This window comes from Callithrix jacchus, chromosome 9, assembly GCF_049354715.1.
Source record: "Callithrix jacchus isolate 240 chromosome 9, calJac240_pri, whole genome shotgun sequence".
In the NCBI taxonomy this organism is placed as follows: Eukaryota; Metazoa; Chordata; class Mammalia; order Primates; family Cebidae; genus Callithrix; species Callithrix jacchus.
The window spans coordinates 50374916-50482696 of record NC_133510.1 but is presented as its reverse complement, the minus strand read 5'-3'; the positions used below and the strand labels follow the sequence as shown (position 1 = coordinate 50482696).

The following is a 107781-nucleotide window of genomic DNA, read 5'->3' as shown; positions in this document are numbered from 1 at the left end:
TAGACTCTTAAGAACAGCTATAAATATTCAGTCATTGGACACATTTAAGTACTTAAGTGTCAAAAATTGTTCTAGGCCTAAGGATATAGCAGCAACCAAGAGCTGCTTGAAAAGTTTCTCAACCTCAGCACTATTGATGTTTTATGTTTGATAATGTATTCTGGGTGACTCTCTTGTGCATTATAGAATTTTAATATTTGCCCACTAGATGCCATTAACCCCACCCCAGTCTCCAAGCTGTGACAACCAAAAATGTTTCCAGCCATTGCCAGATGTCCTCCAGTTGGATTATTGGGGGATGAGAGGGGTGAACTTGGGGGGCAAAATCACCCCGGTTAAGAACTGCTCTGGTGGGAAACCATATTAGTTACAGATGAGTCTTAGGGTTAAAAGATGGATGGTTTACTATAGTGAATAAGAATATGAACTTTGGAGCCAGACTTCTAGGTTTCTAATCCCAGCTCTTCCACTTCCTACTGTGTGCCTTTGGTTGAGTGTCTTGGTTTCCTCATCTGTAAAATGAAAATGATAATACCTACTTCACAGGAGTTAGAGTGAAATGAATGCTAGTGCTATTCTCTAGGTCAAAATATATATACGTAATTTCTTCTTTTTTTAATGTGATAGGAATAAGGCTGTGGTTTGGCAAAAAGCACCATTTTCTCCTATACAAAATAGCAACTGCAGTTTAGGAACAGAACTCATGTAGATGGACTTTTCTGGTGCTTAATGGGAAAATACTAAAATAACTGAGTCAGAAAGGGCACAAGTTCCTTTTCATGTCCCCAGGGATACTTGGAGAAACTTGAGTTTTAGGAAAAAACCAGTGTTTTTCACTTACATTTTTCTAAAAAGTATAAAAGCCCTTTATTGACTTCCTTGTTGATTCAGTTGTTTTTCTTAAATGTAAATAGGTCATCTTTATGTGAGCATTATGAATATAAATTTTTAAAATTCCATTTATAAAATGAAGTTTTGCCTTTTTCAAAAAACATCGTCCCATCTTTAGTTGTGGGACAGCAAACATAGAACCAAAACTCATCACTACAACTTTTCTTTGAGGCAAACTCTTGAGCTGTGTTTTCATTGAATTTAATCCATCTGTTATTCTCTTTTTAAATCTTGGAAATGTAAAATGGAATAATCGTGTTTTACAATTAATACTCTTACTACTTTTACCTTAGAAACCTTAAAAGTGTTTGCAAGCTTGTCTCATAATCTGTCAGTGAGCCTTAATACTGTGATTTGTAAGACTCAAATTTTTTTTAAACAATTTTGACAGCCTGGGCAACATAGTGAGACCCCATCTCTTAAAAAAATTTTTTTTAATTAGCTGAGCATGGTGGTACAGGTCTGTACCCGTAGTCCCAGCTATTCAGGAGGATTGCTTGAGCCCAGGAGATTGAGGATAAAAAGTATTCTGTGTTACACATATTTTAAACTTGCTTCCTTAAAACATCTGTGTTGGTGGCCTGCAGGTTACTGACCTTAGGAATTATAGGCTTCATCCAAAATTATGGATACCAACCTGATTTTTGTATCTTAAGAATCAAAATCCTTTCAGTGTTGTCTACTGTGTTCCAGGTGCTGTTTACAATACCAGCAGGGATGTTCTGCCCACAAGGGGAAAACAGCAAATGAACAAAGCTCTACTGGTAACAGTCCATTTGAGAAAATTTTAATTATTTAAGAAAGGTGAGCTATCATTTTTCATACATGTAAATTTTTTTTCTTCATAGGTAATCAGTAATTTTTCTGATTTCCCCAAAAGGGTACAAAGACAATTTATACTATGTTGTTTTTAACACCATAGTAAAATTACAGGTTAAACCTGTAGTTTAACCTGATTTTCCTTACAGACCCACATAAATGAGATAATTATACAAATTCAGCATGTGGGTCAAAATGCAGGGTTTTGTCTGAAAAAAAAGCACATATAGATACTACAGGATTTTTATGTGAATAATACATTCACTTAAGTCAGAAGGTTTCAGTTTTTAAATAGGGAGAGATCAAAAGCCTTTAATGTTTTTGTCATCTGCTATTACCCACTCAAATTTCTATTTATAGTCTGGTAGTTATGTCCCTTGTGAGCACTAATTTCAGAACAGGAAACTCTTAGTGTCAAACTCTTCAATGTGCAGTGCACTAGGCCTGGGCCAGAGGGGAGTAGAACGGAGTAAATTCTATAACCAATCCAGTCTCTGTCCTGGCTTGGTGGCTCAGGCCTGCAATCCCAACACTTTGAGAGGCTGAGATGGGTGGATCACTGGAGGCCAGGAGTTTGAGACAAGCCTGGCCAACATGGTGAAACCCCGTCTCTATTAAAAATGGAAAAATTCTGTGGGTGTCGTGGTGTGTGCCTTTTAATCCCAGCTACTCAGGAGGCTGATGCAGGAGAATCACTTGAACCTGGGAGGCAGAGGTTGCAGTGATCTGAGATCACACCACGGCACTCCAGCCTGGGCAGCAGAGTAAGAAGACGCTTTGCAAAAACAACAACAACAACAAAAACATCCATTCTCTGCTGGCAAGGTGTTTAACAAAGTCAATGGTGGGGAAGACTAGTCAAATTATCAAATCTAGTAACTTGTCTAACCATACATAGGTGGCTCTTGTTCTATTATCCATACTAAAGCAAGTGACTGATTAATAGTAAAAACTGTATTTTGTAAAATATATGGACTGTTTGATTTATATTCCCAACTATTACATTTAGTTGACCATTAACAGGTCAATGTTAATTAGATTTCCAGGCAAATCAACCAATGATGAAAAACTATGTAGCTGGCAGAAAAAAAAATTAGTGGGTGTGGTGGTGCTTGCCTGTAATCGCAGCTACTTGGGAGGCTAAGGCAGGAGGAATTCTTGAGTCCCAGTGGTTTGAGGCTAGCATGGGCAACATAGAGAGACCTCGTCTCTTAAAAAAGAAAAAAGTATCTTTCCCTACTGGAAATGGAATAGAATCGGAGGGGTATGGTTCAGCAGGTGTTAAGGGGAGCCCTCTACTGTCCTAAATGAGACTTAATAGTAAATGTTAACTAAAGCAACAGATTTGCCAGCTGCGTGAAAGAACGCAGAGAAGGGTAATGGTAGAGCCAGAATTAAGCCAGCCAGCTTGTCAGCTACCTTTGAATATGTATTTTCTGTGCATAGTCAGATTTGAATGGTTGGACCTTGGAGTTATTGACATATTAGAGGTAACTGAAACCAGGCGTGTGAATGAAATTATTTCCATAAGAATTACATGGGGTTAAAAATAATAAAGGTCCAGGAGCAGTGGCTCACACCTGTAATCCCAGCACTTTGGGAGGCCAAGGCAAGCGGATCACAAGGTCAGGACATTGTGGCTAACATGGTGAAACCCCATCTCTACTAAAAATATAAAAAATTAGCCAGGTATGGTGGCAGACACCTATAGTCCCAGCTACTCAGGAGGCTGAGTCAGGAAAATCGCTTGAACCTAGGAGGCAGGAGTTGCAGTGAGCTGAGATCGCACCCCTGCACTCCAGCCTGGGTGACAGAACCAGACTCCGTCTCAGGAATAATAAAGGCTGGGTGTGGTGACTCACAAGTGTAATCCCACCACTTTAGAAGACCAAGGCAGGTGAATTACAAGGTCAGGAGTTTGAGACTAGCTTGCCCAATATGGCAAAACCCAGCTCTACTAAAAAAACAAATATTGGCTGGGCGTTGTGGCAGGCGCCTGTAGTCCCAGCTACTCGGAAGGCTGAGGTAGGAGACTCACTTGAACCCAGGAGGCAGAGGTTGCAGTGAGTCAACATCGCACCACTACACTCCAGCCTGGGCAACAGAGCAAGACCCTCTGTCTCCAAATAATAATAAGGAAACACTGGCCTAAACAGGATTGGGTTGGGGAGAAGGGTTGGAATACAGAAGATTGCTATTAAAAAGACACCGGCAGAGAACAACGCAAATAGCTGAGCAGCATTTGAGAATACAGCATGTTTTATGGCAAAGAGCAAAATACTACTGTTCCTCTTCTAGTATGCTATAGACAAGCAGTAATTTATATATATATATATTTTTTTTTTAATTGCATTTTAGGTTTTGGGATACATGTGAAGAACATGCAAGAGAGTTGCATAGGTACACACGTGGCAGTGTGATTTGCTGCCTTCCTCCCCTTCACCTATATCTGGCATTTCTCCCCATGCTATCTCTCCCCAACTCCCCAACCCCTGCTGTCCCTCCCCTATTCCCCCCAACAGACCCCAGTGTGTAGTGCTCCCCTTCCTGTGTCCAAGTGTTCTCATTGTTCAACACCCGCCTGTGAGTGAGAATATGTGGTATTTCATTTTCTGTTCTTGTGTCAGTTTGCTGAGAATGATGTTCTCCAGGTTCATCCATGTCCCTACAAAGGACACAAACTCATCATTTTTTATTGCTGCATAATATTCCATGGTGTATATGTGCCACATTGTCCCTGTCCAGTCTATCATCGATGGGCATTTGGGCTGATTCCAGGTCTTGGCTATTGTAAACAGTGCTGCAATGAACATTTGTGTGCATGTGTCCTTATAGTAGAACGATTTATAGTCCTTTGGATATATACCCAGTAATGGGATTGCTGGGTCAAATGGAATTTCTATTTCTAGGTCCTTGAGGAATCGCCACACTGTCTTCCACAATGGTTGAACTAATTTACAGACGAGCAGTAACTTTATTCTCTAAAATCATTCATCATTTTTCTATCTCTCTGTATATACTTGGTGGTGAATTCGCTACAAATATACGGAGATGCTAGGATAGTTTTTGGAAATACCATCCTCGTATTAGTACCAGGTCTATGTGTATCTGCAGCAACTAAAGTCGGTATCAGCAGTATTGGCAAACTTCTATTTAAATTCAGCTGTAGCAAGACAAGTCATCTTTCAAATATATGCGGTTGTAGTATTTCTCTACTTTCCCAGTAATATAAACTATTTTCTCTCAATTTTCATACGTAGTATTTTGGTGCTTTAACCAAAATATTAGGGAGAAAATTCTTATTTCTTTTTAATTGGATTCTCATATGTTGATCTATTTTTATTATTTTCTAAAAATATATTAGTGTCCTAGTTTAAAAGTATGTATTTGTTTCCTAGAGCTGCTGTAACAAATTAACACAAATTTGTGCTTTTTCACAGTTCTGAAGGTCAAAGTCCAAAATCAAAGTGTTGTTAGGGGTGTACTCCTAGAGCCTCTCAGAGAGAACCCGTTCCTTGGCATTATGCCACATCACTCATGGACCTCCATCTTCATATCTCCTCCTCTGTATCATCTTTCTCTTATAAGGACATTTGTTTTGACATTTAGGGCTCAGCCATAATACTTAAGGATGATCTCATCTAAAAACTCTTAATCACATCTGCAAAGACACTTTTTTCAAATAAAGTTAACAGACAGAAGTTTGGGGGTTGGGATGTGGACATAACTTTGGGAGCCATTAACAACCTACCAAAACATTTTAACAATTTTTCGGTACCAAAGACTAATATGAGTCTGCTCCAGCGTAACTCAAAACATTCTGAACTTAATAAGCAAACCCTCGGGTCTCCCTAGAGAGATTGTGAGGACCTAGGAAAGTCCCAGAATTAAGCTACTCTACAGAGATTCTGAGGGAAGTCTGGGAACAGGTGAGAATTTCATGAGTCAATCAGAGGTTTAGTATGGACTAGTTCTACAATTCCAGAAGGAACATAGTGGCCATAGAATACCGTTAACCATTGTCATCCCACAGAATTATCTTTTACTTGTGTCAGCATATATCCTGCCTACCTTACATATTTTACGTTTATCAGTTATGACAGAAACTTCCCCCCTTTTACTTAGATTTAGTAGTAATATAACAAACTTATTTTCTTTGCTTTCCATTTTCAGGCATATCCAGAGGGTTTTCTCTTCACCTCATTTCCCACCTTTAATCAGACATACATGATTCATATTGGAGAAAATGTTTCTGAGACCAAATGGTGGTGTTTGTAAGATTTTGCTTCTGCACTGAATTCAATGTTTTGTTTACTGCTTGGTTATTTTGTTTCTGTTTTTTGAGAGATGGGAGGAGTGTCATATCTAGATGCACATAAAAAAATTGGAGGAATGGACACAATCATAATTGATAAAAACTCATATTTTTTAGAGTAAAAAAGCAATAATACTTCCTGAAACACACCTTGGGCTCCTTGCAGAAGCTGAACTATCTGGTAATTACTATTTAGCAAACAGCTAACAGCTAGCTCTTAATTTTTCAGAAATAGGAGGACATCATTGGCCACTATCATACCACTAATTTTATTGCACCAATGCTTTCACAGAGGATGTCACCAAAGAAAGAAGTGGCATCCACTACTCCTCCCCCATCCTTCCACTCTGAACCAGTACAGGATATTCTCATGGTCAGGGCATTCTCTCCTCGGCAGGATGTAGCTAATGACATATGCAGAATTAATGACTTGGTTGCCCTAGGCCCCCTGCCAAGGCTTTTGTTCAAGGAAGGGTAAAGAGGACAGGTCTCAGGATATCATCCAAACAGGATGGATATAGAATGCCAACCAGGTTAGCCCTGGCAAGTTAAGACATTTTACAGTGCCACCACCTAACTCCATACTGTGTCAGAGGAGCCAGTTGCACAGTGTTGATTTCCCTAAGAGTATTATAATAAGGAAGGGCTGTTTTCTTAGCCCAGTTGCTACTGAAACTCACTCAGAGGAGCAAGTGGAATTTGTCACAATTGGATCAATTGTTTTATCTCACTCTTGGAAGAAGAAAAGTTAGAAATTCTAGAAAGCAAAAGATTTTTGTGACCAGGTCTCGCTGATCTGCACAAAATAAACTCTACATGAGTTAAACCAAAACGGATTTAGCGTCTAACCTTAACTCTATTTTGGCGTTAACTTCTTTTCCAAAGGGAAATCACCTTAACAATCTGAAATCATCCCTGCAAATACACTTTCTCAGCTTTTCTTTTCTGCCGTCCTATGAATCACAAATACAAGTTTAACACAGCTGTCATGTAGGTTCCCCAAATTCAATTAAAATGGAGAATGATGAAAGAATAAGAAAAACCAGCAAATGATAGCTTAATATTCAGTTATCCGGCTTGATACTGCTTGAAAGTGATTTCTAGATTAAAGAACTGATAAGCTCTCATAGTTGAGAAATAATATTAGTTATTTCTTGGACACCCTAAGATGTGCCACCTATTGCTCTTAAACACTTTATATGTATTATTTAACTCTCATAACAATGCTATGATATAGGGATTGAGTCTCTTAATAGAGCTAATGAATGCATTAAATCAAAAGAATGAAATGTTAAATATAAACACTGGAAAATAAAATTATTTTTGCTTGTATTATTTTTGCAAAATTATTTTTGCAAGTGAGCACCTTGAAAGCTCAAAAAATCTATTAGAAGTATTCAGGAACTTGGGGAAGTAACTGGATATAAGACAAGTATGCCAAAAATCAATAGCTTTTCTTTATAAATAATACCTAGAAGTTGATATGATGATAAATATGACAGACAAAAACTAACAGTGTTAAGATATAAGGCTAACAAGAGAGAACTATTATAAAATCTTATTGAAGGACTTAAGATCTGAACAAATGTATTGAATGGGAAGATAATATCATAAAAATATCAATTCCCCCAAATTAGCATGTTAATGTAATATGATTCCAATTTGAATATTTCAACTGAGTGAGAGGTGTTTTTTTTTTTTTTTTTTTTTTTTTTTTTTTGATAGCCTGGATGTTGGTCTCAAACCCCTGGGCTCAAGAAGCAGTCTTCCCACTTTGGCCTCCCAAAGTGCTGGGATTATAGGCATGAGTCGCCATGCCAGGCTTGGGTGAGGTTTTGAAATTGAAATTAAGCAAATGGGCCAGGAGCAGTGGCTCATACCTGTAATCCCAGCACTTTGGGAGACCGAAGCGGGCAGGATCACCTGAGGTCAGGAGTTTGAGACTAGCCTAGACAACATGGTGAAAACCTGTCTCTACTAAAAGTACAAGAATTAGCCGGGAATGGTGGTCACACTTGTAATCCCAGCTACTCAAGAGGTTGAGGCAGGAAAATTGCTTGAACCCTGGAGGCGGAGGTTGCAGTGAGCTGAGGTCACACCACTACATTCTAGCCTGGGCAATAAGAGTGAGACTCTGTCTCAAAAGAAATAATAATGTAAAACAATAGAAGTCTTAGAAAGAAATCTAAGAGATTAGAAATTTAGAGATAGGGTAGACCTTCTTAGCCAGTTTTTAAAACTCAAGCTATATTTAAAATTAAAATATATTTTTCAAGTAAATAAGTTAATAAGAGTCTGTGTGTATGCACACAGAAGCTTCTCAGCTTACAATGGGGTTATGTCCCAATAAGCCCATCATAAGTGAAAGATGTAAGTCAAAAATGCATTTAATACCCTGATAAATCTATCACAAAGTTGAAAAATTATAAGGAAAACCATAAGTCAGGGGCTGTCTGTGTATATAAATTTAAAATTTTCTTGGCAAAATATATTGTAGTCAAATTTGGGAAAGTATAACATAGATAAACTATTCAAAAGAAAAACGGATGAAAGATATAACTAGGCAGTTCAGAGAAGAACAAATCCAAATGGTCCATCAACATAAAAAGATGCTCAAACTGTAGCCAGAGAAGTACAAACCAAAGTACCAGTGAGCCCCACACATGAACGAAAACTGCAGAGAATACTACAATCCCAGAAGAGAGGTAAAGGGCAAGAAATGAATCATTTATTGCTGATGGAAATGTGCATTGTAGAGCTGATATCTATTCAAATTAAATATGCATATTTGACCTTAATTCTACTACTGATATTTACACCAAAGAAATAAAAGGATATATACACAAGATTATTTATTGCCACACTCTAGAAGAAAAAACAGAATGCATACCCATTGATAGAATAATTGAATAAATTATGATTCATGCATAATATAGAATATTATGCATTCATTTAAAAATGACTTTGATGGGCCAGGCGAGGTGGCTCACACCTGTAATTGCAGCACTTTGGGAGGCCAAGGCGGGCGGATCACGAGGTCAGGAGATCGAGACTATCTTGGCCAACATGGCGAAACCCCGTCTCTATTAAAGAATACAAAAATTAGCTGGGTGTGGTGCCACGGGCCTGTGGTCCCAGCTACTCAGGAGGCCGCGGCAGGAGAATCACTTGAACCTGGGAGGCGGAGGTTGCAGTGAGCCAAGATTGCGCCACTGCACTCCAGCCTGGTGCCTGTCAACACAGCAAGACTCTTGTCTCAAAAAAAAAAAAAATGAGTTTGGTGTTTAAAGGCTGACTTAGAGTGACCCATGCAAAGTGACTAAACAAAATACAGAGAAGGATGTATGTGTGGTATGTGTGTGGGCACCTGGGAAAGGAGCTGAAGGGTATTTACCAAGTTGTTAACATGCATTTCCTGACTTGGTGATATAGGAGTAGGGGTGAGGAAGTGAGAAAGTGAAGGATCTGAGCAGGTGGAAGAAGAAAAGCAAAAATATATCCCTTTCTATACAAAGGGGTATAGAAAAGTCATCATTGTCAGTATCATAGCAGTTTCTGGAATATATTTTAAAAGCTATATGAATGTCATCACATTATATGTAAAATATGAATATAAATACATGGGAAGATAATATGCATTAATAAAAATTATTGTGTTAGCAACAGTAACATAGATGACTGGATTATTATTTCCTTTTCCTTAACATTGTTATGCTATCTTTGAGTAAAATTAATTTTAGAAATTTAAAAATAATTGCCATTATACTTAAACTTTATATTTAAACAAGAAAATCATTCAAAAACCAAAGCAGTTTAACTTTCTTTCCTTACCTGAAATTTAGCCTTTTTACACAGCTAGAGAACTTCAGTTGATCTTGTGAAGGACAAAGAAGCAGAAGGACTTCCCGAGGATGTTGGGTTTCCTAAAAAGTAAACGCAATCATTTAAAATTACAAATAGTTCTTCCAAGGACATCGTCTGCAGGCACTCAAAATGGTCCAGCATTTGACATGCTGACGCAGGCTTTCCTATGGTACAGCCTCTAACAAAACTAGGGTATCTCGAACCCCTGGTAATAGAATTGTTTACCTTTATACCAAGAAGGTTGGGAAAGCACCAAAATCTGCATGTGGTATGTGCCCAGGCAGACTTTGAGGGGTTCATGCTGTAAGACCCAAAGTTCCTATGCAATTGCCCAAAACAAAGAAACACATCAGCAGGGCCTGTGGTGGTTCCATGTGTGCTAAATGTGTTCGTGACAGGATCAAGCATGCTTTCCTTATTGAGAAACAGAAAATCATTGTGAAAGTGTCGAAGGTACAAGCACAGAGTCAAAAAGCTAAATAAAAAATGAAACGTTTTGAGTAATAAAAACGAAAAACAAAATTGCAAATAGGTAGACAGGATGGATTCTGAAGCACAGTTTTCCCAAATGCCCTTTTTGCAGCAGATTCAACTTCCAAACAAATTTCAAGAGCAGTGTTCACGATAGACACAAATTTTCACTAGCATTATATTGCATTGCCAATACTGATTCCATTATTTTATGCTTTTCAATGCACTTCCATTTATAAAAGCTGCAGTTTGCTCTTATATGTCAATATGTTTGTAGCTCAAAATATGCTTGCAGTATTTTAAGTCAGTTCGTGCTCTTGATTTATGAACTAAATATACTACATTTTCAATTATTAAAATAAGAGCTTGGTTAGGTGTGGTGGCTCACACCTATAATCCCAGCACTTTGGGAGGCTGAGGCAAGATGATCACTTGAGCCCAGAAGTTCAAGACCAACCTGGGCAACATAGAGAGACTCTAGCTCAACAAAAAATTTAAAAATTAGCTGGATGTGGGGGCACATGCCTGTGGTTCTAGCCACCTGGGAGGCTGAGCCCAGGAGATCAAGGCTGCAGTGAGCCATGACTGTGCCACTGTACTCCAGCCTGGGCAACAGAGTAAGACCCCGTCTCAAAAAAAAAAAAAAATACACCTTGAATATTCTGTTGTTTTTAAGGAGTGAATTCATAGCATCATAGATGCATGACCCATCTTCTTAAAGATACATTATCATAGATCCTCTAGTTAGAAGATATTAGCTTACAGACAAAGATATCTATACATATGTGGTAACTGATTATCCATCCAAATTTTTAATTATTTGTTACACTGTTTTCAAAAAGTTATTTATTTAGATAATGATGTCTGTTTGTTTTCTCTGTATTTTCAAGCCAATTCCCCCTTAACATCACCCTTTTCTACTTCATTCAGGATGTGAACAGCACAAGCCTTCCATCTTCAGACAAACACTGAGACCTGGACAATGACCTGTATTAGGTAGACAGAATCTAATGAAGCTAAAAGCCTTTTCCTGTGTCTTAGCAGCACAGAAGCCACTCGTCCTTCCCCCAGTGTTTGTGCAAATCCCAGAGAAAAGGAGACAGCCCTTGTGATGTGTAAGGTTGAATTTCCTGCCTTCAAACTATCAAATCCGGCAGAATGAGGGCTCAGTCAGAACTACAACTCAAAAGAAAAAAAATTTTTGTGTGACTTTTCCTGCCTGCTCAAATTTTTGGGTTGAGGTTCATGCCAGCTACATTCTTTGCATAATAAAATATAAAAATAGTATAAATTGTTCTGTTTAGAGAAAACAGCAAAACAATGCTCTCCCCAGGGCCCTAATAAATCACTCTTCAGAAACGTGGATGTATGTTGGATTTACAGGATTTCTATGCCAAGCAGAGAAGTACATGAAAACAGGAAAGCAAAATGCATAAGTTGCAGTAATAGTTTTGTGGTTTAGCTGAATAATGTTCTATATGAACAGAGGATACTGATTTTAGTTACCCCAAGACCATTTCCATTACTGATGAGGCTTGAGATGTCTGTGAAGAAGAGTAATTGCAATTGATTTATTTGTCTGGCAAACTTTTTGTCAGCAAATTTACCACTACCTCAAAAATGTCAGTAGCTATTGTATGCTTAAGACATTAGAAGCATAAGCCACAGTGAAAACTTATATTGAATGAACTCTTACCATTAGAATTCTAAGAAGCAGTAATTTATGATTTTATGTTAAAAATCACCCAGATGTCAGCATTTAAATCACAATTCAGTAATATAAGTAATTTGAAATTAGAAAGTTTTATGCTTCACCATTCTATTTTCCTCTTCAAATTGAACATAGTTTGAAAGAATTAAGAAAAGAAGCTATAAAACACAAATTATTCAAGGATTCTTCCTGTTTTGTTTTTGTTTTTGTTTTGAGATGGAGTTTTGCTGTTGTTGTCCAGGCTGGAGTGCAATGGCACGATCTTGCCTCATCCTAACCTCTGCCTCCCAGATTCAAGTGATTCTCTTCCCTTAGCCTCCCAAGTAGCTGGGATTATAGGCATGTACCACCACACACGGCTAATTCTGTATTTTTAGTATAGACGGGGCTTCTCCATGTTGGTCAGGCTTGTCTGGAACTCTTGACCTCAGGTGATCTGCCTGCCTTGGACTATCAAAGTGCAAAGATTACAGATGTGGAGCCACCAGGCCCGGCCGATTCTTCCTATTTTTAAACACCACAAGATTAAGATGATAAAGACATCATTAGAAGTGGTAGAGAGTACTGTGAGATATCTATATGTGATATAATAAAAATGAAAAATTAATCTGATTTTATATATCTGTAGATACTCTTGCTAGAGTATTTTTTGAAGAATTGTATGCAATTTTGTATTGATTGAAAACGACCTCCTCATTCAAGAAAAATTTATTGAGCACTTACTAAGTGTCAATAGGTGAACGTGAATAAAATAGATACAGTCCCTGCCTTCTTGGAGTTAAATAAAATAGCAGATACTTAATTGAATATTTATTATATGTTATGCATTATAATATTAATCAATGTTTATTGAGTTATGATTGTATGCCAACACTGTCCTTAGCAATTTACTTATGTTAACTAATCCTCACAATGAATCTATGAGGTAGGTACTATTATTTGTCATAAAATTACAAAGCCATAGAAAAATAATTTGTCCAAGGTTCCATAGAGTAAGTAGGAGACCCAGAATTCAATCTAAGGAGTCTTTTTGTTCTGTACAACAGCTCAACTGCTACATAAACATTATTTAGTTTCCAGGACAAATTTTTCAGGATAATACTCTTATTTTCTCAATTTTACAGAAGAGAAAACTGAAGTGTAAAGAGGTGAGATAACTCACCAAAAGTTAACTGACAATGATCCTACCCACTACCTCACACTGCTTAACTGGGAAGACGCTCAATTTAACAAGTGCCAACCAGGCTCCACATTTAAACTCTGACCCCATCTGACCTTAAAGTAAAGCATTTTTCTTCAAAGCAGACACTTCCCCACCCCAAAAAAAGTCATATCTGAAAAGACATAATGTACTTAATCAATGGCTTCCTGCTATAATCACCACAACCACATCGTTTCCTAGAATCCTATCTGTCTCACTGAGCCCTTCCATTAGCTTTTCTCCTATACATGAAGTTCAAATAGCACACGGGAGTTTTTGAGGGCATACACAACTTACATTCCATGCTCAAGTATTTTTTTCCTCCCCTGACTCATTAACTTTTTGAAATTTAACAGATTTTGCTATATTTTGTGCTATCTAGTCTATCTGAACCAAATGTATATATATTTTGTAGTTTCCTCTTTAAATACATTCAAAGCACTGTTTTGCCTCACATCACCAATATTTAACTGCTTTCAATATCACTGCCACTTACATACAAAAAAAAATCCGATGTTTCTTAAGAGGAAGCCAAACTAAATAAATCATTTTAAAGATATATATATGGCTAGGTGTGGTAACTCACACCTGTAATCCCAACACTTTGGGAGGTCAAGGTGGGTGGATCACCTGAGGTCAAGAGTTCCAGACCAGCCTGACCAACATGGTGAAACCCGGTCTCTATTAAAAAAAATAAATAAATAAAGCCTGGGTGCAATGGCTCATGCCTGTAATCCCAGCACTTTGGGAGGCCGAGGTGGGCGGATCACAAGGTCAAGAGATCGAGACCATCCTGGCCAACATAGTGAAACCCTGTCTCTACTAAAATATAAAAATTAGCTGGGCGTGGTGGTATGCATCTGTAGTCTCAGTTACTCGGGAGGCTGAGGCAGGAGAATTGCTTGAACCCGGGAGGCGGAGGTTGCAGTGAGCCGAGATCAAGCCACTGCACTCCAGCCTGGTGCCTGGCGACAGAGAAAGACTCTGTCTAAAAAAAAAAAAAAAAAAAATTAGCTAGGTGCAGTGATGCATGCCTGTAATCCCAGCTACTCAGGAGGCTGAGGCAGGAGAATTGCTTGAACCTGGGAGGGAGAGGTTGCAGTGAGCCAAGATGGCATCACTGCACTCTAGCCTGGGCAACAAGAGCAAAACTCTGTCTCAAAAAAAAAAAAGAAAATATTGGCCTGGGCATGGTGGTTCATTCATGTCTGTAATCCCAGCACTAAGGGAGCCTGAGGCAGGTGGCTTGCTTTAGCTCAGGAATTTGAGACCAACTCAGGAGTTCAAGACCAGCCTGGGCAACATAGTGAAAACCAGTAACTACAAAAAAATACAAAACTTAGCTGGGCATAGTGGTGTGCATCTATAGTCCCAGCAACTTGGGAGGTTAAGGGTGGGAGGATCACTTGAGCTCAGGAGGAGTCAAGACTGCAGTGAGCCATGTTTGCAACATTGCACTCCAGCCTGAGCAACACAGGGAGATCCTGTGAAAGCCAAAAAAAAAAAGGAAGAAAGAAAAAGAGAAAGAAAGAGGGAGAGAAGGACAGAGGGAGGGATGGAGGGAGGGACTGTTCAGGTACACAGACTTCAAGTTTGTTTTTTCAAAAAAGAATAAAACATTGACCTGCACAACAATGTGAATGTATTTAATGTCAATGAATTACAAACTTATTGATGGTTAAAATGGTAAATTTTATGTACACATTATCACATTTTTTTTAAAGTAAATTAAAAGAGCTGGTTAATATCAAGGGAGGGAAAAAAAAAGACTAAAACATTGCCAACCACGCATTAACATCAATATGCAAGATGTAACAGTTTTACCTAATAATAGATTTTAAGTTAGAATATATATATATTCTGACTGGGCGAGGTGGCTCAGGCCTGTAATCCCAGCACTTTGGGAGGCTGAGGTGGGCGGATCACAAGGTCAGGAGATGGAGACCATCCTGGCCAACATGGTGAAACCCCATCTCTTCCAAAAATACAAAAATTAGCTGGGTGTGGTGGCACATGGCTGTAACCCCAGCTACTCAGGAGGCTGAACACATAGAGAGACTCCGCTTCTACAAAAACATAAATTTAAAAAATTAGCTAGGTGTGACAGCGCGTGTCTGTAGTCCCAGGTACCCAGGAGGCTGAGGTGGGAGGATTGCTTGAGTCCAGAAAATTGAGGCTATAGTGAGCCAAGATTGTGCCACTGAACTCCAGCCTGAGCAATCCAAATAGTCTGTTTAAAAAAAAAAAAAAAAAAACTGGGGTGGGGCAGGGCGGTGGGGGTGCAAATAATGATATTTGACACCCCAGCTGTTGGGAATAAGGGAATGAAGGATACTCCAGAGCAAACAGTTGGAATTTGAGTATCTTTGGGATAGATGCTTCCTGGTCTTCAGCTCCTGAAGAGCTGTGCTTTCCCAGACCTTTTCTCCAGTTTCTTAACAATTCCAAGAGCTCCTGATGTGTTTCCAGTAAATTCCTTTTTAAGTTAATCAGTCAATTTCTGTCACTGCAACCAAGAATACTAAATCCAAAGCTACCATGTATACAAATATATACCACATAAGAAATTTATTCCAAATCCTTTATGGTAATGAAATGAGTATGTTTTGAAATTTTGGTGGGGGCCATATGGTGTTCATCCCTAGTAATTAAATGTGTCAAAGAGAAACGCAGTGCACTTTCCAGAAAGTTTTCTGTCTTTGCATATGTACTGAACACAGGGCTAATTTTTTTTGCCCCAAACTGCTCTTCTTTCTTATTGTGTGCTTCATGGTCAACCACCTCAAGTACACTTCAGTTATATTACATGAATAAAACTCACTGGAATTCAATTGCTGAGGGACATGGAGCAAGAACCTGAACCACAGATAACACTTTGAATTAACTTGCCCCAGCACTGACAAAAATCATTAGCACCACATTTTGCTTTCTATAAGAACAAGCGTACTTTTTGTACAGGAAAATTAGGAGGTTGGGAGAATGAGACCACACCAGGGCATAATTCTTCAAAAAGGTTATTGAAGGAGTAAAGTAACATTTCGATGACCTGCTATGTACAGTGTATATTTGATGTCTCTCTCTCATGCCCACTCCCCTACTTTTTAAAAAATATTTGTGATGGTGCAGTGGTTCACGCCTGTAATTCCAGCACTTTGGGAGACCAAGGCAGGTGGATCACATGATGTCAGGAGTTTGAGACCAGCCTGATCCATATGGAGAAACCCCATCTCTACTAAAAATGCAAAAAATTAGCCCGGCATGGTGGTGCATTCCAGTAATCCCAGTTATTTAAGAAGCTGAAGCAGAATTGTTTAAACCTGGGAGGCAGAGGTTGCAGTGAGCCAATCTCATGTCACTGCACTCCATCCTGGGTGATAAAGCGAGACCCTGCCTCAAAAAAAAAAAAAAAAAATATATATATATATATATATATATATTGCAGAAACAGGGTCTCATGTTGTTGCCCAGGCTGGTCTCAAACTCTTGGGCCCAAGCCATCCCTCCCACCTGGACCTCCCAAAGTGCTGGGATTACAGGGGTAGCCACCGCACCCGACAGTGCTTAGCTTTTTCATAGATGTAGCTTTTTCCTTGCTTGCAGACTTCGCAGTGAGCCGAGATCACGCCACGGCCCTCCAGCCTGGACTAGAGCGAGACATAATCTCAAAAAGAAAAGAAAAAAAAGCTCAGCACTGTCACCAGGAATATATGGCAAGAAAAGCTGGCAATTTCTACATATCTGTGAAACCCAAAATGTCATTTGCAATAAGGATCAAATGTATCAATAGTGTAAGCCCAAAAGTCTGTGGCAACTTCTTCACTTTCCCCAGATTGTCAATGGCACCTTTGTTAAACTCAACAAGGTTTCGGTTAACAATGTTGAGGATTGCAGAACCACCTATTGCATGGGGCACCTGAACCTGAAATCAACAAATAAACTGATATACCTACTGGTTATAGTAAAACCAATAAACAAATTACCTTAACAGAGATAACTCTTTAATTGCTAGATCTCTTGATAAATATGGCATCATCTGACTGGAGAATCTGATTCGAGAGCTCTATGTTGTTGAAAAATTCTTCAAGTTCCCGTGATCCTTCAAATTATCTTCTCCACGAGGTAGAATGAAGGACTACCTATTTTGTATTAATGAAAGGTATAAATGCCAGCAACAGAAAAGACCATATCAACAGGCTTATTAAATGGATAAACTGAGGTGTCTAATATTATTTTTGTAATCTTATCAGTTAATAACCAGTCACTACTTTCAAATATGAAAAAAAACAAAAATGTGACTCCTTCAAGACCAAAATATAACCACTATTTGCCTACACGGCACTTTGAATAGAGGGCAATACCATCATATTTTACGCTTGCCTTTCTACTTTTTAATACGGGTGAACTTTTTTTCCTCCATAGCAAAAAATACCAAGTAAAGAACAAATAGCAGTTATGGAAAATACTTTCAAAAACTGTATGAAGCTACAGCACAAAGGACTGAGCGTAGGGAGAGAAACAGAAATTTCTCGAGGCAGAGCCCACATATCTGAATTCCAACAACAGGCGCTTTCTGAGAGAATACCAGGTAATGACTTCACATTTTTCCAGACTATCAACATAATTCGTTTTTCCCAGTAGGAGAACCCAACGCCTGTTCCACGCCCACAGACATCGGTCAGGCAAAGCGGCCGCAACGCTTCCGGGCTAAACGCGACTAGGTCCCGCCCCCGGTCCTGTCTGGTCCAGCCAGGCACAAGTTGGCAAACTTTGCGCCTGCGCCCACCGGGCTAGCTCATGTAGGCTCAAGTCGCGCATGCGCTAGGTGGGAACGTTGTTTCTTCTCCCCTGCGCTTTTTCTGTGGGGCTGTTTTAGGGAGAGTGCTTCCAGGTCGAAAGGCTTGCTTCCGGAGAGCGGGAAGGCTAAAACGCGGTAACTAAACTGGAGCCAACCTTGGTTCTGTATGGAAAAGGCTTTAGCCATGGACAGGTCAGTTCTGATCGTGGGAGCTGAGCCCGAAGTCTTGTCCCTCTCGCCTGCTGGCGAAACGAAATAGGTGAAACTAGACTCCCAGAAAAAGCCAAGGAGGAGGTCCCGGGTGCTTCCCCTAAGACTCCTTCCCCAGGCCAGGAAATTTGGCTACAAATGCGGAAAAGGTCGCTTGGCTTGCGTCGGGGTGGGATACGGATTATGATGGTTCCCTACATTCTCACTGTGTTCTGCGATCTATTCGGCGCTTTGGGGCAGCAACACTATTCTTTCCTGAGGTGGGCGGGGTAGGTAGCCCGGCGTTCTACATGCTGAGTGACCAGCCTGAGATCACAAAGCCAGTCAATGAAGATACTGGGATCTCAGCCCAGACTTTCTGATCACAAGTGCCAGCATCAAATACTGGGTTCCTTCTATAATCTGGGTATTATGCTAGCCGGCTGCAACAAAGATCAGTTATTCAAGATCCTTCACCTCGGGGAATTGGTTGTGTAGTGGAGACAACCAAGCATATAAAGTGATAAGTGTTTTGGAACGATTAAGTCTCCCTGTCACTATATAACTATCAGGAAGACCTCTCGAAGAAGGTAACTTTCTAGTTGGTGTTTGAGTAATAATAGTACATTATTGGTACTCCAAACCTTGAGTACTGCTATGTGACTGCATTGTTCCAAAGGATTTGAATATATATTATTAGCTTGTTTAATCTTCAGAACAAGAAAAATTCTATGAAAATATGTGCTGTTATCCTTTTTTCATAGATACCACTGAGACTAAAAGAGGTTAAGGAACTTGCTGAAAGTTAGAAGGCTAGTAGTAAATACAAGGACCAAATTCCCAACCTGCATCTGTGTGTCTCCAGGCTACCTGGGGCTCTTTGAGGAGTAAGTAGTTGTTGACCAGGTGCTCAAGGGAGCCACTGTAGGTCGTTTTAAAAGAAACTTATTCAAAGGTGTTAGGATATAGAAAAAAGTACGTGCTTTGTCGGCAGTCACATGCAGAATATGTTTAAAGCGATATTTGTGGCTGAATATAAGACTGAACCTCTAAACTGGGGTCACATTGTAAATAGCTTTTTAGGGAATTTGTACTTCTATAGACTAGAGAGAGATATCTGAAGTTTTTTTTGTTGTTGTTTTTTAATTAAACCTTTTAAATTTTGTTTTGGTTATTGTTTTCCATACTTTCTTGCTGAAGGAATATCTGAAGGTTTTAAGTGGAGGAAAAGCATATCAGATTCTTGCCTTAAACATAGGCCTTTTCATCCACACAATTTCGTTTCTAGACCTTTGAGTGAAAATGACAGGGAGTGATGTGATGGGACAGGAGACATCCTGGGTTGAAATAATTTGAAGGATCATTCTGCTCCATTTACCAGAATTCTTTTATTTACCCTCTTATCTCACAAGCTCTGTTTTGTGTTGTTGTTTGTTTTTCAGTGGTACCTGTGTTTTAAAGCATTTTGGAGACTGCAGAAAATCTTTTAAGAGAGAATTCCTGTAATTAGATAACTCCTCAATCCAACAAGGGAAATGAGATTGACTTTTATGAAGCAGTTATCTAAAACAGTGTTATAGATTCCAAGTGTTGAAATAATTCCTTAGGAGAAAATAACATAGTGAGTACTAGAAAGTCAGAGAAGTCTTTGTGCAGGTAAGATTTGAGTAAGGCTTTGAAGAATAAGCAGGATTTGGAGCCAGGAGTGCATTCTCAGCAAAAGATCTAAGACTTGGCTATTGGAATGACCTATACCACAACTTACTCAGAGCCCTTTACTCCAGCTGTGATGATAAAATTCTTTTACAAATACTACATTCTCATTTCACTTATGTAAGCTTGATTATACTACTTTAGGAGTGGCTTTGGAGATATATCATCCCCTGTTATCCGGGAGGCAGAGGTGACACGGACTGCACGGAAACAGAGTGCTCAAAAAAGAGTTTTAAGTATCCTTTGCGATTTAAGCATCATTATAAAAATTGTAACATGCTTGGAATCGGTGTTGTAGAATTTTCTTTTATGAGAGTATTAAATGTTAGCTGTAATAAAATCCTGTAGAAATTTTTTTTCACTCTGCGGAACTGTCATTTGGTAAATATAATGCTAAAATTTAATGAGATTATGTTTCCCTAAGAATAAAGATATTTCATTTTACTACTGACTATCATATTGTGGTTAGCTTCTGCTGAAATTAGATTTTTTTATTATTTGAAAACTGACTAAAAACATTTAGTTCAGTAGTTATCTAAGACTGACATCTGAGAATTTAAATGGCAGAAGGAATCATTTACCCTTTGCATAGAAAAATAGTAGCCATAAAATACCTTATTCTTGGTAAATGTATTCACATAATTTGTATAGTAAAAATATTGTTAGTTCTCACTTTAATGATCTCTTTTCTACGTGGAAAACTTTTCTTAACTCATTGTACAGTTCAGTCATCTCAAGATGAAAATTTTGGTAATACTACACCAAGAAACCAGGTTATTCCTCGAACTCCTAGCTCATTTCGACAGCCTTGTAAGACTTTTTTGCTTTTAAAGCACTTAATAATAATGATAATTATAATAGCAGCTAACATTTATTGTAGAACAATTAGTATTTGGTTACTATATCAATAATTAAGCACAAATAATAATGATTGCAGTTATTTGTTGAACTCTTGCCATGTACAAAGTACTGTATTTTACATAAACACACAGTAACTATGACATAGGTATTGTTAATTCTATTTTACCAAAACTGAAAGCAAGACTTAGAGAAGTTATAATATAGGCAATAAGTATGTAAATAAGCTGGATACAGTGGCTCACGCCTGTAATCTCAACACTTTGGGAGGCTGAGGTGGGCAGATCACTTGAGGCTAGGAGTTCGAGATCAGCTTGGCCAACATGGTGAAACTCCATCTCTACTAAGAATACAAAAATTAGCTGGCGTAGTGGGTCATGCTTGTAATCCCAGCTACTCAGGAGGCTGAGGCAGGAGAATTGCCTGAACCAAGGAGGTAGAGGTTGCAGTGAGCTGCGATTGTGCCACTGTACTCCAGCCAGGGCGAAAGAGTAAGACTCTGTAAAGTATGTAAATAATGGAATTGGGATTCAAACAATGATCTGTTTACTCCAAAGTTTATGCCCACTGCAATTCACTGCCTCGGTAAGCCTTATAAAATTAAAACATGAAGAGTCCATTGACTCATTAGTGTTTTTAACTGCTCAGTTATGCTATAATGAAAGCATCCATAATTGCAGTAAGATTTTTCCTGATAGGCTCAGTAGTACCTAGAACTCAAATTTAGAAAAATAACTTAAATCCTTGTATTGTGAAAATGTTAACATTTAAAGTATTTATCTGGTTAGAGTCTAAATGATGGAAAACGGAAAAATTTATTTTTCCTTGTTTGTTTGCTTACTTTGTTTTGATAATGAATGCTCATGCACCTTAAGTTTTTTTCTACCAACCTTTTGTTTGTAGTTACCCCAGCATACCGAAGCTTACTAAGACAGCCGGATATTTCCTGCATTCTTGGAACAGGAGGGAAGTCGCCTCGACTCACGCAATCTTCAGGGATCTTGGGAAATCTCTCCATGGTATGTAGAAAAATAGGGCTAAGAACTTCTCCTTTTGTGTCGAGTGTGGTGGCTCACACCTCTAATTTCAGCACTCTTTAAACTCCTGACCTGAAGTGATTCTCCTGCCTTGGCCTTCCAGAGGTCAGGAGTTTGAGACCAACCTGGCTAACATGATAAAACCCTGTCTCTACTAAAAATAAAACAATTACCTGGGACTCATGCCTGTAATCCCAGCTACTTGGGAGGCTGAGGTGTAAGAATTGCTTGAACCCAGGAGGCAAAGGTTGCAGTGAGCCATGATTGAAAAAAAACAGGGAGACAGAAGAAAGAACCTCTTCCTTTTAATAAAGGTATGTTATTTGATGTAAGTCTTTTAATGAATACTTAAAAGCCTTTTAATGAATATTGAGTCATAAATCATCATAAAAGTACAACTAGGTTATATGGATTGAAATAATTAATTAGACATTTAAAAAACTGAAAACCATGTGCATTTCATATCACCGATGGAAATGGTAATACCAGCAACCTTTAGATACAAACAAGATGTTTTAATCTGTCAGTTTGCTGACCAGAAGAAATACGTGCTGTGGTTGGTTACTGATGGCTATAAAATCTGATCCCTCTTTTGAAGCATACAAGAGGAGAAATCAGAGGGTAGTAGATTAAGTTTATCTTAAGGAAGAGATAAAATGTATCAAAGGGGATAAAAGAGAAAATTGGAAAAAAATAGATGAGATACACTTTAGGAATTGCTATGGAACAGTATTGAAAATAGCAAAAGAAATGTTATGTAAACTGTGATGAAGAATGACTTCACCTAAGTATTAAAAATACACTATAGCAGCTGGGTATGGTAGCTCCCATCTGTAATCCCAGCATTTTGGAAGGCTGAGGAGGGCAGATCACTTGAAGTCAGGAGTTTGAGATCAGCCTGGCCAACATAGTGAAACCCCATCTCTACTAAAAATACAAAAATTAGCCAGGCATGGTGGCACACGCTTGTAGTCCCAACTACTTGGGAGGGTGAAGTGGGAGGATGGCTTGAGCCTGGGAGGCAAAGGTTGCACTGAGCCATGATCATGCCACTGTACCCTAGCCTGGGCAACAGATCCAGACCTTGTCTCATGTAAAAAAAAAGAAATAAAGACACATACATATAATTTTTAGAAACCTTATTTATTTTTAAAGTATCCACTCAGTGACAATAACTCCATCACTTTTCTATATATATTTTTTGTTGTTGTTGTTGTTTTTAAGGTTACTAATCTGGATGACAGTAACTGGGCAGCTGCATTTTCATCACAGCGTTCCGGGGTCTTCACAAACACAGAGCCCCACGGTGTAACAGAAGATATAACTATCAGTGCTGTTATGTTACGTGAGGATGATCCTGGAGAAGCTGGTAAAATGGCATTGAGCTTCGTGACAAGTAGCTTTCCACTTTACTAATATCAAGGAAACTGTCTCCTCCTGTTTCTGAACGTCAATTATAATATGTTTTTCTCTTTCTTTTCTTTCTCTTTTTTTCTTGAGGGAGTGGCTTAAACAACAATTTTGTTCGTTTGTTTGTTTTTAGACAAGAATCTCACTGTCACCCAGGCTAAGTGCAGTGGTGCAATCATGGCTCACTGCATTCTCAAACTCCCAGGCTTAAGCAATTCTGCAGCCTCAGCCTCCTACAGTGATTGGGACTGCAGGCACATACCCACCATTCCTAGCTAATTTTTTTTGGCAGGGGCAGAGTCTTTCTCTGTTGTCCAGGCTGGAGTACAGTGATGGCAGTTTAAGTGATTCTCCTGCCTCAGTCTCCTGAGTAGCTGGGATTATAGGCAGTTTAAGTGATTCTCCTGCCTCAGTCTCCTGAGTAGCTGGGATTATAGGCACATGCTACCATGCCCAGCTAAGTTTTGTATTTTTAGTAAAGACGGGGTTTCACATGTTGGCCAGGCTGGTCTTGAACTCCTGACCACAGGTGATCCACCCGCCTCGGCCCCCCAAAGTACTGGGATTACAGGTGTAAGCCACTGCATCTGGCCACCAGCTAACTTTTTCTTTTCTTTTCTTTTCTTTTTTTTTTTTTTTAAAGACAGAGTCTCATTCTGTTGCCCGGGCTGGAGTGCAGTGGCACAATCTTGGCTCACTGCAACCTCCGCCTGCTGTGTTCAGGTGAATCTCCTGCCTCAGCCTCCCAAGTAGCTGAGATTCTAGGTACCTACCACAATGCCTGGCTAATTTTTGTATTTCTTGTAGAGGCAGGGTTTCACCATGTTGACCAGGCTGGTCTTAAAGTCCTGAGTTCAAGTGATCCACCTGCCTCAGCCTCCCAAAGTGCTGGGATTACAGGTGTAAGTCACTGTGCCCAACCTAATTTTTTATTTCTTTGTAGAGACAGGATCTCACTATGTTGCCCAGGCTGGTCTCAAACTCCTGTACACAAGTGATTCTACCACCACAGCCTCTCGAAGTGCTGGGATTACAGGCAACAACAGAAATTAATTTTCTCACAGTTCTGGAGGGTAGATGTCTTAGGTAAAGGTGTTTGCATGGTTGGTTTTCTCTGAGGTCTCTTCTCTTGGCTTACGTATGGCCACCTTCCTCCTGTGTCTTCATATGGCCTTCTGTCTATGATACATTTTTCATTAAGCTAATTAGTTATGGTTATGGCTATGGTATTTGATACAATATCACTAGAAGGTTGAAAACCTCACCTTAGTTCTCAGTCAGAGCAGCATCTTGCCATTTTATCTTTTAATGTAAAGAGCAACCCATTATATTATTAGACAAGTCTCATATTTTAATTTTTTTATTTGTTCTGTTGAAAGAGTATTTCTTTAGGTTTAGTTCTTAATCTAACATTGTTGATGTGTTTTGTTTTGTCCTGGACCCTGATACTGTTTTCTTTTTCAGAGAATGTTATGACCACTGTATAAGCAGTAACTCCTGTAATGCTTATCCTAGTCCATGAAATAGTTACAGTAATAATTCCCATTTTTGAGAAAAGAAAACTGCTGCTCAAAGTGATTAACTTACTTCAAATCACCTGGTTAGGAGGTGGTAGTACCAGAATGTGAAACTAAGAAGTTTAGCTCCAGAGCCCTGCTCTTAACATTTTGGTAACTACTTTCTTGTAGTATCTGTCAAAAACAGGTACTCTTTTTTTTTTTTTTTTTTTTTTTTTTGAGATGCAGTCTTGCTCTGTCACCCAGGCTGGAATGCTGTGGTGCTATCTCAGCTCACTGCAACCTCTGCCTCCCAGGTTCAAGTGATTCTCCTGCCTGAGCCTCCTGAGTAGCTAGGATTACAGGCGTGTGGCACCACGCCCAGCTAATTTTTTGTATTTTTATTAGAGACAGGGTTTCACCGTTTAGGCCAGGATGATCTTGATCTCCTGACTTAGTGATCCACCTGCCTCGGCCTCCCAAAGTGCTGGGATTACAGGCGTAAGCTACCGTGCCTGGCCAAATTGGTACTCATATTCAGTGACTTAAAATACTTCCTATTTAGGTGAAGTGCCTGTATTTTCCTAGAGTGGAACATGCCATTTAGTATGTATTGTAACTTTCTTCACTACTTTGTAATGGTGTGCTTAAAATATAATTCAGATACTTTTAAATCTCGCTCAATTTCTTAAGTAATTGTTCATAAAATAACTAGTACATCTTTGAGATCTTAAAAGACCTTTAGGTATCAAAAGAAAAAATAGATAAATTGGACTACATTAAAATTTTAAACTTTTGTGCATGAAAGGATACAATCAGCAAAGTGAAAACGCAACCCACAGAATGAGAGAAAATATTTGCAGATCATATATCTGATTAGAGGTTAATATCCAAACTATATAAAAACTCCTACAACTCAACAACAAAAAAATCAACCCAATTTAAAAGTGAGCAAAGAAATAGAATACTTTTCTAAAAAAGATACACAAATGACCAATAACCACATGAAAAGCTACTCAACATTACTAATCATTAGGAAAATCCAAATCAGAACTATAGTGAGATACTAGATACTGCCTTACACCCATTAGGATGGCTACTAAAAAACAATCAATAACAACAACAAAAAAAACCAGAACAATAACAAGTATTGACAACAATGGGGAGAAATTCAAATCCTTGGCACTATTGGTGGGAATGTAAAATGATACAGCTGCTGTGGAAAACAGTATGGCAGTTCCTCAAAAAAATGAAAAATAGAATTACCATATGATCCAGCAAATCTGCCTCTGGGTATATCTCCAAAAGAATGGAAAGCAGTCTCAAAGGGATGTTTGTATATACATGTTCATAACATAATTCATAGTAGGCAAAAGGGGGAAGCAAGCCAAGTGCCTGTTGATAGATGAATGGGGGAAACAAAATGTGATCTATGCATGGAGTGGAATATTATTCAGCCAAAAAGGAAGGACATTCTGACACATGCTACAACATGGATGAACCTTGAGAATATTATGCTAAGTGAAATAAGCCAGTCCCAAAAGGGCAAATACCATATGGTTCCACTTACATGAGATACTTAGAATAGTCAAAACGTGTAGAGACAGAAAGTAGACTGATGGTTGTCAGGGGCTGGGGTGAGTAGGGAGATAATGTTTGTTAAGTACAGAGTTTCAGTTTCACAAGATGAAAAGAGTTCTATGGATAGCACAACAGTGTGAATGTTCTTACTGACACTGATCTATACACTTAGAAGTGATTAAGCCAGGCATGGTGGCTCATACCTTTAATCCTACTACTTTGGGAGGCTGAGGCAGGAGGTAGAAAGACCCTGTCTCTACAAACTAATAAAAAATTAGCTGAGCATAGCGGCTGGTATACACCTGTAGTCCCAGCTACTGGGGAGGCTGAGGTGGGAGTATTGCTTGAGCCTAGGAGTTTGAGGATATTGTGAGTCGTGATTGCACCACTGTACTCCAGCCTAGGTGACAGAGCAAGACCCCCCCTCTTAAAAAAAAAAAAAGAAGAAAAATGATCAAGATAAATTTTATATTACATGTATTTTCCCAATTAAATTTTTTTAAATAGCAGTGACTTTATAAAAGACTTGTAGCTACTTAAATTTTCAAACAGTCTGGGTATGGTGGCTCATGCCTGTATTCCCAGCACTTAGGGAGGCTGAGGCATTTGAGACAAGCCTGGCCAATATGGTCAAACCTTGTCTCTACTAAAAATACAAAAATTAGCCGAGCATGGTGGCGCACGCCTGTAATCCCAGCTACTTGGGAGGCTGAGGCAGGAGGATCACTTGAACCTGGGAGGTGGAGGTTGCAGTGAACTGAGACCACACCATTGCAATCCACTATGAGCAATAAGAGCGAAACTCCCTTTCAAAAATAAATTTAAAAAATAATAAAAAATTTTCAAACAGAATTACTTAGAAGTATGTTACTTAACTTTTCTTCCTTTTATTTATTTATTTTATTTTTTTTTTTTTATGTGTTCTAGCATCCATGAGTATGTTTTCTGATTTCCTGCAGTCTTTTCTGAAGCATGCTTCGGGTACAGTTTTTGATCTTGTGGAAGAGTATGAAAATATCTGTGGTAGTCAGGTAAGCTAATTTCACTCCATTAATCAAACTTCAGCATTTTTAGTTTTTATAAACAGGATTAACCTCCTAATTTCCATAGCATTTAAGGGAGATGTCTTAGGGGAGCAGTGGCAGGAATGGAGGGAAAGTCAACTAGACTTTCTCTGCATTTTACATATTGAAGGTCCATACAAAATTTATTTGGGAGACAAAAGGATTCTGCTGCTTTGAAAAAGGAAAATCCGGCCAGATATGATGGCTCCCAATGCTTTGGGAGGCCAAAGCAGAAGGATCACTTGAGCCCAGGAGTTCAAGACCAGCCTGGGCAACATGGGAAGGTCTTATTCTCTACAAGAAATACATTTGCCAAGCATGGTGGTACACACCTGTGGTCCTAGCTACTTGGGAGGCTAAGGTGGGAAGATTGTATGAGTCCCAGAGTTTGAGGCTGCATGAGCCATGATCACACCACTGCACTCCAGCCAGGGTGACAAAGTAGACTCTGTCTCAAAAAAAGAAATGAAAATTTAAAATATATGAAGAAAAAAAAAGAATATATGAAGAATATTTACAGTTCAACAATAAGAAGTGGGGGTGGGGGACGGCGGGAGAGCATCAGGAACAATAGGTAATGCCTGCTGGGTTTAATACCTAGGTAATGGGTTGACAGGTGTAGCAAACAACCATGGCACATGTTTACCTATGTAACAAACCTGCATATCCTGCACATTTATCCTAGAACTTAAAATAACAAAACAAAACTCAACAATAAGAAAATAAACAATCGAGTTAAAAAATGAACAAAAGATGGAACAGGCACGTCACCAAAGAAGATATACAGATGGCAAATAAGCATATGAAGAAATGCTTTGGCCAGGCACGGTGACTCATGCCTGTAATCCTAGTACTTTGGGAGGCCAAGGCGGGCGAATCACCTGAGGTCAGGAGTTCGAGACCAACCAGGCCAACATGTTGAAACCCCATCTCTACTAAAAATACAAAGTTAGCCAGGTGTGATGGTGGTCACCTATAATCCCAGCTATTCAGGAGGCTGAGGCAGGAGAACCACTTGAACCTGGGAGGTGGAAGTTGCAGTGAACCAAATTAAGCCATCATACTCCAGCTCAGGTGACAGCACAAGACTCCGTCTCAAAAAAAAAAAAACCAGATAAGATGGTTCATATCAGTCATTAGAGAATTGCAAAGTAAAATAATGAGTTACTACAAACCTATTAGAATGGTGAAGATCTGGGCCAGTGCTGTGACTCCTGCCAGTAATCCCAACACTTTGGGAGGCTGAGGCGGGAGGAACACTTGAGGCCAGGAGTTCAAGATCAGGCTGGGAAGCATAGCAAAACCCCATCTTTGCAAAAACAAACAAAAAAGAAATAGAATGATGAGGATCCAAAACGTAAATGGTGGAGAGGATGTGGAGCAACAGGAGCTGTCATTCATTGCTGATGGAAATGCAAACAGCTATAGCTACTTAGGAAGACAGTTTGCAGTTTCTTAAAAACTAAACATGGCAGGGCGCGGTGGTTCACGCCTGTAATCCCAGCACTTTGGGAGGCTGAGGCGAGTGGATCACGAGGTCAAGAGACTGAGACCATCCTGGTCAACAAGGTGAAACACCATCTCTACTAAAAAAATACAAAAATTAGCTGGGCATGGTAGTCCCAGCGACTCTGGAGGCTGAGGCAGGAGAATTGCCCAAACCCAGGAGGCGGAGGTTGCGGTGAGCCGAGATCGTGCCATTGCACTCCAGCCTGGGTAACAAGAGTGAAACTCCATCTCAAAAAAAAAAAAACTAAACATACTCTTACCTTAAATGCATATTGCTAAGTGAAAGAAGACAATCTGAAAAGACTACATATTATATGATTACAATTATATGACATTCTGGAAAAGACAAAACTTGGAAACAGTGACAAGTTCATCAGTTGCCAGGAGTTGAAAGGGAGTGATGAATAGGTAGAGCACAGGATTTTTTGTTTTTAACAACTGGTAATCCAGTTTATTAAAATAGCTGACTTAAGCATCTGCAATAATGAATTCCACCTTAACTCCTGGCTCAATACTGATGGAAGTAATCTGTTTAACAATATCAGGAGGACTGTGCAAGTCAATGAGTCACTGTGGATTCTCATCTGGAAACGATCCCATGTCTTAGAACCTTCACCACAAGGAGTTTTTCTTGTAGTGATTCTCAAAGTCTTGGTAGGCATTCGAACTGGTCCGTTCACTTTGAGGTTCTTTTCCTTTGCTCTTCTGATCAAATCAGCACACACCTCCGGAGATTTTACCTTACGGCTTGTTAGAGTGATTCGAATCCGGTGAATTGCCACCTCTAGCTCCACAGGTGTTTTTCCAGTATCCTTAAAAGCCATGGCTGCTGTGCAGCTTCCTAACTGACTTGTTCCTCTGCGAGAGCGAACAACAGTGAGTCAGGAGCAGGAGCATGTGGATCCACGATCCGCAACAACTACGAGACCACGTCTTCCTCCAAGCACAGGATTTTGCTTTTTTGTTTTGTTTTTTGTGTTTTTTTGTTTTGTTTTTAACATGGGAACCAGAGCACAGGATTTTTAAGGAAGCGAAACTACTCTGTATGCTATACATGGGTGACACGTCAGTATACATTTGTCATAATCCATCCATAGGATGTACACCACCAAGAATGAATCTTAATATAAACTATGGACTTTGGAGGATAATGATGTGTCCATATAGATTCCTCATTTATAACAGATGTACCATTCTAGTGTGAGATATTGATGGTGAGGGAGGCTGTGATTTTGTGGAAGGAAGGGATATTTGGCTATTCTGCTTTCTGCCCCATTTTGCTGTGAAACTAAAACTACACTAGACCAGGTGCAGTGGTTCATGCCTGTAATCCCAGCACTTTGGGAAGCCGAGGCAAGCGGATTACCTGAGGTCAGGAGTTCGACACCAACCTGGCCAACATGGAGAAACCCCATCTCTACTAAAAATACAAAAAAATTAGTTGAGTGTGGTGGTGCGCACCTGTAATCCCAGCTACTCAGGAGGCTGAGGTGGGAGAATCGCTCGAACCTGGGAGGCAGAGGTTGCAGTGAGCTGAGATTGTGCAACTACACTCTAGCCTAGGTGACAGAGACTCCTCCATCTCAAAAAGAAAGTATGCTTAAAAAAAAAAAGTCTATTTTTAGAAGGGAAAAGGCTTCAAGAAAATATTGCATTCAATAATAATTGAAATAATAGTAATTGACAACTTTTTATCATTTAATGTTTTAATAATTGACGTCTGAATTGTTATAAATGCAGTAGCTTCATTAAATAACAAAAACAATAATAATCACTTAGTGAATCACTGGAGTTAGGATTCCAACTGAGAATGTAATAAATGAATGAATTACAGTTAACACTTTTATGAAGTACTAATTTTAAGACAGTACTAACATTACTTTGTAAATACTTATTAAGGGGTGGGAAAACCCATTGTGGTGTTCTGAATGAGAGCAGTCTTGTTCCTTAATTACTCTTGACAAGATAATGAGATACTGTTAATAACCTTTGAGAAAGGTTTTCCTTACCCTGGGTCATTAAACTTCCTAATAAACAATTGTGTGTGTGTTTCTAGGGGGACCATTCATGTTTTTTATTAGATTTTCACATGGGCCTCAGTCCTGAAAAAGTTCCCACCCCACAACCCAAGACAGAGTCTTGTTGCGTGGCCCAGGCTGGAGTGCAGTGGTACAGCCTCTGCTCACGGCAACCTTCCCCTCCCAGGTTCAAGAGATTCTCCTGCCTCAGTCTCCCAAGAAACTGAGATTACAGGCACGCTTCACCACCCCTGGCTAATTTTTGCATTTTTAGAAGAGACAGGGTTTCATCATGTTGGCTAGGCTGGTCTCGAACTCCTTACCTCAAGTAATTCACCCACCTCGGCCTCCCAAAGTGCTGGGATTACAGGCATGAGTCACTGCACCCAGCCTCTGAAAAAGTTTAAGACTACTATTTTGGAATGAGGAGAGACTTTGGTAAAGTTTTATTTAGAAATGATGATGTTTTGTTGCCAGTCTTAGGAAAATATCTTTCTTGATTAGTTACATGATACAGATTTTTCAAAGATAATGTAAAGATAACTTTAAAATTTTTAATTGTGAAAATGTTGGCTTATGTTATGATTTTTTCACCTATAGGTTTGATTTATCCTGTAGGTAGAAAAATATATACCCATTACTGCCAGTGTTGGATCTGAAATCAAGAGTATGTTAGACTTATATATATAATCAGATAAAACTGCCTTGTCCCAAATTAGGGCCATTTCTAGTGGGTATGTTATATTCAACTTAAAAAGACAGAGAAGACAATTTCATAATATATACTTATTAAATACAATTATTTTAGCATTCTGTTCAAATACAAACTTATCAGTGACTCAGAATTGTAGAAAATTAACTTTTTACGTCTTGTGTTTTTTATTCAGGTAAATATACTAAGTAAAATAGTGAGTCGAGCAACACCTGGACTTCAAAAATTTTCTAAAACAGCCAGTATGCTCTGGCTTCTTCAACAGGAGATGGTCACATGGAGACTGCTGGCTTCTTTGTATAGGTAATGGTGTCTAATTCATAACTGAAATAAACATAAGGTAATAAACAGGCAAATTAATTTAAAAGTCAGGGCATGCTTAGAAATAGGTTTTGCTATTTTTGATGCTTATCATTTCTAATACCTTAGTTGTCAGTGAGTTATGAGGGAAGAGAAGATATCAGATCATAAAGCTGGTAGTTACCAAAATTGGATATGTGTAAAGATTTAAGGAAGGTACTAAAAATAGTGCAGTACTTAGGCTAAATTAAGAAAAGATCTGAAAGGTAGGCTTCATGTAATTTGGGAGTTTGAAAGAAATTAACCCCAGAAGGCAAAGATTATACCATGTACACATCCTCGAATCTAGGAATTTTATGCCTAGAAATTTAACCTAAGGAAATAATCAGAAATCTATACATATGAACAAAACTTTTAAATCTCAGAAAATTGAAAACTACTACTAAGGAATTGGTTAAATGAATTATAGTACGACTATTACAACCAGAATAACTTAAACCATTTTAAATTACCATTTGTGGGCTGGGCACAGTGGCTCATGCCTATAATCCTAGCACTTTGGGAGGCCAAGGGAGGTGGATCACTTGAGGTCAGGAGTTCACAACCAGCCTGGCCAACATAGTGGAACCCTATCTCTACTAAAAATACAAAAATTAGCCAGGCGTGGTGGTGGGTACTACCACCTAGTTACTCTGGAGGCTGAGGCAGGGGAATTGCTTGAACCTGGGAGGTGGAGGTTGCAGTGAGCCAGATCGTACTACTGCACTCCAGCCTGGGTGACAGAGTGAGACTCCATCTCAAAAATAATGATGATAATAATAATAATAATGATAATTGCTGGGGGCAGTGGCTCACGCCTATAATATCAGCACTTTGGGAGGCCGAGGCGTGTAGATCAACTGAGGTCAGGAGTTCAAGACCAGCCTTACCAACATGGAGAAAACCTTGTCTCTACTAAAAAAAATACAAAATTAGCTGGGCATGGTGGCACATGCCTGTAATCCCAGCTAATAAGGAGGCTGAGGCAGAATTGCTTGAACCTGTGAGGCGGAGGTTACAGTAAACCAAGATCGTGTTGTTGCACTCCAGCCTGGGCAACAAGAGTAAAACTCCGTCTCAAAATAATAATAATAAATGAATGAATAAATTACCATTTGTATATATTCATTGCCATGGAAAGATATTCATGATATATTGTTATATGAAAAAATGGATTTCATATTACTATATAAATGATGTCACCCTCCTTTTTTTTTTTCTTTTTTTAAAAAGAGTCTCACTCTGTTGCTCAGATTGGAGTACAGTAGCACAATTTTGGCTCACTGCGACCTCTGCTCCAAGGTTCAAGCAATTCTCTTGCCTCAGCCTCCTGAGTAGCTAGGATTACAGGTGTGGGCCACTATGCCCAGCTAATTTTTTAATTTTTATTCTTGTATTTTTATTTTTGAGATGGAGTCTCACTCTTTTGCCCAGGCTGGAATGCAGTGGTATGATCTTGGCTCACTGCAACCTCATCTCCCAGGTTCAAGACATTCTCCTGCCTCAGCTTTCCGAGTATCTAGGATTACAGGTGTGTGCCACCACGCCTGGCTAATTTTTGTACTTTTAATAAAGACAGGGTTTTGCCATGTTGGCCAGGCTCGAATTCTGGTCCCGAATATCTGACCTGAGGCGATCCACCCACCTTGGCCTCCCAAAATGCTTGTATTACAGGCATGAATCACCATGCCTGGTCTAATTTTTGTATTTTTAGTAAATACTGAAAATACAAAAATTTTTAGACACTAAAAATACGGGGTTTCACAGTGTTGGGCAGGCTGGTCTTGAACTTCTGACCTCAGGTGATCCACCCACCTCAGCCTCCCAAAGTGCTGAGATTACAAGCATGAGCCACTGTGCTCGGCCTGATGTTTGTATTTTTAGTAGAGACGGGGTTTCACACTGTTGGCCATACTGGTCTCAAACTCCTGACCTCAAGTGATCTGCCTGCTTTGACCTCCCAAAGTGCTGGGATTACAGGCATGAGCCACTGTGCCCAGTCTGAGGTCCCACTTTTGTTTGCAAAAATACAGATATATATATTTGAAAAAATAAACAATAAAGATTTTTTTAAAAGAATTTAGCCAAATTTTCCTTCTCTCAATGCTCAGTGGTGAGTTCATATATTCATGTGAAATATAAGGCTTTTTTATTTTGTTTTTGTGTTATTTTTCCCCAGAGACAGAATACAGTCTGCATTAGAAGAGGAGAATGTATTTGCAGTTACTGTAAGTTTTATATTAATTTTTTCTTTATAAATACATAAAAGTTAAAATGTTACTTATTAGTGGGATTTTTTTTTTTTTTGGAGATGGAGTTTCATTCTTGTTGCCCAAGCTGGGAGTGCAGCAGTGTGATCTCAGCTTACTGCAACCTCCACCTTTGGGGCTCAAGAGATTCTCCTGCCTCAGCCTCCTCAGTAGCTGGGATTACAGGTGTGTGACACCACTCCCAGCTAATTTTTAGTAGAAATAGAGTTTGACCATGTTACCCAGGCTGGTCTCGAACTCCTGACCTCAGGTGATCTACCTTCCTCAGCCTCCCAAAGTGTTGGGATTATATAGGTGTGAGCCACCGCTCCCAACCAGGATTTTATTTTCAACCTTCCATCTTGAGTTTCTTTATTTTGAAAGTTTTACAAGTAAATAAAAGGTTCAATCTCATAAAATAATTAAATATTGATTTATATTGGAGAGTTAAAGGTAAAAGTTCCTTTTTATCCCACTGACTATTCAGTGTAACAGTTTTGGTATGTATCCTACCAGACATTTTTCTATGCATCTTTATAGATATGTACGTATACACAAACATACACACATGTATTTATATACACCTTGTTTTTTAACATATAATGTGATTTTATTTGTACATTATACTGAGAATTTTAAAATTCTTTTTTCAATTCATTTAGGTTCTACCTTTTTTTATAGTATGTCAGAGTATACATGTACTGTAATTTCTTGAGATATTCAACTGTACATATTAGGTTGTAACTAGTATTTTTGCTGTAGCCATTAATAATGCAATAAATAGTTTGGTGTAGAGGCACATGCCTGTGGTCCCAGGTACTTGTCAGTCTGAGGCTGGAGGATCACTTGAGCCTAGAAATTCAAGGCTACAGTGAGCTATCATCACACCACTGCACTCTAGCCTGGGCAACACAGTGAGATCCCGTCTCAAAAAAAAAAAAAAAACAGTGAATGTTTTTCTTCATGCATATGTATGTGTGTGAGAGAAAGTGTAGACAAATGAACATCATTCTTTTGCCCTTAGGATTCAGTGCTCTCTCCTACAACCTCCAGGCCTGGGATCTGAAAGGACCTTGGGTGGTAAAACTGGACTTGGCTGGACGGAGGGTTTGGGAAAGAACCATACAAAGAGCCTCAGATGTTTTTAAATGCAGCAAATAATGTTTCTGGATGAGATTTGTTTCCAGAATAAACCAGCTATATTTGTTTCCAGAAAATATATACACATATATGCCTGTGAAACTACCAAGACCAGATGCCTTTTTGGGGTTTAACTACTTTATATTTTCTGTTTTCAAAAGTAATGCTTTTTTTTTTTCCTTAGAGGCAGGGTCTTGCTCTGTTGCCCAGGCTGGAGTATAGTAGCTCAATCTTGGCTCACTCCAACCTCCAGCTCCTGGGTTCAAGAGGTTCGTGTGCCTTAGCCTCCCTAGTAGCTGTCATTACAGGCTTGCACCACCACACCTGGCTAATTTTTGTACTTTTAGTAGAAACAGGGTTTGACCATGTTGTCCAGCCTGGTCTTGAACTCCTGGCGTCAAGAAATCCACCCGCCTTGGCCTCCCAAAGTTCTGGGATTACAGGCGTGAGCCACCATGTCCAGCCTAAAAGTAATTCATATTTGAAGCAAGTATATATAATTTAAAAGGGAGATAATATATATTTGTAATAAATTTATGTGTATCTGTTAGACTGCTTTTTTTTCTTTTCTTTCTTTTTCTTTTTCTTTTTGGACAGGGGGCCAGGGTGGTAGGACATGGTCTCACTTTGTCTTCCAGACGGGAGTGCAATGGCATGATCATAGTTCACTGTAGCCTCAAACTCTTGGGCTCAAATGAGCCTCCTGCCTTAGCCTCCCAAGTAGCTAGGACTACAGGTGGGCATCACCATGCCTGACTAATTTTTTTTTTATATTTTATGGAGATGGGGGTCTTACTATGTTGCCCAGGATGGTCTAAACTCCAAGGCTACTTTTTCACTTAAAATATTTTTTAATATCCTTCCAGTCTTTTAATTTGTTTATTTTATAAATACTTCATTCCAACAAAGAAACATGAACATTTAGGAAGACTATCATATTTGGCTATTGATTGAGCTCGCATAGTAGTTTTAATGGCTTTCCTCTGCTGGGCGTGGTAGCTCACACCTGTAATCCCTACACTTTGAGAGGCCGAGAAGGGTAGATGACTTGAGGTCTGGAGTTCGAGACCAGCCTGGCCAATATGATGAAACCCCATCTCTACTAAAAATACAAAAAATTAGCTGGGCATGGTGGTGTGCCCCAGCTACTCAGGAGGCTGAGGCAGGAGAATCGCTTGAATCCGGGAGATGGAGGTTGCAGAGAGCCAAGATCATGCCACTGCACTCCAACCTGGGCAACAAGAGCAAAACTTTGTCTCAAAAAAAAAAACAGCGTTTTTTCACTAGTTTTCTGCACAATTCTGTTATCTACAAATAGTGATGACTTTGACTATTTTTCCATACTTAATTTTCCTGGTTTTATTATGTTAGCTAGAATTTCCAAAGTAAAGTTGAATAATAATGAACTCTTACTCTACATCTTCTGGATTTTAAAGGGAGTATTTCACTTTATAGTTAAGTATAGTCAGGCCTCCTCATATGTGGGTTCCACATCCATGAATTTAACCAACCGCAGATCAAAAATATTCTTTTTAAATAAGAGGCTAGGCACAGTGGCTCACACCTGCAATTCCAGCACTTTGGGAGGCTGAGGCAGGTGGATCACGAGGTCAGGAGTTTGATACTAGCCTGACCAGCATGGTAAAACCCCGTCTTTACTTAAAAAAACACAAAAAAAATTAGCCAGGCATGGTGGTGCACACCTGGAATCCCAGCTACTCGGGAGGCTGAGGCAGGAGAATCGCTTGAACCCAGGAGGTGGAGGTTGCAGTGAGCCGAGATCGCGCCATTGCACTCCAGCCTGGGCAACAGAGCAAGACTCTGTCTCAAAAAAAAAAAAAAAAAAAAAAATGACCGAGAAGCTGCTTCTCTGCTCCTCGAATCTCCATCTGGTTCAGCCCGCCTGCCTTCACTCCTGCCTCAACCATGTCCATCAGGGTGACCCAGAAGTCCTTCAAGCTGTCCACCTCTAGCTCCCAGGCTTTCAGCAGCCACTCCTACACGAGTGGACCTGGTGCCCACATCAGCTCCTTGAGCTTCTCCCGAGTGGACAGCAGCAGCTTCTGGAGTGGCCTGGGCAGAGGCTATGGTGGGGCCAGTGGTGTGGGAGGCATCACCACTGTCACAGTCAACCAGAGCCTGCTGAGCCCCTTAACCTGGAGGTGGACCTCAACATCCAGGCTGTGTGCACCCAGGAGAAGGAGCAGATCAAGACCCTCAATAAGAAGTTTGCCTCCTTCATCGACAAGGTAGAATTCCTGGAGCAGCTGAACAAGATCCTGGAGACCAAGTGGAGGATCCTGCAGCAGCAGAAGTTGGCTCAGAGAAACATGGACAACGTGTTCAAGAGCTACATCACCAACCTTAGGCAGCAACTGGAGACACTGGGCCAGGAGAAGCTGAAGCTGGAGGCAGAGCATGCTAACATGCAAGGGCTGGAGGAGAACTTCAAGACAAAATATGAGGATAAGATCAATAAGTGTACAGAAATGGTGAATGTTGGCTGGTCGCGGTGGCTCACGCCTATAATCCCAGCACTTTGGGAGGCCAGGGTGGGTGGATCATGAGGTCAATAGATCAAGACCATCCTGGCCAACATGGTGAAACCCCATCTCTACTAAAAAAAAAAGTCCTCATCAGAGTTTACATGAACAAAGTAGAGCTGGAGTCTCTCCTGGAAGGGCTGACTGACGAGATCAACTTCATCAGGCAGCTGTATGAAAAGGAGATCTTGGAGCTGCATTCCCAGATCTTGGACACATCTGTGGTGCTGTCCATGGACAACAATCACTCCCTAAACATGGACAGCATCATCGCCAAGGTCGAGGCGCAGTCTGAGATTGCCAACAGCAGCTGGGCTGAGGCTGAGAATATCATGTACCAGATAAGTATGAGGAGCTGCAGACGCTGGCTGGGAAGCACGGGGATGACCTTCAGCACACAAAGACTAAGATCATTGAGATCTCCGAGATGAACGGGAACATCAGCTGGCTCCAGGCTGAGACTGAAGGCCTCAAAGGCCAGAGGGCTTTCCTGAAGGCTGCCATCACAGATGCCGAGCACCACAGGGAACCGGCTGTTAAGGATGCCAACACCAAGCTGTCCAAGCTGGAGGCCGCCCTGCAACAGGCCAAGCAGGACATGGCCCGGCAGCTACATGAGTACCAGGAGCTGATGAATGTCAAACTGGTCCTGGATATCTCAGTCACCATTTATAGGAAGCTGCTGGAGGACAAGGAGAGCCGGCTGGAGTCTGGGTGCAGAACATGAGTATCCATACGAAGACCACCAGTGGCTATGCAGGTAGACTGAGCTTGGCCTTTGGGGACCTCACAAGCCCTGGCCTCAGCTATGGCTTGGGCTCCAGCTTTGGCTCTGGCATGGGCTCCAGCTCCTTCAGCAAGGATTGTAGTTATGAAAATCAAGAACTTCGATGGGAAGCTGGTGTCTGAGTCCTCTGACATCCTGCACAAGTCAACAGCCATGGTAGTCCCTCCTAGCCTACCTCTCTGGCTGCCCAAGAGAGACCGCTGTGCAGAGGAGCACAGGGAACAGGAGACCCACCTGAGGCTCAGCCCTAACCCTTGGCCCATCCGTTGGGGAAGTTTACTACTGCCTGGTGTACCCACCTTGCCTGTGCCTCCATCTATAAAACAATTCAATTGTTTTGTTCTTGTTTTCAAAATAAAACCTCAGTTAGCTCTGCCAACTGTCAAAAAAAAAAAGAATGGTCCAGGTGTGAGGCTCATGCTTGTAATCCCAGCAGTTTGGGAGGCCAAGGCAGAAGCTTCAGTTTAGCCCAGAGTTCAAGACCGACCTGGGCAAGATAGCAAGACTCTGCGCAAAGTGACAAACTTAGCCTGGTCTGGTGGTGCATGCCTATAGTCCTAGCTACATGGAAGGCTGAGGTGGGAGGATTGCTTGTGCCCAGGAGGTCAAGAATGCGGTAAGCTGTAATTGTGCCACTGTACTCCAGCCTAGGTGACAGAGTGAGATCCTGTCTCAAAAAAAGGATCATTGGGTTTATACTGAACATGTACAGATGCTTTTAAATCTTTATTCCCTGAGTGATACAATATAAAAACTATTTACATATGTGGCATTTTCATTGCATTAGATACTATGCATAATCTAGAGATGATTTCGTTGTTCATTATTTATCACAGTCAGGTCCAATAGAGATGATTTAAAATATACTACAGAATTTTGGCTGGATGAGGTGGCTCATGCCTGCAATCCCACCACTTTGAGAGGCTAAGGCAAGCGGATTACTTGATGCCAGAGTTTGAGATCAGCCTGGCCAACATGGTGAAACCTCATCTCTACTAAAAATACAAAAATTACCCAGGTGTGGCGGCAGGCACCTGTAATCTCAGCTTCTTGGGAGGCTAGGCTGAGGCATGAGAATCACTTGAGCCCAGGAGGCAGAGGTTGCAATGAACTGAGATCAGGCCCACTGCACTCCAGCCTGGGTGACAGAGTAAGACTCTATCTCAAAAAATAAATGAATTTAATAAAATACACTACAACATTTTATATAAGGGAATTGAACATCCACAGATTTGGTATCCATGAGAAGTCCTGGAACAAATCCCCCATGAATACCAAGGGAAGACTACATGTTTGCTAGAGGTTTCAGTTAGTCTACTTCTAATTTATGAAGATTATACTTTTTTCTACATCAAAATGACAAGGTAAAATTTACGAAGATATTTTTATGAAATATTTTGGCACCTGTCAAGAAGTCCATGTAGCTTTTCTCCTTTTAACCATGGATAAAATGGATTAATTGATTGATTTGACCAGTTCTTGAACTGGTCACAATATATTATTCTTTTAATATACTGCTTAGTATTAGTTGCTAATATTTATGTTAAACTGTCTTTAAAAGTCAGCCTTAAAAACCTTGGATTGCTGTTAGCTTTTATTGCTTATCAACTTCTGCTATGTAGAATATAAAGGATTTTAAAGTTTTTAAATGTTTAGTTTCTAACATGTAACATAGCTGCATTCAGCTTTTTTTTTTTTTTTTTTTGGGGGGATGGAGTCTCGCTGTGTTGCTCAGGCTGGAGTGCAGTGGCGTGATCTCAGCTCACTGCAACCTCTGCCTCCTGGGTTCAAGTGATTCACGAACCTCAGCCTCCCGAGTGCCTGGTATTACAGGTGCACACCACCCAACTAATTTTAATATTTTTAGTAGAGATAGGGATTCACCATTTTGGCCAGGCTGGTCTTGAACACCTGACCTCAAGTGATCTGCCCACCTCGGCCTCTCAAAGTGCTGGGATTACAGGCATGAGTGACCACGCCTAGCCCATTAAAGTTTTTTGTTTGTTTTGTTTTATGTTTATTTTTCTCTAAAACATCATCTCTGGGAAAATGGAATTTTAAAATTCCAAGTGTAAAGAATCAAAATATTAGGTAAGGGCCGGGCACAGTGGCTCACACCTGTAATCCCAGCACTTTGGGAGGTTAAGGTGGGTGGATCACGAGGTCAGGAGTTCAAGACCAGACTGGCCAACATGGTGAAATCCCATCTCTACTAAAAAATACAAAAATTAGCTGGTCATGGTGGCTCGTGCCTGTAATCCCAGCTACTTGGGAGGCTGAGGTAGGAGAATTGCTTGAACCGGGACCTGGGAGGTGGAGGTTGCAGTAAGCTGAGCTCGCACCACTGTACTCTAGCCTGGGCTACAGAGGCTCCATCTCCAAAAAAAAAGAAAAAAATAGGTAAGAGCAGCTGCAAATGGATGTAGCCGTTTGGAATTTATACAATGTATACTTTTCAATGATGATATACAGATTTATTATGTGGTAAAATGTTTGTTTATAGGTGATTAACTGTACTTGTTTCTTACTGGTTTTTATCTTTCTGTTGAAATAATATTTCTTACAACATCTTATTTCTTTTTATTCTTTCAATATTTGTTGTAATAGACTCTTAATGCCAGTGAAAAAACAGTTGTGGAAGCATTATTTCAGAGAGATTCACTTGTTCGACAAAGTCAGGTATGACTAGAATTTTAAAATTTTTTTTATGAAATATGGAGACAAAGTTAATGACATCAAAGTACTGAAGTTTTTTTTAACTTAAAACTTTTTTCTGAATTTTTTTGTACTTGATCTTTTTATTTGTAATTGAAAGGAATTAGAAACCTTATTCTTATTCTTTGATTTTTAAGTAATAGCCCTAGTATTTTCAGGACTAGCTTGTTAAAAACTATTCTTTCTATAGAAAATTTTATTCTTTTGCTATAATATTTATCTTAAAAAAAGTAAAAATAATGTTTGGAAAAATTGTTACTTGATATTTTTGAAATCAGAAACTATTTGAATTAAGGGTAGTAGTGCCACTACAAATAAAACACGGATAGATTTTGTAGTTAACACTAATCTGTTTCTTCCGTTCTTTCTTAGCTGGTGGTAGATTGGTTAGAGAGTATTGCCAAAGATGAAATTGGAGAATTTTCTGATAATATTGAGTTTTATGCAAAATCAGTGTATTGGTAAGTTACCGAGCTTTTATTCTTGAGGTCACTTAATGTTGATATTGTTCATTCATCTTTCATTATTCAGTTTTTACTTTGTTCAGTGTGTGAGCAAAACAAAAGCCTCTCCTTTATGGAATTTCTCATTGTTTAAGAGAGTTAGATAGCTAATTTGCAAATATACAGTTGGCCCTCTGTATTTGTTGGTTTCACATCCATGGATTGAAATCAGAAAGCTCTCCTAAGTTAAAGGAACGTTTTCTTTCAAGACTTGCAAAAGATTTTTAGAAGGTCAGATTGTGGCCGGGTGCAGTGTCTCACACCTGTAATCCCAGCACTTTGGGAAGCGGAGATGGGTGGATCACCTGAGGTCAGGAGTTCAAGACCAGTCTGGTCAACATGGTGAAACCCTGTCTCTACTAAAAATACAAAAATTAGCCAGGCGTGGTGGCACGTGCCTATAATCCCAGCTATTTGGGAGGCTGAGACAGGAGAATTGCTTGAACCCAGTGGTTGGAGGTTGCAGTGAGCCAAGGTGACACCATTACACTCCAGCCCGGGCAAAAAGAGCAAAACTCCATCTCACAAAAAAAAAAAAAGGTCTGATTGTCTTTGAATTCAGTAACGTGTTAAAAAGTCTGTAAGTTAATTATATATTTTCTCTGCTTAGCTAGGAAATCACTGCTATTCAGCATTTTAAAAAAATTAAATCTTTTAAGATTATGATTTTTTTTTCTGAAAGGACGTTTTCTTTTCAGGAAATAAGTTTTTTTTGCTTTGTTTTGTTTTAATTAAAATGCCTGGTTAGGTTTTTACAGTTTTTAATAAGTTAATCTTTTTTTGCTGATTAGTAGAACAGAACAGAGAACCCCAAAATAGATTCACACTGATAGGGTCATTTGATTTTCAACAAAGACATCAAAGCAATCCCGCAGGGAATGGAATGCCTTTTTTACAAACTGTAGAAAAATGATATCTGTGAGAAAAAAGATTAACCTTGACAGCTCCCTCACTCCACACCCAACAATTAATTCAAGATGTGTCATAGTCCTAAATGTAGAAGCTAAAAACCATAAAGCTTTTCAAGGAAAACATAGGAAGATATCCTAGTAACGTGAGAATAGATAGATGTTTCTTAGCTCACAGAAAGCAACAGGAAAAAAAATTGTTTTGACTTTATCAAAATTAAAGATGTATCATTAAAAAAAAATACCATTGGCCAGGTGTGGTGGTTCACACCCATAATCCCAGCACTCTGGGAGGCTGAGGCTGGAGGCTTGCTTGAGGCCAGGAGTTTGAGACCATCCAGGGAAATATAGTGGGAACCCATCTCTACAAAAAATTAAAATGTTAGCTGGGCATAGTGGTGTGTGTCTGTAGTCCCAGCTACTCAGGGGGCTGAAGTGGGAGGATCGCTTGAGCCTGGGAGATCGAGGCTGCAGTGAACCGTGATTGTACCACTGCACTCCAGCCTTGGGCAACAGAGCAAGACCCTGTCTCTGAAAATGAATGACGGCAATGCACAGACTGGGATGTGTAGTTCATAAAGAACTATAACTCAATAGTTAAAAAGATAATCCTAGTAAAAAGAGCAAAAATTTGAACTGATACCTCACAAAAGCAGATAGATAAATGGCCATGAAAAAGCCCTCAACATCATTAGTCATCTGAGCTAAAACGAACTTCTGTATTAAGGATTTTTGCATGTTCTCTCTGAGTTTGTAGTCTCTCTTTCTTCCTTTGACTTGATTTTATTTTTTAAAAAATAGACCTATTACCCTTTTTAAAAAAGTAGGTACTTTTTTTTTTTTTCAGGGAGAATACTCTGCATACCTTAAAACAACGGCAGCTGGCTTCTTACGTTGGAAGTGTTCGTCCGCTTGTCACTGAATTGGTAAAATTCTTTGAAATGAAAGTTGCCTTCAAAATTAACTGACTTTTTCTTTCAGACTGAGAATTTTTTCTCTTAGATCTTTGTTTTGCTCTCCTGAAGGTTTGCACTCACTAACATTTTACTCTAAAACAACTAAGTTGCATTGGAATCTGATGGAATATGTTGAAACATATTCATGTCCTTTGAATTGTAAATACTAAGGTGTGCAAAGTGTACCTAACTTGCCAGCATTAAAAAGAAATTAATTTTGGTCTTATCCTAAGATTTGACTCTGCCTATATAAGATAGTGACTTACGAAAGTTCTTTTACGCTGAAAGCAAGTGAAAAACAACTAAAGTCTTGTGAATTAGTTTGAGGTTAGAACGGTTATTCTAGGATATGAGTAGTAGGAATAATAGTGGATTTGAAAAGAACTGAAGCTTAATTATTCTAGAAACAAAGGAATGAAGATTTATGACAGGTAGGGCTTGTGAAAGGTTTATAGTGAAAAGTGAGAGAAATAAGTAACAATCGAAAAAACTTCTAGAAGTATGTTTGGAAACAGTGTTTTTGGTGAAAATTGAGAAAAAGAAAATTGTTTGATTGTTTGGAAACTACTCAAACAGCTTAAAACTGATTGTGGCTAAATTACATTGTAGCAGGCAACAGCCGAAAATCATTTACTCTTACCAGCTGGAAAGTGGTGATTTCCTTTTGCTAGAAAGAGACAGTGTTCCAAAAATTGAATGATATGTCTGCAAAATATTTATGAAAATAGCCAATTGATCTGTTATATATTTCCTGAATTAACATTCATATTACCACACACTAAGTAACATGTAGAGTAAGAATTACTTCCTTTCTGAGTCACATTAAAATTGTTTACCATTTGAAATCCATCATGTAGATCATGTGTGCTATTTGCTGGTAAAGTGAGAACAATATATTATCCTAAATGCTTAGAAGCACATGAAAAGGTAGGTAGAAATAACTGTTTTGGGGGATTTGTACTTACTTATTAGAACTCTGTTTATAATGTTTTTATTAGGCATTGGTGTGTTTTACGTGGTATTAATCCCAAAATAGGTCTTAATAGGCTCTCTTCCCATATGTTTTCAAAAAGTACCAGCTAAACACTTTGTAGCCACAGAGCAGCTTTCTTGGGTTTTTGCTTCATGTTTATCTTCCATCTGGGTCTGATTCTGTTTAGACTTGACCATGTAGCTGCTATGACAGAGTGAAACTCAAGTCATCTTCTAGTGTTACCTAGGCTGGGGTAGGCTAGTAGTATTTCTGCCTTACCTGACCAAGGCATGCCCAGGACCAAGTATGTTTTAAGTGGGGAAGCAGACAACTGTGTGGCTATTTGGAACACTTGTAATCTTCTGACAATTTTATTCCCTTTGTTACTTAAGTAAATTGAAACTGAATTTATTTCAACCAGGCACAGTGGCTCATGCCTGTAATCTCAGCACTTTGGGTGGCCAAGGCAGGTGGATCATGAGGCCAGGAGTTCGAGACCAACCTGGCCAACATGGTGAAACCCTGTCTCTACTAAAAATATAAAAATTAGCCAGGTATGGTGGTATGTGACTGTAATCCCAGCTACTCGGAAGGCTGAGGCAGGACGATTGCTTGAATCCAGGAGGTGAAGGTTGCAGTGTGCTGAGATGGCACCACTGCACTCCAGCCTGGGCAACAGAGCAAGACTCCATCTTGAAAAAAAAAAGAAAAAGGAAAATTAATTGATTTGTATATAAACTCAGGATAGGTTTATCATTTCTTGATGGTATGTAAGTAGAAAAAATTTATGCTTGATGATGACTTTTTTTTCCTTCTTACAGGACCCTGATGCTCCCATAAGACAGAAAATGCCACTTGATGATTTGGATAGAGAAGATGAAGTCAGATTACTCAAATATCTCTTCACTCTAATCCGTGCTGGAATGACAGAAGAGGTTAGTCACGTATATCCTTCTTGTCTAATTTCAAAAAGTCATAGACTCTGAGCTGGAAGAGATTTTTGTGGCTGCCTAGTGTGCTTTCTTAATGCAGCAATTCCATTCATGGTATTTCTAGATCTAACTTCCTGTTTGAACATTTCCAGTGATAAGGCACATGTAACTTGAGAAAACAATGTAATCTTGTTTGTACAACTCTAATTAATAGAAAATTATTTATAATAAGTCACACTTTTCTCCCCCATATTGCACTGCATATTCTAGGTATATCCCCATTATTTTTTGTTGTTGTTGTTCCATTTGGGTTTTGGTTTTTGTTTTTGAAACGGGGTCTTGCCATGTTGCCCAGCCTCAACTCTTAATTTCTGGCCTTAAATGATCCTCCCGCCTCACCCTCATAAAATGCTGGGATTACAGGCGTGAGACACTGCGCCTGGCCCAATCCCCATTAATTTTTTTTCTTTTTCTTTTTTTTTTTGAGATGGAATCTCACTGTTGCCAGTGTTCTCCTCATGAACACCTGGGCTCAAGTGATCCTCCTGTGTTGGCCTCCCAAAGTGCTGGGACTGCAGGCATGAGCCACTGTACCTGACCCAATCTTTATTATTTCTAATTCTGATTTTTTCCAAGTTTTGAATAAACCTAACCCTAATTCTAGGTAATACTATTTAGGCACTTGAAGGCTACAATAGCACTCAAACTTCTTCCTTTTAACCTTACCTTTTAAAAATGTGTGTGATAGTTAAGATCTTATACGTAGAATGATAAGTGTCTAATTGGACAGTTTACCAGATGGCTCTTTAGGTGAGATAGTGTGATGTGTAGGAGTTTCGGACTTCAGTATTATATTGTATCTGGTTTACAGTATATTTTGCAATTGTCTTCAGATAGATCCTATGTTAGTTCAAAGTGTTGTTTGTTCTCTCCTATGTTATCAACCATCAGCATATATTAAGTAATTGCTTACAGTAATGTCTTGGTTTATTAAGCATCATTCTCATTCTTATTTTTTTATTAAGAAAAGAAGTTGGCCAGGCACAGTGACTCATGCCTATAATCTCAGTATTTTGGGAGGCCAAGGCAGGAGGATCACTTGATGCCAGGAGTTTGAGACCAGCCTGGGCATCATAGTAAGACTCTGTCTCTATTATTGAAAAATTAAAAAAAAAAAAGTAGTTGATACTATTTATTTGTTTATTCAGAAAATATTTAAGTCCCAGCCACTCTGCCAGGTAATGTGCAAGATACTAGAAATTGTCATGGTAATGAGGGATTTATTTACTTATTTAATTTTTTGTTGTAGAGACGGAGTCTTGCTCTGTTGCCCAGGCTGGAGTACAGTGGTGTGATCTTGGCTCACTGCAACCTCTACCTTCTGGGTTCAAGCAATTCTCCTGCCTCAGCCTCCCAAGTAGCTTAGAGTACAGGTGCATACTGCTGTGCCTGGCTAATTTTTTGTATTTTAGTAAAGATGGGGTCTCACCATGTTGTCCAGGCTGGTTCTTGAGCTCAGGCAATCTGCCTGCCTCAGCCTCCCAAAGTGCTAGGATTACAGGCATGAGCCACTGTGCCTGGCTGTGGGATTTATTTTAAAAAACAAAAATACAGGCCGGGCGTGGTGGCTCAAGCCTGTAATCCCAGCACTTTGGGAGGCCAAGGCGGGTGGATCACAAGATCAAGAGATCGAGACCATCCTGGTCAACATGGTGAAACCCCGTCTCTACTAAAAATACAAAAAATTAGCTGGGCATGGTGGCGCGTGCCTGTAATCCCAGCTACTCAGGAGGCTGAGGCAGGAGAATTGCTTGAAGCCAGGAGGCGGAGGTTGCGGTGAGCCGAGATCGCACCATTGCACTCCAGCCTGGGTAACAAGAGCGAAACTCCACCTCAAAAAAAAAAAAAAAAAAAAATACAATTATACTATTGAAGGGTCAAAAAATAGAAATTTTCAAGGTCTCACTAGCTTTATATAACCACAGATAGTGAGCTTTTTGTATTTACTTATAGTTCTTTTTCTTTTTTAAGATAGTTGCAGTCATAGTGTACATTCAAGTTTTTTCCCTCTTTAATAGTAATTTGAGATAAAATTTACATACCATATAATTCACCCATTTTAAGTGACACCATTCAGTGGTTTTGGTATATTACATTATTCATTTTGTGAATTGTATAATATATTTTGAATCAAATAACAAAATTTGCCATTGTAATCATTTAAGTGTATAATTATATAATGAATTGTATAATAAAATTTGCCATTGTAATCATTTAAGTGTACAGTTCAGTGGCCTTAATTACATTAACAGTATTGGGAAACCATCACCACTGTTTCTAAAACTTTTTCATCAACCCAAATATAAACTGTAACCCAAATATAAAATGCATAGGTGGAATCATAAAATGGGCTTTTGTGTCTATCTTATTTCACTTAGCATAATGTTTTCAAGATTCTATATTGAGTTTTTATCCTGCCTTTTTAAGATACCATATCAAAACATTTTTCCATGTTAATTCTTACATAGCACTCATAGTTTTTAAAGGTTGTAAGTTTAGAACAATGTTAGGGGTATGATATTCTTTAACTAGTTGTATTAATCAGGATTTCTCTGTTCAAGTGACAGAAACCCAACCTAAGTTACTTTATGCTTACAAGAGAATTGTTTGGCTCATGGAAGTGGGAAGTATAGAAGGTATATCTAGCTTTCAGCAGGATCCAGGGACTCCAGAGATGCCCCAGGATGCTGTCTGTTTCCAAGACCCATAGCTCTACCTGCCCCTCTGTGCTTTCATTCCTAGAAAGCTACTCCCTTTGTCATATTAGAGATGAATACGAGAAGGTCCAAGCTTACATCCTCCTGCCAACTAACAATCTCAGCAAAAGGAGTATATTTTCTTTACCAGTTTCTCCAGCAAGAGTCCTGTAGTGAATCTTGTTAACTCACATGCCTAACCTTAGAATTCTGGAATGGGATCAGGCCTATCCAAAACACAGGCGCTAAGAATGGGGAAATGGTGATTCCCTAAAGGGATGATGGAACAACAAGCATGTATTTACCTTACTGGTATATAAGCACATTGACTTACTGGTCAAGTTGAACATGCAATATCATCAGTGGACTCAATGAGCCTGGTCGTCACAGAGACTGTTTTTGTAATAGTTTTTCATAAATCAGGGGTCATCAACCTCTTTAACCCCATTTGTTTCCAGCAGGATTAAATGCCAGTGGGTGCCGTGGAACCTATTGTTAAGCCTAAAGTCAAACAGAAAGGGGATTTTTTAGAAAGAAAAACAGGGCCAGGTATGGTTGCTCACACCTGTAATCCCAATACTTTGGAAGGCTGAGGCAGGAGGATCCCTTCAGTCCAGAAGTTCAACACTGGCTAACATGATGAGACTCTGTCTCTACAAAAAATTTTTAAAATAATTAAAGAGAGAAAAATAAAGGTAGAGACCACAGAAAGACATGCATATGTTTTAAAATAGAATGCTATTATTATTATTATTTGAGGCAGGGTTTCACTCTGTCACCCAGGCTGAAATGCAGTGGCCTGATCTCATGGCTTACTGCAAGCTCCACCTCCAGGGTTCAAGCAGTGCTCCTGCCTCAGCCTCCCAAGTAGCTGGGATTATACGTGTCTGCCACTGCACCTGGCTAATTTTTGTATTTTTAGTAGAGACAGGGTTTCACCATGTTGGCCAAGCAGGTATTGAACTCCTGACCTCAGGTGATATGCCCACCTTGGCCTCCCAAAGTACTGGGATTACAGGCATGAGTCACCACACCCGGTCAGAATGCCATTATTAACTGCCTACATCCATCTCTTGTAACATTTGTTCTATAAGTTATCTAAGCTTGTCATATATTGGTTATACTTTACTATAAAGCACAAGTACATTTTCACTGCCACCCTGGTTATTGGACTGACTGCTCTTTCTTGTTTCCTAAGGCACAACGACTCTGTAAACGCTGTGGTCAAGCATGGAGAGCTGCAACACTTGAAGGCTGGAAACTGTATCATGACCCTAATGTTAATGGAGGTATTTTAGTAGATTTTATTCTGACAGTGGGGACAAAGGCATTTTGCTCTAAATGCCAATCTTTATGAACTATAGCTTCTCATTTTAGAAAGGATTGTAATGAGGTCTCATTTTAAACTATATTTTCTTTCTTTTACTGTTTTATAGGAGCAGAATTAGAACCTGTTGAAGGGAATCCATATAGACGCATTTGGAAAATAAGTTGTTGGAGAATGGCAGAAGATGTAAGATAAATAAAATATTCAGTGATACTGCTTTCAACTCCAGGTTAATTAATTGAAAGCGTATTCAGGAACTGCAAAACATTGAGTAGTGTAAAACTGGTTTTCAAAAACTTCCAGTGAAATTGAAGAATAGGCTTAACACTTAATTTTTAGTACTTAGTGTTTTATCAGAATTATTAAAACACTAAGTACTAAAAATTAAACACTGATATAAGGCAGAAATGTAAAGGAGGTACCAAATGAGTTTAGAGAAAAAGTACTGGGCTAAAGCTTAAAGATCGCTTCTCTGCCGAAAGAATTGAATTGAACTTTTAAAACTTACTAGGATTTGGGTTGTTGGGAATGAAAACAAGAGGAAGGAATTCTAGGTAGGATGTATAGATTGGGAAATTCAAAGTGAGGTAGATCTGCCAGCTTGTCGAAGAACACTCATAAAGGAAATACAGTCAGTTCTGTTGTAACATGACATAGGTATTCCTAAAAGTTGCCACAATGTGCTACATTGTGCAGAAACCCCACAGGGCTTATAGGAAAATGGAGTTAAGAGAAAAATACTCAAAAACTTCATTAGGGTTATGTAAAACAATAAAAAGTTAATAAAAATGGTAGCACGGTTTTACATCTGTCAAATAGTTTAAAATATATATATACTGATAAACAGTTTAAAAAATAACATAAATACACCAGGTGCGGTGGCTCATGCCTGTAATCCCAGCACTTTGGGAGTCCGAGGCAGGCAGATCACAAGGTCAAGAGTTCGAAACCATCCTGGCCAACATGGTGAAACCCCATCTCTTCTAAAAAATACAAAAAATTAGCTGGGTGTGGTGGCACATGCCTGTAGTCCCGGCTACTTGGGAGGCTGAGGCAGGAGAATTGCTTGAACCTGGAAGGGGGAGGTTGCAGTGAGCCGAGATCACACCACTGCACTCCAGCCGGGTGCCTGATGACAGAGCAAGACTGTCAAAAAAAAAAAAAAAAAAGCCATAAATACTACAATAAACATGGCACTTTACTGTTGGGAAACACTGCAGAGGAGAAAGGACTTACAGATGTGCCTACATAAATTGGTTATGAGTAACATATAAACAAGGAACAACAAACTGCAGAAGGCTGCAGGAGGCCTCTGAGGAGGAAGGCCTCTTCATGCCTCATGTTCTGGTGCAGGGTGACCTGGGCTCTGTTACCATAATCATTGTGCTCAAGGATGTAAAACCCCTTCGTAGCACTATGACATAGCCAGACTTGTAGACTCCTTGTAAGGAATTCTCTTAGCTGTACATAGATAATCAGCTAAAGATAACCACATGTTCTTGTTTTGTGAAACTCCCAAACCGCAACTGTTATCAGTCCTTAGGATGATACACCAGTTCTGGCTCACTAATTCACTTCCAGCTCACTGATTCATCCCACCATCACTCCACCCCTACTCTATAAATCAAAGTCATTGTAATCAATAAATAGTGTGGATGATCAGAGCTCGGGACCTTCACTGTCACCTCCAGAGTAATGAAGTGATGGCCCCCTGGTCCCACTTTTTCTCTTAATCTCTCTTTTTCTCATTTTTTTTTGGTCATCATCGAACTCAGGGTACCCACAAGTGATGTAGGGCTGGCTCCCTACAGTCTGGTTCCCAATGTGGGGTTCATGGATCCCAGCATTCTGGCACCAAAGTGTGGGGCTCGTGGATTCCCTACACTTTACCTTGAAAAAGACCTAAAGCATCTTGTAGAATTGGATGTTAAAGTGGCAGAAGCTTTAGGGTACCTGACAGAAGTGTTTTAAGAAGATCAGCATGCAGTGGAAAAAAAGACTTAAAATTAGTTAGACAAAAGTCTAAGAAAGTAATTAGGAGCCTGTCAGAGTTATTTGGACACTAAGTCATAAGGGTCTGTCATAGGACAGTATTGTTGGGAATGGAAAGGAAGGGAGAGACGTTAGTCAGGAGCAGTGACTAGAAACAAGGCAGAGGTGGGCTCAGTTATGCAATAAGAGTCTCTGAAGTTTCTTGTTTGGATGGCAAGAAAACTGGAAATACCATTAATAGAATCCCAAAAGTAAAATGGGGGGAATTAGTTAGCTCTACATAGGAATTAGATGCAAACAGATGCATGCATTGTTTTGATGTTATACATAGGTCAGTATCGGAGAGTATCAGGTATTTTAAAATATTCCAGGAGAAAAGACCTATGTAGGTTCTATACGGAATAAAATTTGATTAAAATATTCAAAGCATCCATTAGAGTTGGATCTGCTTTCACCCAATATTTGACATTTAACTGTTTTACTTTTTTCTCTAGATTTCAGCATTGATTATTTCATCAAACTGGAGTTCATCCTTCTTATTAACCCACTAGATCTTTCACTAAAGTTTAAAAACTATCAAGTAAATAGGTTCAGTCTAGAAGAGATTACGTAACTCCAGATTATGAGGAAAATTGACATACTAAGAAAAACAGTATTTCAATTGTTTATATTCATTGTGTTTTAGGAACTTTTTAATAGATACGAGAGAGCAATTTATGCAGCCTTAAGTGGGAATCTTAAGCAGGTATGCAATCTGTTTTACTGTTTAAATTTTTTCTGTGGAGTAAAATTAAATACATAAAATACTATAACAGTTGTATATAACAAATATAAACTTAAGTGTATATACTTAAGTATGTACATACATATGTGTAGCAATGATAGATAATCATGAATGAGATAGTGACTTTTTCTGCTTAATTTGATGTATTCCTGAACATGCATGGTGTGTTAATGAATGAAATCAGATTTCAGTTTTTAACTAAGAATTGTAAATTTAACTGCAACACAGTTATTGATGACTTATAATACTCATAGCTGTTTGCAGACACGTGCCACAAAGGCACAGTGAGTCCTTGGGTTGTCTTACATATCCATGTTTTTCTCACAACGCACTACTCTCTACATATTATAGCTATCTTGAGGGATACTATGATAATCAGTTGAAATGTCATATCAGCATGGAAAACTGATGTTCTAAACTCAGTATGAAAAAATCTTAACAGTTTAAACATCTTAGAAGATGTAGTTGGGGAGGGAAAGGTTATTTGGCGCAAGTTTTTTTAAATCTACCATGTTTTATATCATTATCAAGTGATATTATAGTCTGTGTCATTGGATGTACGCTTTTCCTTTCTTTTCTGTTGAATATGTCTATTATATATTTCTGTTTTGTAATGGGGAAAAAAGCTGCTTCCTGTCTGTGACACCTGGGAAGATACAGTGTGGGCCTACTTCCGGGTGATGGTGGACAGTCTGGTAGAACAGGAAATCCAGACATCAGTAGCAACTCTGGATGAAACTGAAGAACTCCCTAGAGAATATCTGGAAGTAAAGTGAGTTTGTTGGATTGTTTTGAGTCATGGTGATTTGTAGCATGCTCTTTAATGTTTGATTTTACAGCCCTTTTTCATATTATTAATGTTATTCTGTTCTTTTCTCGTTTCTTTTGAAGTTGGACCTTAGAAAAGGTTTTTGAGGAACTTCAAGCTACTGATAAAAAGGTAAATGTTAATAGGAACGTGTTACATACCTGGATTAGGAAACAATGTCATTCTATTGTGCACTGTAGCTGAAAGGAAAAAAATAGGTGGAACTTTCTCCTTTCTTTTTCTCACTTACTAAAAATAAAAATCATTCTTTGAAAGGAAGAAAATTACATAACTGATATATCATTTTTAGTTTTTTTGTGTAGGATTACTTTCATCTAAGTATATGCACGTAAGCTGTATTTATTCCTTTCTTTTTGAAAATTCAAAATACATTATGGAAAATTAATAAGACTTTATTTTCCTGGATCTTAAAATGTAATATTTTCTAAAAATGCCTAAACAACCATAGTAATATTGTATGCACTTGTACAGTAAAATAATTTAAGGATGTTTACAATAAAATAATATAAGGATGTATAAATAAAACCTTTGTAGTAATTTTCCATATTTTTATGGTTATTCCCTTGAGATGATAAAACATACTGATATGTATTCTTCTGTATTTCTTTTCATGATCTTACGAATATGTGTAAATAATGTAGATATTCCAAGAATTTTGATTTTGTGTTTTTCACATTGTACTACATGTTACTCTACAGCTTGATTTTTTTTTTTCATTTAATGATAATCTCCAATTTCGTTGATTCATTTTCACTTAACCTTAGTCCTTTTAATAAATACATAATTTTGTTTTGTTTTGTTTTTTGAGATGGAGTTTCACTCTTGTGGCCCAGGCTGGAGTGCAATAGCGTGATCTTGGCTCACCTCAACCTCCACCTCCTGGGTTCTAGCAGTTCTCCTGCCTCAGCTTCCCGAGTAGCTGGGATTACAGGCATGCACTTCCATGCCCGGCTAATTTTTTGTATTTTTAGTAGAGATGGGGTTTTTCCATGTTGGTCAGACTGGTCTCGAACTCCTGACCTCAGATGATCTGCCCACCTCGGCCTCCCAAAGTGCTGGGATTACAGGCATGAACGACCACATCCAGCCCAAATACATGATATTCTGTAGAATAATGCATAATTTATTATAATCATTCCACTTTGGGTAATATTTAGGTTATTTCTAGTGCTATAATGAACTTATATATTTGTGTATACTTAGCTACTAGTCCTTCTGTTTCTTTAGGCTAAGTTTCCTGAAAGCAGGGTTACTGGGTTAAGGAGTAAAAGTATATGCTTTATACATTGTATATACATATATACAATGTTTCTGAATGAATTCTCTGAAGACATCATGTTGTATACATTAAAAATATATACAATAAAAATAAATAAGAAGACCAGGCATGGTGGCTCATGCCTGTAATCCAAGCACTTGGGAGGCAAAGGTGGGAGGATCACTTGAGGCCAGGAGTTTGAGACCAGCCTGTGCATCATAGCAAAACCTCATCCCTAAAAAAAAGTTAGCTGGGTGTGGTGGTATACCCACTTGCAGTCCCAGCTACTCCAGAGGCTGAAGTGGGAGGACCACTTGAGCCCAGGAGGTCATGGCTTCAGTGAGCTTTGGTTGCACTACTGCCCTCCAGCATGGGCAACAGAGCAAGGCCCTGTCTCAAAGAAAAAAGAAAAATTAGATAGGTAGGTAGGTAAAAAAACATTTTGAAATGGATGGCACATCTCTGTAATCCCAACTACTTTGGAGGCTGAGGCAGGAGAATTGCTTGAACGCAGGAGACAGAGGTTGCAGTAAGCCAAGATCACAACATTGCACTCTAGGCTGGGCAATAAGAGCAAAACTCTGTCTCAAAAAAAAACAAAATTTTTTTTGAAATGGAAAAAGTTAATTTATTACCTGGTTGTGGCAGTTAAATTCATACTTCCACAAATAATTTATTGAATTATACATTCTCACCAGTCTCAAATGTCACACTTTTTATGTTTTGCCAATGCGTCAGAGTAGGTAGGAAATAAGAACTTGCTCTTCTACTCACATTTTCTTGTCTGTTCATAAGGCTGAGCATTCCCTTATGTTTATTGACCATTTGTGAATTTTTTCTTCATATCTCTTAGCTATTTTTCTGTGGGGTTTTATATTTTTCTCATATAGGAGCACTTGGTTTAGCAAGGAAATTAATGCTTTGTCTGTCAAGTGTTTATTACCAGTCTGTTATTTTGAAGATTCTAGCTAATGAAATAAAACAAAAAAATTAAGGAACAGATAGAAATACTAGAAAGGGAAGAACATTTACATATGACAAAAATATTAGTCTAGAAACTTAAAGCTCAGTAAGTTACTAGAATTAACGAGAATTTGTTAAAGTAGCTAGATACAAACGTTTTTTTAAAGTCAGCCTTTTGTACTTGTTATAACTATTTAGAAAAGGATTTAGCACTCCCTCCCCAAAAGTTCCATTTAAACGAATGATCAAAACTAAAGAGATCTAGAAATAAAAACGTAATCAAGGATGACAAGTCCTTCATTTAAAAACTATAGACTCTTACTGAAGGCATAAAATAAGAAATAAATAGATATATTATGTTCCTGGATGAGGGCATTTAATATAAATATCACTCATTCCAAAATTAGCATAGAAACCTAATGCTTTGAGGTATTACTTCTGGGCAGAGATTGTCAAGTAAAAGAATAATCGAGAATGGCAAGGACATTTTGAAAAAGAACAATAGGCTGGACTTGGTGGTTCACACCTCTAATCCCAGCACTTTTGGAGGCTAAGTCAGGAGGATCACTTGAGCTCAGGAGTGAGAGCAGCCTGAACAACATGGCAAAACCCCATCTCTACAAAAAAATTTTAAAATTAGCCAGATGTGGTGGCATATACCTGTAGTCCCAGCTTCTCAGGAGGCTGAGGTGGGAGGATCACCTGAGCCTGGTGAGGTAGAGGCTGTAGTGAGCCGTGATTGCATCACTGCATTCCAGCTTGGACAACAGAATGAGACTCTGTCTCAAAAACAAACAAACGAAAAAACACACTCAAAAAGAAAGGGGAAAAAATAGTTATGGGGTACTTGCCTTAATAATAGAACTTAATATGAAGATACAACAAAACTGTAGAACTGACATGAAAATAAACAGATGAGTGGAACACACAGTCCAAACAAGATCCAAGTATATATGAGAATTTAATAGTCCAAACTAGATCCAAGTGTGTATGAGAACTTAACAGATGTCAGAGGTGACCTTTCATTTCAGAGGGAAAGGGATGGTTTATTTAAATAAATGGTGCTGGCATAATTGGCTTTCCATCCGGAAGAAAACAAAGTTAGACCCTACCTTATGCCATGTAATTAAAATAAATTCCAGATAGAGCAAAGGTTTGAATGTAAAAATGAACAAATGCTGAAAGAAAATTTAGACAGCTAACTAAATAAAAATTAAAAGTTTGACAACAAAAAATGAACTATATTCTTCAAAAAATCAAGCTGCAAATAACTTACAAAAGGTTTTCTCTGTTCTGTATGTGATCACTATTTTGGTTTTTTCACCCTTGGTGCCATGTATAGAAGAGAATGCTCAAAGAATGCTTTCAAGTACTGCTGCTCATGTTGAAAGAAATCTTAATTATTTTGCTTAGGTCACATGAGTTCTTCCTTTCTCGTACACCATGTGTAGTGTAAAATAAATAGGAATAAAATATAAGAATAAAAGTTTAATACCATTGAGAGATTAAATTGTTATAACATAGTCTCTGCTTTCAAAGATGCTTTTCAGTTCTGGATTTGTAAGCTGTGAGTATATTCCAAGGCAGTAGGCAGTATCCTTTCCATGTTTTATTTTGTTTTGATATTCCTAAGGCCCTTCATTTCCAACTTTTTCTTTCTATATGTTCCTTCAAAAGTTTAACATTTTTAGTTTAACAATGAATATATACTACAGAATGACCACTAGAAGATTTATGGAAAATTTAAAAATTCTTTTTCAGAGAGTTCTGGAAGAGAATCAAGAACATTATCATATAGTTCAAAAGTTTCTTATCCTGGGAGACATTGATGGTAAGATACAGTTTTATTTTACTTTGTTATGTTTTGTTTTGTTTTTTTGGGGGACAAAGTCTCACCCTGTCACCCAGACTGGAGTGCATTGGCACAACCTCAGTTCACTGCAGCCCCCGTCTCCTGGGTTCATGCTATTCTCCAGTCTTAGCATCCCGAGTAGCTGGGATTACAGGTGCATACCGCCACGCCTGGCTAATTTTTTGTATGTTTAGTAGAGATGGGGTTTCATTATGTTGGCCAGGCTGGTCTGCAACTCCTGACCTCAGGTGATCCACCTGCCTCAACCTCCCAAAGTGCTATGTATTATTAGGCATGGGATTACAGGCATGAGTGACCATGCCTAGCCCATTTTATTTTACTTTATATGAGTTCTTCATTGTCTTACGGTAATTTTTTTAAGTTATCCAAAAAATGCATATAACTTAGCACGTCTTGATAAATATTAACCTATTTGAATGCAACTCTTTATGTCAAAGGTGACCTTTCATGTCATTTGGTTTTTATAAAACAAAGTTTGGATTTTACCCAGACTCTGTTTAAGAGGGTGTAGCGTTATGTCATGGCTATTAATAATGATACAGTGACTTTATTTATTTATTTATTTATTTGAGATGAAGTTTTGCTCTTGTTGCCAAGGCTGAAGTGCAATGGCATGATCTTAGCTCACCGCAACCTCTGCCTCTCAGGTTCAAGTGATTCTCCTGCTTCAGCCTCCTGAGTAGCTAGGATTACAGGCATGTGCCACCATGCCTGGCCAATTTTTGTATTTTTAGTGGAGACAGGGTTTCCCCATGTTGGTCAGGTTAGTCTTGAACTGTCGACCTCAGGTGATCCGCCCTCCTCAGCCTCCCAAAGTGTTGGGATTACAGGTGTGAGCCACCGTGTCTGGCCAATACAGTGACTTTAAAGCACTATAGGAGTGAAGTAAACGTTCTTGGTAATGTTTATTTTTTTCTTTTGATTTTATTCCTATTGATGAATCTTTGCTTCGATGGCTTGTAGGTTTGATGGATGAGTTTAGCAGATGGCTTTCCAAAAGCAGAAACAATCTACCTGGACACCTTCTTCGCTTTATGACTCACCTCATTTTGTTTTTCCGTACTCTGGGACTACAGACCAAGGTATATAAAAAGGAACTGTTTCTTCTCTATAATATTGATGCTGGGTAAATAGTGTCAAGAAAACACTACTTTTGTTGTTGTTGTTTTCTAGAAATGGTGATAAGGAATCAAATATCTTCCATATAGTCTTGTATAGTCACTCAACGATAACTCACTCTCAGTGAGTGACTCTTTAGAGTTCTAGTCTGTGGCCACAGAATGCTGTTGGTTACCTGGTTTTTAATAAACTCATAACTTTATCCTTGTCTGTACCCACCTTTAAATCAACCAGCTAAGCTAACTAAACAAACTAAGTGCTATGTGAGATTTTAAAACTTTGTTGGTGGTTTTGTTGCTTTTTTTCTAAAAAAAAAATAATAATAATAATAACATTTTGGTCAGAGTACATGTACAAAGTAAATGATAAAGTAATTGAAAGCTTGGGCTTTGGAGTAAGAGTCCTGAGTTTATACCCTTATCGAGCAGCTTCTATCTGTGTAATTATGGGTAAATAAAACTTCCCTGGGTATTAATTTCTTCCTCTGTAAAATATGAACAATAATAGTAACTAGCCAAAAAGAGTTATGGTAAGGTTAAATCATGTGGTAGATGAACTGTGGTAAGCACTTAGCTTGGTGAATAGTTACTGCTCAATGGTAAATATTACAATTACTAAATTATTTAATAGTAGAATTTGTACTAAAAATTTTATCACTCTTTCATATAAGCAGTTGTATTTATAATTAATATGTCTTTTTTCCTATGAAGGAAGAAGTTTGTATTGAAGTTTTGAAGACATACATACAGGTAAACTTTGAGAACCTACAACCTGATTCTTTTTTACTGTTTTAATGAAAACAAAAATCAGAATACTATTTTAATTCTCAATGATAAAAAAGCATCAGAATCCATAAGAAATCTTTTAATTATCAGCACAGTTGACCCTTGAACAATGCCGGGATTAGTAAAACACCCCTCCCCTCTGCACAACTGAAATTCACTCTAACTTTTGACTCCCTAAAAACTTAACTACTGATACCCTGTTGCTGACCAGAAACCATACCAATAACATAAACACCCAATTAACACGTTTTTTATGTTACACATATTATATACAGTCATCCCTCAGTATTCTTGGGGGATTGGTTCCAGGACCCCCACATATAACAAAATCTGTGTATACTCATGTCCACAGTTGGCTCTGCACAATTTGCATGTACAAAAAGTTGGCCTTCCATATTTGCAGATTTCACATCCAGATAATACTACATTTTCTATATAAGTCGAGTTGAAAAATATTTGTGCGTAAGAGGAGCTGCACAGTTCAAACCCATGTTGTTCAAAGCTCTGCTGTACTTTGAACAACAGGTATTCTTATGATAATACTCCAGGTATTCTTATGATAATGTAAGCTAAAGAAAACATTACTAAGAAAATCATAAGGGCTAGGCATGGTGGCTCATACCTGTAATCCCAACACTTTGGGAGGCAGAGGCTGGAGAATTGCTTGGGTCCAGAAGTTTGCGATTAGCTGGGCAACATAGGGAGATCCCTCTCTCTACTACAAAAAATTATTTAAAATTAACCAGGCACAGTGATTCACATCTGTAAACCCAGCTACTTGGGAGGCTGAGGGAAGAAGATTGAGTGAGCCCATAAGATGGAGGTTGCATTGAACTATGATCTCACCACACTGCCCTCCAGCTGGGTGAGAGTGAGACCATCTCAAAAAAAAAAAAAAAAAAACAATCAGGCCGGGCATGGTGGCTTGCACCTGTAATCCCAGCACTTTGGGAAGCCAAGGTGGGTGAGTCCAGGAGTTCAAGACTAGCCTGGGCAATAGTGAGAGCCTGTCTTCTTTTTTAAAAAGGTTAGAAAATTAATAAATAACTTCTAAAAATTAAAAAATTAATAAATAAAAATCATAAGGAAGAGAAACTACATTTATAGTACTATACTATATCTGTTAATATTGTAAGTTTATGCTGTCTGTTTACAGGATGAATTGTCTGTCTGAAATGGACAAGTAATTCTCCTGCCTCAGCCTCTCGAGCAGCTGGGATTACAGGCATGTGCCACCATGCCTGGATAAATTTTGTATTTTTAGTAGAGATGGGATTTTTGTCTTGTTCTCCAGGCTGGTCTCAAACTCTGGTCTCATGTGATCTGCCTGCCTCAGCCTCCCAAAGTGCTGGGATTCCAGGTGTGAGCTACCAGGCCCGACCTCAAGTGACACTTCTGTCTTAGCCTCCCAAAGTGCTGGAATTACAGGCACAAGCCACCATACCCAGCCAATTTTTCAATATATTTATTGAAAAAAAGTCCACATATAAGTGAACCCACACAGTTCAAACCTATGCTGTTTAAGGGCCAACTGCACTCACTTTTTAGAATTTAAAATTATTCTGGGCTGGACACAGGGGCCCATGCCAGTAATCCCAGCACTTCAGGAGGCCAAGGTGGGCAGATCACTTGAGCCCAGGAGTTTGAGACCAGCCTGGGCAGCATAGTGAAAAGCCATCTCTACTAAAAAAATACAAAAAATCGGCTGGGTGCGGTGGCTCATGCCTATAATCCCAGCACTTTGGGAGGCCGAGGAGGGTGGATCACAAGGTCAAGAGATCGAGACCATCCTGGTCAACATGGTGAAACCCCGTCTCTACTAAAAATACAAAAATTAGCTGGGCATGGTGGCACGCACCTGTAGTCCCAGCTACTCGGGAGGCTGAGGCAGGAGAATTGCTTGAACCCAGGAGGCAGAGGTTGTGGTGAGCCGAGATTGCGCCATTGCACTCCAGCCTGGGTAACAAGAGCGAAACTCTGTCTCAAAAAAAAAACCAAAAAGTACAAAAAATCATCAGGGCATGGTGGCATATGCCTGTAGTCCCACCTACTTGGGAGGCTAAGGTGGGAGGATCACCTGAACCCGGGGTGCAGAGGTTTCAGTGAACCATGATCGTGCCACTACACCCCAGCCTGAGTGACAAGAGTGAGACCCTGTCTCAAATAAACAAACATAAAATGAAATTATGTTTAGCAACAGAAATCCATATCTGTATGAATCTCTCCTGAATATATTTGAGATTTTGAAGTAAACTTTTTTATTACTGATATACTTTGATCTTTTTCTGTTTTTTAGCTTTTAATAAGTGAGAAACATACAAATCTCATAGCATTTTATACCTGTCATTTGCCTCAAGACCTAGCTGTTGCCCAGTATGCTTTATTTTTGGAAAGTGTTACAGAATTTGAGCAGCGCCACCATTGCTTGGAGTTGGCTAAAGAAGCAGGTAAAAATGGTTGAAAACTTTGTCCATTGACCTTTGTAGGCAAATACTCATTTTGACTATAGTAATATTTGTCCTAGTTTTAAATCTTATTTCTTTTTAGGGGAAAAAAGTAATAAAATTTTCAGGGAATTTCTGTTTTAGGACTAATGTTACTTATGCTGTAACTCATATGTAAAATATCTTTTAGTTTTGGCATTTTCTTTTATATAAATATCTTTTATATTTTACATATTTCATTTTTAAGGATTATTGTTCCAAATTTACCAAATCATTGTGACTGTTTAGAGAATATTAGTATCAATGATTAATCTTTATTTTTTGTCTCTTCAAAAAATAATTTAGATTTGGATGTTGCAACAATAACAAAAACTGTAGTTGAGAATATTCGAAAGAAAGATAACAGTGAATTTAGTCATCATGACCTGGCCCCAGCCCTAGATACTGGCACTACTGAGGTAATTTAGAATGGGGGGGCAAAGGTGTTGTGTAACTTCTAATAATCTTTTATGTTATTCCTTGGTGAATTTCTCCCTTCGTAAAAGAAATTCTATGTTAGTTTTTCTTTTTTAAGAATGTTTCTTCGTCAGCCCATACATGTTAAACTACAAAAATTGGCAGCAAATTTTAAGTCTTATGTAAAGGATTACTTGTAGTATGTTAAAGGAAGCTTCTTTAATAGAAAGAAATCTTATGTAAAGGATTACTTGTAGTATATTAAAGGAAGCTTCTTTAATAGAAAAAAAAGATCTCAGCTTTGGTTTGTTGCTCATCAGGTTATTTTAAATATTTGTTAATCACTAACTTATGTAGCTTGCTTACTCGTATTTTCAGAAAGGAATAGAAAGTTATGTCTAAGAAAACTATTTTAGAGTAACATTTAAAGGAATCACATGGTTAAGTTGGTGAGACATACAATATATAGTTCCAAATTAATAATCCAGTAAATTTTTTCTATAATTTATTTTTATTTATTTATTTATTTTGAGGCAAGGTCTGGCTCTGTTACCAAGGCTGGAGTGCAGTGCCGCTATCTTGGCTCACTACACCTTTGCCTTCCAGACACAAGCCATCTTCCCTTAGTCTCCCGAATAGCTGGGGCTACAGGCGTGTGCCACCATGCCTGGCTACTTTTTTATATTTTATGTAGAGACAGGGTTTTGCTGTGTTGCCCAGGCTGGTCTTGAACTCATAAGCTCAAGAGATCTGCTTGCCTCGGCCTCCCAAAGTGCTAGGATTACAGATGTGAGCCACCATGTGTGGCAGTATTTTCTATGATTTAATAGAGAGCTGTGAAATATGAAAATACACTAAGAAAAGTTAGATGTTATCATAATTTCAAATAACTTGAGGGAAAATGATGTTTGCTGCAAGTACAGGTGTAAGTTAATTCTACTAATTTGTAGAATATCTTTTTTAATAAACCTGATGTTCCTTTTTCTTTTTTTCCCCTTTAATAAATAGGAGGATCGTTTAAAAATTGATGTAATTGACTGGTTGGTATTTGACCCAGCACAGAGAGCAGAAGCACTGAAACAAGGCAATGCAATTATGAGAAAATTCTTGGGTATGCTATATTTGTATGCAGCTTCAAACTCCCTACATTCATCTTCCTACCTCAGCCTCCCAAGTAGCTGGGACTATAGTTGTCCACCACCACACCCACCTACTTTTTAAAAAAAAGTTTGTAGAGATGGTGTCTCACTATATTGCCTAGGCAGGTCTCAAACTCCTGGCCTCAAGCAATCCTCCCACCTCAGCCTCCTTAAGTGCTGGGATTATACGAATGAGCCACCATACCTAGCCTTTCATTCTTTTTTAAAAAAGTTTTTGTTTAAATTTACAAGAAAAAAAACAACCCCACCAAAAAGTGGACAAAGGATATGAACAGACACTTTTCAACAGAAGACATTTATGCAGCCAACAAACATATGAAAAAAGCTTATTATCACTGGTCACTAGAGAAATGCAAATCAAAACCACATTGAGATACCATCTCATGTGAATTAGAAAGGCTATCATTAAAAAATCAGGAGACAACAAATGCTGGAGAGGATGTGGAGAAATAGGAACATTTTTGCACTGTTGGTGGGAGTGTAAATTAGTTCAACCATTGTGGAAGTCAGTGTGGCAATTCCTCAAGGATCTGGGAATAGAAATACCATTTGACCCAGCAATCCCATTACTGGGTATATACCCAAAGGATTATAAATCATTCTGTTATAAAGACACATGCACACATATGTTTTTTGCAGCACTGTTTACAATAGCAAAGACTTGGAATCAACCCAAATACCCATCAGTGATAGACTGGATAAAGAAAATGTGGCACATATACACGAGGGAATATTATGCAGCCACAAAAAAGGATGAGTCATGTCCTTTGCTGGAACATGGATAAAGCTAGAAACCATCATTCTCAGCAAACTGACACAAGAACAGGAAATCAAACACCGCATGTTCTCACTCATAAGTGGGTGTTGAAAAGTGAGAACAAATGGACACAAGGAGGAAAACATCACACACTGGGGCCTGTTGGTGGGTGGGGGGGGTTAAGGGAGGGATAGCAGGGGGTGAGAGGATGAAAAGAAAACCAAAAAAAAAAAAAAAAAAAATAGTATTATTTGAGAGTAGTTAGAATATTTGTTGAAGTACTTAAAATTTAGATTATTGGTACTACATACTAGTCTTATGCAATTTGCTTTTTTAATTTGAATAGTTTTTAAATATTTATTCATATTTATAGATAGGTGATCTAGTTTATTCAGTGTTACTTTCTGCTGCTGCATAGTTTTGTTAAAGAAATAAGCCAAGGTTTATTGATTCATGCTCTTAGTAGTGAATGATTAAGTTGTTTCTAATATCTTACATTACAAACAATGCTCCAATAAATAATTTTGTTCATGTCTCCTTGAAAAAAAAACTTTTTGTTCAAATTCATGTATTTTTAAATTTTTGGGGGGTTGTTTTTTGTTTTTGGTCCTTCCACTAGGAAGGAGAAAACCAGCTACTCTTCATCTATCAAACCTGGTATTATGAAACAAAACATATTTTAATGGTGAATTTTCATTGTCCTAATCAATTTTGCAAATAATAATAATCAGACTTTGAAAAATGTAATTGCTTTCTTTAAGACATAGAAGTATGTAAAAGTAACTGTATTTGATGTATCCTTTTGTGTTAGTATCACATTGGGATAGGAAAAAGCCAGTCTATTAGGTAGAAAGATCACCAAGACCTTTAACAGAGTGCCTTAGGCCCTAAAATAGTTACAGGTCACTATAAAAGTTGTAAACCAGTGATTTGACTCTTTTAGAAACCATTACACAGAAGCCCATAGGTCTTCAAAATTGTGTATCTTTTTTTCACAGCATCAAAGAAGCACGAAGCTGCAAAAGAAGTATTTGTGAAAATTCCTCAGGATTCTATAGCAGAAATCTATAATCAGTGGGAGGAACAAGGAATGGAAAGTCCACTTCCTGCTGAAGATGATAATGCTATCAGAGAACATTTGTGCATCAGAGCTTATTTGGTGAGACTGTAAAGAAAACCACAGATGTGCTTTGTGATGATTTTTCTGATTCACTCTCAGAGTTTGAACTTTTTTCTAGAAGTAGCGTTGATGCATCTTACCTCTCTTGTGACTATAGTGCTGACTCATCCACAGGGGGTCTGACATTGTGACCTTGTCTTCATTAGCATGATTTTCTAATCAATGTTAACCAACCAGGATCATCTCACATGGTAGATAGTGTCTATGATGTCCGGAAGTTATGTTTTCTTAAGATTTTATAAAAGCTTGTCTCAGCTTAAAATTTCTGCTTTTATCAGTAACTGAGAAAAAGCAAGATGCTGTAGGTTCGTTATGACTAAAATAACAGTATACTCATTCAAAATTCATTCAAGGCCAGATATGGTGACTCAGGCCTATAATCCCAACACTTTGGGATGCCAAGGCAGAATGTTTGAGCCTAGGAGTTCAAGACTGGCCTGAGCAACATAGTGAGACATGCCCCCACACACATCTCTACAAAAAAATAAAAACAAAATTAGCCAGGCATGGTAGCATGTACTTGTAGTCCCAGCTACTTGAGAGGCTGAGGTGGGAGGTTCGCTTGAACCCAGGAAGTTGAGGCTGCAGTGAGCGGAGATCATGCCTAGTCTTCATCAGATCATGTACTCCAGCCTGGATGACAGAGCAAGGCCCTGTCTCAGAAACAAAAAAAAAATTTTTTTATTCAATAAATAATTACATAATTATAGTGGGTTAGGTAGTAGGGCCAAATCTATGGATAACACCCTATCCTCGCCTTCTAAAAGCTAGTTAAGAAGACAAGTACACATGCATATGTTACAGAGTGATAAATGTAAAGATAATATGTGATCAGGGTGCTGAGATTGGAGAATATGCCAGAAAACACAATATATATACCTTCTGTTGTTTGTCATTTGACAAAATATTTCTTCATGGTATGACCTTTTTGTATGCAAAAAATAAACATTGAACAGTTTTATTTCTTGATGCTGCAAAATTATTTCTAAGAATCAAATGTTAAAAATTTTGATGAAACAAAAGTGAAACCTTTGGTTATTTTATATTTTGGGTTTTTTTATTTTATATTTTAGGAAGCCCATGAAACCTTTAATGAGTGGTTTAAGCATATGAATTCAGTTCCACAAAAACCTACTTTGATACCTCAACCAACTTTTACTGAGAAAGTGGCTCATGAACACAAAGAAAAGAAATATGAAGTAAGTTAGATATGGATCTGGGATGTACCTACTGTACCTTATAACTGTATGTTATATATTTAAAGAGATTATTTCTTCAGCAACTATCTTTCTATCATAACAGATAATCTTCCTGTTAATGTCCTGCTTTGGAAGACGCAATCTGTTTAGTTACTTTTCTGTAGGTAATTAACCAAACATGAAAAATGCCTTCAGGTGACATGAACATTTATTTACAAAGTTAACCTTATTCAGCATTTTATTTAATTGCAGTATGTATACTTATTTTTAGATTTGGCAGACTTAAATGTCAACTCTTGAGAATGATGTTTTATATGTATATTCCTGTCTGTACTTTATAAATACATTATTTATATCGTATCTTATCGGGTTTTATCGATTATATGTCTGCCTTATGTTTGTTTTGCAGATGGATTTTGGTATTTGGAAAGGGCATTTAGACGCCCTAACTGCTGATGTGAAGGAGAAAATGTATAACGTCTTGTTGTTTGTTGATGGAGGGTGGCTGGTGGATGTTAGAGAGGTAAGCTGTGTGCGTTGTTTATAGCCAGAAACCAAAACACTCACCATGTCTTTCTCTTTTTTAAATGCTCTGTCTCTAAATAGGAGCATCTACAGATTTTATGTAATTGTAGATATAGCTAAATCCCATATTTTAAGCTAAGCCGAAAATACTAGCTAGGGAATGGGAATATTTGATTCTTGGATAAACTATTAGTTCACATTTACTATGTTTACACAGGATACAAAAATCTAATTTAAAAAAATCTGGACCTAAATATTTATTATACATGTATGTGACTCAATTTACAGATATGAAGATAACTTGAATAGTATCAGTAAGGGATAGCTAAGGTAGTGGCTCTCACCTCTGGGCTGTCCATTTTAATGACCTGGCAAACTTTTTAAAAACACTGCAGGGTTCCACTCCCAGAGATTCTGGTGTAAATGGTCTGAGGTAGGGCTGGGGTTTGTTTGTTTGTTTTTTTAATCACCTGGAGTGTTTTAATATGATATACAGCCTGTGTTGAAAACCAGTTACAGAAGTATTAAGTGCCATAAGAAAAGCACAGGGTTTTTTTGTTTTTTTTTTTTTGAGACAGAGTTTCGCTCTTGTTACCCAGGCTGGAGTGCAATGGCGCGATCTCGGCTCACCGCAACCTCCGCCTCCTGGGTTCAGGCAATTCTCCTGCCTCAGCCTCCTAAGTAGCTGGAATTACAGGCACGCGCCACCACGCCCAGCTAATTTTTTGTGTTTTTAGTAGAGACGAGGTTTCACCATTTTGACCAGGATGGTCTCAATCTGTTGTTGACTTCGTGATCCACCCGCCTCAGCCTCCCAAAGTGCTGGGATTACAGGCTTGAACCACCATGCCTGGCCTCAAGCACAGGTTTTTATGCTGATTCTCTTGAAGATAGAATTTTAATGTTGCAAAATGTTAATTAAGTGATACTTTAACTTTGAAAAGACTTCAGTGCTTCATTTGTACATAAATCTTTGCTATTCTAATTATTATTTAATCTAAGTAGATTAGGTAGTGAAAGACACAAAATAGTCTGAGGTCTCATAAAAATGGAGCCAAGTGTGGTGGCTCACGCCTGTACTCCTAGCACTTTGGGAGGCTGAGGTAGATGGATCACCTGAGGTCAGAAGCTTGAGACCAGCCTGGACAACAGGGCAAAACTCCGTTGCTACTAAAAATACAGAAAAATTAGCCAGGTGTGGTGGCGCATGCCTGTAGTCCCAGCTACTACGGAGGCTGAGGCCAGAGAATGGCTTGAACCTCCCAGGAGGCAGAGGTTGTAATGAGCCGAGATTGTGCCACTGCACTTCAGCCAAGGTGACAGGTCAAGACCTTGCCTCAAAAATAAATAAATAAAGTTTAGGTGGAAGGCAGTGAATGATACCATTTAATTTCATCAAGGGTTTTAAAAATCAATATTTGATCTCAATTATTTCTTTAAAACTAATCTAGAAAAGAGATTTTTTTGAACAATTAAATAATTAATAATGATATTTTAATCACCCTTGTTGAGTCAAGCCTAATACTCTTATATATTCGATGACGTAGGGCACTATTCAAGGCTCCTGCTAACACATGTCACTTGTATGTGAATTAGAAAATTGTAATTTTGTCTGGCTGCAGTGGCTCACACCTGTAATCCCAGCAGTTTGGGAGGCCAAGGCAGGTGGATCATACAAGGCCGGGAATTAGAGACAGCCTGGCCAATATGGTGAAACCCCATCTCTACTGATAATATTAAAAAACTAGCCAGGTGTGGTGGCTCGTGCCTATAGTCCCAGCTAATAGGGAGGCTGAGGCAGGAGAATCCACTGAACCCAGAGGCAGAGGTTTCATTGAGCTGAGATTGTGCCACTGCACTCTAGCCTGGGTGAGAGGGAGACTCCGTCTCAAAAAAAAAAAAAAATATTGTAATTCTCTTCCCTCACACAGATAGGTTCCATGGCCAGTCCACACGAAATGTAGAACAGAGCACAGGCTACATTTCAGCCCCACTAACTTGCTTAGCCAGCCACCCTTGTACAAGGCATGGCTGTATGCAATAGCCCTAGCATTATGCAGTGTTTTCATATAGCTATGCCTCTAGTTTTTAAATAACTGTAGAATAGTCCCCTTAGTGTTAGGGCTGGTGGCACAGAGGGATGTCAGTGAGAATGGAGCAGGCAGCTCATTACCTACATTTCACCACCTCCATTACCTCTACCTCTAGCACAAGCCTCTGCTGTCTTCCCTGGCTTCTCACTGTTCTTTATACAGTCCATTCCTTATACAGATGTACTAGTGAACCTTTTAGAATGAAATATATGCGACCATCCTACCCAGAACTTTCTGATGCCTTCTTATTACACTTGGAATAAAATCCATCTTTCTTTTCCTGATGTGCAAGACTATACATAGTTTTCTTTTTAAACTAACCCCCTAATCTTGTGTCCTGTTCTCCCCTCACTATATTCTAGCCTTTTGGACCTCTTCACTGGTTCCCCTCTGCCTAGAATGCTCCTTAGCCAAGATATCTGCATGGATGACTTTGTACTTTTAGCAGTCTGCTCAAATGCCATCTCCCTTAAGAACCTCTCCCCAACCCAACCACCCTATTTTAAATAGCATGTATGCATGTGTATATATATATATATATATATATACACGCACACACACTCGTGTCCTTTTTAATCTCCATAGCCTAAATTAGTTTTTTTTCATAGCACTTAGCACAATCTTATATAATACATATTAGTTTATTTGGTTTTCGTATGTCTACCCTCATTAGAATATAACCTTAATGAAGAGAGTAACCTTGTTTTCTTTATTTCTTTGACTCTGGCACTTAAACGTAATGCCAAGCACATGGGAGGCTTTCAATGATATTTGGTAAATGAATGATATTGCATTACTGAGGTGAATGTACTGTCTTCAGATTAGGAATAGCTATAGTATCGGCCGGGCGCAGTGGCTCTCGCCTGTAATCCTAACACTTTGGGAGGCCAAGGTGGGTGGATCACCTGAGGTCAGGAATTCAAGACCAGCCTGGCCATCATGGTGAAACCCCATCTTTAAAAATAAAAACAATTTTTAAAAGGAATAGCTATAATATCAGTGTACCAATCAACTCTTGCTATCAACACATATTAGGTAATGAGTTTTTCTCACACATAAGGCACTATATATCCCTAGTGGAAATAATCTTTCTGTTTTACATATTTACGGGCTATTTCAAAGCTTTTTTTCATTTAGATGAGAAAAATGTCTTTGGTTGTAGGAGAGCTATTTATTTGCTTTTCCTTGTGGCAAATTGCTGGGTATGTCAGCCATTACCCTGGATGGTTGCTGGCAGCCCACCTGCTAGTATAGGAATTCATTATAATTAGCAGAAGAGATCAACTGCAGCACACTCTGATACTGTGGCAGCAACAGGATTTAGGAAAAGCAAGTCAGGATCCATCATATGAGATGAGAAAGTAACCTGCTGCTTTCAAGCAACAGGAATCAGGAGCCAGGGGCGCCTGGCCTCTTTAACATAGAAAGATTACATTGAAGCACAAATGAAAGGTCCAGAAAGAAGCAGTTCTTATTCTTACTGGGTTCTAGGTTGGGATCACTAATATGAATTTACATAAAACCTTGAAGTATTTTAAATCCACCTCTGGGTCGGGCGTGGTGGCTCATGCCTGTAATCCAAGCACTTTGGAGGCCAAAGCAGGTGGATCACCTGAGGTCGGGAGTTCAAGACCAGCCTGACCAACATGGTGAAACCCCATTTAAAAAAAAAAAGAAAAAGAAAGAAAGAAATCCACCTCTGAAGGTAGCCAGTGTCTATTTGAGAACAGAAATAAAGGTGTTTTCCCTTATAAAGAAGCACTTTAATACTTGCTCGTATGTATTTATGCTTCAAACAGGACCAAAACATTGATAGTAATTTTTCCTATGTGTGGAAAGCTGACCTAAATTAGGGCAAATTAGTATAGTTACTCTTTGGTATAATTACCAGATTATATTTTGTTATTGATTAACCCCTCCACTTATATCTCCATTTGAAAAATGCTTTCGCATTTTAATATAGCCTCTTACATGAAGATACTTTTAGATATTTTATTAGGCTTTTCAAAGAGCAGTTACTATTTTAGCTCGTCCTTTTTTTCTTCTGCATTAGTGCTATTGATTTCCTTTCTGTTTTTAAGATTATTTCAGAAATTGTATGTGTCATTATTGTAGTCCCAGCACTTTGGGAGGCTGAGCCAGGAGCACTTGAGCCCAAGAATTTGATTACCAGCTTGGGTAACATAGGGAGACCCCAACTCTACAAATAATAAAAAAAAAAATTAGCTGGGCTTGGTGGCACATGCCTGTGGTTCTTAGCTACTTGGGAGGCTGAGGTAGGAGGGTTGCTTGAGCTCAGAGGTCAAGGCTTCAGGGAGCCATGATTGCACCACTGCATTTCAGACTGGGTGACAGAGCGAGATACTGTGTCAAAAAAGAAGAAAAACTAAATAAAAGAAAAAAATTATGTGGTTGGGTACTTTTTAATTATTTTAGTTTTCAAATTTGTTGTAAGTAAATGTAGTGGGCATAAGAATTTTACTCTTTTTTTTGTACTTTTAGTCTTCACATAGATTTGAAGAAAGATCCATGTATGTATAAAGGAATGCCAACAGTTTTTCCTATACTTTTTTCCTCATATATATGTTCTGACTCATTAACTATATTATTCAAATCTATAGGTTCTGCTTTTCTGTTTTTAAAAATTATATAAGGAAATTATAAATTCCATTTTCCTTGTTTATAAACAAAGTAGTCTGCAGTGAAGTTGACCCTTCCTGTGTGCCCCTCCCCACATCCTCTTTTTCCCAGCAGCAGTGATTGCTGTCAGTCTGGTGTATCCTCTCAGATCTCCTTAGAGCTGTCTTTATGTGTCTGTGTAAACATCCAAGGGAGTGGTGATTGTTTTCTGTTCTTATTTTTGCTCAATGGTATTCAGTTTCTAACTCATTCTTTTTATGCATGGTTTTATTCAGGAGGTAGTAAGTTTATTAGAAATACAAATTCAGAAGCATTTTATTTTCACTCATACCTCTGACTTCACTGTAGTCTACTTTGTTCATCTTCATACTTTTTTGCTGTTAAATCTTGTCTACCAATTACATTTTGGGTTTGGTTCAGCACTTGGCTTTTCTTTTTATAAGGATCTTTAGCTTAAATTGTTGAAAGGATTTATCGATGTCTGTTTGTAGGATGCTGAAGAAGACCATGAAAGAACACATCAAATGGTTTTACTGAGAAAGCTTTGTCTGCCAATGTTGTGTTTTCTGCTTCATACAATATTGCATAGTACTGGTCAGTATCAGGAATGTCTACAGTTAGCAGATATGGTATCCTCTGAGCGCCACAAACTGTATCTGGTAAGTTCTAGAGCATTGTAGTTTTAAATTTTAATGATTTTATATATTCTGTAGTAATATTTAATTTGGTGAAGATGTGTTTACATTTGTAGTTGTTCTTGAATTTTCTTAAAGTAATAGTCCAGTTTTAATGTTTGTGCTTTTTTCCCAAAATGTATATATATTTGTAAGCAGTTAGAAATATATAGACTGACTCTGAGAAATAGCCTTGAAATTCCTGAACCACTCTAATTTACTAGCCTCTGGCTACATAAATCTTAAAGAGGAATTTCTTCTTATATGAAGCTAATGAGATTGATTAGGTAATTATGTTCATACTTGTTGTTGTTCTCATTCTTATTTCTCTTTTTAAAAATCAGGTGTTTTCTAAGGAAGAGCTAAGGAAGTTGCTGCAGAAGCTAAGAGAGTCCTCTCTAATGCTCCTAGACCAGGGATTTGACCCATTAGGATACGAAATTCAGTTATAGTTCATCGACTCTTTGTAATCTCACTAATTTTCGTGACATGACATTTTTAATAAAATATACTTGTTATTAGTAATTTTTTCTTTTGCACCATGTAAAATTTAGACATTTGAATTTTGTACTTTTCGGAATATTATGGTGACACTTTGAAAATGTAATGTATGTATATCAGTGTTTCTCTGTGCTTATTAATAAAACTATATAAAAATTTAAATTTTCTGTTTTTACAAATTCCAGGATTGTCTCTTTATCATATAATAAGGAAATTAAATTTCCTATTCTAGTTTTTTCTGTAAGTATTCTGATATTTTAAAATTATAAAGATTATGGAAAGATTTATTTTTAAGCCAGGTACATGATTTTTTATTTATCATAAAATTTAGTATTTTTTGAATATTAGAATTAAGAAGGTGACTATAACAAGAATGTTTTCTAATATAACATGCTATTATTTTAGTTATTTTGAAGACATTTCTAGTTTAGCTTTCATTTAGCAAACTTCCTATCAAAATAAGAGCATATAAAGACTTAGTGTAGTACCTGGCACACAAGTAAGCCTGGAATACATTGGGGATTACAAATCCAGCTCTTCTAGTAGAGAAAATACCATAAGTACATTTAAAAGATGTCATTAAGAAATGCAAGTAGTGGCCGGGCAAGGTGGCTCACGTCTGTAATCCCAGCACTTTGGGAAGCCCAAGTGGGCAGATCACCTGTTGTCAGGAGTTTGAGACTAGCCTGGCCAATGTGGCAAAACCCCATTTCTATTGAAAAAAATAAATAAATTAGCCAGGCATGGTGGCAGGCACCTGTAATCCCAGCTACCCAGGGGAGGCCAAGGCATGAGAATCACTTGAACCTGGGAGGCAGAGGATGCAGTGAGCCGAAATCATGCCACTGCACTCCAGCCTTGGGGATAGAGTGAGACACTGTCTACAACAAAAAAAGTACAAGTAGTCTGAGCAGGAAGACACTATCTCCAGCTGAAAGGACTCTCAGGAATTAGTTGTGGGTTGGGGTTTGAGTAGTGCACTGAATTTGCAAAGCAAAGAGGCACAAGAAGGATGAGTCTCTATAGATTAAGAAATCAGTATGAGCAAGACCTAGAAATGATAAGTGCTGGGCATTTTTATGAACCAACAAATACACCAAATAGGCTAGAGTGTAGGGCTTATAAATAGGAGACAAAAGAATTTGACTCTAATAGAAAACACCAATTCCCCAAACTGGTTAATCATCTAAGGAATTTATTGAATATGTATTCATAGATGCCAACCCTAGAGACAGCTGGCTTGGGAAGCCTGAGATGGGATCATAGAATTTGTTTAACTCTACATGATGTGCTTTTGTTGTTTTTCTTTTTTGTTTTTTTGAGATGGAGTTTTGCTCCTGTTGCACACAAGCTGGAGTACAATGGCACAATCTCGGCTCACTGCAACCTCTGCCTCCTGGGTTCAAGCAGTTCTCCTGTAGGTGGGACTACAGGCATGTACTACCACCATGCCTAGCTAATTTTGTATTTTTAGTGGAGATGGGGTTTCTCCATGTTGGTCAAGCTGGTCTAAAACTCCTGACCTCAGGTGATCTAGCGCAATATTGGCTCACTGCAACCTCCGCCTCCCGGGTTCAAGCAATTCCCCTACCTCAGCCTCCTGACATACTGATTTTTGAATACTTTTCTTGGCATAACTTATGCCGAGGAATTATGAGGACTTTTCCCTGAGTACTGCATGAAGGTTTTGAAGTTGGAAGAGGCATGTCTTGGGTGTGAAAGTTTTAATTTCCCTGCCTCATTTATTTAATTTAGAAATGGGGGTCTCACTATGTTCCCCATCCTCGCTTCCAACTCCTGAGCTCAAGCAATCCTCCCATGTCAATCTCTCAAATAGCTGGTACTAAAGGCCCATGCCACCATGCCCTGCTTCCTCAATTATTTTAAATTTTTGTACGACAGTCTCTCTTTTTATGACTGCTGAATTAATCCTAGAGTCTGTCTTAAAACTAAGAATTGACATATTGGTCGGAAGAACCAGACATTCAAGATGTTTTAGTGATTCCTTTTTTCCCCACTACTCTTGCTGCCCAGGTTGGAGTGCAATGGTGTGATCTTGGCTCACTGCAACCTCCGCTTCTTGGGATCAAGCAATTCTCCTGCCTCAGCCTCCCGAGTAGCTGGGATTACAGGCAGGCACCACCACACCCAGCTAATTTTTTGTATTTTTAATAGAGATGGGGTTTCTCCATGTTGGTCAGGCTGGTCTCAAACTCCCAACCTCAGGTGATCCGCCTGCCTCAGTCTCCCAAAATGTTGGGATTACAGGCGTGAGCCATCGCCCCCGACCTTTGTGATTCCTTTTTTTAAAAATCCCCTTTTGTACCTGTAGTATCTACAATATATAATCTTGCTCTATTCGACTTAAGGAGGAAGGAGAAAGGAAGAACCTGACTTCTGTGTGAAAGGACCTTATTGCAATGTCAATCAAGACTGCTACTTAAAGTTTTCTCTCAGGCCGGGCACAGTGGCTCACGCCTGTAATCCCAGCACTTTGGGAGGCCGAGGCGGGTGGATCACGAGGTCGAGAGATCGAGACCATCCTGGTCAAAATGGTGAAACCCCGTCTCTACTAAAAATAAAAAAAAAAATTATCTGGACATGTTGGCACGTGCCTGTAATCCCAGCTACTCAGGAGGCTGAGGCAGGAGAATTGCCTGAACCCAGGAGGTGGAGGTTGCGGTGAGCCGAGATCGCGCCATTGCACTCCAGCCTGGGTAACAAGAGCGAAACTCCGTCTCAAAAAAAAAAAAAAGTTTTCTCTCAGTCATTGCGCCTGACTTTAAGATCCAAAACACACACACACATATATATATATATATATATATATATATATATATGCACTCCTAGAGACAGCTGTATATAGTTATGCCAAGTTGTGCATTTCTTTCTGGAATTGTAAGTGAACACAATAATTGCACGTTTATAATGTCAAGGGAACATCTTTACAGAGAACACATTTTCACTGTTGAGCTAATAATGCTTTGTGAATGTATGATCTCAGGAGAAACCCTTGCAGTTGTACCCGATGATGCTGTTGGAAAGTGAATTTTTAATCTTTTTACAACAATAAAAAATAAAATAAAAATATGCTTTCAGTAAATTCTTTCCTCTCTCTGGCGAGGACTAAATTTGCTCAGCATTCAACACGGAAAATTGGCCAAAGTGTCTGCACAGCCAGAGAGAAATTGTCTAGCAAATCGAGTCAATGACACACAGGAAACAAACGTCAAGAAAGGGGCCCTAGATTGGCCCAATCAGGCAGGCATTAAGTGACCAAGAGGGTTGGGGACGCAAAGGATGGTACACAAAGACGCAGCGGCGCGCGCCCAGGGCCCAACGCGCCTGCGCAGGGTAGCGGCCGTTCAGTTCCGCGGCTCGAGGGCGGAAGCGCTGGAGCTCCTAGTCAGCGCCAGAGCTCGAGTCACGTGGTTGCGGGAGGAGATGGGCGGGGCGGGGAACGTGCCTCCGAGTCCTGCTGGCTTAAGGGGCGCCGGCAGGGCGTGTGTCCTCCCTTAAGAGTGCTACTCGCCCGAGGTCTGATCTGTGCATGCCTTTCCCGGGTCAGGCGGTGAGGTCAGCGCCTGCGAGTACGCGGCGGTGGAGAAGGGCAGCCGGAGACAGGCCAGGCGGCCCTTAGGAGGCTGAACGGCCCCGGCTTCACGGAGATCATGGCATCGCTGGTGGACCGAATGCGGGGCCACGGTCGAATCGCGGTCGGGCTCCTGTTCAACCTGCTGGTGTCCATCTGCATCGTGTTCCTCAACAAATGGATTTATGTGTACCACGGCTTCCCCAACATGAGCCTGACCCTGGTGCACTTCGTTGTCACCTGGCTGGGCTTGTACATCTGCCAGAAGCTGGACATCTTTGCTCCCAAAAGTCTGCCGCCCTCCAGGGTCTTCCTCCTGGCCCTCAGCTTCTGTGGCTTTGTGGTTTTCACTAACCTTTCTCTGCAGAACAACACCATAGGCACCTATCAGCTGGCCAAGGCCATGACCACACCGGTGATCATAGCCATCCAGACCTTCTGCTACCAGAAAACCTTCTCCACCAGAATCCAGCTTACGCTGGTAAGTAGCTTCAGCTTCTCCAGGCGCCGCCCTTCCGACCCACCTCCTGCACCGGCCCCGGGAAATTCGAACGCACCCTGGTTAACCCTTCCCCACGCTCTTTCCCTTTATCTTGAAATCCACAAATGAGTCATCTTTGAGCGTGTGAACTTCAGGCTTATTTTGCGAAGGGGGAAAAGTCCATCTTGTCACTCTGTTGGGCACTTAACCCAGAAGAGTGGGCTTATGTGAGTTTTAGTAGCTGCCATTTGATGGAAATCGTTAAATGCTGTGATCCGTAAGAAAAAAAGCTGTATTGGGTGGTACAGTCCAGTGTTATCAAAATATCTGCAAAAGCTCAAACTGCAAAACAGCCTTTCTCCCCCAGGGGAATCAAATCGTGTATGATAAACATGAAAAAATTTAGCATAAAGTAGGTCTCAAAATGTCTGCAGCACCATACTGCAGAACTGTCTGCATCTTTAAAAGGAGGTGGACTCAATTTTAGAACTTAATAACTTATTATATTTCAGGTCTTTATGCTTTCATTGTTTGATATTTATGCTTATGCTGTTTAGACACTAGTTTGGGGATCCATTTACCCACCTTTGTATTCATGTGGAATTTTCTTGCAAAGTGCAATGTATTTACCACAAATTTAAAATGTAATTAAATGTGAACATCAATATAGATTTATCATATTTCACATTTAGGAAATAGGATTAACAACCAGTTTTCCCAAGTGAAAAAAGAAAACATTTATACAGATTCATTGTTTCCCAGTTATGTGTTTATGATTAGCCTTGTAAGACACTGTGAAAGGAATACTAACTTTTTGTCTCTTGAATTTAATCTGAACAACATTTACCTCTTTTTCGTTACAGATTCCTATAACTTTAGGTGTAATCCTAAATTCTTATTACGATGTGAAGTTTAATTTCCTTGGAATGGTGTTTGCTGCTCTTGGTGTTTTAGTTACATCTCTTTATCAAGTGGTTGGTAATTTTTTTTCTTTATGTGCCTTTTTAGCAGATTTCATAAATTTTGAAGCTGTATTCCAAGGTTTAGAAAATACAGTATAGAGACAATAGACTGTTGGGAAGAAAGCATAATTGCGTAAATTGTCTGACTCAAGGTGAAGAGAAGAAAGGAGACAGAGAAACTTGGGTGTGTGATGCTCACCAAATACCTACCTGTTTGTAAGTGTATAATATCCATGCTTAACAATCTCAGTTTGGGGTGAAGTTATTTTCTGGGAAATCTTTACAAAATATGTAGTAAGACTTTTTACTTCCTAAGTTTATGTTTTCTATTTACTCTTTACTTTTGACATTGTTGTGAAGGAGTGAGTACACTTCCAGAAATCTGAAGAGGAACGAAAAATTTAGATATTTTTGCCCCCAAAATTATACTGCTATTACAAAATGTTTATTGGCTTTTAATAATTTACCTACTACAGATTATTATAATATTAATATAATAGAGTAATTTATATCAATGAATATTTTACCATTTGTGCAAGCACAGTGCGTTGCCTATAGCAGATATTCATTAAAAATTTGTTCACGGATTCACCTACCTCATTACCATAAAATCCTAACAAGTAGGGTTTTTGTTTCTTATATAGTGGGGGAAAAATAACTTTCTGTAGGGGACAGTGAAGCGGTGTTCTCTCTATACTGAAAACCTTGGTCTGGAAGTTCCGGGTGTGCCTGCATAGGAAATCAAAGCCAAAATGTGTAACCAATTTGACTTTTTTCACAAACATTCAGTGGTTATTAAACTAAGGCATTCTTGTTAGTGATATTAGGAGTTCAGTAATAGAGCCCTAGCATCTTAACCATTCTAGTAGTGATCATGTCAGAGACATTGTTATGAAAATATTCTGCAGTGAAATACATTTTCCAGTGACAGAGAAGCAGTTTAAATAAGAGGGTTGAGCATGGTGGCTCACTCCTGTAATCCCAGCACTTTGGGAAGCCAAGGCAGGCGGATCACCTGAGGTCAGGAGTTCAAGACCAGCCTGGCCAACATGGTGAAACCTCATCTCTACTAAAAATTCAATTATTAGCCAGGAGTGGTGGCAGGTGCCTATAATCCCAGCTCCTCGGGAGGCTGAGGCGGGAGAATCACTTGAACCTGGGAGGGATAGGTTGCAGTGAGCCAAAATCGTGCTATTGCAGTCCAGCCTGGGGGACAAGAGCAAGACTTCATCTCCAAAAAATAAGAAAGAAAGAAAGAAAGAAAGAGAGAAAGAGAGAGAAAAGAAAGGAAAGAAAGAGGCTAGTGAACATTCCTATTCATCTTTCTTGTTTGTTTGTTTGAGAGGCTAGTGAACATTTTTATTCATCTTTTTTTTTTTTTTTTGAGATGGAGTTTTGCTGTTATTGCCCAGGCTGGAGTGCAATGGCACAATCTCAGCTCACTGCAACCTCTACCTCTCGGGTTCAAGTGATTCTCCTGCCTCAGCCTCCTGAGTAGCTGGGATTACAGGCATGCACCACCAAGCCCAGTTAATGCTTTTGTATTTTTAGTAGAGACAGGGTTTCTCCATGTTGGTTTCGAACTCCTGACCTCAGGTGATCCACCGGCCTAGGCCTCCCAAAGTGCTGGGATTACGGGCATGAGCCACCACACCTGGCCTCATCTTTCTTGTTAAACACACTTGTTTTTGCCTAGTATAGGCTAAGTAAACAGAGCAAGAAATTGTACTCCTTATGCATAATGGATTCAGAGTACTCACCATTTATGTCACTATGACCATTTTTGTTCACACATGTCTCAAAATTGCTATAGATTAAAATCAAAAGATTCTGTATCCCTAAGGTAGATATTTGAAATGAGATTGACCAGGGAATGACTGTAGACTAATGGATAGTTTCTTATCAGTAAATGGTAAAGGTATTACTACAAAATACGTATATTCCCAAAACATTCCTCTCAAAATTGTATCTGCCCACTGTATCTTTTCATAATTTCTGTGTTGCTTCTCTTATACTGCTGGAGACATTAAAAGGAGTTAAAAGAGGAGTGACTGGCTATTAGCTTGAGTTGTAGAAGATGGTTGACTCATTCATTCATTCTTTTCTGTGTTATCTTTACCCTTGAGGATACAAAGATGAAAAGCAGCTACAGTCCAGCAGTGTAGAAACACATGGGGGCAGCTGGTAGCGTATTTATGTACCCCAAGGTAGGAGGAGAGTTCAGAGGAACACCAAAAAGGAAGTGGCAAGAGGGGTGGTGAGGTAACACTTTAGGGGAGAGTGCACAATTTAAATTGAAGGGTGCACAGAAATTAGCTCAGCAGTGAAGGACAGCTGGTCTTTCCTTGCAGTGTGTGTAAGTCTGGAGCATTTCTGGAGAACTTGATTTGTTTGGTGAGGCTAGGCAGTAGGTGCATTGTGGGAAGACAAGGCTGAGAAGTGGGTGAGGCCAGATGTCAGGATTATGAAGCCGTGCTAAGGAAGTGTATCTTTTTTTTTTTTTTTTTTTGAGACAGAGTCTGTTCTGTCGCCCAGGCTGGAGTGCAGTGGCACGATCTCAGCTCCCTGCAGCCTCCCCCTCCCAGGTTTGAGTAATTCTCCTGCCTCAGCCTCCTGAGTAGCTGGGATTACAGGCGTGGGCCACCATGCCCAGCTAATTTTTGTATTTTTAGTAGAGACAGGGTTTCACCATGCTGGTCAGGCTGATCTTGAACTCCTGGCCTCATGATCCGCCTGCCTCAGCCTCCCAAAGTGCTGAGATTACAGGCGTGAGCCACCGCACCCAGCCGGAAGTGTGTCTTTATTGAGCACGCACCAGGAGAGCAGTTCAGACAGGGACTGACTTGATCATTCCCATTTTTCGTTTTCTTTTTTTGAGATTGAGTTTTGCTCTTGTTGCCCAGGCTAGAGTGCAATGGCGCAATCTCAGCTCACTGCATCCTCCACCTTCTGGGTTCAAGTGATTCTCCTGCCTTAGCCTCCTGATAACTGGGATTACAGGCATGCGCCACCATACCCAGCTAATTTTGTATTTTTAGTAGAGACAGGGTTTTTCCATGTTGGTCAGGTTGGTCTTGAACTCCCAACCTCAGGTGATCCACCCACCTCAGCCTCCCAAAGTGGTGGGATTACAGGCATGAGCCACCACGCCTGACTGGTCATTCCCTGGTTTAAGAAAAATAACTGGTAGCAATGAAGGGTGGGTAAGAGGGAAGGATGAAAGGCAGAGCAGTCAGGAACCTGTGCTTCAAGGTGCAGTCAGGAAGGGCCTGGGCTAGGGCAGTGAGAACGGATAGGAAAGGTTAAAAGGTATTCCAGGGGCATTTTGGAGAACACACAGCAGGACCTGACTGAATGTGAGAGTGAGGAAAGGAAGGCTCTGATCCCTGAGGGAGATTGTATCATCAATTATTGGAACCACACAAGAGGAGCCCATTTGTAGAAGGAAGACACTAGTTGATTTTAAACAAGTTCTTGCAGATTATGTAAGTAGAGATGGTCAGGAGACTGTGGCCAATATAAGGTTAAGGATGCTCAAGTGATGAGGGAAGAGCAGTAGATCTCAGCAAATAGTAAAAGACATCAGTCAGGGCAATGAAAGAGGAAGGCAGATGTCTGCCTTAAAAACTGTAAGTGCAGGAGGTGGTGAGGGAGGAATGCAAACCAGAGAGCATTTCTTCCAAGGGAAACTTGCAGGTTTTGCAAGGAGGTCCTGCAGGAAGAGCCACAGGGAGTCTGGACGTGGCCATGGAGGTCATGGTGCCCTTAAAAGAGTGTTAGAGGGGTGACAGCAGGAGACAGGCTGTGCTGCATTGAGGTGCAGTGGAGGCCTGAGAGCCCCTGCTGTTCCAGGCAGTCCCACAGCAGAGACACACAGCTGCCTGGAGAGATTGCGAAAGGAAAGGGGGGTGAGCACCCACCCTCTGTATCCGTTTTTGCTCACTGCTGTGCCCGGAGGAGCAGGCAGCAGAAGAATCAGTTCTTTGTGCTTCATATTCACAGAGGACTCTTAGTTAAAGCTGGCAGGAGTATGGTTCAAATTCCCTGCTCTTCTATTTTTGTCTTGATGAATTTCTATAGACTTAGAGTTTATGTTACAAGATACCCAAACCTACAGGAAAAAGAGATATGTAGAAGTCATTCAAAAGCCTGGCTGTTCTTGCCAGATATGATCCAAACAGTCCTGTTAAAGCTTCTTCAAAGCCTCTTTTTCAGTTACATTTGTGAAGCATTTTCTGGACATATGGGATTTGAGGTCTTGAGATGTTGTTTCTACTGAATGGCAGGGTATTTTAGGGTTAGTGACTATCTAATGTATCTAGGTGTATTGGTGGGGGATGAGGAATAGGATCGACAGAAAAGTCATCCAGAGAGAGGAATATTTCTTCTACCATTGATTGGGTTTTCCAAAGCAACTGACAAGACCACATACCCTTCAAGCCACATGCATTGGCAGCCACCTCTAACCTGCCCCATGCCCCATTGTCATCCTGTCACCCCAACTTCTGTCTTCCTTTGTTTTTTTTGGTTTTTTTTTAGAAGGAGTCTTGCTTCATCGCTTAGGCTGGAATGCAGTGGCATGATCTCGGCTCACTGCAATCTCCACCTTTTGGGTTCAAGTGATTCTCCTGCCTTAGCCTCCCATGTAGCTAGGACCACAGGCGCACACCACCACACCGGGCTAATTTTTGTACTTTTAGTAGAGATGGGGTTTCACAATGTTGTCCAGGCTGGTCTCGAACTCCTGGCCTCATATGATCCACCCACCTCAGCCTCTCAGAGTGCTGGAATTATAGGCATGAGCCACTGCTCCTGGCTCCTGTCTTCCATTTTAAAATTTTTGCCATTTTTAGAAAGAAACAAAGTCTGACACTGCATCTGTATTCCTAATCACCTAAATTTCCATTTTTCCCTTATTTTCCTATGATCTTTTATCCTTGTAGGCCCTTATATGCATTTACTTTTCCCTGTTTACTAGGATCAGGTAGAAGGAAATAGAGAACTTTTCTCCCCCTTCTAAGAATTGGGAAGAAACTAGATTATCAGAAATTAAATTTATAGAGCTCTTTTTATCCAAGGTGCTTAAAGCGCATTCATATAGCTTGCTGGTCTTTGAAATCCTGTAGAATAATTGGGCATTTTCTCTTCCCCTAGTCTATTACCCCACATTCCTATCTTTGTGACTCTAGTTGTCACAGCTTTGATTAAGTGATGCTATTTTTTTTGTGCCTGACATGTTTTATCTCCTAATTATCAGTGGGTAGGAGCCAAACAGCATGAATTACAAGTGAACTCAATGCAGCTGCTGTACTACCAGGCTCCGATGTCATCTGCCATGTTGCTGGTTGCTGTGCCCTTCTTTGAGCCAATGTTTGGAGAAGGAGGAATATTTGGTCCCTGGTCAGTTTCGGCTTTGGTAAGTTCGAATTGTTTTGATGTCTAAACAAAGTATAATAATAATCCCTCCATTATTAATGTCATTGTTAGTTTTCAGAGCACTATCTCAAACCCATCCTCACATTTACTCTTTATAATTACCATGTAAGGAGGTAAGGTAAGGATTCTTTTTCAGATGAAGAAACTGACGCACACAGAGATGAAGGGACTTGCCTAGAGAGCAGCTACTCAGTGGTAAAAGCAAAACTATAGTTCATGTCTTCTGATGCCTGGTTACTGTTCTAATCGTGTCAAGCTAGAGCCCACAAATAATCTGGACATTTAAATTAGAATTTTTTAAAATGAAAATATAGCTTTATAATCATTATATCGATTTGAACATACATACAAATATAAACAAAGTAAAGGGCAGCCATGGTGGCTCACTCCTGTAATCCTAGCCTTTGAGAGGATGAGGTGGGCAGATCGTTTGAACCTAGGAGTCTTAGACCATCCTGGGCAACATAGGAAGACCTCATCTCTACAAAAAAATTTAAAAAGTGGCTGGGTGTGCTCACTCATGCCTGTAATCCCGGGACTTTGGAAGGCTAAGGCAGGTGGATCACTGGAGCTTAAGGGTTCAAGACCAGCCTGGCCAACATGGCGAAACCCAGTCTCTACTAAAAATACAAAAAAAGTTAGCTGAGGCCAGGCATGGTGGCTCATTCCTATATTCCTAGCACTTTGGGAGGCCAAGGCAGGCAGATCACATGAGGTCAGGAGTTCAAGACCAGCCTGGCCAACATGGTGAAACCCTTCTTTACTTCAGATGAACCCTTCATTTCTAAATGTAACCATTCATTACTAAAAATACAAAAATTAGCCAGGTGTAGTGGCACGCATCTGTAGTCCCAGCTACTTAGGAGGCTGAGGCACGAAAATCGCTTGAACCCATGAGGCAGAGGTTGCAGTGAGCCAAGATTGTGCCATTGCACTTTAGCCTGGGTGACAAAGTGAAGCTCTGTGTCAAAAAAAAAAAAAAAAAAATGAAGGCCAGGTGCGGTGGCTCAAGCCTGTAATCCCAGCACTTTGGGAGGCTGAGGCGGGTGGATCACGAGGTCAAGAGATCGAGACCATCCTGGTCAACATGGTGAAACCCCATCTCTACTAAAAATAGAAAAAATTAGCTGGGCATGGTGGCGCATGCCTGTAATCCCAGCTACTCAGGAGGCTGAGGCAAGAGAATTGCTTGAACCCAGGAGGTGGAGGTTGTGGTGAGCCGAGATCATGCCATTGCATTCCAGCCTGGGTAACGAGCGAAACTCCGTCTCAAAAAAAAAAAAAAACCAAAAGAAAATGATCTGGGCTTGATGGCATGTGCCGGTAATCCCAGCTACTAGAGAGGCTGAGGCACAAGGATTGCTTGAACCTGGGAGGTGGAGTTTGCAGTGAGCCTTGATCATGCCACTGTACTCCAACCTGGCTAACAGAGCAAGACTTTGTCTCAAAAAAAAAACAATCAAAACATTAGCCAGGTATGGTGGCATGCACCTGTGGTCCCAGCTACTTGGGAGGCTGGGGTAGGAGAATTGCTTGAGCCTAGGAGGTCAAAGCTACAGTGTGCCAAGATAGCACCACTGCATTTCAGCCTGGGCAACAGAGGGAGACCCTGTCTCAAAAAAGGCCAGACTAAAACAACAACAACAGCAACAACAAAAGAAAGTAAAGGGCCCCTGGAATCCTGTCACACTAAAAATCCTGTCACCTTTACCATTTTAGTGAGGATCATTTCATGGATCTCTTTTGTATAAACACATAGGTACACATGCACATGTGTGTATAAATTTAGATACTGGAATTATATCATAGATGCTGTTTTTATTGTGGATTCCTCTTCCCCAGCCTTTCTACCCACACACTTTTCCACATTTCAATACCCCCCATCCATGCCCCTTGAAGTCATGTTAATTCTAGTGCTTGTTCTTCCATATTTTTCTCCCTGCCGTATATATCCATATAAACAGACGCGCGTGCGCGCGCGCACACACACACACACACACACACACCTCAATTACATATCTGTTTCTTTGACAAAAGTAGAATTCTATTATGTATGCATTTCTGTATCTTGCTTTTCTGACTTAGTAATATCTCCTAAAAATCTCTCCAAAGCATTCTTTTCAATGTCCGTATGTTTCATTGTTGTTTTGTTTTGTTTTGAGACAGAGTCTCACTCTGTCACCCACATTATGGTGCAGTGATGTGATTTCTATTTACTGCAACCTCCACCTCCTGGGTCCAAGTGATTCTTGTGCCTCAGCCACCCGAGTAGCTGGAATTACAGGCGTGCACTACCATGCCTGGCTAATTTTTTTGTATTTTTGGTAGAGATGGGGTTTCAGTATGTTGGCCAGGCTGGTCTTGGCCTTCTGACCTCAATCAGTCTGCCCGCCTTGGCCCCCCAAAAGTGCTGGGATTACAGGCATGAGCCACCATGCCCAGCCAGTGTGTATAATTGCCCCTTTGCATATTCACTTTTTTTTTCAGTTCTTGACCACTGTGAACAATATTGTGATAAACATCCTTGTACATCATGTGTCCTCAGGTACTGATACCTATTTTCCTATGCAAATGAGTCCCAGGAGTGGAATTGGCAAATCAAGGGCTTATGTATTTTGGGGACTTTTCGTTTTTAGAGTCAGGTTCTGGCTGTGTTGCCCAGGCTGGCCTCAAGCTCCTGAGCTCAAGTGATTCTCCCACCTCAGCCTCCCCAGCAGCTGGAACTAATGCTTTGGGGACATTTTAAGTTAGAATGTATAATCCTCCTATATCTTAATCAGTTGAGGCTGCTATAACAAAACTACAGTGGGCTGGGTGACTTAAACAACAAATACTCATTTCTCACAGTTCTGAAGTCTGGAAGTCTGGGATCAGGCTGCCAGCATGGTGAGGTTCTTGGTGAAGGCCCTTTTCCCACTTTATAGATAGATGGCAGTCTTCTTGCCATATCCTCATCTGACAGCAAGGATCAGAGGAGAAGCAAGCTCTCTTGTATCTCTTTTTATCTTAGGGACTAATCCCATTCATGAAGGCTCTACCCTTATGACGTAGTCATCTCCTGTAGGCCCCACCTCCCAATACCATTACATTGGGGGTAAGGATTTCAACATGTGAATTTTAGGGTGACACAAACATTCAGTCCATAACACCTTACTTATCAGGAATTCCTGCTTCCCACAAGAGTTCCCAAAACTTTTGGAACACAGTCAATGGGAATGTCTTTTTTGTTGGTATATCAATTTATCAAGCACTTATATAGCCCTTAGTCTCTTCCTTGCACTATTCAAAGCAGTATGTAAATATTAACTTATTTAATCTTTATAACTTTATTAGGTTGATACTATACTAATACTATTTGTATTAGTCCATTTTGTGATGCTATAAAAGAATACCTGAGACTGAGTAATTTCTAAGGGAAAGGGGTTTATTTTGGCTTATGGTTCTGCACAAGAAGCATCACTGCTGGCATCTGTTTCTAGTGAGGGCCTCAGGAAGCTTACAATCATGGCGGAAGGCAAAGGGGGAGCAGGCACGTCAGTCACATGGCAAGAGAGGGAGCAAGAAAGAGAGGGGAGGAGATACTGGTCTCTTTTAAACAACTAGCTCTCATGAGAACTAATGGAGCAAGAACTCACTCATTGCCCTGGGGAAGGCACCAGGCCATTCATGAGGCCCCATAACCCAAACACCTTCTGCTTGGCCTCACCTCCAAAATTGGTGATCAAATTTCAACATGAGATTTGGAAGGAACAACATCCAAACTATATCACTATTATTATTTTTTTTATTGGTAAGGAAACCAAGAGATAGAGAGTTAGTAACTGGCTCGTGATCCCACAGTTAATAAGCAGAGCCACAATTTGGATCCATGCAATCTGGTTCCAAAGTCTGTATTCTCCAGTGCTCCACTCTGCTTCCTGTAAGTAGACCAGTAGTTGTTTCAAATTCATATATTTTACCATGTATACTTTTTTCTAAAGTAGAGGTCATTGGAATATTTCCACTTACTTTACAAAAGTCCTAGCCATCCTGGTTATCTTGTTTCAAACCATTGCAGCCTAGACCCATTATGCTACAAAGAGAGACTGTTTTTTTGGTAGCTTTCTGACAGGTTTTAAAAAGAGGACAGCAGCAGAAAAGCCATTTAAAAAAATGCCAGTACAGTGGCTCACGCCTGTAATCCCAGCACTTTGGGAGGCCAAGGCGGGCGGATCACGAGGTCAGGAGATCAAGACCATCCTGACTAACATAGCGAAACCCCGTCTCTACTAAAAATACAAAAAATTAGCCAGGCATGGTGGCAGGCACCTGTAGTCCCAGCTACTCGGGAGGCTAAGGCAGGAGAATCGCTTGAACCCAGGAGGCAGAAGTTTCAGTGAGCTGAGATCATGCCACTGCACTCCAGCCTGGGCAACAGAACAAGACTCTGTCTCAAAAAAACAAAAAAACCAAAACGTCAAAAAAACCAAGACCACAGCAGGCTGAGTCCATATAGCGTGAGGGAAAGTTATCTTCATTCCTTAATGTCCCTAGGAGGCATCCTTGACTCAAAGTAGAGCATATGTCAACTAACTTTTTTTTTTCCATATAAATCCAGCATTATCGTAATACCAAACCAGAAAAGGACACAACCAAAAAATAAAACTACAGACTGATCGATAGATAGCCTTGATGGATATAGATACTAAAAATCTTAAACAAAATACTAGCTCACTGAATCCAATGACATATCAAAAAGATAATCTACAATGATCAAGTGGGTTTCAAACCAAGAATGCAGGGATAGTTTAACATACACAAGTCAATGAAAGTGATACACCACGTACACAGAATAAAAACAAAAAAATCACATGAAACTATTTTTAAAATCTCTAAGCAAATTTCTCTATGTTGACTCTTCAACATTATTCTGTTGTAAATTACATGAGGTATCACTATATTTACCTAAGTAAGACACAAATCCAATTCCTCTGGCCTTCTTGAGACTGCACTGACTTTAAAACTGACAAAACCTACAGGGGACTGGGCACAGTGGCTCATGCCTATAATTTCAACACTTTGGGAGGCCAAAGTGGGAGGATCACTTGAGCCCAGGAGTTTGAGACCAGCCTGAGCAACATGGTAAAAACCTGTCTTTACAAAAACAAAACAACAAAACCCTGCGTGGGACAACAAGCATCTTCAAATAGGACATGTTTTCTTTGGAACTTTAATTTATTAATAGTTTAGATTATGAATATTATTATATCTAAATTCAGAAACAAGATGATTCTATAACTTTCTGGATAAAATCATGGGATAGATTTGAACTCAATATTGTATGTGTATATAGTGTTACAACCCATTTATTCCCCTGTGCTCAGCCAAGTTGTTTTATTTTCTGTCCCAGAAACACATCTTGTACTTTCGTTCCCTCACACTTTGACCTGTGCTGTTTCCTCTACTTGGAACCCTACCCCTTCTTCTTTTTTTAAATTTAATTTAATTTTTTAATATTGAGACAGGGTCTTGTTATATGTTACCCGGGCTGGTCTCAAACTCTTAAGCTCAAGTGATCTGCCTCCCTTGGCCTCCCAAAGTGCTGGGCTTACAGGCGTGAGCCACCATGCCCAGCCCACCCCATCTTCTTTAATCTGCACATAATTTTGAGATTTCAAAACTTTTCCCTCTCTCCATTTCAGCCCACAATGATCTCTTCTGCTTTGAGATTCGTAACTATTGTCTGTTTGCCTATGAATGACGTAGAACCCAGGACTCATTTTCTTTTATTGTCTGAGCTGTAATTCTGGTGTTGCACTGTCTTTCATGTGATTGAGAGGTAGCATAGAGCAGGTTAAGAGGAAGGAGTCCAGAACCAGACTACTTGGGCTTACATCTCAGCACTGTCATTTACTAGCTGTGTGATCTTAGGCAAATTACTTTACCTCTCTTTTTTAATCTATAAAAAGGAATAATATTTTTTCAACTACTTTGTGGATGTATGTGAAAATTAAATGGCTGTTTATATGTAAAACAGAACAATTATTGGTGCATAATAAGTGTTATGTAAGTATAAGCTGCGATCATCATGATTATGTCCTCGAGTGATTTCTAAGCTCTTTGAGAGCAGGAACTTTGTACATATTGCGTTCCTCACAAGGCCTGCCCTAACTTTGTAGATATCTAATGAAAGTTTACTAAGCTAAATAAGACTAAAAAATGAGGTCAGATGCAGTGGCTCACCCCTGTAATCCCAGCACTTTGGGAGACCAAGATGTGCAGATTACCTGAGGTCAGGAGTTCAAGACCAGCTGGGCCAACATGATAAAACCCCATCTCTACTAACAAATACAAAAAAATCAGCTGGGCATGGTGGCACTGGCCTGTAATCCTAGCTACTTGGGAGGCTGAGGCAGGAGAATCACTTGAACCTGGGAGGCGGAGGTTGCAGTGAGTCAAGATTACACCACTCCAGACTGGGTGACAGAGTGAGACTCCATCTCAAAAAAATTAAAAAAAAGAATAAAAATGAGCAATTCAATGGAAAAAGATCTGGAAGGATATATGCCAAGATGTTAATGTGTGGGTGGTTGGGATTATAAGAATTCCTTATTTTTTTTTGCTTATCTTTATTTTCTGATTTATAATAATAATGCATATGTATACTTTTTCTTTAGATTAATGAGAAAAATGAGCCTGGAAATTGACAGTCACAGAAAGGATGTTATGCAGTATTTTCCTTTCTTCTTGTGAAAAAAATTATATTTTTTCGAAACACTTTTCATTCTGCTCTTTTACTTGCAATTCTTATTGTCTGCCAAACTTTTTTTTTTTTTTTGAGACAGAGTTTTGCTCTTGTTATCCAGGCTGGAGTGCAGTGGTGCAATCTCGGCTCACCACAACCTCCTGGGTTCAGGCAATTCTGCCTCAGCCTCCTGAGTAGCTGGGATTACAGGCACGCGCCACCATGCCCAGCCAATTTTTTTTGTATTTTTAGTTTAGATGGGGTTTCACCATGTTGACCAGGATGGTCTCGCTCTCTTGACCTCATGATCCACCCACCTTAGCCTCCCAAAGTGCTGGGATTACAGGTTTGAGCCACCGCGCCCGGCCCCAAGCTCTCTTTTTAATCTTATTTATTAATGGTTGATATTTGAATGTTTTTTAAGATGCCTAATGAAATGTATCTTTGCTTGATAATTATAATGATTGCAGTGCTTTGCATTAATGGTTCTTTTGGTTTATTTTAGCTTATGGTGCTGCTTTCTGGAGTGATAGCTTTCATGGTGAACTTATCAATTTATTGGATTATTGGGAACACTTCACCTGTCACGTATCCTTTTTATATAACTTTCAAATGCATCATCTTTTATATTTTCCAAAACTTTCACATTTATTACCTTATTTGAATCTCACACTATTGCATGATCTAAATTGCGTAGAGAGAGTTATGTTTAGCCTTTTAGTGTATCTTTTTTTTTTTTTTTTTTGAGACAGAGTTTCGCTGTTGTTACCCAGACTGGAGTGCAATGGCACGATCTCGGCTCACCGCACTTTTACTGTATCTTTACACACTAAAGGATTTTAAAGAAATACCAACTGAAGGGGCGAGTGTGGTGGCTCACACCTGTAATCCCAACACTGCGGGAGGCTGAGGTGGGTGGATTGCTTAAGGCCAGGAATTCAAAATCAGCCTGAATAACATGGTAAAACCCCATCTCTACAAAAAATACATAAATTATCTGGGTAAGGTCATGCACACCTGTAATCCCAGCTACTCTTGAGGCTGAGGCACAAGAGATGCTGGAACCAAGGAGTTGGAGGTTACAATGAGCCAAGATTGTGCTACCACACTCCAGCCTCGGCAACAAAGTGAGAAGACTCTGTCTCAAAAAAAAAAAAGAAAAGAAAAGTAAGAAATATGAACTGAGGAAATGGGTTAGCTTCTTGTGTCATGAATGTTTTTGAATTTTCTTATGTAATAGGTGACCTTTTCCCTTGCAAAAATTAACTTAGAGTACCATTTCTTACAGACAGTGCAATTATATAAATATTTTTTGAATGAGTAGTGAGTTAGAGGTTTGGATTTCAAACAATTTTCAGGTGTTTATATTAACAAAGTAGAGGAATCGCTAACAAATAACAAAAGATAATTTTAGGCCACTGGTATCTGGCTATGGAGTATGTATTTGTACTTATTTGGATATGGGTGTACCTGTTTTTCTCAATATTATTTCACGTCAAGAAATTAAGTCATTGGCTGGGTGCCATGGCTCACGCCTGTAATTCCAACACTGTGAGAGGCCAAGGCAGGAGGATCACTTTGGCCCAGGAGTTTGAGACCAGACAACATAGGGAGACTCTGTCTCTACCAAAAACGTAGGGAGGCCCAGGACAACATAGGGAGACTCTATCTCTACCAAAAACAAAAAAGAAAAGGAAGTCACATGTTGAAGGTCAAATTCAACTGTCCATTTACACCATTCTGCTTGTCATTCTGTTTCGCTTCACATTTCACTTTGCCCCCACCCTTAAGCAAATGCAAAGAATGAATTTCTCCAGGAAGTAAATAAGTAGATATTAGCCAACTATCAATGAAAAACAATGATAAGTTTTTTTGGAAAACCAATACTTAACAACTCTTTATTTTGTGTCAGATACTGTTAGAAACATTTTGTATATGTTAGTCCATTTAACTCTCACAACAGCTCTGTGAGGTAAAGTCTGTCATTTTAGTTTCTAGAAGAAATAGAGGCACAGAGAGGTTAACTCACTTCAGTCCACACAGCTGACAAATGGGATGTCCAGATTTGAACCCATGCAGTCTCGTCCCAAAATTTGTACATCATGCTACCCAAACAAGGCATCCAAATATGTGCTCTGATTAAAAGCATTCATTTATTCAGTAAGTATTTATTGAATACCCACTAAACCACTCACTGATTTTAAAATATTTATGTACTGAACATTCTACTCTGTGCCAGGCACCAGCGATGCAGTAATGAACCGCGTAGACAAAAGTCTTTACTCTCACAGGCTTAAATTCTGGTGAGGAAGACTAGAAATAGAAAACAATTAAATATTTATCTACAGTATAGGATGGTGTTAACTGCCAAGGAGCAGAAGTAAAGCAGGGAAGAGAATGTGAAATGTTGTACACAGTGTTGAAGTCCTAGACAGGGCTAGTCAGGAAGGCCTCAATGGGAAGGTGACATCTGAGTAAAGACCTGAAGGAAATGCAGTTGCTCTGTGCAGATCAGGAGGGAAGAACATTCCAGGCAGAGGCAACAGCAGGTGCAAGGCCCTAAAAAAAAAACAAGGAAGCCTGTGAGGTTGGAGCAGGTTAAGCAAAGGAGGGAATGTGGTAGGCTGAGAAGTAACACGGAACTGAATCTAGTAGGGCCTTTACGTAAAGACTGTTACACTGAGTAAGATGGGAAGCCATTAGCATTTTGAGCGCAGAAATGACATGATTTTACTTACGTTCTAATAGAATTACCCAGTGGGCCAGGCGCAGTGGCTCACGCCTGTCATTCCAACACTTTAAGAGGCCAAGGCAGAAGGATCACTTGAGCCCAGGAATTCAAGACCAGTCTGGGCAACATAGCAAGACCCTGTCTCTACAAAGTTTTTTAAAACAAAATAAATAATAGGGTCACTCAGGGCTCCTGTGTTCAGAATAGACTAAAGAAGACTCTGTCTCGAAAACAACAAAAAATACTCCCCAAACTGAGCACCTGATCTTCCTCCCCAGCCCCAAACCTCCTTCTGGCTATCCTATCTTAGTTGATGGCAACTCCATTTTACCAGACGCTCAGGTCAAAAATCATGTGAATCAGCTTTGTTTTCTCTTTCTCCACATCCAACGAGGCAGCAAAACCTGTTGGCTCTTCTTAGAAATATATCCAGTATCCTGCCGAGACTGCAGTGAGCCTCGAACTGTTGGGCTCGAGCAATATTCCCACTTCAGCCTTCCAAAGTGCTGGGATTACAGATGTGAGCCACCACGCCCGGCCAGGGGCTCAGTTTTGGATAAACAAGTCTGAGGATTCAAAGGCGACGTCTTGGCAGGAGGCATCACAGGGAGTCAGCAGTGTGAAGCTGTGGTTTAAAGTGGTGAGACTGGTTGAGATTACCAAGCAAAAAAGTAGAAGCAAAGGAGTCCAAAGATTGAGAGTTGAGTTTGAGTCCAGTGTTTGGAATTCAGAGAGATGAGAGGAACTAGGTGAAGGACGAGAAGGAACAGTCAGAGGTAGGAAGGAGAGTGGCACAGAACCCCAGTGAGGAAGAGGAGGGGTTGGCGTCTGTGTCTGATGCCACTGGCAGGCCAAGTTCGGGGTGACTGGTCACTGATGAGGGGCTGAGTCAGGTGGAGGGCACTGGGTTTGACCAGAACATTCTGAGTGTTGGGGTGGCAGCCTTCCTAGAGTAAAGTGCAGAACTGGAAATACTACATGTAGACGGCTCTTTTTTTGTCATTTTTATAGAAGGATTCATGAATAGTTTCTTTAAATTTGCCTTCCTTTTAGTATAAATAGATTTAAAAAGAGAAGCCGAGGGATAAAGAAATTTAAAGTGTTAGAGCCAGTGCACATGAAGAAAGCTCATAATTGAAAATAAAACATATTTTATTTTGATTATTGCCAGTAACCTTGGGAAGATCCTCTGTGGCTCAGGAAGTCACCTCCATGGGATCAAGCTAGCCCATGCACCTGTTGACATGGCCCGTGCTCTCCTGAGGCACTGCCTCTGCTCAGCGGGGACCTCCAGGCTGCTTAGGAGGGCTTGGAGGTCTGATAGGTCCAGGTGTGAGCACCGAGCTCTGCCACTACCTGTGGGCCTGACCTAGTGTGGGAACTCTCAGGGTCTCACTCTGATCACTTAGGAAATGTATGAAGTGGAGGAGGTAGGATCTATGATGTTGGGTGGTTGTATTTGAGAGAATGTGTCAAGCGCCTGGCAGGTGTTTATGACACATAAGTATTGCTGTTGGTAACTGTTATAGCTAGCACATATGGTGCTTACTATATGCTAGAAGCTTTGTGTATATTATTTAATCCTTACAATAACCCTGGGAAGTATTATTTTGCCCCTCTTATATAGCGAGGTAACTGAGGCACAGAGTGGTAGCTGTTTCTAGTGTTGTAATTAGGAAAAGCACATAGGCACACATCATACATCTGAAGAACAAGAGAGCACTCATTTATATAGAAAAAATAATTATATTTAAATAAAAGTAATTTTTAAAGGTGTGCATGTGTGTATTTAGTTTGCTTTTTAAATGAATGATGGTTTGGAAAAACCTTAATCCAGTGGCACGTTACTGGAGGTATATTGGATTAGAACATGGACTTTGGAGTTAAATAGGCCCATTTATGTTTGGACTCCAACTCTGCTACTTAATAGCTCTAATCTGGGGCATGCTACTTAAAATCTCTGAGCCTCTACAACTGTAAATAGGAAGAGTGAGCCTGCAGTGAAGGTAAACATGATGCCTAACTCAGATGATTTCACGTAAATCGCCCAGCATGGTGTTTGGCGTGTAGTTGGTGATCAGTATGACCCCTTTTCCCTCCTGAACTCAAGTGAGCTCTCTGGTACCTTATATATGTTACCTCATTTGCCAAGGAAACGCCACTACAAAACATAATCATAAATTGCTGTACAAAATGTCTTCCCTGGACCTTGTCCTGATTGTCTTTCCTTTTTTTTTTTTTTTTTTTTTTTTGAGACAGAGTCTCACTTTGTCACCAGGCACCAGGCTGGAGTACAGTGGTGCAATCTTGGCTTACTGCAACCTCCGCCTCCCGGGTGGGTTCAAGCAATTCTCCTTCCTCAGCCTCCCGAGTAGCTGGGACTACAGGCACATGCCACCACGCCTAGCTAATTTTGTATTTTTAGTAGAGACGGGGTTTCACCATGTTGGCCAGGATGGTCTCGATCTCTTGACCTCGTGATCCACCTGCCTTGGCCACCCAAAGTGCTGCAATTACTGGCTTGAGCCACTGTGCCCGGCCTGTCTTTCCTTTTATATTGTATCCCTTTTCTCTTTTTTGGAGGTCAGTAGGAATGGCTGAGGCAGTGTTGTCTCTCTAAATTGCTAAAACCTACCTGAAGAAACTAAGAAGTTCCCATTATTCCTTGTTTTTGAGATAGTCTTGCTCTGTCCCTAGACTACAGTGCAGTGAAGTAGCTGGGATTATAGGCATGCGTTACAACGTCCAGCTAATTTTTGCATTTTTTGTAGAGACAGGGTTTCACCATGATGGCCACACTGATCTGAAATTCCCAGCCTCAAGTGATCCACCCACCTCAGCTTCCCAAAGTGCTGAGATTGCCGGCTTGATCCACCGTGCCTGGTCCCATTGTTCTTTATGTGGGGTGGGCTGCTGTTGAGTTGTTTTATGCATTATGTATGTGTGTAAATATAACATCTATCTTGTTACTCCTTTTTATCCTTATCCAAAAACCTCAGCTATAACATGTTTGGACACTTCAAGTTCTGCATTACTTTATTTGGAGGATATGTTTTATTTAAGGATCCACTGTCCATTAATCAGGCCCTTGGCATTTTATGTACATTATTTGGCATTCTCGCCTATACTCACTTTAAGCTCAGTGAACAGGAAGGAAGTAAGAGTAAACTGGCACAACGTCCTTAATTTATTTTTTGTGAAGAAAAGAATGTTTTCCCAAGAAGATAAAAAAATATTGTTAAGTGTGCAAGTTACTAAAAAAAAATGGTGACTGATTCAATGATTGAATGATTTCTAAGAATTAACACAAAGGAAATTTTATTCATAAAATGACTTTTTTTTGGTCTCTTTTAAAAAAAAAACTTAATTCTCTAAAACCAAAATGGTTCATGCTTTTTTTCAAAGATGATCGTATGAAATCTATGGGATGGGGTGGTGCACGCCTGTAATCTCAGTAACTCGGGAGGCTGAGACATGAGAATCGCTTGAGCCTGGGAGGCAGAGATTGCAATGGGCCGAGATCACACCACTGCACTCCAGCCTGGGCGACAAAGCAACTCTGTCTCTCTAACACTCTCTCTCTCTCTCTCTCTCTCTATATATATATATATATATATATATATATATATGTGTGTGTGTGTGTGTGTGTGTGTGTGTGAATATACATATATGTACACATATATATATGCACACATACATATATTTATATATAAACCATCCCATATATATATAGAGAGAGAGAGAGTGAGAGAGAGAGAGAGAGGGAGAAAGGATGGTTTGGTTATTCCAAGCAAAGCACATGAAAATTAAAGTTCTATGATAATGACAAAGGAATTGCTGTTGCTGTGCTGGAAATGTGCTGTGGGTTCTCAGTGTTCATACTCTTCTAAGGAAGAACACAGTAGCTCCCTGCTTGCTGACAGATGGTTTCCCAGTGTGAGATTTGTTATTTGGATCAGAGTATTCAAATTGGAATTTAAATCTAGTGTTTCTATTTTACTTTAGTTTCCTAATGATTTATAGAAATGAAATCTCATAAAGTAGAATAAAGATGACTGTAAGACAAGATGCAATTCTAAAAGTATGATCTTTTTTCTAGTAGAAAATTGATGTAGGAAGTCATACATTATTCATACATTTATGGGTCGTCTCTCTGAGTTTTCATTGAACTATAGAAACTATATATGGAGTTAAAAAAACAAAATAGTGGCCAAGCACAATGGCTCATCTGTAATCCTAGCATTTTGGGAGCCTGAGTCGGGCAGATTATCTGAGGTCGGGAGTTGAAGACCAGCCTGAACAACATGGAGAAACCCTGTCTCTACTAAAAGTATGAAACTAGCCAGGTGTAGTGGCACATGCCAGTGATCCCAGCTACTCAGGAGGCTGAGGCAGGAGAATCGCTTGAATCCAGGAGGCGGAGGTTGCAGTGAGCCACGATTGTGCCATTGCACTCCAGCCTGGGCAACAAGTACAAAACTTCATCTCAAAAAAAAAAAAAAAAAAAACCCTGTGTTTAAATGGCTCAAAGAAAAGACTATAAATGGAACTGAACATGTTTCTTATCCTGGTAATTTTTCCCAGCTGTTTGAGCATTTTATACTGGTAATTTTATTTTATTTTATCTCAGTGTCACCCAGGCTGGAATACATTAGCACAGTCATGGTTCACTGCAGCCTCAACCTCCTGAACTCAAACAATCCTCCTGCCTCAGCTTCCCCAGTAACTGGGACTACAGGTACACACCACCACACCTGGCTGATTTTTATATTTTTTGTAGAGACAGGGTTTTTACCATGTTGCCCAGGCTGGTCTCAAACTCTTAAGCACCAGCCATCTATCTACCTTGGCCTCTCAAAGTGCTGGGATTATAAGGATGAGACACCACACTTGACCAAGAATTTCTTTTTTATTTATTTTTTGTTGTTGTTGTTGTTGAGACAGATTCTTGCTTTGTTGGCCAGGCTGGAGTGCAGTGGTGCAATCTCAGCTCACTGCAACCTCTGTCTCCTGGGTTCAAGCCATTCTTCTGCCTCAGCCTCCTGGGTAGCTGGGATTGTTACACTGGCTGGGATTGTTACCATGCCCGGCTAATTTTCGTATTTTTAGTAGAGACATGGTTTCATCGTGTTGGCCAGGCTGGTCTTGAACTCCTGACCCTGTGATCCGCCCACCTTGGCCTCCTAAATCCTAGGATTACAGGCATGAGCCACTGCGCCCAGCCTGCCAGTAATTTCTTAATCCTACCTCCCTGCTTCTATTGCCTAGCACATACATTTGAGGCTTCCATGGAGCTTTCTATGGTACTGAAGGATTTGGAGTGAACTATATCCAACCTTTCTAAGGTGGCTGGGGAAAATTCTTGTACAGCAAGTCAGGACAAAAACCATATAGACGTTAGGTAGAAAAATTGGGATATTAGAGAAAATACATGATTTCCACTTGAGGAAATGGAATGCCACATGTTTACAAAATGTATTTCTCCTTTTCGTCTTCTTGACATCTGAATATTAAAAGCAGTTGTTAATTTCATGTAATAAATTGAGTCAGATCATTACTCTTGTAATAAATAATTGCTTTGCTAAATGTTATTTGTAAACTTTGATGGAGAAAGCAACTCTTAAGATAACAAAGATCAGCCTGAGCAACATGGCAAAACCCTGTCTGCAAAAAATACAAAAATTAGCCAGGCCTAGTGGCACATGTCTGTAGTCCCACCTATTCAGGAGGCTGAGGTGGGAGGATTGCTTGGACCCAGAAGGTGGAGGTTGCAGTGAGCTGAGATCGTGCTACTGCACTTCAGCCTGGACGACAGACTGGACTCTGTCTCAAAAAAAAAAAAAAAAAAAAAAAGAGCCACAAAATATACCTTTTGGTAAGATAGTAAATGTTATGTTATATGTTTTTTAACACAATAAAACCTGTATACACACATATAATATACCTTTGGGATTTTTAGGATTTTTTTTCCTGGACTCTGAAATGAGAATCCTCACTGAAAGTCTGTTTTGGAGAATTCCAGTTTGTCGGTCAGTCTCTTGTGTAATTAGTACATGTGGCTTCCTGTTTTGCTCTAAATATTCTTCAGTTCTTCTCACTTTACGAAGATATATGTTTTTTGTCCTAAGAAGGACAGAGCCATTAGTTTTTACCAGATAAGCCTTGAGTATTATGTCTAAGAAACATTCCGTGTATGTTTAAGTTGTAATTATTTCCCAAAAGCTGAGAAAAGTGTTTCAACACAGTGAGCATTTGACGTCTGCACTGAGAACAGCTGAGTTATTTGTGCCGTGTAGAAATTCTTAACTGTGGGCTGGGTGCAGTGGCTCATGCCTGTAATACCAGCACTTTGGGAGGCTGAGGTCAGGAGTTTGAGACCAGCCTGGCCAACATGGCGAAACCCTGTCTCTACTAAAAATATAAAAATTAGCTGGGCATGGTGGTGGACGCCTGTAATTCTAGCTACTTGGGAGGCTGAGACAGGAGAATCACTTGAACCTGGGTAGTGGAGACTGCAGTGAGCCGAGACCATGCCATTGTACTCCAGCTTGGGCAACAAGAGTGAAACTCTGTCTCAAAGCAAAAAAAAAAAATTCTTGACTGTAAATAGAACTTGGGGAAAGTGTTATATGTGTCAGTAGGAATGCAGTAAGAAGATTGGAGTAAGACAGGATGGGGTCACATGTATATAAATGAATAAAATAAGTACTGCTAGAACTTGAGTCTGATAAACTTTTTTGCCTTGAAGATAATAATCCCACTGAAAAGAAAACGCCCGGGGAAAATGTGCCAGATACTAGGACCAAGCAACGGAGACATACCAAATACAGTGCTTTCAAAGAAGACATACTGTCTGTTGTTACCAGTGTAACTGTAATTATTGTTTATTCCGTGTTAAATGAACTTCAATTTTTACCTGCCAAAAATAAGGAGAACCTCTTTTTACTTTTGTATTTCATATGAGAGCCATTGGAAGAAGGATTGCATCTATGTAACATGTGCATGGTAATGCTGGCCTGCTCAGCTGTTCATATTTAGCCTGTCCAAATAAGCAGAATTGAATGATACAAAATTCCATCTCCTTTTAAAAATAACATGAAGGAGAAATCTGTCTCTGCGAAATGAAGCAAGCATTCTTCTGTTTGACCTTTTAAAATACTTTTAAAATCTTGCTATTTTCAACCAATTAATGACTTTTTAAAATTTTATTTCAAAGCATCAACGTTAGGTCGGGCATGGTGGATCACCTGAGGTCAGGAGTTTGAGACCAGCCTGGCCAACATGGTAAAACCCCGTTTTTACTAGAAATACAAAAATTAGCCAGGTGTGGTGGTGCATGCCTGTAGTCCCAGCTACTTGAGAGGTCAAGGCAGAGAAGTGGCTTGAACCCAGGAGGTGGAAGTTGCAGTGAGCCAAGATCAGGACACTACACTCCAACCCAGGCAATAGAGCGAGACTTTGTCTCCAAAAAAATAAAAAAATAAAGCAGCAACATTAATCAAGCACTCTATATCCACTCCATCGGTAAATAACTGTTGTGTGAATGACTTTGCAGAATGGCCAAAAAGAAAGGTGACCTTGGCTGGGTGCAGTAGCTCACACCTGTAATCCCAGCACTTTGGGATACCGAGGCAGGCAGATCATTTGAGGTCGGGAGTTCGAGACCAGCCTGGCCAACATGGTGAAACCCCATCTCTATTAAAAATACAAAAAAAATTAGCTGGGCATGGTGGCGGGTGCCTGTAATGCTAGCTTCTTGGGAGGCTGAGGCAGGAGAATCACTTGAACTCAGGAGGTGGAGGTTTCAGTGAGCCGAGATCATGCCATTGCCTCCAGCCTGGGCAACAACAGCACAACTCCATCTCTAAAAATAAATAAATATGGTGGCGCGTGCCTGTAGTCCCAGCTACTCAGGAGGCTGAGGCAGGAGAATTGCCTGAACCCAGGAGGCAGAGGTTGCAGTGAGCCGAGATCGCACCATTGCACTCCAGCCTGGGTTACAGGAGCGAAACTCCATCTCAAAAAAAAAAAATATATATATATATAAAAGGAGACCAGATTTATTAGATGTAGTCGTTTTGTATTTCTGTTCCAAAACTTTAACTGGATTATGCCTGCTAATGTCAGGAATATAATGATAATTTTTTCATTCATTCAACAAAGATTTATTGAGCATATACTGTGTGCCAGGTACTATGCTAGGCACTATGGACATAAAACACTTTTTATGCAGAGACAGTCCTATATTTCCTATGATCTTAAGGAACAATTTGTTTAGCATAAGAGATAGGACTACTTAAACAAAAACAAATAGGAATAATTAAACAGCAAACTCAGTGAAAGCTGAAGGGAACATGGTTCTGTGAGCATATAATAAAGGAGTCTTGGCCAGGTGTGGTGGCTCACGCCTATAATCCCAGCACTTTGAGAGGCCGAGGCAGGCAGATCACGAGGTCAGAAGTTCAAGAACAGCCTGGCCAACATAGTGAAACCCCATCTCTACTAAAAGTACAAAAAGTAGCTGGGCGTAGTGGCAGGCACCTGTAATCCCAGCTACTTGGGAGGCTGAGGCAGGAGAATCGCTTGAACCTGGGAGGTGGAGGCTGCAGTGAGCAGAGATGATTGCACGACTGCACTCCAGCCTGGGTGACAGTGCAAGACTCCATCTCAAAAAAAAAAAAAGAATCTGGCCCAGGCTTCACAGTTGGAGAGGGAGTCCATGAAGAAAGTTTGAGCTGCAATCACAGATATATGGAAGTTAGCTAGGCAGAGGGTGGGTATTGCATTCTGGAAAGAGGGAGTAGCACATACAAATGTCCATTGGTTGGAAGAATCGTGATGATTTTAAAGAATTGTAAAAAGGATGGAGTCTGGAGACTAAATTTGGGAGTGGGGAGATACAGTGTGCCATGAGCCCAGAAAGGTAGATAGGCCTCAGACCATACAACACCTGGAGGCTCTGGTAAGCATCTTCAGTAAGAGCAAGGTGGAGTGTTGTGAGCACTGTCACAGTAAATTTCTTTGTTTTGAAATTAGTGGAGGAGGACCACAGAGATGCCAGGAGACCAGTTAGTTGGGAGATGACTGTAGTGAGAGATGGCAGTAGCTCGAAAGGTAGTGGACTGAAATAAGTGGAAATATTCCAGATAATCGAGTGGCTGGAATGAACTGGACCTGGAGATGGATTGGAAATGGAGAGCATGGGAAGGAATGAAGTTAAGAATCACACTTCTGCTGGTCACAGTGGCTCATGCCTATAATCCCAGCACTTTGGGAAGCCAAGGTGGGTGGATCACTTGAATCCAGGAGTTCGAGACCAGCCTGGGCAACATAATGAAACCCCATCTCTACAAAAAATAACTGGGCATGGTGGTGCGTGCCTGTGGTCTCAGCTACTCGGGAGGCTGAGGTGAGAGGATCTCCTGAGCCCAGGAAGTTGAGTCTTCAGTAAGCCATGATCACGCCACTGCACCATCGCCTGGGTGAGAGAGTGAGTCCCTGTCTTAACGACAACAACAAAATCACATGTGTGATTTGCACAGCTTGATAAAGAATGGTACCATTCTCTGAACTGGGAAACAAGAAGAGGACTGAGCTAGGAGAGGGATGAGGCGGAGGAAGATTATGGACTTTCTTGATATTGAGATATCCAATTAAAGATGTTAGCTGAGCACGGTGGCTCATGCCTGTAACCCCAGCACTTTGGGAGGCCAAGGCAGGCAGATCACTCGAGGTCAGGAGTTCAAGACCAGCCCAGCCAACATGGTAAAATCCCCCCATCTCTACTAAAAATACAAAAATTAGCTGTGTGTGGTGGTGCATGTCTGTAATCCTAGGTATTCAGGAGGTTGAGGCCAGAAAATCACTTGAATCCTGGAAGCAGAAGCTGCAGTGAGCCGAGATAGCACCACTGTGCTCCAGCCTGGGCTACAGAACGAGACCTTGTCTCAGGGGAAAAAAAAAAAAAGATGCTAATGAAATAATCAGTTTATAGAGGCCCAGAACTCAGGAAATTTTTTGATTGGAGTGGAGATAAAACTTAGGAGTTACTAGGGTATGCCTGATAAGGAGGAAAACAGACCAAGATGAGCTTGTGAAGAAGATAGTGTAAAGCAAGAACAGACTATAACTGAAGCTTGAGGAACTCTGAAGAGAACATAATGCTGCAAAAGAAACCGAGAAGGAACAAAAAGGTGGGAGGAAAACAGGAGCCAGACGCTGTGTGGCCCATGCCTGTAATCCCAACACTTGGAGAGGTCAGGACCCGTGGATCTCTTGAGCTCAGGAGTTTGAGCTCATTTAACTGCTGAGTTAATTTGTGCCATGTAGAAATTCTTAACTGTGGGCTGGGCATGATGGCTCACACCTGTAATCCCAACACTTTGGGAGGCCGAGGTGGGTGGATCACCTGAGGTCAGGAGTTCAAGACCAGCCTGGGCATCATGGTGAAACCCCCGTTTCTACAAAAAATAGAAAAATTAGTTGTTTAGAAGGAAAGAAACCTGCCAAGAAAAAGGCCAGTCTCAGTCCGGGAGCAAATAGGGTGCGTGGAACAGGTCTAGCCTGGACGTCAGCACTGTGACTTCTAGTCCAGACTGCCATTTGCTGGCATAGCCGTTGGCAAAGCTTTGGGCAAGTTGCTCTAATCTTACTTCTCAGTTTCTTCACCTACAAAATGAGGGTTTTGATCCAAACAGTTTCCAGGGGACTGTCCAACTCCAAAATCCCCTGATTCTGCTTTTTCAAATTAAAATTATAATTTCTAATTTGCTTTTATTAAGAGCAGATTTGAATAAATTAATCAGAAAGGTTTGGTTTGTTTGACCTTTATAAGATCCATTTTCTTGTTCACAAGCATTTCTTTACTCATAGATGACATTTTTATAACATATATGACACACATTAAATGTAATTTATTTTCATGTTACTTTCTTATATTAGAAGATAGGATTTCTTTTGATCTATCAAAGCTGCTTATACTTTATATGAAGTCATTAGGAGGTGAATTATTACTAATTCAATGAATTATTTATGAGTATTTGGTGAATGTTTTTGTTATGCTGCTTTTAATTTGGAAAACTGCCTATCACCCAAACCATAGTAATTCAGATTTTTCCATTTAACTAAAAATGTCTCATAACTACTATGCCAGAAGAACAAGCACAGATATTTATTTAACCAGCCACGTCTATATATTTCTAAATATTTATTTATTTCAGTTATCCATAGACTTTTCCTTTTGAAATCCAATGATCATATCAACCACGTGTCTTCATTTTCCTTTTCCTGTTTATCTTACTCTTCCCCCCAAAAAAGTCAGTTTCCTGTTTTCTCAATTCCCCTTTTCTCAGTTTCAAATTAGGCAGCGGCCTATGGCAGGTGTCACGTCCAGCTGCACAGGTGGCAAGAAGAAGCCCTGAGACAGCCTTAGAAGCAGGCCAAGGAAGTGGGTGAAGAAGATGGGATGTTCCACCGGAAACAAAAAGAGGAGCTAAAAGTGAAAGTCTTCCCCAGCCACAGGTGGAATTAAAGAAATCTGGCAAAAAATAAATTTTCTCTGTGTCAGGGCAGTGACCTTTGATTACAACACCCTTTGCTACCTATAGCTACAATGTAGTGTTGTCTTGGAGTCCGTTGTACATTTAAGAATAAACTTTTGTAAGAAAAAAAAGAGTCTACCAAGTTCGGTGCAGGAGAAGGATGGGTGGGCCTTAATTCAGGAGGTGAGAGGCTCAAAATCAATTATCTACTGAGGAGATGGAATCTCCTGGAATCTCAATGAGGATTTCCTTTAGGAATTATCAGAAAAAACTCACTCTAATAATGTTCCAGGAATTTCACAAGACATAGTGGGAGAGAGCTGCATCCGGCCTCCCAGTGCCACAGGACCATAGGACCATGGACATTGGTGAGCAGCTGCGCTGGGAGGAAATGTCTGCTTAGTGGCCTGGAGTAACTGAAGGCAGAACTTTTCAGCCAAACACAGGACTATTGTGAAATCAGAACGTCATGAATCCATCCAGTACTTGTACTCAAACGGCATTCCTCACCAGGATGTCAAACCTCTGACTCTCTCAGAACTCCAAAAACTCACTGCTGTTCTGAAACTCAGAGATTCTGCCAAGGAAACGCTGACATTCCTTCTGTCCACTCCTCTCCCACACTGCACTGTGTGGCCCCAGAGAGGATAAACAAAGGCTATTACCATGGAGCTCTTGAATTTTGTCATTTATCTCCCTTCCAATGCACCCTCTTCCCCAGTGGAGATGCACAACCCAAGTGGGACAGTCTGAATTTCCCCACCCTCAGGTGTCAGAGAATCAGAGGAAGTCATGCTGCTTATCTGGAATCTACTAGAAATGGAGTTCACCCAAAGAACGACCATCACAGAATTTATGAACAACTCCTGGATCATGCAATTAAGTCCTCTAGGCCAGTGCCACTCAAGGTATGGTCTGGTCCCCAGTGCTAGTCCATAAACAGTTTGCTGCAGGCCAGGTGCCGTGGCTAACGCTGTAATCCCAGCACTTTGAGAGGCCAAGATGGGCGGATCACTTGAGGTCAGGAGTTCAAGACCAGCCTGGCCAACATGGTGAAATCCCATCTCTAAAAAAAATACAAAAATTAGCTAGGCATGGTGGCACATGCCTGTGATCCCAGCTACTCAGGAGGCTGAGGTGGGAGGATCACCCAAGCCCAGGGAGGCCGAGGCTGCAGTGAGCCACCATGATAGTGAACTGCACTCCAGCATGAGTGACAAGAGTGAGATCCTGTCTTTAAAAAATGGCGGGGAAAGGGATTTAGGGTAGTAATATCAATAGCAGACAAAACAGAATTTGAGGCAAAAAGTATTAATAGGATCAAAGAGGGTTTTTTTTTTTTAAGAACAATACACCACAAACATAAGCAATCATGAACAACCCAGAAAACAGTAAGAATTAAAAGGAAAATTGAGATTTTAAACACCTCTAGTAGAAGTTGACAGAGCAGGCAGCTGGGAAGTTAGTAACCTTGTCTAATAGGTTATCTGTACTCAGCAAGCATAAAACACACACTCCTTCCAAGTGCCTGAGGAACGTTTATAACAGTAAAGATGAAGAGAGATCATATCACAAATGGTAGACAGAGATTTGCTCTTGCTGCCCAGGCTGGAGTGCAATGACGAGATCTCAGCTCACAACAACCTCTGCCTCCCAGGTTCAAGCGATTCTCCTGTCTCAGCCTCCCGAGTAGCTGGGGTTACAGATGCCCACCACTACACCTGGCTAATTTCTGGTATTTTTAGCAGAGATGGGGTTTCACCATGTTGGTCAGGCTGGTCTTGAACTCCTGATCTCAGATGAGCTGCCCACCTGGCCTCCCAAAGTGCTGGGATTACAGGTGTGAACCACAGCACTGGCCTATTTTTTATTTTGTTTTTTAAAAACTGGGTCTTGCTGGCCAGGTGGGGTAGCTCACTCCTGTAATCCTACTAAAAATACAAAAATTAGCCAGGCTTGGTGGTGGGTACCTATAATCCCAGCTACTCAGGAGGCTGAGGCAAAAGAATCGCTTGAACCTGGTGGCAGAGGTTGCAGTGAGCCAAGAGCACACCACTTCACTCCAGCCTGTGCAAAAGAGCGAAACTCCATCTCAAAAAAAAAAAAAAAAGAAAAGAAAAGAAATAGTCTTGTGGCTGGATATGGTGGCTCACACCTGTAATGCCAGCATTTGAGAGGCCGAGGTGGGCAGGTCACTTGAGCCCAGGAGTTTGAGACTGGCCTGGCCAACATGGTGAAACCCCATCTCTACTAAAAATACAAAAATTAGCTGGGTGTAGTGGCGTGCCCCTGTAATCCCAGCTACTTGGAAGGCAGAGGCAGGAAAATCACTTGAATCGCTTGAAGGCAGAAGTTACAGTGAGCTGAGCTTGTGCCACAGCACTGCAGCCTGGGCGACAGAACAAGACTCTGTCTCAAACACACACACACACACGCACACGCACACACACACACAAACTGGTCTTTGTGGCCCAGGCTGTTGCAGGCGCAATCCATGCACTGCAGTCCTGAATTCCTGGGCTAAACTAATCCTCCTGCTTCAGCCTCCTGAGAAACAGTGACTACAGGTGTGCCCCACCATGCCTGGCTATAGTTGGTAGGTTATTTTTTTTTTTTTTAAAGATGGGGTTTCACCATGTTGGCCAGTCTGGTCTCGAACTCCTGACCTCAAGTGATCCACCCACCTTGGCCTCCCAAAATGCTGGGATTACAGGCGTGAGATACCACGCCCGGCAGTTGGTAGGTTTTAAATGGAAAGATTTTTGTTTTCCATACATTTATTTAAATTTAAAACGTATTTAAATGATCTTTAAGATATTTAATATTGAGAATGTTTTAGAATAGTGATTAGATTCAAAATATTGATATTGAACCAGATGGTCTTGTGGCTTCAAAGAAGTCTCTGAAGTCACTACAGGTGATATTAAAAGTACAGTGCGAGGACTAGACTGTCTGACCCAAAATATGTGACTGGAACCAGAAAGGATATAAACATGGTTCGAGAAGCGAAAAAGGCTTAAGAGTGGAGAATTGAGGAAGCCATTTGCAAAACTTCACAGGAAAGTTAAATAAATGAATAAAATGTAATTAATAAATGAATATGAGGCCTGCATCTGTAATCCCAGCATTTTGGGATGCCAAGGTAGGAGGCTCACTTGAGGCCAGGAGTTAGAGACCAGCCTGGGAAATATAGCAAGACCCCCATCTCTACAAAAAAAATTCTAAAATTAGCCGGGCATGGTGGTAGACACCTGTAGTCCCAGCTACTTGGGAAGGCGAGACAGGATTGCCTGAGCCCAGG

General features: G+C 39.8%; 2 protein-coding genes, 1 long non-coding RNA gene and 2 pseudogenes across 9 annotated transcripts; 3 read left to right on the top strand and 2 right to left on the bottom strand.

Annotated features, from left to right (window-relative positions):
* Positions 1-8975: 8975 nt before the first annotated feature.
* On the bottom strand, positions 8976-17984 carry LOC103795308 (uncharacterized). The gene is made up of 4 exons (XR_013521768.1): positions 17855-17984; positions 17253-17408; positions 9857-9948; positions 8976-9108 (listed from the first exon to the last, which is right to left on the bottom strand). It is a non-coding gene; the product is annotated as an uncharacterized LOC103795308 (long non-coding RNA).
* LOC108593166 (large ribosomal subunit protein eL34 pseudogene) lies at positions 10019-10372 on the top strand (annotated as a pseudogene).
* A 182-nt stretch (positions 17985-18166) lies between the features above and the next one.
* NUP107 (nucleoporin 107) lies at positions 18167-73193 on the top strand. Of its 6 annotated transcripts, none has more exons than XM_078336095.1 (28): positions 18167-18259; positions 20114-20205; positions 20693-20779; positions 21731-21846; positions 23089-23233; positions 27311-27382; positions 31830-31957; positions 34173-34221; positions 41320-41391; positions 41800-41888; positions 43686-43764; positions 45589-45702; positions 49654-49744; positions 49892-49968; positions 52460-52519; positions 53185-53330; positions 53450-53498; positions 57370-57439; positions 58445-58563; positions 59311-59349; positions 61682-61832; positions 62175-62287; positions 63294-63396; positions 65201-65361; positions 66456-66581; positions 66991-67104; positions 72331-72498; positions 72858-73193. In XM_078336095.1, exons 5-28 carry the CDS (start codon positions 23216-23218, stop codon positions 72963-72965), a joined length of 2316 nt encoding a protein of 771 aa, XP_078192221.1. In that variant the 5' UTR covers positions 18167-18259; positions 20114-20205; positions 20693-20779; positions 21731-21846; positions 23089-23215; the 3' UTR covers positions 72966-73193. The 6 variants fall into 6 exon arrangements, with proteins under 6 accessions (XP_078192221.1, XP_002752771.3, XP_035112028.3 ...); XM_002752725.6 differs by having other exon boundaries at positions 27279-27382; XM_035256137.3 differs by having other exon boundaries at positions 18167-18846; positions 27279-27382.
* On the bottom strand, positions 29393-29809 carry LOC118144209 (small ribosomal subunit protein uS10 pseudogene; annotated as a pseudogene).
* Positions 73194-76484: 3291 nt separating the features above from the next.
* Positions 76485-97013, top strand: SLC35E3 (solute carrier family 35 member E3). 2 transcript variants are annotated; one of them, XM_002752727.6, is made up of 5 exons: positions 76485-77087; positions 77951-78061; positions 83307-83465; positions 90715-90797; positions 95940-97013. In XM_002752727.6, exons 1-5 carry the CDS (start codon positions 76686-76688, stop codon positions 96124-96126), a joined length of 942 nt encoding a protein of 313 aa, XP_002752773.1. In that variant the 5' UTR covers positions 76485-76685; the 3' UTR covers positions 96127-97013. The 2 variants fall into 2 exon arrangements, with proteins under 2 accessions (XP_002752773.1, XP_054094276.1); XM_054238301.2 differs by lacking the exon at positions 95940-97013 and adding an exon at positions 91710-91902.
* Positions 97014-107781: the final 10768 nt, after the last annotated feature.

Excerpts from the sequence above, each read along its gene's own strand:
- SLC35E3 (XM_002752727.6), top strand. The coding sequence starts at position 76,686 with ATGGCATCGCTGGTGGACCGAATGCGGGGCCACGGTCGAATCGCGGTC. Across the intron at positions 78,062-83,306 it reads TTACATCTCTTTATCAAGTG|TGGGTAGGAGCCAAACAGCA; the intron begins GTTGGTAATTTT and ends CCTAATTATCAG. Across the intron at positions 90,798-95,939 it reads GGGAACACTTCACCTGTCAC|CTATAACATGTTTGGACACT; the intron begins GTATCCTTTTTA and ends CAAAAACCTCAG.
- NUP107 (XM_002752725.6), top strand. The coding sequence starts at position 18,234 with ATGGAAAAGGCTTTAGCCATGGACAG. Across the intron at positions 20,780-21,730 it reads TAGCTCATTTCGACAGCCTT|TTACCCCAGCATACCGAAGC; the intron begins GTAAGACTTTTT and ends TTTTGTTTGTAG. Across the intron at positions 34,222-41,319 it reads AGAATGTATTTGCAGTTACT|ACTCTTAATGCCAGTGAAAA; the intron begins GTAAGTTTTATA and ends TTGTTGTAATAG.